The sequence below is a fragment of the Macaca fascicularis genome, chromosome 6, assembly GCF_037993035.2.
Source record: "Macaca fascicularis isolate 582-1 chromosome 6, T2T-MFA8v1.1".
Lineage (NCBI taxonomy): Eukaryota > Metazoa > Chordata > Mammalia > Primates > Cercopithecidae > Macaca > Macaca fascicularis.
The window spans coordinates 89,725,219-89,869,397 of NC_088380.1; positions in this window are offsets into that span (position 1 = coordinate 89,725,219).

Here is a 144,179-nt window from a genome sequence, read left to right on the forward strand (position 1 = left end):
TATATTGGCTTTTCTTGCCCTTTGCATTGTCATTTATGAAAACAGCTTATAACAAATAAGATATTCAAATCAGTGGACAGATTGGGAGATTGTTTTCCTTTTATAAATCAGATACATTACATTTAGCATTTTATATGGATTATTTTCCTATAAATCACATGATTTATTAACATTATCAAATACATCTAAATAAGAATTACATAAATTATTTAATAAAAACTTATGTTTTATAATATAATTTTTATCTATTAGAATAAGTAAAATGTTCGGAGGAACAATAGAGAGGCAAACAATTATTAAATTATTTTAACAAAAGAGGTTTTGATGATAATATTGGCACTTTAGTTTTCTTCATAAATGAATGACTTATGGATTTACTGTCAGGAGCCCTAGGCCACTGCCCGTTCCAAAGGAATATTCTCAGTGAATGATCAAAGAGAGTTGCTGTAAAATCGTAAAGGACCAAAATGTCTAAACACCTAGTTCTATCCTTGAGTCTTTAGCTATATGTCAGGGCTTTGTGGTTACTGAAAAATCAAAACAACAGAAGAAAAAAGAAAGATCTTATTGGTAAGAACAAAAGATGGGACAAAAATAAATGAGAATTTGATAATTTCTGTTCAATAAGAGATTGTCATATAAATACATGAAATTTTAAAGCCTGTTCCTGTTATAATATATTAGTTCCTATTATAAAATACATTGATTCAAGAAAGATAGTTGTCCCAACTTCCTGTTTTCAGGAATAGGAGTCATATTTCTTTCTTCATAAAAGAACAAGCCTCATATATTCACACATTCTACTATTCTATTATCTCTTTTATTCAGTCACCAGACATGATGTGGTGGTAATTTTCAGTTTCAGTACTGTATTTTTGCCCTCTCTTTAGGCTTCTGTGCTGTGATGATGACCTGTGAATAGTCTTTCTATTCTCTGCACTAACAGAAAAAAAAGAAGAATGTGAATAAAATGTATTAATTCAAGATTTATTTTAAAGTTATAGAAATTTTTCAATTTGAAATATATTATCTTAAAATAAGTCTATTTAACTAATTATTGAATCATCTTATTGAAGCAACATGCAATTAATCAAAACTTTATCTTTCAGTTAAATGCTACTATTTATCAATTTTATTTGTATAAAATGGAATTTATCTCTGAAGAACTAACTGAAGTTTTCACAATAGAAAATAACATTCTGATTTTCTTCTCTAAAGGATTTTTATGTGTGTGTTCTTTCTTTGTGATTCTCACAATAAATAGCTAGATTACAATAGCAACCTACCTGGTGAGCTGAAATACCAAATGCTTTTAAGATATTGTGTCTCCCTGCGAAGTTACTTTATCATATTGTACACAAAAGACCACCTATGAATGATAAAACAAATCCAAGGACAAATGTAATGTGTCATCTGTTTCTAAACAAAGATCATTAAAATTTTATTTTTTCATTAACCAGCATGTAGAGAATTTATATTACATAATATTTTATAATTATGTTAAAAACAATAAGCAAAATTACATTAGGTATTTATTTTTAACTTTTTTGTCACATAATTATGTTAATATGTGTGTCCTAATTATTTTAAATATTTTGAATATGTAAACTAAATAACTGATATGAATTATCTGTTGGACTAGATACAGATGTCATTACATACTGTTAGTATTGCTTTTAAATAAAGTATATCATCAGATTTACATTTTGTTATCAAATTACTAATTATAAAAAATAAATCTGAATTATAATCTTCAAAACAGCATGAAACTATTTGTTTTTCTGAATACTTGAGTTCACTAATATACTCTCTATTAGTATATTCATTTTAGTGTTTGGCTCTCAGAATTTTTTTCTTTTAAAGATTTGTGTATATTTTAAGTGTATTATTTGAACTATTTATTTCTTGGTGTTAACTGTTTTTTTCTAGATTTGTGATTACAATCTGCTTATTACATAGTAAATATTTTTAGATACATTTGTAAACAAATCTATGAATGTTAATCTTTCACGGATATATTGTTCCAGTACTGTATATTTCATCCTATATATATTAACATTTGATACCTTTAGAACACATGCTGTTGTATGCTGTGAACTATTTTAAAATGCTATTCAGTTGATGTAACACCAATATTTAAATTTTCTGGAAGTATTAATTTAGAGGTATGCATCATAATAAATTAAAGACTTTATACCTAGAGTTGTCCTTGGTATTCTATTCTGAAACCTTGTTTCTTTCACTTTGAATCCAAAAAGCAACTGTGTTGTTGTCATTGTTGTGTGCTTTGTTTGTTTGTTTGTAATATAAATACAATTTGATGTTCTTGACTGTAACAGAATACTTTGTATTTTACTAACCATTCTATAGAGAACAACTGTAAAAGCTGGAAGACACTAGAGATAAATCAATGACTTTGAGGGACTCCAGTTCTTACAAGAAGAAAAACACAGAGGTGCATTTTCTTTGAAGAAATTTCCCAAATCTTTTTTTTTTTTTTTTTTTTTTTCTCTAAGTGAACTTTCCATATTCACCTAGGGGTGAAGTGAATGCAGGAAGTGGTGGTCACACTGGGCTCAGCATGCAGAGATCAGAGTTGGCACTGCTAACGTGGCTTGGATATAAAACAAAATATTCCAAAGAGAATGGATTTCCTACAAGGAGCCCAAAATGTTGGACACAGATTCTGTTCAAATTTATTGATCAGCTTCTAAGCTCACAGCCTAGAGGAAGTCAACTAGAAGCTCAGCAACAGTAAGAAAGAGGAAAGTTATATTCTTAGAGGATATTTCAACAGCTGCATCATGCAAGATGAGATGAGCTGTAGTTTATGCTTTGCCAACAGAGTTGTGCATTGAAAAACACCTCACAATTTTAGAAGAGCCATGCTCTTGGTGGAAAAAATGTCAGATAACAATTCTGAATCCTGGTTCAATATATGTCATCAGTTCATTTATCAGAATACTGTTTGACTTTCTGAAAGTTCTTCTCTGTGACTCTTGACTCTTCCCAGTGGGTTCTTGATTTCTCCTTGGTTTTGTCTTTTCCATAATTAATGGCTTATGTTTGCAACAAAGATTTCTCTTGTCGTTTTGACATCTTAAAAATAAGTTTATTTCAGAAGTTGTTTTTCTGCAAGAAACTGGGAACGCAAAAGAATTTTTTTATTGGACCTAGCCAACTTGTTATTTGTAATTGGACCTAATCTTTACTTATTTATATTCTCTTTAATTTCTTGGCCTGCCCCCTGTTCATAAAAACTTTCTTTTCATTTTGCATTGTACTTTTTGAGTTTAAACTTGTAGTGCTTGTATCAGTATAATTATTTAAAAAATGCTTTTAGTTTCCTGTGAATTATATTGGGTTTTACTACTTGGAAAAAACAGTCACATCTGCAAATCTTTTTGAGACTATCCTTCTCTATATGGAGTCTTAGTGAGATTCTTATTCAACTACATCCTAAGCTTCTTAAAAACTCTGTTGCTTAACAGGAAGGACTTGAGACACACTTATCCATAAAAGCTTATTTTCTAGCTCAAAAGCAGGCAAACTTTTTCTTAAAGGGACAGATAGTAAACATTTTAAGTTTGTAGACTATGTGGTCTCTGAAAGAACTATTCAACTCTACTCTTATAGAACAACAGCAGCCATAGACAATATGCAAACAAATGGACATGGATATGTCCTCTTAAAATTATTCATGAAAACACATGGCCATTCCATGAACTATTGTTTTCCAACTTCTGCTACAACCATAGGTTCTATCATCTTTTTGATGCCTTACAAAGGATGTTTGTCCAAGAGATGATTTTGCTGGGAAAGGCTAGAATTTGTCAGTTTTATTTTTAAGCCTAGTAAGTCCTGGCTCATTTATGTTTTCTAAATTTTTTTAAACATTAGTTATTTTGTATTAGTTGATCTCCTTCTTTTTACATTTTATTATGGGCAGCTGTAAGATGCCAGTTGGCACAGTATGCATTTTACTTGGGAATCCTCCCAGTCAGTCCCATGAGTCTATTAAGTACCCTTTCTATGTCCCACATTACTGCAGGTGACAGTGGTGTTAAACTGCACTACTATACATATAGGGTCCCCTTTACTACAGCTCCTGCTAACATTTTTTCTCATTGTCAATTAAGCCTTGAATAGCAATCTCTTCCAAGCACTTCCATTTTTCCTAATACGCTACTGAAGTTTTTTCTAGCATTTACCAAGTCTCCTTTAGAATCTCCCATCTTTTTCCTGCTGTCTAGTCCCACACTAGTGTCAAATTATTTAGCTTTTGGTTATGACAACAAACCACTTTTGTTAGCAGATTCTCTATTATATATCACTAAATAACAAACTACCCTAAAATCTGGTACCTCAAAACCATCAAGCATTTTAATACAGCCCATGATTTTTGATAGTCAAAAATGGGGATGGGGCTCTGTGGAGTGAGTGATTTTTCAGTTCTGTTTGGTGTCAAGTGTTGTCATTAAATATTATTCAGCTGTGAACAAGATTGCTCTGGGTAATATAAAATGATTTTTTTTATATGCCTGGCAACTTTGCAGGGCACCTGAAAGGATAGACTTAGCTAAACCACTTTCTTTCTCCACTTAGTCTCAGAGACTTTTTACATGGCCTCTTGGCAGCGAATTCAGACTTCTTACTCAAATCTTGGGGAGCCAAGTGATGGAGGCAGAAATAATAGTCTTTATAAATGCTAGATATTAATCTAGCTTAGTATCATTCAAACTGTTTTCTATTTTTCAAAGTAATCATGGGATAGCCCTCATTCGAGGTGGGAGCAGGATATGGACCCCATCTTTTAATGGGAAGATTGTCAAACAACATGTGTCTATTTGTACTCATATGTGGCTATTGGGACTAACATCTATAAAATCAAACTTCAACATATTCACCTTGCATATAAAAATTTGAATGTCACTTAAAAATTCTATCTTTTTCTGACATGGGGTCTCTGGTATCTGATAACACATTATGATTTATTATATTTATTCTATTTAATATAAAGAAAATATTCATAAATTATTTCACTGTAGATGTGTGTTTTAGGGGGGTGGTAGTTGTAGAATAATTTAGGTTTTATGAAATTAAATCTATATTCTGTTTTATTTATATTGTAAAGTCTGGAAGGAGTAGAAGACAGATAATTAATATGATATTAATAACTATTCTTTAAACTCCATATGTAGAATCTAGAGATCATGGTCTATTTTCCACTCTATTGCATTAATGAATCAATGCACATGTAAATGTAGGCCTGGAGCAAAAAGGGAAGAATTAGAGGTAAATCACTTTATAGAGTAGATTGGGTATTATTGAATTCCTGCAGAAAGAATGAGTTGCTGTAGTCTTTGAAATAGGAAATGGTAGAGTCTAGGGAGATGAATCTTAACTATTTTATAAGACGCCTCGGGATATTTAATAAAAGTTATCTCTAATATTCAATTTTTGATTTATGGTTATCCTAAAATGTTAACCTCCTTTAATTTCCCAAAAATTTCAGTAAAATATGCTGTAACATATTGACATGCTAACCAGAATTATTAAAGCATCAGTTTTGGGTTCAAATTGGATTTGCATTTTTTTAAAAGACCTATTTAGCCATCACTAATGTGCTTTGTTTAAATAACTCACTGCCCAATTTTTAAAAGTTAAAACTACCTTGAAAATGATTTATTTAAAATATATATATATTTGTGCAATTATTAGCCAATGAATATAATGTGTGTTGAGAAATTATTTAGTGATATGGTTGTCCATATAGAAGCAAAAATAAAATTGAATAAAGCTTTCCACTTTTTATTATGTGAAATTTTCATATAGAAATGCAATTGATTAAAATGCAACAACCATCCCAAAAGGTCTAATATTAAATTAAAATAAATATTATATCCATACAAAGTAATGTGCTGTTATTTGTAGGGAGGCCTACATTTGGTCCTCAATATTCAGAATTCATCAATGTTTCATTTGTTTTAAGTAATGCAGAAAATAGAAGCTTTTAGAAAAGTCCCAGCTATTTGTCACCTGTGAAGGTTCAGCAAAATCTTAGTGTAGAGCAGTCAATAGGTGGCCTCTAATAAATCTGATTATTACCATATCAAATGAATAGCTCATTTATCAGCCTTTGTATACCCTAGTTCTGTCTGTGCACATGCTGAAGAAAGATAATCACACAATGCTTGGAACAAAGAAATTGTTTCGTTTTTTTCTAGTTTTGTAATTAAGAGAAAAAAAAATCGGGTTAGACAGATCAAAGATCTTTAGCTAAAAGGAATTTTATTTTCAAATTTAGTAAGAAAAAAGCCCAGGAAACAGAGTCTGTAAAGCTTGATATTATGTTCTTTCCAAAACCAACCAGTAGGTAACATATATATATATTCTAAAATTAAATCACACTAACATGCTTTGAATAGATTTCTGGATTTGTTAAGTTCATATGCTGAATGCTTAACATCTCAATAATAATTTTATTTCTCAAAAAATAGACAATCTAAGTTTAGAAGGTTTTATAATAAATATGCTGTGTTTCAAAGCTAACGATTACTAACTCTTCCACCAATTGATAGACTCTAAATTTGAACTTTTTTCAAAATGTGTATATCTGTATTAATAGCTGCTTCTCTATTACTAGGGAGAGCTATATTAAAAGAAATAATGGCAACAAAAGCCAAAATTGACAAATGGGATCTAATTAAACTAAAAAGTTTCTGCACTGCAAAAGAAATTACCATCAGAGTGAACAGGCAACCTACAGAACGGGAGAAAATTTTCGCAATCTACTCATCTGACAAACTGCTAATATCCAGAATCTACAAAGAACTCAAAGAAATTTACAAGAAAAAAACAACCCAATCAAAAAGTGGGCAAAGGATATGAACAGACACTTCTCAAAAGAAGACATTTACTCAGCAAACAGACACATGAAAAATGCTCGTCATCACTGGCCAACCAGTGTGGAAGACAGTGTGGCAATTCCTCAAGGATCTAGAACTAGAAATATCATTTGACCCAGTCATCCCATTACTGGGGATATACCCAAAGGATTATAAATCATGCTGCTGTAAAGACACATGCACATGTATGTTTATTGTGGCACTATTCACAATAGCAAAGACTTGGAACCAACCCAAATGTCCATCATTGACAGACTGGATTAAGAAAGTGTGGCACATATACACCATGGAATACTATGCAGCCATAAGAAAAGATGAGTTCATGTCCTTTGTAGGGGCGTGAATGAAGCTGGAAATCATCATTCTCAGCAAACTATCACAAGGACAAAAAACCAAACACTACATGTTCTCACTCATAGGTGGGAATTGAACAATGAGAACACTTGGACACAGGAAGGCGAACATCACACACCGAGGTCTGTCATGGGGTAGGGTGAGGGGGGAGGGATAGCATTAGGAGATATATCTAATGTAAATGACTACTTAATGGGTGCAGCACACCAACATGGCACACGTATACATATGGAACAAACCTGCATATTGTGCACATGTACCCTAGAACTAAAAGTATAAAAAAGAAGAACTACTCAGTATTTTTGTCTCTGCTCACACATGTGATAAAGCATTGTATTGTGCTAAATATTTTTGAGAAAAGGAGCAAATTTAGTGTTCTTATATCATATGTGTAATTAAAGTAGCATACACATTTAAAGAATGATTTAATGTTGAGTTACAATGCTTTGAATCTATCAAAAATTAATCCTACCCAATTTGAAAGCTAACCTTTATGTTTATATGTCACAATAAGCTCTTTCCCAGCATTTTACAAAGCAGAAGAAACAAAATACTGAAGAGGTGATTTTGAAATAGCATAAGACAGTGAGATAACTCAGAGAATAAAAAACTGAAAATTACAGAGAGATGATAAATTCCAAATGACATAGTGAAAAGTACAACATAACTATAACCCAGGGAATTTAATTTAATAACCCCTGTCCATATCTGTCCTTAATCAGTCACACTTGCATTCAAAATGGTGACATCCAAGTAGTTGATGCATATTGTACTTCACAAAACTGAATATTATTAATGTACAAGCATAATTCAAAGAAATTACTTTATAAATAACCTTCCTTAAATAATAAAACTTTACCTTAATTTTAGAGAGAGAATGCAAATTTTTAAAATTATAAATATACCTTTGACTTTGAAATTATCTGTCATTTAAATTACTGCTGTATGTCTGTCATTTTGACATAAACAGTACTCCTCACAGGTTACTGTCTTCTGCAGGTTTTTTATATCATCTTAGTATTATTCACTTTTATCTTAGCCAGACTTATATCGAGACTTCAGTGCATTCTAATAGTTATGGCTTTATTAGGTTGGTACAAGACTAACTGCAGTTTTTGTCATTAAAAGTAACGGCAAAAGCCACAATTACTTTTGCACCAATGAAATATATGTGTAAGCCAATACATCCAGACATCTTACATGTTTAGTAATGTCATGAAATACCAATTACATGTGATCACTGATATAATCAGGAATCTTAACACATTTGATAGATTTTTTGAGAGATGATCTAGAATTCTATTTTTATTTCTTTTTTTAGTTGTATTTTTATAAATTCTATAAAAGTGAACATTATATGCGCATGATTTCTTACAAACGTCTATGTGTGGTACTTACCATCAGGAGTCCAAACTGCTGATAATGACTCCCTTCTCTGACTCAAGATATTAGAATAGATGAGGTTAAACTTTTAAGCTTTGTTCCACATATTGTAATTGTTCCACATATTGTTATTGTTCAAATCTTGTATTATTCATGAAATACATGTGCAATTCAGCAAATTCCGAAACATGCTTTTGAATGTCCAATTTTCTCTTGTAGATTGCAGTACAGGAGAAATGTGTTGCCATCTATGTAATGTTTAAATTGAATCAGTTACATCATTTAATCTCCTGTGATTCTCTTATTCCAGTAATTCAGCTCTTTTTGATTCCTGGACATTAGTACTATTTTTGTGTATGAAAACTGTGTCATTTGTAATCCATAAATTCCCAGTAGCTCTTTGTTGTTTGTCCTCTAGCAGATCATTTTAAAGGGCTTATGAGAATTGCTATTATATTTGTCTTAGAAGGGGCTGGTTACTTTTTTGATCAAGCCAGTAATCTTAAAAATAATTGATCTGGAAAGAGAGTATACAGAAGCCAATAATCTAGAAATTAATTCACTTTCTAAAGTTATTTGTAGCCAAGCTTCCACAGAAAATGTCCAATGATGATTATTTCAAATAAACCAGAGCAATAAAAACATGCTTCCTGTTTGCTCGTACACTCTTCATTGTCCTTTTCTTGTCGTTTATTATTCTTTCAAAGCCTTGATTATTTCGCATTTGGCCCCAGTCTTAGTTCTTTCTTTTCTCAAAGCTTTCCTTTGGCCTCTGAAGATTATTGAAACACTTATGTTCTACTGTTCAGAATATGAGTGAGTAGTATATATTGTAAATGACACTTATATATTAGATTGTTAATTGTGTACATTTTGAACAACTATATTTTAATGAAAATGATTCTTACTTTTATTAATAGAATGTAATCTCTAAAATAAACAAACTAAACAATGTCTACCAGAATGTACTCTGCAACTGCAACCTTGTCCTGCACTGTGAAAGACAGAATGCATTCATTATTCAGTGTGTCCTCATAACAGACATATGGCATGAATATTATTGCACACAATTTAAAGATGGAAAAACATGACCAATTAAGCAATGTGTTCAACTTTACAAAGTAAAGGTATTTTCAGTGCCAGTCTGTGCATCAACAAAGACAGTTTGCGGTCATTAGATCAAATTCTGTTTCTTATGAAACTCAATTTATCTGGGGTTAGATATTTAATTTAAAATAATTTGTTAGCATTTTAAGAAACAATAAGTGTCTTTTGAGGTTTAGCGTGTATTCACATTAATTAATTACACATATTTAAATATAACAAACATTAGTAGTCAAAAAACTAAATAAAATTATATTCTATTCACATTGTAATCCCCTATGTTAACTCAGAAATCATTTCTTTAGAAGATCCATGAGTAGACTTATACACTGGGGACAAAGTGAAGAAGATTTCAACTTCGCACATGAACTGCAATAATTTAAGTGGAATATATCAATAAAGTCATCATTTAGATGCCTAATATTCTAAACTAATATCTACTAAAGCTGAAGATTAATCTTTCCTGGTGTTTCCCTAGTGATTATGGTGAGAAAAAGTGATTCTCAAGATGTATTAGAAAAAGTTGGGAAGAATTGAGCTTTTATTTAAATAAATAACTACAAAATTATTTTAATTTATAATGAGATCTAAATACATAAATTTATTTGTATTATTTGATTTAAATACTAAATTTCAGCACTATATATATCAATATTTTCTCTTCTTCTTCTACTTTTTAAAAACTGCTCACTGATAACTTTTAAAGCAAGGTTTTAAAATTCTCTTCAGGCCTGAAAAGCTGAGAAATATCCTTTGGATCTGCATCAATCAAGTATCTTGTTATGGAATGAACTATATTCCCTTAAAATTCATATCTTGAAGCTCCACTTCTCAGTGTGATTGTATTCAAAGACAGGATCTATACAGAAGTTATAAAGGTTAAATAAAGTGACAAGGGTAGGGCCTTAATCTAATAGGACTGTTATCCCATTAATAATAAGAAGAGACACCAGAGATCTCTATCTGTCCACATATTTACAAAGAAGTGTCCATGTGAGGACACAGTGAGAAGGAGGCCATCTATAAGCCAAGGACAGAACCCTCACAGAAACTCAATTTATTGACTCTTTTGTCTCAGACATCTAGCTGCTAAAATTTTGAGAAAATAAATTATTGTTTTTTAAACCACTTCATCTTTTTTCTTATTTTATTATGGAAGCCCAAGCTGACTAACACATACCTATACTGAGACTAGCATTGGCAGAATGTATGTTATAATGCACAGAGTTAATACATCCTCCTATGGAGTCAAGTTTATTTTGCTGTGAAATTCATCTGGAAACCCTTTCCATTAAAAAAAATCATCTGCTTTCAAGTCCACAGAAGTCTATATATACTGGTATATTCGTTAAATAATACATTTATGTAAATAAGAGCAGTCTTAATTAGAATATAGCTTATTAATCTGCTTTCTCAACTAAAAATATAAACTTCCAAATTTCTAAGGGAGTATATACAAATATACATTTGTCACTGGTCATGAAGAACAATAATGTGTTCATTAATTTAATTAATCATTTCCTAAATATTAATTATTTATAAAGCAGTAAAAAGACAGTGAAGAAAGATGCTGCAAAGCATCATACAATTTGATATAAGGTTAAAAAGCAGGATTAAAATATAATAGTAAAACAGGGAAGACTGTGAAAATATTTGCCTGAACACAACAATTCAGAATATTTGCACTACTAACAAAGGAATATTAGATTTATCTTTCTTTAAGTTATTTTTAGTTATTGGTTACCACATATAATGCCATGTTTTAAAAACACTTTGAATACTTGTCTTAAACAGTGAGTGCTGTTGTCTTTGTGAAGCTGTCAGATTTATTAGCTCTGGAAATGTGTGTCTTTACCCAAAGTAAAAGAAGTCTTTGAGAATTTTTTTATGTTCTTTTGGTGAAAAATAAACTGTGTTTTTATTAGCATAAACTTTATTTACTTATATTGCATAACTACAATGTTATGATATTAAAAGAAATAGCCTTTAAGGGAGAAAGTATATATTCTTTATTTCATTTTAAAATTCCATTAGTATATCAGAATATGTAAACTTCTGAAATCAACATTTCGTATTTTTACACATTTATTAATGTTATATATTTGTCTGATTGTCATATATATGGAATAGTAACTGTTGATTTGGATAATTCTGTAACCGTTAAAAGTACATGCACCTGACACCTTTTCAGTTGGCAGCAATAATATAAAACAATACAAAAGTCAAAGAATAAAAATGCCTCACCATGACCTAATCATATGCTCTTACACTCCAGTTTTGGTTAATCACATCTCTGTATTTGGTGAAAGAAAAAAAATATAATCCCCTTTACAACATTTTCTAATATTTATTTGCTGGCATTTCAAGAGGTTGCATAATTTATCATTTGTTAATTGATATTCTAAGTGATAATTCAGAAGAATTTCAGGAGGCAAAAACATATTCAGGCTCTTAATACTCAAATAGACTTTCTATATTAGTAAAATATAGTTGCACTTTGGGTTAGTGAATTTTACACATTTTATTACAAAGCAAATATCTCCTGATTCCACTCCAAAGTATGTAAATGAGAAGAATAAATGTTACGAGCTAGGGCTGACTAAAATTGCACCTTTCTACAAAGATAATTTAACTATCATGATCTTGGTTTCCAAGAGAAAAAAATCAGGCACTGAAAAGATGAAGATGTTGTTTTTTGGTTTAGGATCCAAAAGCCCAGTATGCAAATGCCCTTATTACACTAAGCTTGAAAATATCAACAAAACAAAATAAAGAGAAAAGAAAATCTATAAACAATGTAGACATTCACTTATATAAGCATTGTTTACTATTTCACACACATCATGTCAGGCATTGGGGCTCCAACTCTGAGTAAAGCAGACATAGTATCAGAGAATCAAATATTTTAGAAACAGATAGTTGTGGGATTTCATGTAATTCCACAACTGAAGGATACACCAAAATCTGAATGCAAAGTAGAAATTAGCAGAGGAAAGAAGGAAGTAAGACCGTTTCTAGAAGAAGAACATTCAAAACCAGAGACAAAATCAAGGATCTCATGCTGGCAAGATTAATCACAATAACAACTCTGAAGGCAAGAGGATTAGTGCTGAGGGTGAAACTAAAGAAGCAGGCAGAGAAAAGCTTTGCAATTTCTATGTTAAATTTTGGATTTTATCCTAAAGGTAAGAGAGCATCATGGAATTATTTTTGGTATGGAAATATACATTCCAATTAAAAAATTTTAAGTTAGCACTCTGGCTGTTATTGATATATGTATGATAAGATGGAGTTGGAGAATAAAATAGAGAGAGGTAGAACATTTGGGAAGCTCATGCAGAAATGTTAAAAAGTGATAATTTTCTGACATAGCATAAAATGTGAAAAGGGCTCAGATTTGAGAGACTTATAGATTGCTAGCTTAAAAAGATTTGCTGTTACTGTAAATGAACTGAGAGAGAAAGAGAGTCTAATACATTCCCAGGTTTGAGGCTTTGGGCTTTTGGATAGATTATGATGTCCTTTACCAGAAAAAAAATATATAATGGAAAAAAGTTTTAAAGTTTGAGGAGGAGGAGGAGATAGTATACATGTGGATACATGAGTTTTTTTACTTTTGAGTACAGAATCATGAGTCATGTATGTTGAAGTGAGCAGTATGTATACATTTTAATGAAATCTAGAAGATGAGTTAAAGAACAGGGCTTTGGATTCAGACTTCCTGTGTTTAATCAGAGTTCAGCTCTTTTCTTGCTGCTTTCTGAGTTAATTTCCATAATTTTCCTGTACTGCTGTTTTCTCCTTTTAAAAACAAATACTGTAGCATCCTATCTGAGAAAACATCAAACACTAAGTGATGCCGGCAGAGGCCTTAGAATCAGAGACTGGAGAGATTTCTACTGAGGCTTTTACTGGACTCTGGGGCTAAGATGATGGTGGTGGTCTAGCCCGGGTAGAGGCAATGCCAAGAACAAGGAGTGGCTCCTGGTCACCATGGTGGGCTGCCTGGTCAAGGACATGAAGAGCAAGTCTTTGGAGGTGATCTATCTCTTCTCTCTGTCCATCAAGAAGTCTGAGGTCATTGACTCTTTTCTGGTGACATCCCTTAAGGATGAGGTTTTAAAGATTATGTCCTACAAAAGTAGATCCTCATTGGCCAGTAGACCAGGTTCAAGGCATTTGTTGCCATTAGAGACTACAATGGCCACACTGACCTGTGTGTTCAGTGATCCATGGAGGTAGCCACCCCTCTCCATAAAGCCATTTTCCTGCCTAGGGCTTCCATTATCCCCCTGTGACAAGGTTATTACTGGGGGAACAAGAACAGCAAACCCACTCCCCACCTCCACTTCCTTGCTAGCTGACCAGCTGCTGTTGTGCTTCACTGGTAGACCCCTTCTTTGCCTCCAGGGGAATTAGTATCATCTAAGGTCTATACCCAGAAGCTGCTGATGATAATCTGTATGGTTGACTGCTACATCTTGGCCAGGAGCTGCACTGGTCACCATGGACAACTCCATCAAGGCCACCTTTGATGACATCTCCAAGACCCAGAATTATCTCACCATCCAACCCATGGAAGGAGACCATATTCACTAAGTCTCCCTGTCAAGAATTAACTGCCTGTATTGTAAAGACCAACACCAGAGTCTCCAGGTCAAAGAATCCAGTCAGGCTCTAGCCATAGCTACCTTGTAGCACTTTTATACAAAAGAAAGAAAAGAGAGAGAGAGAGAGAGAGAGAGAGAGAGAGAGAGAGAGAGAGAGAGTGAAATAATGAGAATTACTTCAAAAAGTTGTTTGAAACTTAACTGAGAAGTAAATGTGATGTCAAGCACAATGTGTCAGAAAAAGTCAATACGTATTCATGTTATAGATTTTTTTAGAAGCTCTATGATGAGATTATGATGATAATGAATATGATATATTCATTGAATATGAATATGAATATGATGATATTGAATATATCATATGATATATTCATATGATAATGAATGAATATATGATGATAATGAAGCTAGAAGTTAAAGTTTTATTATTATGAGCAAAAATGATGTTATTTAAGTTATGAGAATGAAGTAGATCACATAGAAAAACGTGAAGATGAGGTTTTAAGGAGGATTATCACAAAACCAGGAAGAATACTATTTTAGTGGCATTTGTCAAGTGTGGTATCATGGAATGCAAGAAAAACGAACATTTTGAAAAGACAATTACATGGAGAATCAAGTGCTACTAACAGTTATTGCTAAAAAATTGAGGATTGTCCTTATTGTAGCAATACAGATTTTTTTTCAATATAGAGAGAAAACCTGAGTAGTGAGTGGTAAGAAGGGGATAGAAAGTGCAAATACAGACAATTCTTTGGAGAAGTTTGTGTTTGAAGAAAAAATAAGAGATAGATTGCCGAGGAGCTAAAAAGGGAAGTAGTATATTTAGTAGGAGAAAATAAAGTCAATGTTATTGACTTAAAATAATACATCTTATTTTTCCAATAGTTTTAATATTTAAAATTATTTTCTAAATTATACAAATGAACAAAGAATCATTCATTCTTTTTTCATGTTATAGACATAATACATTACTTTAGGTCTAGGTTTTCTAAATTGGAGTTTTGGGATCCTCTCAACATATATTTGATGACAGTCGTCAAACAAAATTTTTTACAACTTGAAAACACAATTTGGGATTTTTTAACCTAGACAATTCAAATTAATGAATTTCATTTTCTTTACATTTTATTAGCTTACTGATCATTTAAATTTCTGATACTGACATTTGCCAGATCAAAATTTTTTCCCCAATTTAGAATCTTATCATTTTTATTATTTGTAGATATTCTGTTTATATCTCTGATAATATTTATAATTTATTTATAATAAAAAATCTACTTTTCCCAAGTCATGGTTGATTTTTTAAAGTTATATGTTGACTTTATATAATTTTAATTTTACCAAATTTAATGTAAAGTTTTTTCTTATGCTTCTTTATCTGTATAACAAAGGTACTTTTCTGTTTTTTTTTAAATATATTCTGTAGATATCAATTACCAACATCAATATTTTGACCTAAAAATGCTATGAAATAAAATGCTTCTAACTTTAAAAAGAAAAATCTAAAAGTTTGAAAATTAAAAGAAGTATTCTAGTTGTTCTTTTTTTAAATTTTGCTGGGTACATAGTAAGTGTACATATTTATGGGGTACAATGAGATATTTTGATACAGGCATACAATGCATAATAACCACATTAGAGTAAATGAAGTATCCATCACCTCAAGTATTTATCTTTTCTTTGTGTTACAAACAATCCAGTGATACTCTTTTAGTTATTTTAAAATGTACAATAAATTATTATTGAGTGTAGTCACCCTGTTGTGCTATCAAATACTGTGTCTTATTCATTCTATGTAACTAACTACATTTTTGTATGCATTAACCATCCCCATTTTATCTCCTACCTCCCCCGGCCACTACCCTTCACAGTCTGTGGTAACCATCATTCTGCACTCTATCTCCATGAGATCAATTTTTTGTTTTAATTTTTTGGCTACCACAAATGAGAACATGCAGAATTTCTCTTTCTGTGCTTGGTTTCTTTCACTTAACATGATGATCTCCAGTTTCATCCATGTTGTTGCAACTGACAGAATCTCATTCTTTTTATGGTTGAATAGTACTCCGTGCTATATATGTACCATATTTTCTTTATCATTTATCTGTTGATGGACACTTTGGTTGCTTTCAAATCTTGGATACTGTTAATGCTGAAATAAACATGGGAGTACAAATATCTCTTCACTATCCTGATTTTCTTTCTTTTGGGTATATACCTAGCAGTGGGATTTCCAGATCATATGGTACTTCTATTTTTAACTGTTTGAGAAATCTCCAAGATGTTCTCCACAGGGACTGTACTAATGTACATTCCCCTAAACAGTGTACAAAGTTTCACTTTTCTTCACATCCTTACCAGCATTTGTTATTACCTGACTTTTGGATAAAGTTATTTTACCTAGAGAAAGATCATATCTCATTGCAGTTTTTATCTGACTGTCTGTGATAATCAATGATATTGAGCATCTTTTCATATACCTATTTGCCTCTTGTATGACTTAATTTTAAAAATATCTATTGAAATATTTTTCCCATTTTAAATTCAGATTAATAGATTATTTTTCTGTTGAGTTGAGTTTCTTATATATTCTAGTTATTAATCCCTTGTCAGATGCATAATTTACAAATGTTTTCTTCCATTCTGTGGGTTGTCTCTTCACTTTGTTGATTGTTTCCTTTGCTTTGCAGAGGCTTTTAACTTGATATAATCCCATTTGTCCATTTTTGCTTTGATTGTCTGTGCTGGTGGTATATATAAGGTAATATACTCAGCAAACCTTTGCCCAGTCCAATGTCCTCAAGAGTTTTCCAAATGTTTGCTTTGAATAGTTTCATAGATTGAGGTATTTGATTTAAGACTTTAATCTAGTTTGATTTGATTTTTGTATATGACAAGAGATATGGGGTCTAGATTCATTCTTCTGCATATGGATATCAAGGTTCTCACCACCATTTATTGAAAAGATTGTCCTTTCTAGAAAGTATGTTGTTGACAACCCTATCAAAAATCAGTTGAGTATAGATGTATGAATTTATTTCTGGGTTCTCTATTCTGTTCCATTGGTCTATGTGTCTGTTTTTATGCCAGTATAATGCTGTTTTGGTTCCCATAGCTCCATAGTATAATTTAAAATAAGGCAACAAGATTCTTTCATTTTTGTTCTAATTGCTCAGGATAACTTAGTCTATTCTGTGTCTTTTGTGGTTCCATATAAATTTGAGGATTACTTTTTCTATTTCTGAGAAGAATGTCATTGGTATTTTAAAAGGGATTGCATTGAATTGTATATTGCTTTGGGTGGTATGGACATTTTAACAATATTGATTCTTCCAATCCATGAATACAGAATATATTTCTATTGTTTTAGTGTCTTCCTCAATTACTTGCATCAATGTTTTACAGTTTTTATTGTGGAGATCCTCACCTTCTTTGGTTAAGTTTATTTCTAGATATTTTATTTGTATCTTTGGTAAATTGGATTGCTTTCTTGACTTCATTTTTAGATTGTTCAGTGTTGGTTAACAGAAATGCTACTTATTTTTCTGTTTGTTTTGTATCCTGTAACTTACTTAATTTGTTCATCAATTCTAACAGTTTTTTTGGTGAAGTTTTTAGGTTTTTTCAAATATAAGATCATATCATCTGCAAACAAGGATGATTTGACTTATTTCTTTCCAATTTGGATGTCCTCTATTTCTTTTTCTTGTCTGATAGCTTTAGCTAGGATCTCCAGAATTATGTTGAATAACAAGGTAGAAAGCGGACATCCTTGTCACATTCCAGATTATAGATGACAGGCTTTTAATTATTTCCCATTCAGTATGATACTTGCTATGGGTGTGCTGTATATGACTCTTATTGTGTTGAGGTATATTTTTTCCATACTGAGATTTTTGAAGGTTTTCTTTTTTTCATAAAAATGATGCTTAATTTTATCAAATGCTTTCCCAGCATCAATTAAAATGATCATATGGTTTTATTCTTCATTTTATTGATATGATGTATTACATTGATGTTAAAATATCTTTGCATTTCTGAGGTAAATCCCTCTTGTTCATGATGAATGAACTTTTTAATGTGTTGTTGAATTTGATTTGCCTGTATTTTGTTGAGGATTTTTGCATTGATATTCATCAGAAATATTGACCTGATGTGTCTTTGTGTGGTCTTAATATAAGGGTAATACTGACCTTGTAGAATGAGTTTGAAAGCATTTCCTCCTTCTACAATTTTCAGAATAGTTTGAGTAAGACTTATGTTAGTTCTTTAAATGCTTGGTAAAGTCAGCAATGAAGGCATTGGAACCTGGTTTTTTTTTTTTTTTTTTTTTTTTTTTTTTTTAACTGGGAGACTTTATTATAGATTTGATCTCATTACTTGTTATTAATCTGCTCAGATTTTATATTTCTTCACAGTTAAATCTTGTTAGGTTGTGTCTAGAAATGTATCCATTTCTTCTATTTTTTTCAATTTATTGGCATATATTTGCTTTTAGCAGCTATTAATAATTCATTAACTTTCTATGGTATCTATTGTAATGCTTACTTTCTCATCTCTGGTTTTATTTATGTGGACCTTTTCTCTTTTTTTCTTTAGCCAGGCTAAAGGTTTCTCACTTGTTTATTTTTCAGAAAATCTATTTATTTTCATTTTCATTACTTTTTTGTTTAATTTTCATTTATTTCTGATCTGATCTTTATTATTTCGTTTATTCTACTAACTTTGGATTTGGTTTGCTCTTGATTTTCTAATTCTTTAAGATACATTGTTAGATTTTTTTTCGAAGTTTTTGTACCTTTTTGATATAGACACTGATATAATCTTTCCTTGATTGCTATATACCGTATGTTTTGGAATGTTGTGTTTCCATTTTCATTTGCTTCATGAATTTTTAAAAATTTCCTTCTCAATTTCTTCATTGACCCACTGTACATTCAGGAGTATATTGTATAATTTCCATGTATTTGTATAGTTTTTAAAATTTATCTCGTTATTGATTTCTAGTTTTATTTCATTGTAATGAGAGAAGATATTTGATACTCTTCCAACTTAACTTTTTTACCATGTGCCCTAACATAACATATATCCTCACAAATCATCCTTGTGTTAAGGAAAAGAATGTGTGTTCTGCAGCCATTGGATTAAATGTTCCGTAAGGATCTATTAGATCTATTTGTTCTATAGTGCCAATTAAGTACAATGTTTCTTTGTTGAGTTTCTGTCTGGAAGATCTGCCAAAGGCTGAAAGTGGGATATTGAAGACTTCAGCTAGTATTTTGTTGCGACCCATCTCTCTCTTTAGCTGTAATAATATTTACTTTATATATCTGGATGCTCCAGTGTTGGGTGCATATATATTTGAAATTGTTACATCCTCTTTCTGAATTGACCCCTTTATCATTATATAGTGACTTCTTTGTCTCTTCTTTTAGATTTGTCTTGAAATCTATTTTGTCTGATATAATTACTTCTGCTCTTTGTCCATTTTCATTCTCGTGGAATATCTTTCTCCATCACTTTAATTCAGTCTATGTGTATCTTTATAGGTGAAGTGTGTTCCTTACAGGCAACAGGCTAACGAGTCTTGTTTTTTTGTTTGTTTGTTTGTTTGTTTTTTAATCCATTACTCCATTCTATGTCTTTTAACTGAAAATTTAATCCATTTACTTTCAATTTTATTATAGACAAGTAAGGACTTGTTCTTGCCATTTTGTTATTTGTTTTCTAGTTGTTTTGTGATCTTTTCTTCCTTCTTTCCTTTCTTCCTGTATTCTTTTTAGTGAAGGTAATTTGGCAGTATGTTTTAATTTGTTGCTTTCTGTTTTTTGTGTATCTGTTCATTAATGTCCTTTTTATTCAAATTGAAGAATTTTGTTTAGTATTTCTTGTAGGACAATTCTAGTATTGATGAAATCCCTTAGCTTTTGTTTGCTTGGGAAAGTCTTTATTTCTCCTTCATGTTTGAAGGCTTTTTTCGCTGGATATACCATTGTAGGATCGGATAAGAGTTTTATTTTTTTTTTCATCAGATTTTAAATATGTCATACCACTTTCTTCTAGCCTTTAAGGTTTCCACTGAAAAGTCTGCTGCCGGATGTACTGGAGCTCTCTTGAACATTATTTGTTTCTTTTCTCTTGCCGATTGTGGGATTCTTTCTTTATCCTTGAACTTTGGGTGTTTGATTATTAAATGTTTTGAAGTAGTCTTATTTGGTTTAATCTACTTGTTATTCTATAACCTTGTACTCAAATATTGATATATTTCCCTAGGTTGGGGAAGTTCTCCGTGATTATCCATTTGAATAAACTTTCTACCCAGATATCTCTCTCTCTCTTTACCTCCTCTTAAAGACCAATAACTCTTATGTTTGCGCTTTTGAACTTATTTTCTGGCTCATGTAGGTGAGTGTCTTTCTTTTTTATTCTTTTCTTCTTTTGTCTCCATTGACTGTGTACGTCCAAACAAACTTCTCTCAAGCTCATTATTTTTTTCTTCTGCTTAATCAATTCTAAGAGACTCTAATGCATTCTTCAGTATGTCAATTACATTTTTTAGTCCTATAATTTCTGTTTGATTTTATTTATTTGAATCTTTTTTGTTAAATTTATCCAATAGAATTCTGAATTTCTTCTCTGTGTTATCTTGAATTTTGTTGAACTTCCTCAAAACAGCTATTTTGAATTCTCTATCTGAAATGTCACATATCACTGTATCTTCAGGATTGGTATTTGGTGCCTTATTTAGTTCATTTGGTGAGGTAATGTTTTCCTGGATTGTCTTGATGAGTGTGTATGTTCATCAGTGTCTGGGCATTGAAGAGTTAGGTATTTATTGTAGTCTTCTCAGCCTGGGCTTGTTTGTACCTATCCTTCTTTGGAAGGCTTTCCATGTATTCAAAGGGACTTTGGTGTTGTGATCTGAATCTTGGTCACTGAAACTGTATCAGCTTTAGGAGGGACATCAAGCCTAGTAGTGCTGTGGTTCTTGCAAACTTATAGTGGTACCACCTTTGTGGTCTTGAGTAGGATATGGTAAAATTCTCTAAATTACCAGTCAGAGACTCTTGCTTTCCTTACTTTCCCTGAAACACATTGAGTCTCTCTCTGTGCTGAGCTGTGTGGAGCTGGGGGACAGGTGACACAAGTGCCCCTGTGGCTACCAACACTGGGTCTGCCCTGGGTCAGACCCACAGCCAGCACAACACTGGGTCTCACTCAGGGCCTACAGTCACCACTTCCTGACTGCTGGCTGTGTTTACTCTAGGCCCAAGGGTTCTGCAATCAGCAAGTAGCAAATAAAGCCAATCATGTGTCCCTTCTTTCCCCCAGCCCCAAGCAGGTCCAGAAACCAGGCCCTAGAGTCAGGAACCTTAGGAATCTACCTTGTGCTCTATTCTACCGCAGCTGAGCTGGCACCCAAATCACGGGACAAAGTTATTCTCACTATTCTGTCTCCTTTCCTCAAGCAGAGGCGTCTCTCCCTGTGGTCACCACCACCGCAGGCATGCAGCAATTATTGCCTGTTTACTGCCAATGTTTACTTAAGGCCAGAGGGCTCTTCTCTCTGTTTGTGGTGAATGTTGCCAATCCTGTGTCTCCCTTTAGAGCAGTGGGCTCCCCACTGGCCCAGGACAGGTACAGAAATGTCACTCAAGAGCCAAGACCTTTAATCATGGACCCTAGGATTTCGGTTTGTCCTCTATGCCACTGCACCTGTGCAAGACTAAATTTCCTTTACCTTTCTCTCTCCTTTTCTCAGGCAGAACAAGTCCTCTGCATAGCTACCACAGCCAGGAATGTGCATACCTGAAGCCAGAACATCTCTGAGTAAGGACCATGGTAAGTACTGCCTGGCTACTACTGCTGATGATTCAGGGCCCAAGGGCTCTTTAGTCAGCAGGTAATTCCTTCAAGGCGGCAAGTTCCCTTCGGGCTCAGGTGCCTAATTCTACTGTTGCTGAGCTGGTATTCAAGGTGCAAGTCCACGTCCTCTTTATTCTCCCGTCTCCTCTCCTCAAGCAGAGGGAAGATGTCTCCCTCCTAGAGCTGTAAGCTGCACCGCCCGGGGTTGGGGGAGGGGTGATGCAAGCATTCCCTTGGCTGCCCCAAGTGGTATGTTACTAGGTTACATTTGCTGCAAGTCCTCTCGTTTTTTAGCCCAGCACAGCACCAGGACTTGCCCAGAAACTGCAGTCCTTGTAGCTGAGAGTATGTTTCAAACTTATTTAGCACTCCAGAACACTTCAGCTTGTGGTAAAGGGACTTGCTGGAATTCAGGTTCTAACTGTTGTGTTGGATAATTAGCCTCTTGCTAGTGCTTGTCTAAATGCTCCCTCCTTGTGTGCTGGCTGAGTTCTACTATCTGTTGCTTTCCTCTGTGACAGGGTGGCACTGGACTCCAATGCAAAGGCTCAGGTTCTCTCTCTCTCCATGCCATGTGACTGCTGCTGGCAGGGATGGGCCAGGGGTAGTGTAGGTGTTTCAAGACTTTCTTTCCGACCCTCCTCGGTGTCTCTTTCCTTAATATGATGTTAAAACCAGGTACTATAATCAATTACTTGATTTTTGATTCTGATGAAGGTCTTTTTTTGTGTGTGGATATTTGCTCAGTTTGGTTGTCCTGCAGGGGTGACCATCACTCGAAGCTTCTATTTGGCCGTATTACTCCCTAGTTTGTCTTTTTTATAAGTCCCAATTTCTGTCATTCCACTAATCTGTTCATTAAGCTCCTTTTCACCTTGTTTTTATGTTCCTGACTCATTATTTGTGATATTTAAGACATTTATTTTAAATTTTCAATGCTTATTTTTGTAAACCTTGTTGTTTATTGGGTCCTTTCATCTGCAAATATGATTATGATCAACTACTTTTCTTTATCAATAGCCACTCTTCAAATTAGAGCCTCTCATGTGATTTCTGGCTATGGAATCCATGTTTCCCACTAAAATTATGAGCGTGTCTATAGATCATCCAGCTTTTGTCTCTGGCCGTATACCAGATTTCTTCATTGTATCTGTATACATCCATTTGAAAGCCAATGAGGATGAAGAAATAGACTATCTCTTAATTGACAAATGTTTATTGAACTTTATTGGTGTATGTGCTAAATGCCAAGTTAAATATTCTCTGTGGTCAGTCTCCTGGGGAAAGAGAAATATATATGTATTAGAAAAGTTGTCCAGGTGCTAGGGCTTGGAACAGAGTCCTCAGGTGCCTAATTCTACTGTTGCTGAGCTGGTATTCGAGGTGCAATACCACCAATAAGCTCAATAAATTTATGACACATGAGATATATGCAAGAATATCTACAATACAAGGTATGTTAGAAATATAATTGTGAATGTTTATAGAAAGCAAAAAATGCTATAACCATAGGATCATAAATGGATCATTTTTCATCCAAGACCAAAGTAGGTGAATCAAAAGCAGGGGAAGGAAAGAAAATGTTTTACAAATGCACTGAAGCAGAGCTGTAGACAAATGGGAAAGAGCAGCAGCTGATAGACCAATCTGACAAAGAGCTACAGGAGCAAAAGCTTTCAGCCCACTGTAAATCTAAGAAAATAGCAGAGAACAACAGGTTCTGAAAATAGTGACTGAAGTTTTGCATTAAAATACCTGAATGTGCTCAAAGAGAGGCGAAGGTTGTTGTATCTGTTGTTTCTGTCATGCACACATAGTAATTGATGTCTCTCAATTACCTGATATTTGAAAATATACAATATATATTTATGGCTATAGACGTTTACACAGGTATCTATTCGGTAAAAACAATATATTAAAAGTAATATGCACATTTGCAGATAGCATATGTAATCAAAAAGAACATAAAATACTCAACCTTTCAATATGACCTCAGTTTAGTTTTTAGTGAAATTAAGAGCTCTAACTTAATTAGAATAGCAAATCAATAAGTCATCTTTGGATTTTATCATGATTCATTTCTTAAACTTTATCAGTGAGACAGCATGAAAAATGTCTGCTGACCTCAATTCTTAACTGATTTCTAACATCATTACTTATTTTGGAGAAGGAACTCACTATAGATCTGGATTGAAGAAAACACAAGTGAGGTATGAATAAACAAACATACACTATATATATAAAATTATCTAGACTGGAAAAAGTTTTATCCTGATAGAACTCAGGTAGGAAAAATGTATTAACCTCAAAACAACAATAATATTACATTATTTTATGATAATTACTAAATAATAATAATTAATTATTTGGGTTTGGTTTGTTCTTGCTTCTCTAGTTCTTTGAGGTGTGACTTTAGATTGTCTATTCGTGTTCTTTCAGACTTTTTGATGTAGGCATTTAATGCTATAAACTTTCCTCTTAGCATAGCTTTTGCTATATCCCAGAGGTTTTAATAGGTTGTGTCACTGCTACCATTCAGTTTAAAGAATATTTTAATTTCCATCTTGATTTCACTGTTGACCCAAAGATCATTCAAGAGCAGGTTATTTAATTGCCATTTATTTTCATGGTTTTGACTGTTCCTTTTGGAAAATTGATTTCCAATTTTATTTTACTGTGGTCTGAGAGAGTACTTGCTATAATTTTAATTTTCTTAAATTTTTGACACTTAATTTGTGACCTATCATATTGTGTCTCTTGGAAAATGGTCCATATACTGATGAATAAAATTTATATGCTGCAGTTGTTGAGTAGAAAGTTCTGTAAATACCTGTTAATTCCATTTGTTGTAGGGTATAGTTTAAGTTGATTGTTTCTTTGTTAACTTTCTGTCTTGATGACCTATCTGGTACTATCAGTAGAGTATCCTCCACTATAGAGTATGGAATCCTCCACTATTATTGTGTTGCCATCTATCCAGTTTCTTAGGTCTAGTAGTAGTTATTTTATATATTTTGGAGTTCCAGTGTTAGCTGCAAATACATTTAGGATTGTGATATTTTCCTGTTGGATTAGTCCTTTTATCATTATGGAAGGCCCTTCTTGGTTTTTGTCTTTTTAAACTCTTGTTGCTTTAAAGTCTGTTTTGTCTGATATAGGAATAGCTACTCTGGCTCCCTTTTGGTGTCCATTTGCATGGAATATCTTTTTTTTTTTTTTCTCTTTACCTTGAATTTATATGTGTCCTTATGTATTAGGTGAGTCTCTTGAAAACAGCAGATATGTGGTTGGTGATACCTATTCTGCCTTTCTGTATCTTTTAAGTGAGAATTTAGGCCATTTAAAGTCAATGTTAGTATTGAGATGTGAGGTACTATTCTATTCATTGTGCTAGTTGTTGCCTGAATACCTTGTTTTTTTCCATTGTGTTGTTTTATAGACCATGTGAGATTTATGCCTTAAGGAGGTTCTCTTTTGGTGTATTTTGAGGTTTTGTTTCAAGATTTAGAACTCTCTTTTGCATTTCTTGTAGTGCTGGCTTGAGTCTTGATAATGGCCTTATAAGGAAGGTGCTATCATTTCACTGTTTAGTAGATGCTGTAACTAAATCTTAGGGAAAATCAGCAATAAGATCACACAGTTTGTGACAGTGTCTATATATCTTATCTTCGGAGTTATCTGCTCTCTAGGCCAAAGGCCTGGAAAAAGGGAATCCCAACAGGGCCCTAGCATGGAATCCCAAACTCTCAGTCCAAACTCAGAGGATAGTCTCATTTATCATCAGCAATGGTGGCAGAGAAGCCCCTAATCCCTTCAGCTCATGCTCCATAAATGTGCCCTGGTAGGTTGTCTGATTTTCTTGCAATGACAGCAGCAAAGCACCAAACCACTCCAACTTCCATTTGACAACTTGGCCTAGAGGTCTGACTGCTTGCAGTATCAAGTACCAGCACCAACAAAGCTCTAACTGTACCAGTACCTGCTGCTCCACAGCTGGGTCACTTGCAAGTGATCTGATTCCCAACCAGCAGCCCTGAACAGTAGCAACAATAAAGCCCCTAGCTATTCTAGCCCTTGGCCCAAAGCCAGAAACAGGGATAGGAGAATCAGAGGTAAGGAAACAAAGAGTGTTCCCATAAATTAAACTCATAGTTTTAGCAACAGCAAAGCTTCATGTCTTTCTAATCTACACCCAATGACTTAAGGAGACCCAGGCCCAGCGGCTTCTGTCTCAGCTACCCCAGGAGGGTCACCTAACAACAGAAGGAAGCTCAGGAAAGCAATTTCTGCCCTCAGAGATGGAACCAGCAGGGATGTAATAAGAATCCCATCAGCACCGAAAGAATGAAATGGACTAGAATATTATTGTAAGAGCTCTGAAAAATTAATTGTCATTGGGGGTAAAACCCACACAGATAGGCTATAATTTATAAACGAAACCTAAACATGATGATTGCTTGTTAAAGAATTTAGCTAGATTTAAGATTTAGATAGAATGAAGAGTATCTTTCTTTAATTACCAAAATGTTCAGGTTATAGTATAAAATCACCTGCTTATACAAAGAACCGAGAAAACCATAATTTAAAACAGAAGACAACCAACAGATGCCAATACCAAGACAAATAAGATGTTGGAACCATCTAACAAGAATTTCAAGCAACTGCCTTAAAATGCTTCAACAATCAATTATAAATTCTCTTGAAACAAATTTAGAAAATAGAAAATGTAAGCAAATAAATAGTTGTAAAAAATACTAAATGACTGAGTTAAATAAGATCGTCACAGAAAGACAAATACTGCATAAGGTCACTCGAATATGAAATCTATAAAACTAGAATTCATAGAAGTAGAAAGTAGAATAGCAGTCACCAGAGACTGGAAGAGCAGATATGGTAAAAGGGTACACAATTACAGTTATGTGAAATAATTATTTTTTCAGTTTGTTGCACAAAATATAAATTTATGAGGTGATTGATATTTTAATTTGTTTGACTTAATCATGTAACAATGTATACACGTATCAAAACATCACATTGTACCCAATGAATATATAAAAATATTATTTGCCTACTTAAAATAAATTAATAAGAACTAAGTGGAAATAACTAAATACAATAACTGAACTTAAATATTCACTGTACAAATATATGAGTTTATTCATGTCACAGGATATAAGGTAAACACATGAAAATCGGTTGCATTGCTATATGATAAACAACAAAACAATCTACATTTTTAAAAAGTGTGATACCATTTACAATGGCTCCAAGGAAAATCTTTTATAGAAATCTAAACATGGGCATTATCTGTATGATGAAAATTACAAAATGCAATGAACAAAATTAGCGAAGATCTACATAAATGCAGATAAATGCAATGCTCATTGACTAGAAGATTCAACAGAATAAAGAAATTAATTCTCTTGAAATGATCAATGGGTTCAATGCCATCCCTATCAAAATGTCAGAAATAATTTTTGCAGACATAGACAAGCTTATTCAATACTTTACATCAGGAGCAATAACAGGCCGGGTGTGGTGGTTCAGACCTGTAATCCCAGCACGTTGGGAGGCTGAGGCGGGTGAGTCACCTGAGGTCAGGAGTTCGAGACCAGCCTGACCAACATGGAGAAACCCCATCTCTACTAAAAATACGAAATTAGCCAGATGTGGTGGTGCATGCCTTGTCATCCCAGCTACTCAGGAGGCTGAGGCAGGAGAATTGCTTGAACCTGGGAGATGGAGTTTGTGGTGAGCTGAGATTATGCCATTTCACTCCAGCCTGGGCAACAAGAGCAAAAACCTCTGTCTCAAAAAATATATACGTGTGTGTGTGTGTATATATGTGTGTGTATACATATGTGTGTGTGTGTATATACATATATATACACATACACATATATATATATATATATCAAGAGCAATAACAATTTTGAAAGAGAAGTGCGAAGTGGGAGCAGTCACACTTCCACTATTGTGGTTTTGTATACAGTTCCATAATCCTGACACTGTGATATTTTCAGAAGGATGGACACATAGATCAATGAAACAGAGTAGACAACCCAGAAATAGAAACACACAAATATGCCCAATTAAATGTTGTCAACTGAAAGCAATTCAATGGAAACAAAATAGCCTTTTTGATAAATGGTGTTACCTGGACACAAACAGCTAAAACTAAACTTTTACATAACCTCACATCTTATTTAAAAAGTTAACTCAAAATAACTCCTTAGTATATATGTAAAGCCCAAATACATAAAACATCTAGAAAAAAAATACAAGAAAATCTTCTTAGGAGTAGGCAAAGAACTTTTAGAATTGACACCAAAGCATGGTTTATAAAAGAACAAATTGATCATTTAGATGTCATGAAATTTTTAAACTTTTGATATACAAAATGCCCTGTTAACAGGATAAAAAGACAAAGACTGAAAGATCGTATTTGCAAACCATGTATCTGAAAAATTACTTGTACCTGGAATATATTTAAAAACTCAAATCTCTAATAATTTTGAAAAGCAATCCAACAGAAAATGGACAGAAAACATGCACCTATATTTCAGCAAAAAGATACACAGTTGTTAAGTAAACATATGAAAACATGTTCAATGTCTTTCACTATTACATGAATGCAAGTTAAACCACAATGAGATATCATTGTATACCTATCAGAATGACTAAAATTGAAGTAAATTAAAAATGGTGATAATAAATGTTGGTGAAGATATAGAAAAATTAGATCACTAATATATAGCTTATGGGAAAGTAAAATGGTTAAGCCACTCTGGCAGTTCTTTTAAAACTACAAATAAACATCCCACATGTATTATTCAGGGTTCTCTAGAGAAAGGGGACCAATAGGATATACTGCCAGGAGCTAATGTTGTAGTCTTGACATAGACTTTCTCTATCTTTGGGAATCCTGTTTTTGGACTTAGGGTCTTCAACTGATTTCATGAGACAACCTACATTAATTGAGGCCAGTCTCCATTACTCAGAATTGACTGAATGTTGATATTAACATCTACTATATATATCTTCACAGCAACACCTAGATTAGTGTTTAATTAAATTATGTGTATGATAGCCAGCCAAATTGATACATGAAAATAATCATCATACCATATGGCCCAGCAATTGCATTTTTACACATATGTCAGTTAACGGAAAAATTATTTCCCCAAAACACTTGTAAACTAAACTAATATTCAAGGCACTCAATTTGTCATACACAAAATCTAGACACTATCAAAATATCCTTCAATGGATGAATGGCTAAATAAACAGTGAAACATCTATATCATGAAATACTACTTATCAAAAATTATTATTTTGATGATATTAATATAAGCAACCACTTGAAGAAACCTCAAGGAAGGAATGCTGAGTGAAAAAAGGCCAACCTCAAAAAGATACATTTATCTTTATTTGTATAAGACTCATGAAATAACAGTTATAGAAATGGAGAACAGATTGTTGCATTCTAGGGGTTGGTTAGGGATTAGGGAACTGTGCATGTGACTATTAAAGGGGAACCCCAAGAAAGTTTGTAGTGATGGTTTAGTTAAGTACCTCGACTATGGTGGTGGCTACACAAAGCTACACATGACAAAATTGTATAGATACACACACACACACACACGACACACACAGAGTGTAAGGGTAACTGGTGCAATGTGCATAAACTGTGTGGATTATACAATTGTCAATTTTCTGTTTTTGATATTTTACTGCAGTTATGCAAGATGCAAGATGTTAACTCTTAGAGAACCTAGCTAAAGGGTACATAAAGGCCTCTCTGTATATTTATTTCTATCTTACTGTGAATCAATTACTATTTCAAAATAATATTGTTTAAAAGTGAATACAGAATAATAAGTACTAACTCTAACTTAATACGCACAAAAGATTTACAGCTGTTCTTTACCAGTTTGGTTCATCTGTGTTATTTATCTATATGATACATAGTTTAAATAAGAAATCTAGCATTCTGTAGTAGATGTAAAAATTCCCTGTCAAGGAAAGATGATACACATAAGCAGGGAGTGAGATTAGCAGATAGCCTTCAACTGTGAGTTTTTTCAGTATAGGCATCAGCTGCAAAGAATTGCTTTTTCAGAAGTCTCACTTCACCCAAGAAAGGCTTCATCCACTGACTAAGAGAGGAAGGGGCACAAAGGCTGGCCATGTTTAATACTATTCTAATGAGAGCTCCTTACAGGCTGCATGAGAGTTTACTGGGCCTGCATCACAGCTCAACATCTGCCTCTGCACAGTCCTGGTTCCTTCTTCTTTTCGCAAGTGTTCATGCCTAGTAAGCATCCTACCCTTCCCACCCCAAAAGAAAATACGTGAACATGGTGCATTGGATGTTGAAATTAGGGCAAGTACATCTGACAAAAAATTGTGTAACTACCTAAAGGTATGTTTTTGAAAAAGTAATTACTCGATTAATATTCATTTTATGATGCTAAATAAAATTACTGTAAACATTGTAAGATTACTGATATTAAGTATATGTACACCAAGAAAATAAATACATAATTATACAAATAACACCTATTTCTAATTATTAATGTATTATTTACATTCCAGTTTCTATATTTTATGAAACTTTATCCCTGTTTTATACTAATCATAAATTGTTCTTTTAATTAGAAAAAAATGGAGTAAATACTATATAACCAAAAAATGTCCAAAAGTGCCAAACTAAGGGAAAAAATTGATTTTCATTGAAACTGAAGTTTAATTTAATTGGAATTTAATCTTCTTCTGTGGACTGAGTTGATTTAATTTTATTTCTATTTTTTTCTTTGTATTCACTATTTTTAACAAAAAAATCTTCACAGAGAAGTTGAATTATTGGACTCACAGTGCTTGAAACTAACTTGGGTAATGATCACATCTAAAAGTAGAAATTATCTTCATGTTAGGGCTGCAATTTGCTAGTTTTGAAATAGAAATATTTTATCCATAATTGCAGTAAGAACGAAGAGATGCTCTAAGTATCAATTTTGAAAAATTTAGAAGGTAACTTTTGGGTCAACTACTCTAAATGGTGGATTATCACCTTTAATGATAGCTTGAAATGAAATTCAGTGGTAATTGTAACACATGATTGCCTCATTTGGATTTGCTATGAAAGTTTAAAATTAAAACTGATTATATAGCACAACTATTTTACGGGATCATCTAGCTTTATACCAATTTCTCACCTTTTATTCTAGATTTGCATAAATAACAGTGAAAAACAAGTCATGTATGTACAAAATAATTTTATGCTTAATTATTATTTTTTCTATTTTTTTAAAATGACTTTTTAAATATAAAAACCTTTGCTCTGTTCTAAAATGAAAGTATTCTGATGTTGGAATAAAACATTTACTATAGATTAAAACTAAAAAAGAACTCCTAACTGTATAGTTAAATGTTAATGTTATTTCAACTATAGACTGAGGTTTTTTAAAATATGAAAAATGATGAGAAGACTTCCTAAAGATGATCTTTATTCTATATGAGCACAAAACATCTGTTTTTTTCCATATATCTGTATAGTCTTTATAATGGTCAAACACTTCATGCCTCTACTCCTTGCTTTCACAGATTACAAACACCTAAAGGAGAAAAACACACCTTTATATGAAGTACTGAATAAAAATAATCTTTGTCTTTGAGTCTTTGTTGAATAAAATATAGTTATCTTTCTTTCTGGTAGACCCCTAAGGCATCATTTTTCTCTCCCCATTATTCCTGATGATTCCATGATTTTCTTTGCTTTGCCTGGATATATGAAAGTTCAGCTACTGTTTTCTTTCTCCTAGCATTGGAAAAATTTACTTTCATGGCAGGAAAGGGAAAGTGAACATGTTTCCCAAAGCTCCTTTCATTAAGTACATCAAAGGTGACTATTTCAATCCTCTTTGGGTCCAGATAGGTATTTCTGCCAGATTGGGTCAAAGCATATTCTAGTGGTAACACTTTGTTCTACATTTAAAATAATCTATCCCTGCTGATTATAGAATTATTTGTGTGACCATGTATAAGACATTGTCACTCATTTCTCATTCAAGGCATTGTTTCTTTTTTTTTGCGGTGTTATCTCAGATATAAGTAAGAAATATTATTCTAAATTCTTGATCCACTGTTCTAACGATAATGGTTAATAAAAGCCACTTTGAATATATCTCATAGAAGGCATGTTTTTATGGTATGATATAGTGAACAAATATTCTAAGGAGAACTGAAAATGCAGATTTTATCCCAGGACTCTCAGTAGGCAAATATTAATCTGACTAATAAAACAGTAATACAGATATTCATAATTTTGTTATAAAGGAGCAAAAACTGCTCTTCAAGTATTAAATATTTCATATTTAATCTCATTTAACCCGGCAAGTAAGTATATTAAAACTCTGATATATTGCCATTTTCACACATAACATAAATAATAAGAGGTAGAATGGATGTTTATCTTAGATAAGTGCTTCTGAAATTGCTGCTAGTAGACTTTCTGTATCAGAAACTAATGGAGATGATGATTATAAATGGACATCATTAAATTATTAAATTTTATCATACAATTACAATCATCTGATACTCTGAGGTTAGAAATTCAGATATCTGCATTTATAACGTGTTCATTACATAATCCTGAAGGATATAAAAATTTGAGAAACTATATCTTAGGTTTTTTGCCTACTATCCTTTCTAAAATACATGTAATAATTTTATCAGGATATATAATCTAAACATCTTAAAACAATATCGCATATTCTAATATATACATTTACAAGGTGCTGCTAGTATAGTGTTCATTAAATTTTCAATGAATGAATTAAATAACATTGCTTAGATTAGAGATGCCAAATGGATGCCAAATTTGGCAGATTGGTAATACCTGCCTGAAGTATTAAAATGACAAAAAATAATAATAATAATAAGTTGAATCTAGATAACAGGAAAATTTTCTGGAGTCTACTAACCTGGACTGCTACAGTCAATGGGTAGGTAAAAGGCACTATGCTTGCCAAGTAATTTCCAGTCTTATCCTGTTATTATTATATCTACTTTGAGGCTTAGCCTGCATTTTGGCACTACTTAATTTTCAGTATAGATTAAATGTTATTAAACTTTCTTTTTTCTCTTAAACTTTATGTTTAAAGTTTTATTGTATTTTTTGATTCATAGCAACCATACATGTTTATCAGGTCCAGTGTGATGCTTCAATGCATATATACAATGTTTCATGATCGAACTAGGGTAATTAGTATACCCATTACCTCAAGCATTTATCATTTCTTTGTGGTGAAAACATTCAAAATCTCGTGTTGCTATTTTGAAATACAACATATGTAATTTTTAACTATCGTCACTCTACTGTGCAACGGAAAACTATACCTTATTCCTCTCATCAGTCTATAACTTTATACCTATTGACCAAATCTCTTTGTACCTATTGACCATCCTCCTTTCCCCCTGCCCTTCCCAGACTCTAGTAACCACCATTTCGCTCTTTATTTCTATGGGATCAACTTTTTATAGATTCTACATACAAATGAGATCCTGTGCTATTTGTCTTGCCAAACCAGATATTTCTTTGGGTGTGTTCTATCACAAATGTACAAATAATAAATAATTTTTATTTCATACAGATATTTGTAAAATACTGAAATGATTCACAATTATCCAATTCATTAGAAAAATATTGAATAATTTTGATGCCATAACAAAGGAAGAAAGGCATAAAAAAGAGAAAATATAAACCAGTCCTCCCTATGCACATAATTATAAAATTTTAAAGAAAGTTGTAGGAAAATTTAATCCTTAAAAATACCCTAAAACAAATCAGGATTTATTCTATGAAGAATATAAGCAACACATTAACTTTATAACTTACATTTAAATAGGAAAGCCATGTAACCATGTCTACATATTAGCCACTAAAATTCTACATTCTTTTTAAATATGTTGCTATCAAGCTTAGTTTTGAGTTACATGATGACTGAGCTTGATGAAGAATATCACCAGAAATCTACAGCATCCGGTAACTGGAGTGGTACTAGGTCTTTAGCAGTACTAATTAAATATTTGCTGAATGAAAACATATAAGAAAACAAATTTAATATTAAAAACAAATAATTTAATATATAATTTAGTGTGGGAAATTTGGATAAGATATGCAGACAAACTGGTGATAAAAATGTTCAAATTAACCTGCATCAAGGAACTGCAAATGATAATAAAAATGAGAACGTACCATATTTATTCAGCAAGCAGCTAAAAAAGAATTGTAACAGTCAATGTTAGGCAAGTTACAGAGGAAACAGTATTTTCACAAACTCCTTGAAGATGTAGAAGAATCTATACTATTCTTTGGAGGGCAATTTTATTTTATCTAAATTATTTGGAGGGACATATTCTCCAATGGGTTTGTGATATTTGAACCCATAAGTAGAGGTACAATAATGGCATTAGTCATTGTGGCATTGTTTTATAGTAGTTGTGGAAATGACCTACATATCTAATAATAAGAGAATAGTGAATAAATTATAGACTATAGTGTGAAACAGTATGCATCAGTTAAAGGAGAGAATCTTCATACATAAACCTGAAAAATTGTCTCTTTCACTATAACTCTTTTTTGTCAGTGTCTATGTGGCTCTGTCTCTCCATTCACTCTGCTCTAAGGAATTGGTTAATTTAAAAAAATTTACTTCATGCTCAATACCACATTTTACTGTGCTTTCAAATAACACCTTTAACATTCTTGATGACTATAATATTGGAAAAATTGTTTATGTTTCATTCTTTTAAGTTTAAGTTTTGGCTTCTTGTTTTCTTTTAACATTATCCCTCTGTTATGAAGCAGTGATCATTGAGTATTTTTTGTCTATAACAAGCAACTGAAGAAAGTAGCTTTGTCCTATTTCTTGGGATAATATTTACACATATGACTTGAATATTAAAGTAATTTTTATTGTACTGGATTTTATAAATAAAATGGATTCATTAAATATATTCTTTGGGTTTTCTAAATGTTACTATAATAAAGTGTTTGAAACTTCAAAAAGCATATTCTTAAAATCATCCTATAAATTTCTGACATTATCAAAGTTCACCTTAGATACTGTGTATCTCTAGTCAAAAAGCCGACCAGTTTTATCTAAAGAGTAAAATTGCATGAGTTTAATGGGCAATGGCATCAAAATAACACACAGTGAACAGACCCCAGAAAAATGATGCTGATACATTGCAGCACAATAATAAACAACAATGATGACAAAATGCTGTATTTTAAATTTCTTGAAATATAGACTTATTTAATTATTTCCAAACTATATATAAGGAGATTTATGAAATGAAAGTTGTAGGTGTAATCACACAAACAAACATACATATACACAGAAGGTTTTTTATGACATGTTCTCCAAAATGTACACTTAAAAAATTTAAAAAAATAAATTTTATGTAGAAATCGAAGTCACCAGTTATAAATTTATAGGCACTTATAAGGTGTCTTTTGTTAACCTGTTCACAGAGTAGAGATTTAGAAACATGAATGCTTAACTATTTCAGGTTAGAAGTCAATTAATTTTTTTAAGTTATATGCCATTAGGAAAACAGACATTAATATATCAGAATGATGAAACTAGCCCAGTTATTTGACCTCTTTATTTCTAAATTTTATATATTTAAGCGTTGTATAAATGAAGATTTTCCTTTTATGTTAAAGTTTCAATAGATGAGCTTGTTGCTTGTAAATTATTTCCAGATCCAGTAAGAATTGTGCACAACAATTAAGATAATTGACTCAGGAGGAAGGAGAGTGAGGACTGAAAAACTATATATTGGGTATTATGTTCAGTGCCTGGGTGAAGAAATCATTTGTACACCAAGCCCCAGCAACATTCAATTTACCCATATGACATATGACATACCTGCACATGTGCCCTTGAACCTAAAATAAAAGTTGAAAGAAAAAATAAATAAATAAATGTACATTTCCTGAAAGAAAAAAAAAAAAGATAATTGACTCAATAATCAGATGTTTTAAAATTAAGGGTGCAAACATAACCATTGTTCAGTAATAGTTAAAAAGAGAAAAAATAAAAATGGTTAATCCATGATTTTGTGCAGAGTGAGGTAAATGTACATCCTCTAAATAATTTATTAAATATTTTCTAAGCAAGAATATGTATGTCCTGTTAGTAAAGCTTGATTGTGAACAATATGCTTCACTGAAATTCCACTGTCAGTATGCAAGCATTTTATAAAAATGAATTGTCACTTTGTAATAGGTATTTTTATAAAACCCTTGAAATGGTATTCATATATGTTTTACATGTTTATTCCTGATAGAGACTATGCATTTTAAAAAATTAATTGTTTCCAATGCCCCAAAAGCCTAAAATCACTACTAAATAGTGTGGGATGTGTGTGTGTGTGTGTGTGTGTGTGTGTGTGTGTGTTTACATGTTTATGTGTGTGTGTATAGTAACTTGCTGTCAAAACGAAAGCTAAAGGGCTTCTGGTGATTTTTAGGTTCTTACACTTTGGCAGACTTATGCAGAAGATATTGTGTGGGGAATAACAATGTCATTTCAATTGATATGATATTGTCAGACACAGTAACAGCACTATTTCAATTGGTATGATATTGTCGAACACAGTGAAAGCTCTAAAATAAATAGAAATAGATGAATATTTTATCCAGCCAACAACTGCCAAGAAACTCAATTTCTTACAAATTCTTAGTAGGATTATAAAAAACAGTATGGAAATAAAAAAGAAAGCAGTTTAATCTAACCAGGACACTTTCTCTGCTCTGTCTATCCCATGTTCAAATCAATGTCATCAACAGATTTTGTGTCAGATTTCCAAATAAATGTAGAATAAATCAAAATACCTAGTTATTACTGAAAAAGATTTTCTTGGGAAATTTAATTTGCTGGGTAGCAGTTAAGGAAGTCTTGTCACTCTGAATATTTCAGTAGACACAATTATTTAGTATGAAATTAACCATTAATTTATTTAATTAATGTGGAAACACCTAACATTAAAAAAGTAAAAAATCACATTTTTGTAATAAAGCGTACCCTTGAGTGTTCATATACCTCAAGTTTTCTCTGATATAACTGGTAGATTCCTCATTTTTTTTTCTGAGCTGGTGTAATTACTGAGTTTCTCAGGCTCTTTACTGAACAACTAAACAAATGGAGAACTGTTTCCTCTGTTTTCATGCTTTTGTATTACCCACTTAACTGCTGACTTTGCAGTAACTTAAATAAATTTTAATCAAGAGAGAACCTTCATGTCTGCCAATATTTTAACCTAGAATATATCTTTTGGTCAAATTTAACCAATTTTCTTTTGGGTGAATTGGATGAAGTGAAGTGTGGATCGCGGAAAGACCTAGATATTTATGAGACTCCCTGGTTACAGGATGTGTACGCCTAATCCAAATCCCTGAGAATTGGTAGACATAGAATTGTGTGTCTCAGAAGACAGAAGACCTGTTTTTACACGTGTTAGAAAATTTAGAGTGTGGGCACTTACGGCTAAGGCCCATCAGTAATAGGATTTCTTTCTCTGGGAGGCATCTGCTGGTGTAGGAAGAGGCAAAGGATAAGATATGAGTATTCTAGACAGCCACAAAATAGAATTCTAAGAATAGGCTAAATTTCAGGTAGATGCAGCTACACTAAAATATTTAGTTATCATGCTTTTTCATTAGGGGATAAGCTATATTGAGTTTATAAAGGGAGATTTGGTCCATTCTCCAATGGAAGAAATAGAAAATGCCTTAGTATCTAGCAGAAAAGAATATTGGGCCAATCCTACACCAGCCCTTGAGTGTTACGTAGTTTGATGAAGATCCAAAGCCAGGGACAGATTTAAGCCCCCTTCCCACAGTTTGGAGGTAAGCAACTTGCAGTGACTTCTCCCAAGTGCAGAAGAAAATGTAGTTCATCTTAGCAAAACTCCTGCCCAAATTACTGTACCTAGAATTGCCAGTGCTCTGATGGGAGTACTACTAGAAATGGAGTAAATGTCCTTCAAACTTCATGGTCTTAGTGGCTTCACTGAAAAGTATTTAGTAGAGTTGTTTGATCTCATTACGGGAATGAATACGCTAGGAAATTAGTAAGTTGTAATAATTTACTGCTTCAGCTTAGAACCTCATAGAGAGATATTGTGTTTCTTCATTTGGGATGGTATAAAAGCATATTTATTCATACAAAGGATAATATATCCTGGGAGAAAGCATGGAGTTGTTTTGTTTTTGTTTATAAGTTCAAAGATAAACATTTGTACAAACAGTGCTGACTAGTCAAAAGGACAGACCGTACCAATTGCTAAGGTATTTTCTGTTAGTTCCAGACTACTGTTCTACACTTCATTTTGTGATGCCAGGGCAGAGATGCTGAAACCGTATTTCTACTCTGGCAACTTTTTCCCTGTAAGGCTCTGATAATAGTGGGCAGCAGAGGAAGACAAGATGTTTACAAGAGAAAAAAAGAGGCAAAATAATTTTATTATTATTATTATTGTACTTTAAATTCTGGGACACATGCGCATAACATGCAGGTTGTTACATAGGTATACATGTGCCATGGTGGTTAGCTGCACCCATCAACCCATTATCTATATTAGGACATTAGGTATTTCTCTTAATGCTATCCCTCCCCTTGCCCCAAAATCCCTGACAGGCCCCGGTGTGTGATGTTACCCTCCCTGCATCCATATGTTCTCATTGTTCAACTCCCACTTACTGATGACAATATGTGGTGTTTGGTTTTCCATTCCTGTGTTAGTTTGCTGGGAATAATGGAGTCCAGTTTCATCCATGTCCCTGCAAAGGATATGAACTCATTCTTTTTCTTTTTCTTTTTCTTTTATTTTGAGACGGAGTCTTGCTCTGTGCACAGGCTGGAGTGCAGTGGCACGATCTCTGCTCACTGCAAGCTCTGCCTCCCAGGTTCACGCCATTCTCCTGCCTCAGCCTCCCAGTAGCTGGGACTACAGGTGCCCGCCACCATGCCCGGCTAATTTTTTGTATTTTCAGTAGAGATGGGGTTTCACTGTGTTAGCCAGGATGGTCTCGATCTTCTGACCTCATGATCTTCCCGCTTCGGCCTCCCAAAGTGCTGGGATTACAGGTGTGAGCCACTGCGCGCAGCCAAACTCATTCTTTTGTTTGGCTGCATACTATTGCATGGTGTATATGGAGGGAGGCATGATACTTTTTGTTTCATGTTTCTGCATTTCTTCTTATTCAGCTTCACCACAGCATTGTTTCTTCACTTATATATTTGTAATTTTGTCTAAAAAATGTATTTTAATCAATTATGCAGTCTTTTCCCCAAACAATTCCCAAGTAAGGCCCCTCACGCTCCACATACAAACATTATCACTAGCTTATCTGTATCCCCTTGTCAGTGATGTGAATATCGGCCCTACGGAGCTTCGATTCTGATTTCATTTTTATACCACAATCAAGACCTATAAGAAGACTAAAGTGTCATCCTACTCGTAAGCTGTTAAGTTAGCATGTAATAGTTTCAGGGATGCTGGAAAAAAGCATGATATTTCTGAACAAAAGGTAAAGTCTTCAGAAACAAAAAGCATTTTATTATTCATAGAAATACCAATAGGGTATCTTATAGTACACTATTTCTCTGAGCTCCAATTCCTACAAGGAAGTGTGAAGAGAATTCTGCGTCACAGAAGAGGAACCCCAAGCTTTGGGAACCTGAATATTTTAACATGATGTGTAAGAAAGCATACCTAGCCTTTGCTCCAGAGGCAAACATGCTCTTTATTTTACAGAACAGTAGACAGTCCTGTCCTCTGCATCATAGGGAGACAGTCTCTCAATCTTGCAAGGCTTTTCACTAAACAAAGATCTTTGGCAAGACAGTCTAGAAGACAGGCAGTAGTGCATCTGCTTGCAAGAAGTATGGAAACAGAAAAGACTCATAGATGATTGCCTCAAAAAAAATTCACCCCTCATGCCTATATAATTTTGCCAAATTTCCCCCAATACTATACCAATCTAAGCACCATTCTTATTAGTTTGATGGAAAAGGCCTGGGACTAAATCCATTCATTTTTGTCTCATACCATATTTAACTAAAGCTACTAATAACAGAACTCCAGGAAATAGAATGAGGCCTGTAGTATTGAACTCAACCATGCTCCCAGCTTTTAAGGCACAACCAGCTAAAAAAAATAATCTCATAAACCAGTAGGGTCTATCTTAGGAAATCAATGACTTTCCTCAACTTTCTGTACTTACCTTTTCACTTGGCCTAAGGCATTAATCCATGTATAACAGGATAATCTAGGATAATGCTATTACACATAACAACTCTGACCAATGAGTTAGGTTGACCCGAATGCCTTCTAGGGCTAGGCAGTATCATTAGCCATTTCAGCTAAAGTTAGGGATACATTTTTTTATGACAGTTTTTAATTAGATAAACCATGCTCCTAACCCCCACCATTAGAAGAACAACTATCCACCTGGAGTGGATGAATAATGAGTCAGTTATTCCCTTGGGAAACTCTCCTGGTTAATCAATGGTAACCTCTTTGGAAAGATATTATCAGAAGGCTACATGATCTACTTGTGTATTTTCTTAAACATTTTAATTTTTTTTTAAGTGACTACTGCTAAGATGTGAGTCACTGAATGCTCAGGAAGGAACCAAATTGATGACTGATAACTCACACAAGGGAAGGGAAGTGTTATATGCAATTGTTGGAGATCACTAAAAGGAACTTACATCACTTGGAGACACAAATGAACAATACTTCTACATAGCTTTTCATACAAATGGTGGATTTTAAGATTCCTAGTTCAATTCAAATACTTTAGTCATTTTTTTTGGAGGTATTACCTAAGTGTATTCATTTCTGTCTGGCCAGTTTGTACACATCACAAACTGGGACATATTTTTTAATACCAGGGAGTGATGAAACAACAAACATGAGAACGTGGATAAAGAAGACATCCAGAATTATTGACAGATTTTTTTGCCTTGGAAGTTTTGGAGTCTGATAGACTTCTTGGTGAGGTTAAAGGGCATGCCAATCAAATTTTGATTAGGCAAGGGTGGCAAATTCAAGAGCCAGTTAAATTTAAGGTGTTCTCAACAATTTGTGAGAACAGCAACAGTGGATTTTCCTTTGGGAAGAACCCTCTAAGGATGGTCCTAAAAGACAAAAATCATTAATGCCTCCCACTTCTCCATATCTCCCAGAGTCTAAGCTGGCGGCATTTTTGCTGTTTCCAATTCCAAAATTTTGTGCATACTATTCCACTAGCTATAATTTTATTATACATTTATCCAAAAATCATTCACTATTCTTACTCAGACTATTCATATGGCAGGGTCATGTGCAAGAAGGCAAAGGATGTTTTTATAAATAAACTTATGGAGACATATTATCACACTGCATTTGGCCCACCTAGGCCATATAGGAAGACTGAAAACAACATACATAAAAAAAGTGATTATTGTGCCATAGAGCTAGGACTATGTTAACTCAGCAGGAGGACCCAGGTAGTTAAACCTATATTAAATTTGAATCCCTGAGGATTTCTTTTGGACATTGGAGTATGTAGCTACAAGAATAGCCAGAAATTGGTATTAGAGGAAAGAATAAAGTTCATGACCAGGAATATTGAAGATGAAATCTTAAATTTCCAAGAGTGGATGATATTTTCTGAGACATTCACAGTCAATGACGAAAATCCCTTCTTAAGATATGTAGTGAAGGAGGAGGTTAAAAGGGATCAATAGTTTGATATTGTTAGTTGGCCAAGATAAAGGCAAAGAGAGCAAAGACAATGCCTCCCTCACTGCAAGATAATTGGTCAACTTGTCTCAGAAGTCACAAGCTGGCATGCAACGCTTGTCTTTGCCTCAAAACATAGTATCATTATTTTGTGTGGATTCTATTATAGCAAATACGTCACCATCTCCTGTATGATGATTAATCTAGGCAGCAAAGATAGTAATATGGCATCTAAGAAAATCAATCAGCAGCTTGATTCTATTTGGCCTCATCATACAATGATACCTTTATCATGAGCATATATACACGTGAGCCAGATAGTTCAAACAGGCAAATTCTTTTCATAGTTCATGATCCCAAATAATTTGATCTCCAGTCTATAGTTTTCCAAGTTGCAGACAAAGCTACTAAAGCATTGGCAAAATCTTAAGATTCAGAAAGTATGACAAAGTTTATTAAATATAACAGAGCTCCGTGACTTCCTAGCGTTCTTCCCACTGAGCAGATTGAGTCCATTTTGTGTTGCGCCGTAGTGGAGCTGAGTTTGAACAGCCACAGAAGCACAATGAAACACGTTGTGCTTCAGTATTGAGGGAATACTCTATGAATAGTGAGACCTATTGAGCCGGTGACTTGGCCCTATAGAACACAGCAAGGAATAGATTTTCCTTCAAAGAGACAGCTGTCACTATTTCAAATAATCCCTGAGGTGCTGCTGGGACTGGGCCAGCTGTGTTCTTGAATACTTCCATCATTTCTAGTCTCCTCCTTAAAATATTTGAAATAATTTTGAGCTTATAATAGGTCATTCACTAGCTGATAAGCAACTTCAGCAAAGTCTCAGGATACAAAATCTATGTGCAAAAGTCAGAAGCATTCCTCCACACCAAAAGTAGACAAGAAGAGAGCCAAATAATGAGTGAACTTCCATTAACGATTGCTACAAAGAAAATAAAATATCCAGGAATACACCTTACTGGGGACGTGAAGGGCTTCTCAAGGGAGAACTACAAACTGCTGCTAAAGGAAATAAGAGACAACACAAACAAAATGAAAAACATTCCATGTTCATGGATAGGAAAAATCAGTATTGTGAAAATGGTCACATTGCCCAAAGTAATTTATAGATTCAATGCTATTTCCATCAAACTACTATTGATTTTCTTCACAGAATTAGAAAAAAACTAATTTAAATTTCATATGGAACGGAAAAAGAGCTCATATAGCCAAGACAATCCTAAGCTAAGACAATGAAGCTGGAGACATCATTCTACCTGATTTCAAACTATACTACAAGGCTACAGTAACCAAAACAGCATAGTACTGGTTCCAAAACAGACATATGGACTGTTTGGACAGACCAATGGAACAGAACAGAGACCTCAGAAATAACAACCACAAGTCTACATCCATCTGATGTTCCACAAATCTGAGAAAAACAAGCAATGGGGAAAGGATTCCCTATTTAATAAATGGTGCTGGGAAAACTGACTAGCTATATGTAGAAAGCTGAAACGGGATCCCTTCCTTACACCTTATACAAATATTAACTCAAGATGGATTAAAGACTTTAATGTAAAACCCCAAATTGTAAAAACCCTAGAAGAAAACCTAGGTAATACCATTTAGCACATAGGCATGGGCGATGATTTCATGATGAAAATGTCAAAAGAAATTGCAACTAAAGCTAAAATTGATAAATGAGATCAAATTAAACTAAAGAGCTTCTGCACAACAAAAGAAGATATCAACAGAGTGAACAGGCAACTTACAGAATGGGAGAAAATTTTGGCAATCTATCCACCTGACAAAGGTCTAATATCCAGAATTTACAAGGAACTTAAATACATTTACAAGAAAAATCACCCAACCCCATTAAAAAATGGGCCAAGGATATCAACAGATACTTCTCAAAAGAATACAGTATATGGCCAACAAACATGAAAAAAAAAGCTCAACATTACTGATCATTAGAGAAATGCAAATTAAAACCACAATGAGATACTATATTGTGCTAGTCAGAATGACAATTATTAAAAAGTCTGGAAACAACAGATACTGGTGAGGCTGTGGAGAAATAGAATCAGTTTTATATTGTTAGTGGGAATGTAAATTAGTTCAACCATTTTGGAGGACAGTGTGGTGATTCCTCAAGGATCTGGAACCAGAAATACCATTTGAACCAGCAGTCCCATTACTGGGTACATACCCAAAGGAATATAAATCATTCTACTATAAAGACATATGTGCACGTATGTTTATTACAGCACTATTTACAAAAGCAAAGACATGGAACCAACCCAAATGCCCATCAATGATAGACTCAACAAAGAAAATGTGGCCATGAAAGAGAATGATATTATATCCTTTGCAGGGACATGGATGAAGCTGGAAGCCATGATCCTCATCAAACTAACACAGGAACAGAAAACCAAACACCACATGTTCTTACTTATAAGTGGGAGTGGAACCATGAGAACACAAGGACACAGGGAGAAGAACATCACACACCGGGGCCTGTCGGCGGTTGGGGGGCTAGGGGAGGGAGAGCATTAGGAAAAATACCTAATGCATGCAGAACTTAAAACCTGATTGATGGGTTAATAGGTTCAGGAATCCACCATGGAACATGTATACCTATGTAACAAACTTGCATATTCTGCACATGTATCCTGGAACTTAAAGTAAAATAATTTTAAAAAGCTAAAAAGAAATGTGCTATCTGATATATTGGTAGTAGAAGTATAAATTGATATCATTTTTGTGAGGTCAGTTTCACAATACCAATCAAAATTTGATAAGAATAATACGTGTCCACATAATTAATCTTTTAGAGATTTATTCTATGTTGAAAAGGGCCATCATTAAAGATACAAGAATGCTTATCAAAATCTTATAATAGTGTAAGGTGGAAAGTAACCTAAATATCCATCCAAAGGAGATTTTTCTAAGAATTATGGTAGAGTTATACAATGGAACTTTCTTTTTATACACAAAGAAATACTGTGTAGCTATTAAAATTAATATAGAACTCCCATATTTGACACTAGAATAAGATCACAACATATAGCGAATAACAACGTGGTCAGAATGTGATGTGGACGGGATTTATGAGGACAAAAAAAGTGCGTCTTTGGGCACAGTTCTCTGTGAGACTCAAAGTCCACCAAATAATAAAGCATTTATTTGTATTTCTTTTTGCCCCTTCATATAGATTTCTCTAATATCCTTTTAGGAATGATCAATTGTAATCTGAACATTATTCAGGATAGAAAATTTGCAACTAGCTATGTGCTTCCAAATTATGTGTATCCATAAATCTATCTGTCTGTATGCATGTGAACCAATAGCAACACTAAAGTCCATCTCAAAGCAGATATCTAGGGATAGTGGGACTGTTTATATTGTTTATGTATTTTTCCAAACTGTTAATGTTGAGCCTACAGGTTTTACAATGAGAAAAAAAGCAAAAACTACTAATTATATATTTGTGTATATATAAACATAAATATTTGTATAGAATATGTTTCTTTATATATGTATAATATGTATATAATATATATGTGTGCATACAAGTATACACACACACACACACACACACACATATATACCTAAATAGATATATATACGTGTGTGGTGTGTGTATATACGTGTGTATATATATACCTATGTATGTATAGAACACAGCACTTAAGGTACAGTACTAGTACAGATGTTATGATTATCTAAAAGAATGGAACTTGTTCTTTGTGTCCTGGAAAATTCTACAAGTTAAGTGGGAATTCAAAGCAATCACGCATAATCACATAACTAATATTGAACAGAATTGACTAAAAAAAATATATAGTACAAAGGACTGCATTATTCAACATGAGAGCACCTTACTTCCTGACGTAGTTATTCCTAGAGTCATTTTGAGGTATAGCTTATAGCTTGTTTTCTGCCTTCTCTTTGAACAAATGATTTCACACTTTGCTTCTAAGCTTCCACTTTGCCTAGTCGCCTCTCTCTCCTTTGCCAAGATACTCTGATCTCTAGGTTTGACTCAGTGTTTATACCACACATCTTTCCTATAAAATGTGGTTTATTGGTAAAAACTGCCTGCTTCTATTACCTTGAAAACTTTTTATTGTGTTTTCTGTCTCTCAGGACCAATTATTTCTATGCCTTCTTGATATGACCTAACCCTTAAATTCTGTGCAGATTTAGGTATACTGTCTCAAAATGGAATAGGTTTAGTGGGGAAATGTAGAACTCAAATGAAGGAATAACAAATGAATTAACTCAAGTTGATTTATTTTCTTTATAACTCACCATTTTAATCATTGAAATGAGCAAATGTGAAATAATTGCCTTTACATTTCAGAAGACTTATGATTCTTTATTCCATTCTTATCAAGTATTAGTAGTGTGATATAATTTTTCCCTTTTTGATACCATTCAAGTTTCAATTCAGTATTTTTAACAATGATAATTTATAATCATCACATTTGTGTATCATTTAACATAGTCAAAATGTTGAGGTTGACACTGGATTGAATTTTTCTTTCAAGTACAGTTAAGACATCATTAGCCTTCTTACTCTAATGTTGAAAGTGTTGCTTTTCAGAAACATTTACCTTCTATACATTGATAACATTAAATGGTAATCAAACAGCTCTTCAAGATTCTAATAAAACACATTTATTATCTTTAGTCAAATAATCGTTCTGTATTTCCACACATGATTAGTGCTTTTGTAAAATTGAAAGAAGTCATATTGTTTAAGCAAATATATACATTTAAACTATTCAACTTATTTGAGAAAGAGTTAGATGAATTGTTCCAAGGGTTGGGAAAGGAAAGCAAAGGGAAGTGAAATTAGTAGTACAGAAATAGCAGAACTGTTCACAAAAGCATCTACAAGCAAAAATAAAGAACCCAAAACAAAGACATTTAGACAATGGAATCACACTGTGTATGAGGACAAAGAGAGAGCTAATGCTCTCAGTGCATTCAGTTGCGCTCTCATCAAAAGCTATTCAGAGTGAAGCCATGGTTAAGCTAATGTTATTTAACCTCAAAATCAGGGATGAGAATAATATTGTCATGTTGCATTCACACTGGAGGAAATGGTTCTTCTCAATGATGCTGCATCAAGAGGCAAAACAACAAAAATAATTTGGAAAGTATATCTCATCCCTGATTAGGCAAACTTTCTTCTTGTCCAAGGTTCAAGGCAAGAATTTATAAGAAGAAACGTTATCTCTTTCAAAAAAGATTGTTGTGTTTAATTGTACCTTCAAAAAAGGAAGCTGATTAGTTTTCTTGCTTGTTATCTTAATGTTGTAAAACTTCCTGTACATTTATAATTTCTTTTGTGGCATTTCTAGTATGATGATTCATTGTTCGCTAAATAATATATATAAAAAAGAGAAACTGTCCTAAGTCACTTAAGAAAAACAAAACATTTAAACTTATTAGTAATTTTACTTGTGTTGGTAATCAACATTTTTATTAAGAAGGTAGAAAATCATTTCAGAAAACATATAAGAAACATTGCAAGTCATAGAAATCACTATGAAAAAAATCAAAGCACCATCTCTAAAAAAATATATTAAAAAGAAAGAAAAATAATGAAAGTTGGAATGAAGTTCCATAGTAAGAACTGTATAGCAAACACTTAAAGGTTTTTGTTTGGTGTTTTTGTGTTGGTTTTGTCTTACCTAATTACTTAGGTTTTATTCATTGCAATATCTATTTCCTCTCTTATTGCAACAATACCCATATCCCATGTGTTTTTTAGAAACTTGGTTCCACTAAAGCTCAGAGATTAGCAACTGTACCAGGCCAATCAACTTACTCTATCATTGTCACAGAAGCTGGAGATGCTCTAAGAGAGATTAGGGAGGGTAAAGGAGACTAAGTTCTGAGAATGTTTTTTCTCTTATTGATTAGCTGCAAGTAGCAGGGGCCACCATGCAGAGCTGAATAGTGGAGGCAATCTAATGGAAGGAAAGCCAAGAAATTCATCTGGTGACATTGACTGGTCCCTGCTTCACCATGTCTGAAATCAGGATTACTGCTTGATATTTCATGTCAGGCAATAAGTTATATTTTTGCTAAAGCCATTGAACTGAATTTTCTGTACTTGTAACAAAAAAAAAGGATTATATCTGAGACTGTTTGTGAAGTAGAACAGTATGATTAATATCATCAGTAATACACCTCTCAGTTAAAAATCACATTTTAAAGTTATTTTAATGATAAGCAAGATCCAAATACAATTAGGCATTTCAAATGAATTAAAATTAAATGCACTAACAATTTAGACCATTAAATGATTTACCTTGACCATAATGCTAATTTTAAAAACTGTATATTTAGCTTATACATTTTCCATATGTTATATATTTTTGAAAACACTGTTTATATTATGAAATTATCATATATATCACAATTTTGACCCTCCTAAACAGTGGTAGACATTTATCCTCCAATGAATCTCAAAGTTCGGAGCATCAGCTTCAAATGCAGTTGCTGGTATGATGTACTTAAATATCCCCAAATTTAGCAGTCCTACATGAGTTCCAAAGATATCATAAATGTTTTAGTTATGAGATTTTTAGAAAAAAGCTACAGACAGTAGTATAGATAAGCTGCACTGTCTATAGAGTTTTATAAAGCATGGCATTAAAATCCTAGTTGGGAAGACTCAGTGTGAGTAGAGTTTGGGGAGAAGATTCATAGGAAGGAAAAGGTTAATGAGAGAAGGACAAGATATACTACAATCTAAGTGAGGTAAATGTAAACACCATAACACTATGGATTACATCCTTGATTTGAGCAAGTTTTAGATGACATTTTCCCGGAGAGATGCTCAAAGATATATGAGGTGCAATGCAGCACACTTAAACACACCTGTACTACTGCAATGTAGCACAGTTAAACACGCTACTGCTTACTGATTCTATTGACTGACATATAACTTAAGTTTTTAAGCACTCTTAGTCACATAAAAATGAGAATAAGATTCCCAAGTACCTAACTTTTGTTTTGCACATCAATTATCAATTTAAAAGCAAGTTTTGGCTGGGCACGGTAGTTCATACCTGTAATCCCAGCACTTTGGGAGGCTGAGGCAGGTGGATCACCTCAGGTCAGGAGCTCAAGACCAGCCTGCCCATCATGGTGAAACCTCATCTCTACTAAAAATACAAAAATTAGCCAGGTGTGGTAGCAGGCTCCTGTAATCCCAGCTATTTGGGAGGCTGAGGCAAGAGAATTGCTTGAATCTGGGAGGTAGAGGTTGCAGTGAGCCGAGACTGTACCATTGCACTCCAGCCTGGGCAACAACAGTAAAGCTCTGTTTCAATAAATAAATAAATAAATAAACAAAGTAAGTTTTGAATCATGATGATTAATATATAACAAAATTCCTGTGGATCATTTGGAAATACTACAACTCCTCCAGGAAATAATGATCTGCTGAATTTATTGGATACTCAGCTTTTTGGGTGGTAGAGGAAGTGAAAGTATTAGCTTATACAAAATGAAGTATTCTAGAAAAATGCATTATTTAATAGCCATCCACTGGTGGTTTTATATGTGGATGAAAACTGGGCATTAATATTCAGTTGTTAAGAGCAAGACAGTTTATTATCAACTTCGAGAATTTGGGTATGGAATATCTAGAACTGACGAATACATTGAAGATTACGGTGAAAACGTAGATGCTTGGAAAACTAGAGGATATAGAATATGCATTTGATGACTACAACAGCAGTGGTTACTTAGAACAAAAATGAGGACACCATTTAGTAGATGAAATATGTCTCCTTTGTGACTATTGTCCATCTCTACCAAAGTGATCTTTTGGCTCTGGATTAGAGTTTTATACAAAACCTGTGGTGATGGGGCTGCTGAAGTGTTTGGGACATGTAAACACTTGGATTGGCATTTCCTGTTGTATGAGTTTGCCTTTGACCCAATTACACAAATCACAACTTAGTGTGTTTAAGATCATTATTATGATGATAGACAATAAAAAGTCATTTGCTGCTAAACAATACAGATTATAAGAGCACAGTGACTCATGCCTGTAATCCTAGTACTTTGGGAGGCCTAGGAGGGAGGATTGCTTGAGCCCAGGAGCTTGAGACCAACCTGGGAAACATAAAGAGACCCAGTATCTACAAAAAATTTGAAAAACAGGCCAGGCGCAGAGGCTCACGGCTGTAATCCCAGCACTTTGGGAGGCTGAGGCAGGCAGATCACGAGGTCAGGAGACCGAGACCATCCTGGCTAACACGGTGAAACCCCGTCTCTACTAAAAATACAGAAATTAGCCAGGCGTGGTGGCGGCCGCCTGTAGTCCCAGCTACTTGGGAGGCTGAGGCAAGAGAATGTCGTGAACCCGGGAGGCGGAGCTTGCAGTGAGCCAGGATTGCGCCACTGCGTTCCAGCCTAGGTGACAGAGCGAGACTCCCTCTCAAAAAAATCAAATCAAATCAAATAAAAAATTAAAAAACAAAATTAGCTTGGCATGGTGGCACACACCTGTGTTTGCAGCTATTTGAGTGACTGAGACAGGAGGATCACTTGAGCTGGGGAAGTTGAGGCTGCAGTGAGCTGAGATCGTGCCACCGAACCGCAGCCTGAGTGACAGTGAGAACCTGTCTCAAAAATAAGTAAATAAATAAATAAATAAACAAAGAAGTGAATAAATAAATATAAAGACTAGATCTCTCACATAAATTACAAAACTTGGATATCTGCATTAGGTGTTTGCTTGTCTGTTTGTTTGTTTGTTTGTGTTTAAGAAACAGGGTGTCACTTTATTGCCTAGACTGTAGTGTAGTAGCTGTTCATAAGCTTGATTCACAGTATTACAGCTTTGAACTCCTGGGTTCCACCTATCTTCCTGCCTTAGCGTCCCAAGTAGATGGCACTACAGGTGTCCGCTGCTGTGCTGGTTCGGGTGGTTTATCTACATTTTAAAGTATCCTTTAATAGATCATCTCTAAAATTTTCTGATTTGGAACAAGAGATACAATATGGCTACAGTATATTGGGTTTGAATGGGGCTTAAAGAAATAAATAGAAGCTAGTTCCTAAAGGGCATTATTTTATTAGAAGAAACTTCAACTATATGTTAAATGGAAGAGGCAGCCATTTTAAAATGTATGATAAAGATAAGATCAACTTTAAATTTTAGAAAGATTGGTTTTGAAGGGATGTTATAGTCTACTGGAGAATAAATTGACTGTAGAGTTAGTTCTTCATTTCCTCTATAGGAATACTACTAGTAAAAGGAAATGTACAATATTTACAGCCAAAGAAGCAAGAGGTAATATCTGAAACTGTTGTTTTGAAGTAAAATATTTTACTTCCTCATAATGGGCCAGAAAGTGGAAATTAGGGCCTCACAATGCATTGACTTTGTGGACAGTAATTGAGAACTATAGATATGGGGTAAGATGTCTATGTGTTTGGGTGGAGGAAGGCGTAGTTCTTAACTACAGAATCAAGAAACGTTAAGTTAATTGTATAGATGAGAAGCAAGCCAAAACAAATGGAGGAATCTGTGTCTAAATATTAGCATTGAACATAAAGAACACTAAAATTAACAGGATGCAAGTGAAGATTTAGATGAATTTTCATGAGAAAATACATTCAGAGATAAATTGAGTTGGCAGTGGAACAAAATCAATTTGAGAGAAAACATGAAAATTGGGCATTGGTAAAAAGTGTGTAGAGAAATATCTTGAGTGAAATGCTCAGGTATAAACTGATATTTCTGCTGTATTGGGAGGTTGGGAAATACAGTGTATCTTTTGTTCAAGATACAAGGTTACAAAAAATAGGAATTGAGAATAAAATTGGCAGAAAATATACATCACAAAAATGCCATTTTATATCATATGCTTTACCTATAAAATAAAAATGAATTAGTTAAAATTAAATTTTCTTCATAAAGTGTGTGTTTTAATAAAAAGGGAGTCAAATTTTGAAAGTCATATACTTTATTTTTTCGTATTTAATGACATTGCTTAACAAATGTAAATTTTGATATTTAATAACTCTAGCTTTTATTTTTTCATCTTTCCAACTTTAAAAATTAATTTATAATTATAGGTTGTAAGAGATATTAGAGGGTAGGCCGGGCGCGGTGGCTCAAGCCTGTAATCCCAGCACTTTGGGAGGCCGAGACGGGCGGATCACGAGGTCAGGAGATCGAGACCATCCTGGCTAACACGGTGAAACCCCGTCTCTATTAAGAAATACAAAAAAAAAAAAAACTAGCCGGGCGAGGTGGCGGGCGCCTGTAGTCCCAGCTACTCGGGAGGCTGAGGCCGGAGAATGGCGTGAACCCGGGAGGCGGAGCTTGCAGTGAGCTGAGATCCGGCCACTGCACTCCAGCCTGGGTGACAGAGCGAGACTCCGTCTCAAAAAAAAAAAAAAAAAAAAAAGAGATATTAGAGGGTAGTACAGTGTTAACCTGTAACTCTTAGAATGGTACTGATGGTTAGGTGGTCAGAGAGGTAAATGTAATTGAATGGAAAGAAGGGTCATAAGGGAGCACACGAATGCTATGAGCAAGATTGAGGAGGGGGGCTAGAAAGGAACTTAGCAATTTTCTCCACTTTAGAAGGTTGTGTGTGCTGTTTATTTGTACATTTTTCTTTATGATTTTTCCAAACTATTTCACATGAAAAAAATTGTATAAAAGTTTCCATGCCTGTAAAATTGTATTTAGAGTAAATAAAAATGTATTATTTTTAAACACAATATATATAAATATATAATTCATTCTCATTCAAATCAGCTGTGACAATCTCATTGTCAATTTTCCTGTTTAGTGCCTTTACAAAATAAGAACAATTTATTTTATTATATCAAGGATATAATTTAGATTAAATTTTTACTTTTTTTAGGTAAATATTCTGCTTCAGAGATTTTGTAATCAGACCCAAGTTCAGCTACTTGCTGCTTGAAAGCCACACATAAAGGGTGAGGTTTGGTGGAAAAGCAGATATGATCAGAGAGTCAGCAAACTAAGAAGATTGTGAGCTAGCATTCTAAAGTACCATTTTAATGTTAAAATTTACCATTTTTGTTTATTTGTTTTTTGGGACGGAGTCTCGCTCTGTCGCCCAGGCTGGAGTGCAGTGGCACGATCTCGGCTCACTGCAGCCTCCGCCTCCCGGGTTCAGGTGATTCTCCTGCCTCAGCCTGCTGAGTAGCTGGGACTACAGGCACCCGCCACCACTGCGGCTAATTTTTAGTATTTTTAGTAGAGATGGGATTTCACCGTGTTAGCCAGGGTGGTCTCCATCTCCTGACCTCGAGATCTGTCCACCTTGGCCTCCCAAAGTGCTGATTACAAGCGTGAGCCACTGCATCTGGCCCACCATTGGGTTTCTAAAGGGAAATTTTATATGAAGGGCATGCACCAGTGGTGCGGAGTACACGGTCTGTATGTCGTATTCCTGATGGCTATCTTTAATAAGTGTTCATCCGGAGGTTTAGTGCATTATTTTTACTTCATCTCGATGGTAATAGACTAATTATCTGTGACTCCCTCCAAGCATAGGATTTTACAGGGGCTCCAGGACTGGTTTGTTTCAAGATCAGCCTCTAGAATTTCTTCAGCATGCATTGCTGGAGAAGAGTGTCTAGAGAGAAGAGGAATGAAGAAGGAGAGGAATAGGAGGGAAAGAAGAAAAAGAAAGGGGATGATTAAAATGTATTTTTAGTCAGGGCACGGTGGCTCACATCTATAATACTAGCACTTTGGGAGGCTGAGGTGGGAGGATTGCTTGAGGTTGAGAGTTCAAGACCAGCCTGGGCAACATAATGAGACCCCACCTCTATAAAAAATAAAAACAAATAGCCAAGGTGAGAGAATGAGGCCCTGTCTCAAACAAACGAACAAAAAAGTAACCAGGCATGGTGGCACACACCTGTAGTCCCAGCTACTCAGGAGGCTGAGGAAGAAGGACTGCTTGAGCCCAGGAAGTCAAGACTCCAGTGAGCCTTGATTGTGCCACTGCACTCCAACTTGAGCAACAGGCCATTTCTCAAAATAAATAAGTAAATAAATAAAAATAATAAATATATATACACACACCCACACATACTCATGTAATTTTTAAAACCAAGGTCTCCACTTACAATTAGAGTCTCAGAAATACGTTAAAACAAAACAGTTCTTTCAAAAATTGCATTTCTGTTGCAATTTACAGAAGTTTTTTTGCTTTAAATTTTGTACTGTTGCTTCAATTTTGCTTTGTTCAAACTTCTCCTCAACCTTACCTATTTAGGTTATGATGTATGTACCTTAAGAATGAACTATCTTATAATACTTGGCCTGATTATTTGCGTAACATGCAACAAGAATAATTACTTACCATATAGCCTCCTTTTTATCTTTTGTTTTTATTTTTGTTTATTTTTTACGTTTTTTTTTTTTTTTTTTTGACAGGGTCTTACTCTGTTGCCTAGGCTGGAGTTCAGTGATGCAATCACGGGTCACTGAGTCTAAACTTCCTCAGGCTCAGGTGATCCTCCTATCTCAACCTCCTGAGTAGCTGGGATTACAGGCACACACCACCATACCAGGCTAACTTTTCTATTTTTTGTAGAGACAAGGTTTCACCATGTTGCCCAAGCTGCTCTCGAACTCCTAGGCTCAAGCAATCTGCCCACTTTAGCCTCCCAAAGTGTTGGGATTATAGGTGTGGGCTACCATGCCTGGCTGGCCTCCCCTTTTTTTTTTTTTTTTTTAAATTGACTTTGCCGGAACATTTTATTTTAATAACGAATTTCAGATTAGACCTTTTAAAAGCCTCTCAAGTCCATCTAAGAATTTATCTGTCCACAAATGCCTGCAAATAAATTAGACTTAGTATGATTTCATCTTCAGAAAAATTGGAGAATTGGATAGAAAAATTATGTTTCAACATCTGTTGAAACATGTACATCTGTTATTGGATTCTAGACATCTTCATTATTTTTTCAGTTTGTATTATATTTTATATTTTACAATTTGGACTGAATCCTGAATTTTCTTTCTGGCTACAAGTCCCAAACTAACATTTTCAATATTTTTCTCCCATCATTCTGAGTTGAAATAACAAGAAATTAAAACAGCCCTTTTTTTTTTTTTTTTTTTTTTTTTTGAGACGGAGTCTCACTCTGTCGCCCAGTCTGGAGTGCAGGTTCATCAGCAAGCTCTGACTCCCAGGTTCACGCCATTCTCCTCCCTCAGCCTCCTGAGTAGCTGGGACTACAGGTACCCACCACCACGCCCAGCTAATTTTTTGTATTTTTAGTAGAGATGAGGTTTCACCGTGTTAGCCAGAATGGTCTCTATCTCCGGACCTCGTGATCCGCCCACCTCGGCCTCCCATAGTTCTGGGATTACAGGCATAAACCACATTTCTTAAAGCCGTGCAAACTGAAGCTAGACAACACAAACTTCGGGAGAAAATAACGGCAACTTATAAACAACCTGCATGCCTGCTTACTGATGTATGGATTTCTCAGGAAGTTCACTGGAATGCCTGGTTCAACCTACAACCCAGAAGAATTTGTCACATTGCCACTGCAATCTGAAGAAGCTCACAGACTCTAGAAAAGCTGGTACGTAGACTGACAGCTCCAGATATTAACCTTTGTTTTTCTTCTGTTACTATGAAAATGGCTCTTATTAGAGATCTAATTGCCTTTATTACATATAGAAGTCCATCCCATCTATAATGCCACCTCCTGGAATGGGAAACAGCTGTTTAATTGAACATTTTACATGGCGCGGAGGTGCCATACCCTTTTGAAAAGCCAGATTTCATGAGAGTTCATTACTGTGACGACAGCACCAAGGAGGAGTGGTGTTAAACAATGAGAAACTGCCCCCAGGATCCAATCCCATTCAGACCAGGCCGCGCGCCAGCATTGGGGATTATATTTTGTTGTTTTTTTCTTTTTTTTGAAACTGAGTCTCACTCTTGTCACCCAGGCTGGAGCACAATGGCGTGATCTCAGCTCACTTCAATCTCTGCCTTCTGGATTCAAGCGATTCTCCTGCCTCAGCCTCCCCAGCAGCTGGGATTACAGGCATGTGCCACCATGCCTAGCTAATTTTTGTATTTTTAGTAGAGATGGGCTTTCACCATTTTCGCCAGGCTGGTCTCAAACTCCTGACCTCAAGTGATCTGACCACCTCGACCTCCCAAGGTGCTGGGATTACAGGCATGAGCCATTGTGCCCGGCCTGGGATTAGATTTCAACATGAGATGTAGGTGGGAACACAGATCCAAACCATATCACCTATTAATAAGAAAAAGAAAATATACTATCATTTAAAATCACAATTTACTAAATAATTTTACCCATCTACTGTTGCTCAAATCATGTGAATTCTGTGGTTGATACTTTTGTTTTGTCTATACTATATGCTGTTATTATAGAAGTATAACTTTCCCTTCAAAAAGGCTGATATTGCTGCATTGATGAAGTGTCAAATAATCTAAAATACTTTGAGTTTTTCTCTGAGCCAAATATGAGTGATCATAGCCCTAGGCACATTCACAAGAGATCCTGATAACATGTATCCAAGGTGGTGGGGTTACAGCTTGGTTTTATACATTTTGGGGAGATATAAGACATCAATTAATACATGTGAGGTATATATTGGTTTGGTACAGAAATGTGGGACAACTCAAAGTTGGGGTTTACAGGGCAGAGATGGATTCAAAGATCTTCTGATTGGCAATTTGTTGAAAGAGTTGTGATCTAAAGACCAAGGATCAATAGAAAGGAGTGTCTGGGATAAGAGGTTGTAGAGACCAAGATTCTTATTATATAGATGCAGTCTCATGGATGACCATCCTTAGAGGCAATAAGTGGCAAATAGTTTCTATTCAGACCTTTAAAAGGTGCTAGATTTTCAGATAATCTCTTCAGGATCCGAAAAAAAAAAAAAAAAAAAAAAAAAACAACCTGAAAAGGAAATGAGATTCTCTACAGAATGTAAACTTCCCCCCAGGAGATAGCTTTGCAGGACCAGTTCTTTGAAATATATTTTGGAATAAAACATTTGTATCTCTTTCAGGGCCTGCTACTGGTCAGGCAATGCTATACTAGACTGAGATTGAAAGGTGATATTTTATTGCTACAAAGGGTTAATGTTGTCAAGCATAAGAACTTTATTTTAATGTTCTTATGCTTTTAATGCTGGTCAATTATGCCTGAATTCCAAAGGAGGAGGTTATACTAAGGCATATTCTACCAGCCCTTTCCATTATGGCCTGAACAAAAAAATTTTTTTTTAGATTTCTTTGAAATCTTCTTGGCCAGGAGGAGTTGTCTATTTAGTTGGTTAGGGGGCTTAGAATTTTGTTTTTGATTTACATTTCTCCTCTTTCTGGTCAAGATTTTTCAGAAGAAACATCTATGGGTCAACATGATTTGTCCAATACTGTTTCCAGGGTAGTGTGGCTGCCTGCCTTGGGTTCATTCTGTCTGTTGGTGGGACCCCTCTGTCAAAGGAACTTAGAGATGAAAGACTTACAGGCAACTTAAATGTTCTAGGCAAAATGGGAATGAAAGTAGACAGGTATTCATTAACCTTACAATTCTTTAAGCTATATAAAAGCCAGAAATCAAAACCCAAAGCCAAGATTACAAACTTGACCTACCTATAACTTATATGCACTGAGTAATTGTAATCCTGGTTTTAATTATAGCCTTGTAGCAATTAACTACACAAAGCATAAATATTTTGTTTAAAAGAGCTAAGGAATTGAACAAGTTGTGTTATACCATAATGCTTTTTGTGGTCTTCTTAGTAATTTTTCCTGAGGAGGCTGATAATTTTTTTTTACATGCATCTGCATAAATCTCATAACTGGGAGTATTATACCCCAAAGGTTTTTCCACTACATATCTTGATACTCTCTCAGTTTTTTTTTTTTTTTTTTTTTTTTTTTTTTTTAATTTTATGAGAAGTAGGAAATTCCTTATGGTTGGGATGGATGAAAATGTGCCAGATAATGACCCAGGAGGCAAAGTCCCTCATTTCACCAGCTGTTTAGGCACCTGTGTGCCCATCCTTGATTTTGAGGGTCTGAATGATTATATCCCTCAAAACCAGTTTTTACAATTTCACATGCCCCCTCCTTTTATATAGACCCTTGGCCTAGAGGGAGGATGTTTGCATAGATTAGCAGCAGGGCATTAGAAGTGAAAAACAGATTGGGTCCAGTGGGATTCCAAATGAGGGGGATTGTCAGGCTTTGTGAAATCATGTCTAATCTTCAGAATACGATGATTCTGGTTTTCTTGGAAGAAGTAAAACAATGAGAGATAAATAATATTAATAATTTAACAATCAAAAGAGAAATCGTGTGTCAGAACAGAAAAAGATACCTATTTCATTAGGGTGCCAACTAAAAATGTCATGAAGAAAATTTTGACCTGGTTTATCCTTAGAGGCCGATTGTAGCCAAAAAATAATTCATGGTTCAATCTATACTCAAAAACAAGGGTCAGGGCTAGAATCCAGTAATAGGTGTATTATAGTTTTCCTTTGAAACATAATATCTCTCTCTCTAGCTCTTCTTTTCTACTAAAGAGAAATGATAGTAAGACCAATTTGTGTGCTAAATAAGTTTTAGGCTTATGATACTTGGTCTGATTATTTGCCTAAAATGCAGCATGAATTGTTTGGCCATATAGTCTCCTTTCCAGTTGATTTTGCTGGAACTTTGTTTAAGAATATATTGTTCTAGTTGGCTGGGCGCGGTGGCTCACACCTGTAATCCCGGCACTTTGGGAGGCTGAGGAGGGAGGATCACGAGGTCAGGAGATCAAGACCATCCTGGTTAACACCATGATACCTCGTCTCTACTAAAAAATAGAAAAAATTAGCGGGGTGTGGTGGCAGGCACCTGTAGTCCCAGCTACTCGGGAGGCTGAGGCAGGAGAATGGTGTAAACCTGGGAGGCGGAGCTTTCAGTGAACCGAGATCGCGCCACTGCACTCCAGCCTGGGCAACAGAGCAAGACTCCGTCTCAATAAAAAAAAAAAAAGAAAGAGAACGTTGCTCTAGTCAAGGCCTTGGTAAAATAACTAGTGTGTCCAATTGTGTCGTGTTTCAGAAGAACACTGTTACTGAACTTATACAAATAACCATGCTACCATATAATAAGAATACTCACAGTTTACAAATTCTGGAGAACCCTGGTAGAGAGAAGAGTAAATCCTGCACACAAAAGTATACTTTACAACCAGAGTAGCAGCCTTCCAAACATAATGTCGATAATTCACCTTAGAAGTGTCATCTACAAACCAAGTAGTTGTCATTGAGAGGTGCTCACAGGCTTTTGCCACAAGCCCCAGTAAACACTTCACAAAGGACTACCAAATGAGTTTGTCCCTACTGGCAATCCAGCTTCTATTTTATGTTCTGTGGGCCTGGGCAATCTTACTGGTTCCCATTTGCATGTCCAATTAATATTAGACAAATGGCAGACTTATATGCCTTCTGTTTTAAATATAGGTAGGGGAAATATTCCCTAGTCAGATACAGTATCCATTTTTATAAAACATTTAAGTAAAGAAGTCACAACTACTTCATATAAAGCCTGTTTAAACTTCATAACTTTCATAATTCTATCAACCCTTGCATTTTTATGATTGGTCCCAGAAGCTTTTCTTCTCTACCCCCAAACCATTTTACCTACACTTGTAAAAAAGTATTTGGGTTCCCAGCAGGGGATTGAGTCTAGGGACTCAAACCCTTTTGTCATTCTTTATCTTCACTTGCCTCAACATTGCCCCAGGCAATGTCCGCTTTCTCACTGTAACCTATTCCTTTTTATTTTTCTTAAATTTCTTCATTCCAGAGTAAATGCACAAAACTGGTGTGGGGCCCTTTATTGTTGGGGGACCAGCTGGGGTTTCCTGTGGTCCATCTAACCTTCAATAGTGTTGTATTAAGACCTTGCTTTAACACCATAATATTAATTTTATTTATTTCATTTCTTAGTAACTATCTAAAGATTTCCACTCTTTTGGGATGAGTCCTTTGACTCCGTTTGATCTTTCCCCCTGCCTTTTATTTATGTATTTATGTATTTATTTATTTATTTATTTGAGACAGAGTTTTGCTCTTGTTGCCCAGGCTGGAGTGCAATGGCACGATCTCTGCTCAGCGCAACCTCCGCCTCCTGGGTTCAAGCGGTTCTCCTGCCTCAGGCTCCCAAGTAGCTGGCATTACAGGCATGTGCCACCACGTCCAGCTAATTTTGTATTTTTAGTAGAGACGGGGTTTCTCCATGTTGGACAGGCTGGTCTTGAACTCCCGACCTCAAGGGATCTGCTTGCCTTGGCCTCCCAAAGTGCTGGGATTAGAGGCGTGAGCCACCTTGCCTGGTTTTTTGTTTGTTTGTTTGTTTTGTTTTTTACTCTAATGTTTTATTAGTATCTATAAGACGAATGAGGGAGAGCTGCAATAGCAAATTTGATAAAGCTTCAGGAGTAATGTCACCCGGGGTGCTCATGTAGAAGGAGCTCCCTCAGCCAGAGTACTTACCGTAACTTGGGTAATGGGCATATTCAGTGGGTAAATGTCTCAGTCATCGTAAAGCCAGTCCCACATGGCTTGCATATGAAGCATATCAGCTGCTGCATCTGGGGTCCTCCACTTGGATTTTATAGGGAGAGCTGGGCAGTCACTTTCTTAGGGCAAACAGACCTTGCAGTGGCTTTTCTCTGTGTTTGGGTGAGGGAAAAGGGACAAGATGGAGGAAGGTGAACAAGATGGAGCAGTCCCTATTGTTTCCGGGTTCTTCATCACAGATTTTCCCGCGCCCGGGAAAAGAACCAAATCAACTGAGCATGCGCAGAATGACGTCAAGCCGGGGACACCGAAATTCAAAAAGCCACTCCTACACACACGCCCCGAACTCCTCCCCTTCTAGCTCCCAGGCATAAAAGTCTGCCGTGGGCAGGAGCCGGTGTGACTTCTTCGGCCCCCGCATTTGTGGACCGGAGAACATCACCCCAGAGCGCCGGCGCGACTTCCCTGGCCCCCCACACCCGAGGACCAGAGAACTTCGCCTGAGAATGTGTGCATATTTGCAAATAAAAGGGCTGCCACTGTCTTCGCTCGTTTTGGCCTTTATTGATATTTAGTCTTTGCGTCTATTAATATTAGTAATAGAGAACCAAAAACGAAACAAAACACTCTGGTCCACCAGAGCTGGCTGTTCTATCAAGAATAACTTTCTGTGTTTCTGGATTGCATATACACATCAGCAATTGTTTAATGTGGGGAAAAGAGAGATCAGACTGTTACTGTGTCTATATAGAAAGAAGTAGACATAAGAGACTCCATTTTGTTCTGTATTTGAGATGCTGTTAATCTGTAACCCTACCCCCAACCCTGTCCTTGCAAGAGACATGTGCTGTGGTGACTCAAGGTTTAAGGGATTTGGGGATGTGCAGGATGTGCTTTGTTAAACAAGTACCTGAAGGCAGTATGCTTGTGAAAAGTCATCACCATTCTCTTAACCTGAAGTACCCAGGAACACATACACTGCGGAAGGTTGCAGGGACCTCTGCCTAGGAAAGCTAGGTATTGTCCAAGGTTTCTTCCCATGTGATAGTCTGAAATACGGCCTCGTGGGAAGGGAAAGACTTGATCATCCCCCAGCCTGACACCCATGAAGGGTCTGTGCTGAGGAGGATTAGTCTAAGAGGAAAGAAGGCCTCTGAGCAGTTGAGATAGAGAAAAGCATCTGTCTCCTGCCCGTCCCTGGGCAATGGAACTTCTCAGTATAAAACCCGATTGTATGTTCTATTTACTGAGAAAGGAGAAAACCGCCTTAGGGCTGAAGGTGGGACTTGCTAGCTGCAATGCTGCTCTTTATGCACTAAAAAAGTTTATGGAGTTGTTTGCATATGCATATCAAGGCACAACACTTTTCCTTAAACTTATTCATGTCACAGAGATCTTTATTCATATGTCGTACTGTTGACCTTCTCGCTACTATGATCCTATTGTCCTGCCACTTCCCATTTTCCAAGATGGTAAAGATAATGATCAATAAATACTGAGGGAACTCAGAGACCGGTGCTGGCGCCGGTCCTCTGTATGCTGAGCGCCGGTCCCCTGGACCCACTTTTTCTTTCTCTATACTTTTTCCCTGTGTCTCATTTCTTTTCTCAAGACTCTCGTTCTCCTAACGAGAAATGCCCACAGGTGTGGAGGGGCAGGCCACCCCTTTAGTTTAATAGTGAGCTGTGGTTCCTGTATGAACCCAAACATGTTCTTTCATTCTGTAGCATTTAAAATTAAAGATACTTACCTTAAATTATTTATTATTACCATCCATTTTAGTAAAGGTTTCTCAAGAAGCCGATGATACCAACTCACAAAATTGAACAATTTCTTTATATTACACCCTGTGGTTTTAATAGTTACTAGGTTTTGCCCTTCTATTACAGTAGATAGCTGGTCAGACATGAGCAGGGCAGGAGAGGGATCCCCCACACTCCACCAGGAATGTCAGGCAACCATCAGGGAATGGTAGGGGGTTGATAAGTGTCTTTCTAAAGTAATAATTGGTCACAGCTAGTGCCAGGGAAAGGCAGTGTCTCAATAGATAGAAACACCTGAAATTTGTGATCAGCAGCTTGACAATAAGATATTAGGAGCTGGGCGAGTGGGCTAACGCATGTGCATTACGAAGCAAGATGGCCGGGTGTGGTGGCTCACGCCTGTCATCCCAGCACTTTGGGAGGCTGAGGTGGGTGAATCACCTGAGGACATCAGTTCGAGACCAGCCTGGCCAACATGATGAAACCCCATCTCTACTAAAAGTATAAAAATAAGTCTGGTGTGGTGGTGTGCTCCTGTAATCCCAACTACTCAGAAGGCTGAGGCAGGAGAATTGCTTGATCCCAGGAGACGAAGGTTTCAAGGTTGCAGTGAGCCGAGATTGTGCCGTTGTATTCCAGCTGGGCAACAAGAGCAAAACTCTGTCAAAAAAAGAAAAAGAAAAAGAAAAAAAAATCAAATTGAAGGCGTTTAACTGCTATATGACCTACCAGGGACTTTGGTAAGGAAAGAATGCCTCAAACGCATATGCGTACACCTCCAGTAAACACACTGTGCATGTGACCCCTCCCAAGTGCTGTCAGGACAGCGCGCATATGGACAGCCCACCTCGAGGGAAGAATCAGGGGAGAAGGGACACAGAAGTATGCCAACATATAACATCCTGAGTCAAAGGTCAAACTAGGCACTTGATCTCTCAAGTCATCCACTTGGCCCTCTTCCAAGTGTACTTTAACTTCCTTTCATTCATGCTCTAAAGTTTTTTAATAAACTTTACTCCTGCTTTAAATCTTGCCTCAGTCTCTCTTTATGGCTTATGACTCCTTGGTCAAATTCTTTCCTCTGAGGAGGCAAGAACTGAGGTTGCTGCAGACCCATATGGATCCACTGTTGGTAACATTTCCCCCACGTTGACCACCGTATTGGTAATCACAAGTGTCAGAGGTACTTTCTGTTGACCTGGTTTAATATTTCCTTTTGTGCATAGCTTTCAGGTGAATGATCTGAACTCAGATAGCACCACATCTATCTTTGGTCCTGTCTTAAGGCCCAACACACGATTGTTTCACATTTATTTTACCTATTATGGATAAGTATAATCAACGGATTGAATATTTTGCTTTTTCTTTATTAGTTTGCATTTCCTTATGCATCCTGTGAACCAACTCCCCAGAAGTATAAACAATCTCTAAATTCCCCTGGATCTTCTATCTTTAATAACTGAATGAAGCCCAGCTGCCGCTCCAGTACTATAGGTGACAGGGTAGCCATCCAGAAATCAAAGTTTCTTTATTGCCACACTTTTATTTTTCATCTTTTTATTCATTTAGTTTCACCTATATCATTTTTTTCTTTTTTTTTTTTTTTTTTTTTTTTTTTTTGAGACGGAGTCTTGCTCTCTAGCCCGGGCTGGAGTGCAGTGGCCGGATCTCAGCTCACTGCAAGCTCCGCCTCCCGGGTTTGCGCCATTCTCCTGCCTCAGCCTCCTGAGTAGCTGGGACTACAGGCGCCCGCCACCTCGCCCGGCTAGTTTTTTTTTTGTATTTTTAGTAGAGACGGGGTTTCACCGTGTTAGCCAGGATGGTCTCGATCTCCTGACCTCGTGATCCACCCGTCTCGGCCTCCCAAAGTGCTGGGATTACAGGCTTGAGCCACCGCGCCCGGCCCATTTTTTTCTTTATTTTAAAGCAAACTTTAAATAGTCTCTAAACTAGAAAAAAATTACATTTTCTTTAGCAAAAAAACATTCTCATGTTTTTTATAAACTTCACCAGGAACAAATCTTACTAGCCTACTATTTTAACTCTTAGTAACTTTAATTCCCAATGGGACAAAAAACAAAAACAAAAAACAAAAACTAGATTTAGTTAATTTAACATAACATATCTTAAAGGTTTTAAATTAATAGAGAGAATTTTGAGACTAAATTACTCTTACCAAAGATAACTGAAGTCACGTGAACTAAAAGGCATCTGAGCTAGATTCTATTAGTCTAATTGCTTACTTTTCTTTAAACCAATTAATTGAAGTTCTTTCATAAAATTTGATAGTGAAATATCATTTCCACATGACACATATAAACATATAGAAATGATAGGCCCATAGACAGAGGCAGATCTTATAGATTTAAGATTTTTCATTTGCCTGTTGTCAAAACTTTTACCTGCTCTGTTAGACTATTAATCTCTTGATTATCCATTCTATGTTCTAAACAATTGTTGACTAGGCAACTCGAAATTTGCATCTCCAAAGACATGACTTAGGTGAAACAAAGTAAAAAGTTCACATTGCAAAGTCACAGACTTAGATCTAAACGAAGGCAAGGTATATTATGTAAAATTTAAGTCACTGTCTTCCCCATAGGTAAAGTTCCTAACCTTTACTCTCCTACTTTCCACTAGGCACACTCCCTTGAATTGCTAGCTTATCTAATTATGTTTGCTTAAAGAAGTTTCAGAGATGGAATCTTTAGACAATCCAGATGCTTATGGAATTCTCCCCCACCAGGAGATTACTTCAAGGCTGTAGCTAATTTACCACACAGTAAAGCCTGAGATGGCGCCAGCCCATTCACCAGATGGGGCAATAACTCAAGATAAGTCATCTGAACAAGTCACAGAGTTCCACTGCTTTGCTCCACTGCATGCCCTCCACACCATACTTCCCCTTCTTAAATCTTGGGATTTTGCCTAAGAATTTTGAAGCAGTTTTATTAAAGTAGGTGCCAAACCACTTCCCCACTGCAAGCTTTGGAAAATAAAGTCACTTTCCTTCTATTACACCCCATCCCTATTATTTGATTTTGCAAGCGGTGAACAGCTGAACCTGCATTTGATTATGTTTGTAGTGAAGAAATATCTTTATAATTAAAAACAGAAAGATTTGTTTTTGCTGTTCTGCCTCAGTATTTCTGGAAAAATCAAGTGTCTATGTTCTAAGAAAGGCAGAACAAAATCGGAAGGTACACAATTTAATGATTTTTCTTAGAATCTTAAGTTTGTATATGTTGGATTATCTTTAAAATATGAAACTTATCATCATCATAAAGCCTTTTATTTGAATAGCTTTTTATTTCATTTTTTTCTTTATGGCTGTCTTATAGAGTGGTTGGCATCATTGCTATTTCACATGAGAGAGGGTCATGACTCAATTCAGAGGCATAAAAATTATTTGAGGTCTCAAATATTAGAATATTTATTTTATACAAATATATGAAAATGAATTTACATAAGAATGTATCCATATCCCCCAAAGTACATCCAAATTTACAGGGCATTAAGTTAAGAGAAATTCCAATGTTAGTTCCATAATCTGCAAAGAATGAATTCTTCAGTGAAGCATGAAAAAATAACATAATTTTCCTTCTATCCAAAAATACCGAGATAGTTTTGTTTATTCTCTTCCCTGTCCCAACCGCCAATCCCAGGCTATATCTCAAAACAATTTATTGGTATATATTTTTTGGAAATACACTACTACTATTACATTATCTTTCCATTTTGATAGTGTGTGGGACATAGGCTCTTGGCCCCATAAATTTTCCCTAATAATCACTGACATGAGGCAGATTGACTACTAGGAGTAAAGGCATGCAACATATTTTTAACACATAAAAATGAGAATCTTCAGAATGAAAACCCCCCTTCCCAATGAGTTACAGAAATGTACCATTTTGAAGTTACAGGAAAAAAAAATGTGGGCTTAAATCCTGGTAAAATGGTTTATGGGAGAGAGAAGAAGCTTAGTGAGCAAAGGTGGCCTTGTTACATAGATGAAGTCTACCTCAGAAAAAAATAAATGATAAATGTTTCTTTGTAGACTTGTAAAAGTGTCTGACATTCAATCCCTCCTGGATCTTTGGAAAGACATAGAAAGGAGCAGGGGAATGGCTGCATTCATGTAGATTCCCTACAGATGCAAATTTTCACCGCTTAACACAGCTTTTGCAGGACCACTTCTGCCAGGATATAGCTAAGAGGTAGCTATTTCAACATAGGTCAAAGAAATATATTTCGGGGTAAAATATTTTAATTCCATTCAATAGCTAACTATTATTTTATAATATTATGGAAAAGTATATAATAGTGTGTGTGAAAGGTAAAATGAATTTGTAAGATTCCACTACGATTGGATGTAGTGAATAAAATTAAGTGGTTGGACTAGAAGTTCTTTCAGGCCCTTTTCAGTTATACCCATTATAAGCTTTTACTTTCTTTGTTTTTTAAAAAACATCATTTAAACTAAGATATTAGGTTATTAAAAGTTCATTGGAATACAATATCAAAGTTAATAGCTACTTTAACTGAAGGACAGATAGTATGTAATAGAGAAGAATGACAGAAATAGCACTGGTAGTTCCATGGATGGGAATAAGATGCTAAAACACTATGATTCCTGCTGAAACTAATTACTATTCCCTCAATTACCAGTTTAAAAATATACCCCCAAGCATTTTACTAACAATTTTCGTAAATGATATTAAAGCCTATTCAACTTTCCTGGAACAACTAATGAGAAGCTTGTTCCATAAAAACAATAAAAACATGTTTTTCTACAGTGATTATTAATGTAAAACTTCAGTTAATTTAGTTGCACAGTTTTTATGATGAGAAAGAAGCTACCTTTGCAAAAATTGAAAAATTATTATAGTGAAAGAGATCAGACATAATTGACTCCATCTTGCTTCTACCTTTTAAACTGTCCTTGTTCATTTGGGGAACATAGGTCAAACTACTCTTGGGAAAGAATTAGTTATGATTTGACTCTGAAACAAAAATGATAATATCCCTTTTCCGAAAAGTCCCCCTTCTTTCCTGGGGATCAGTTTGCCTTTGTAGGACTAACAAATTAGCTACAAGATTAGAAATTATGGTTTAAGGGTCAGACAGCCTCTGGCTGCAAGAGTCTGAACCTACCCAAATTGCTCCTGGGGATAACATTACTACTGTAAAGCCTAAGATCAATACTTGAGATGTTTTGCAGACCCTGCACTCAGTGGATCAGCTGACACCACCCAGACTGGTAATCTGGGTCAACCAGTTCTGCGATCCCACACAGGAATGGAAGACAGCAATGATTCCATCTCCAACCTGACCAATCAGCACTCTCCACTTCCTGAGCCCCTACATGCCAAATTATCTTTAAAAACTCCCATATCTGAAGGCTTGGGGAAACTGATTTGAGTAATAATAAAACTCTGGTCTCCCACACAGCCAGCTTTTCGTGAATTGCTGTTTCTCCATTGCAATTCCCCTGTCTTGATAAATGGTCTCTGTCTAGGTAGTGGGCAAGGTGACCCCGTTGGATAGTTAAAAGAATGATGCCTAATTTCTCTAAAAATGTTTTCTACTCTTTTTTGTATTTTAACCTTCTCATTCTATGTGTGATTTCTTTCCTTGTCTTACTTCTTTCACTTATAAGTTGACTTTTACTTTGAAGAAAATTTAGTGTAAATTATATTCAATCTGTCTCCTCAATCTTCAAGATTATACAAAATATACTGCTCATTAAAGTTGCTGAGAAGTTACATTTTCAAGCTATTTTGTAAAATTATGTAGAGAACAACTTATCCAAATATATACAAACATATTTGATTGGAAATTTACTCAGGCAGGATTTTAAGTTTTTGTTGGATTTCCTTTAAAATTATGAAATATTTAAGGGGATGTAATCCTTTACTCTCTTCTCAAGGATCTTAATCCCAGAAAAGTAAATTATACTACCAGAGACAAGAGACAAGTAAATAGCAGATCTGCAGTTAGATATACTTTCATACATAGCCCACATTCTGGGTCCTTTTTCAGTACAGTATAAAACATATATTCAAGCTCAGCACCTACTACTTATCATTTAATAGGAACAATAGAGATGAAATTACTAGTACATAATAAGAGATTAGATTCATTTCAATGACTTTAACTATTTGTATCTAAAATTTTTCTAAAGAAGTCTGGAAATTATCTTTAAAATTGTACAATTAGCAATTATTTTATAATCTACATTCATTTTGCACAGAGGACTTAAATAATCCATGTATGTGTTGCTTGAAAGTATTTTACTATGTAAAATAAATATACCACAAGCTTTAATTGAAATTAAAAGTATGTTCTAAAATGTTAATATTTTCCTAGATTAAGTTTTGCTCTAGCTATGGAGAATAAAAGAAGAATTTGGCCAACCACAGTGGCTCATGCCTGTAATCCCAGCACTTTGGGAGGCCAAGCTAGGCAGATTGCTTGAACCCAGGAGTTTGAGACCAACCTGGGCAACATAACCAGACCCCATCTCTACTAAAAATAAGATAAATTAGCCTGGCATGGTGGCTCACACCTGTGTTCCCAGCTACTTGTTACTGGTGGAAGGTATTCGAATAACTGGTGGTGAATTCGTATGGGTCTGCAGCAACCTCAGTTCTTGCCTCCTCAGAAAAAAGAATTCAGCTGAGGGACATAAGGCACAAAAAGAGACTGAGACAACCTTTAGAGCAGGAATGGAGTTTATTTAAAAAGTCTTTAGAACAGGAAAAAAAGGAAAGTATGCTTGGAAGAGACCCAAGCGAGCACCAAGGTTAAGTTCCCTGTTTAACCTTGATATTAAAACTTCATAGGCTGGCCCCTTTCCCATGATTCTTCCCTGTGAGCTGCCTGCATGCTCAGTGCCTTTCTTACTCTCAGGAGGTGAGCATGCTCAGTGTGTTTAGGAAGTTGTGCCCATGCCCATTTGCAGCTTTTTTCCCCCTTCTTCTGCCATGATCCCCCGGAAGGTCATATTCCGTCATTTTGTCTCTTAGTGTACCTGCCCAGGAAGTTGCTTCTCCCTGGCATCTGCATCCACCAATTAATGCAGGTGCAACAGGTGTGGATCATCAGGACTGGCTGCCAATTTATCACTTCTAGAGAGGCAATGTGACAATTGCCAAACCACCACTGGACATTCCTAGTGGATGGGGAAAAACCCTCTCCAGCCTCGCTCATGCCTAACAACCCATAACATACTCAGCAGGGTGAGGCAGGAGGATTGCTTGAGCCTGGGAAGTCAAGGCTCAGTGAAAATAATATCTCCAATAAAATGTATTTATAAAGAAAAAAGGATCAACATTACAATAAAGAGTTGCTTTATCGTTCATGAAATCGATTTTACAAAAATCCACATTTGAATATTTTTATTCTTATAGACTCGATTTAATTCATGCCTTTGTTTCAGAAATGTAATAATTTCTACTAATGTTAAGATCAGGGCACCAAATATTTTAATATTTCTGCTGAAATAAATGTATTATTAGTCTTTTTTTTTCTTTTTTTGAAGACATAAAAATGGCCTCTATTGGTGCTCTGGATAAGGTCTAATAGTTTCAAAAATATTAGTACTTGGATACATAGTTAGAAAATTAAGAGTAGGGAAAAATAGAAAATTAACTATAACAGTTTTACTACAATTGCTTCCTTTGAATGTAAAGCTAGTAAAGCATTCTTGCCTTTCCCAAATGATAAACATTTTTTTTTTTTTTTTTTTTTGAGACAGAGTCTCGCTCTGTCGCCCAGGCTGGAGTGCTGTGGCCGGATCTCAGCTCACTGCAAGCTCCGCCTCCCGGGTTCCCGCCATTCTCCTGCCTCAGCCTCCCGAGTAGCTGGGACTACAGGCGCCCGCCACCTCGCCCGGCTAGTTTTTTGTATTTTTTAGTAGAGACGGGGTTTCACCGTGTTAGCCAGGATGGTCTCGATCTCCTGACCTCCTGATCCGCCCGTCTCGGCCTCCCAAAGTGCTGGGATTACAGGCTTGAGCCACCGCGCCCGGCCGATAAACATTTTATTTGTGAGTCTGTGGATGTCCATATGTCCACATGTCTTTCTAGGTGTAAATGCTAATTTTGCTTATAAAAATAATAGTATCAAAGTCCTCAATTTTTAAATTTAACATAAAATGTTAGGTAAATGAATTTCTAAGTCAGTATGTATATAGCTTTACCTCAAAATATTTGTTGGTTAAATGTATAACTTAACCTACAAAATTCACTAATGGATACATGTACAATGATCAATTTAGTCACTAAAGATATTCAAATAAGTTGTTCTAATTTTGGAACTATTACTTGCAGTGCAGTTAGATAAAAGAAACTGAGTTACCGGCCATCACTTGAAATTTCCAATTAAAGTTTGGCATGTGGAAAACTAGCCTCAATTATAGTATTGCTCTTGTCCACAGGAACTTCAAAGAATATATACTGATTGGTAATAGTGATACATAAATGCAATTGAAATGAGATCTTTTGCAAGGTACTTTGCTGGGGAGGGATTGGGAGTTGTTAAAACCTGTTAACACAATCTGAAAGCCAAGATAAAATCAAATGTCTTATGCCAGTTTTAGTGACATTCAAATGTTGCACCCATGGCAGAATTTGAAGAGTAGAGCACTATAAAACAGACTTTTTTTTTTTTTTTTTTTGAGATGGAGTTTCACTCTGTTGCCCAGGCTGGAGTGCAGTGGTGCAATCTCAGCTCACTGCAACCTCCACCTCTCAAGTTCAAGTGATCCTCCTGCCTCAACTCCCCTAGTAGCTGGGATTACAGGCACGTGCCACCATGCCTGACTAATTTTTGTATTTTTAGTAGAGGTAGGATTTCACCATGTTGGCCAGGCTGGTCTCGAACTCCTGACCTCAGGTGATCCACCTGCCTGAGCCTCCCAAAGTGCTGGGATTACAGGCATGAGCCACCATGCCCTGCCTAGATTTCTTAATTAAAGCAAAGCTCAGGAGTAAAAATCCTTTCATGCCAGCGAAATGCAAAACATTTTTTGAAAGTGTGCCAAGCAAATAAATAGCTGAGAGTGAAACACATTTTAATCTTGCTCTGCCATAACAAAGAAGATCAGGTTGTGGCACTTTTAGAGTTAATTTCAAGATAAAATAATTACAGAAGTGTTTTGTTTTGCTTTGCTTTTTGTTTTTTGTTTTTTGTTTTGTCATTTAGAAATCAACATTACAGGGAGAAGCGAGTCCATACCAATCTTTGGACTTCTGTAACTTAGCTTTTACTATTCAATTTACATTTAACACCAAGTCTCTTATTATTTAGGTAAGATGTAACCATTCAACAATCTGAAGTTAATATTATTGTACATTACTATTGTAAAAATAAAGAGTTATTTTTAACTTAAAATGCCTTAAACAGGGTTGAATAATCATGTTGAAAGGCAGAACAGAATAAATGACAACATAGTAGCTGGAAAGAAATAGAAATGGCTTAGTTCAGAAGTGTTTATATTTTTATTTTTCTCTTATCTTCTTGTATTTCATGGAATAGAGAGTATAAAGGCTGCAATGAAAGACACATCAACATTGATTCAGAAGAAACGAAAACAAAGCACTTAGTCACAATAATATAACTCAATTCTACATCATGGAAAATTTGAAGCTGGAAATGTGGCAGAGACATCAGGTAATGAAACCATTTTCCATAACCTCAGTGAACTTTAAAATGCTGTTAGATATTTACAAACGTATGCTTTGCCTGGAAGGAGTCTCAGTTTTCAACAAATATTCTAAAGTATATACATACAATAAAAGTGTTAATCATTGTTTTTTTCAGCCCTTCTCATTAACCTTTCCTCTACAGACTACTGACCTGACCCATCTAATTTACTTTCCTCCACAGTCACTCAAGAAGCATTCTTCCACTTCTTGGCTAGTAATTTGGACTTTTTTGATGTCTAGGTGGTAGGATAAGAGGTTAATTTGACAGAGAAGGATGACATTAAGGCTAGAACTTGGACAGAATTGATTCTGAGAATGTTTTATAAAGTTATAGAATAAGATGTATAAAAAAGTAGATGGTGGGATCATTATTATGGCCGGCTATGTATGTTGCCTTTTCACCATCTAAACAATCACAAACAGTATTCATTTTTTTTTTATCTAAATTGCGTTTTGGTGGTAAATGGGATGTATTTTTAACCAAAAACCACTTTGACACGGAAAAAGAAACGTGATGTCCTATTTTCAATAGGAAGTGTACACAGTATTCACATATATTTGTGTATTCTTCTGAAATCAGTTTATCTTTATATCCATATTTACATCCTAAACATGTCAATATTTTATACCTCTAACACAATTTGAAAGTGATTAAAGTTCATAGCATGTATAGCTTATTGGGTTGCAACTATAAAATAATTACTTTCAGGTTTGTAAGATGATGATTAAAAATGTAATGCACGTTTATAAAATGTTCACCATAAATTAGGTCCTTTACTTATATTCCTTTCACTGTTTTATAATAATTAATCATATTGCCTTCATTTAACTGGCTCACACATAGTGTGTGAATCACTCACTATTTGTATTCCTGTGTGAAGTACAAATATATATATGTTAACTTCCCAAATAAAATATTTCACTGAGAGAAGATAATGAATTAAATGGATTTTTTATTATAGGCAGCATCTAAGTTAGCAAAAACAGGATGAGTAATTGATTAAACTGCTTGATTCCTTAAGAAAAAGTATGCATGCAAGTACATTACCTTATTATCCAGAGTTTTAACATTCATATCCAGTAAAACGTCTAGTCTTATTTATAAGGAAATAGATTAGAAACCTTTAATATATTGTAGGTATTCTTTAAAAATCAATTCTTCCTCCTTCACTTTCCCTCCAAAACAAACTTTGATTTGAAAAACTTAGTAATAAGTAATGACCATTTATTTGCTGCTGTGAAAAATAACTAAAAATATGATATTTTTGACCTTTTAAAATATCAAATCATTTATTCTAACCTTTCGGAAATCAAATTTGTCACACTATATCTGAAAAATAACATTGAACTATAATTTCAGTTACATGTATTATACACTCTGAATCTCATTTCAAGAGAAAATTAACTAATGTGGGAGTAAACACTGCCTACTACTGCCCTGAGTTTAACCTCTTTTGATATATTCATCAATCTGTTAATTATTATTCATCAAAAGTACTGCATGATTAGAGATTAGAAAAATAGGGCCAGAGAACCCACAATAGTAGCAATAGAGACAACAGCAGTAAGATCACCAGCTGTTACTACCCCTGCTATAATTGATATTTGTGATTCTGAAAATAACAGAGAAACTTACAAAAAAGCACAGACGTGTAACTGTGGTGAATTTATATTTCAAGAATGGATTTTTCATCTTTGGAGAAAATAGATTTTGCTTAGATTGAAGGAAGAAAAATATAAGTGAAAAATGGATAAAATACGGATGCAGTTAAAATAAACAAATCTTTAAGGTGAACCAATTCCATCCTAACTTAAAAATCTTTACTGGATTTGTTTGTCTGAACTACTATAGGACCAAGTAATAACATGAACCAACAAATATTATATTTTAACAATTATAATGAGAAAACCTCTTTTTTAGCCTATTTCACATACATTGGTGTGCTATGTGTGGATCAGCTTGATCTTTTCCACGCTTTTTTTAAGGCTTTTTTTACAGTGGGTCTAGAGTAGTCTTTCCTTTAGTTTAGTCCCTGTAACATGATGGAGCTCTTTGAAAGCATCTACTAAGCACCCCAAATATGCCACAATATTTCCCTACTCTGTGTAATAAATCAAAATGATTCACAGCCTTGGGGGTGCTCAGGGAATTTTCCAGCTTACAGCTTCCCAGACATTGTCTTTTTCATTGTCGTTGTGGTTTGGCCTCCTAAAGTTAAACTTAATGAATGTAGAGATTGATATTCAGACAAAGAGAGAGAGGAGGCTTTTAAGCAGATTCAAGTTTCCCGGCATTGATCTCTCTCTTCAGTACTCTGCCCCAACAATTCCCATTGCCACACCCTCCTTTAAATGAAATTTAATTCTCTTTACCTTGCCAAAATTACTAATCTCTCTTGAGTTCTCCTTCTTTTGCCATGATCATGCAATTATCTCCAGGCAGAAAGCCAGGGTGATGGTGAAAGGAGCCGGGCACATTCCTCAGCCCCGGGCTCAAAACAAACAAGCCCAGTACAAACACATCCCATCCTCCCATCCCACCACATATCGCCATATATCTCTCAAACTTCCTGAGCCCAGTACAAACACATCCCATCCTCCCATCCCACCACATATCGCCATATATCTCTCAAACTTCCTGAGCCCAGTACAAACACATCCCATCCTCCCATCCCACCACATATCGCCATCTATCTCTCAAACTTCCTGAGCCCAGTACAAACATATTCCATCTCATAGTTGTCCTCCTCTCAGAGATCACTCCTGCCCTGCCGGTTGTCAAATATCTAAAAGCAATGGTCTCATCTATTTTCTCCATTTTTATTGTTGTTTAATGTGTGAGGGCAAGTCTCATCCAATTACTCCTTCATAGGTGAAAACTGTATAGATTTTTCCTCCTTCTCCTTAATAACTACAGAATTTAACAATTGTTCTTGTGGATAAATTTGGCCATGGCCTGGGTCCTCCAGTACCTGCCTGCAGCTCGTTGGTTTCATTGTTTTAGCAGCTGTGTTTCATGAGTCTTACAATCCCAAGGTCTCAGCCTTCTACCAGAATTTGAATTGACATATTCACAGAGTCAAACAGGCTTCAGAAGGCAGATAAACTCTCAGATTTTTCTTTCTCTAATATCTTAATCCTTTAAGCGCCATTGCCTCCATAGTTCTTTGGCTTCAAATGCCTGAATTTTATATAAATATTTTACTTCTTATTTTACTCTTACCCTTGGTCTTTCTTTAGCTATTCCATTTCACTTGAAAGCAGTTCTTATCTCTATTTTCAAACTAACTTCCCATGCTCTGGAATTGTTAACCAGATTTATCTTTCACAACCTCAATAAACCTATGAAAACACTGTGTACAATTGAATGAACATTTTACAAATGTATAAGAAATAAACTATATTATTATAGTTGTGGGCATTTGGAAAAGGAAATAAATTAGTGAATATTGTACACATGGACTATACATATCTTTTTATTATTTAACATTTTACAAGAAACCATTATTTTATTAAATAGGTGCTTTTAAAATCCAATAAAATAAATTACAAATAATAATTGACAGCATATTACCTATGGATGAATTCTAAGCTTCATAAGTATCACCCAATTACCACTTAGTGTGGCTTGTCAGTCTCTCTCCAGTGTCACCTCTGACTACATTCTGCCTCCAACTTTGCACTCCAGAAACAAGAAAATAATTCTAATGTCTTGCATGTGGCATATGAATTACTGCTTGTGCTCTCCCCTAATCCTCTAATGTATGTTCAAAAGCAATCTCTGCTTAAAGTTTCTCTCCCATCACACTAAGTCTGGGCCATTTTTACAAAATTTATCACTATCAAAACTATCAGATCGCTTTTTTTTCTAGCATGTGTTTAAGCTACCCAGTGTTAGTAATAGTGGGCATCTTTTAACTTTAATCTTTGAGAATCACTGTATCTAGTCTTATCTCTTACAGATATTAGGGAGGCATTTTGTGGAATTGAGTTAATTTACAATAATCAAAATCCTTATAATTTCCATGTAAATAGTACTTTGATGGTGAAAGAAATAGTTATATACAGAAAAAATTAGGCGTTAGAATAAAGTGTCTTGGTTCCCACATTTGCCTGAAGAACAGCCTCTGATATATAAAAGTACACTGATATGTTGTAATTTATTTTTGTAAATTCCCAATTTCCTCCAAAGGTATGATTTAGATACTGTGAAGAATATAGTCTCTAGAGTCTATTGAGCAGACATTATGGGATTATGTATTTCTTAAAAATAACACTCAAATATAATTGTAGTAAAAATTAGAAAGTTGAAAAAGTAATTAGACTAACATAATTACTTTGAACATAATCTCATCCCATTTGGGAAAATACAGACTCTATGAAACAATAATTTGTATGCTGTATTTATTTTCTAAATAGACTATCAGTTTGTACAGAATGAGTACTATTTACATATTTTGAAGGCAGTGCTTGCCATCAACAGTGTCTATATAGCACCTTAAATAGCAATCACATTATGCAAGTTTAAATAAATTGTGGCTTAATTAACTTTTTGCCTACCTAAGTGTAGCTTTTCTAAACTAAACCAGTTTAGAAAATACCGGGTCCTAGCCACTGCCAAGGACCTCAATCGTATCAGTTGTTTATTATTCCATAGTATTTGAGATTTGGGGGATCTATGGTTTATGTTCATAAATGTACAAATTTATTGCAATGATAAACACTTTAAAAATATTATTATTATTATTTGAGATGGGGGTCTCACTTTGTCACCCACGCTGGAGTGCAGTGGTGCAATCACGACTCACGGCATCCTTGCCCTCCTCAGGCTCAGGTGATCCTCCCACCTCAGCCTCCCGAGTATCTGGTTCTACAGGCACGTGTCACCACACCAGGTGAGTTTTTGCATTTTTTTTAGAGACAGGGTCTCCTCATGTCGCCCAGGTTAGTCTCTAAGGGTCATGAAGAAAATAGAAATAGAAATATGTCGGTACTATTTTTTAACCTTGTATTTATTTAAAGCTGCGTAAACATGCTTAATATTGAAAAACCAATTTAATTTATTCATTTTATCAAGAAAGTATGCTATAATTAATAAAAATAGTTTATTGCACATGAAAGAAGATTCAAGTTATTACAATTAAAAAATTATTGTAAAATTCAAAAATTATAAAATTAGATGATACCTTTCTAACACCTATTAACATTTCCTAATTTATATATATTACATAAACATTACATAAAATATATAATAATAAAAAATATATAAATTTCTGTATGTTAAACGTTTCATATTAGACAGATTTTAAAATAGCTTTTGGGTAACAGAAATTTTGAAGACAGGATACTTAGAAGAGCTAATTATTTAACAGAAGAGCTAATTATTTAATATAATAACAGAGATCTTATCATCTTATGGAAGAGTGAGAAAGTAGGAAGTCTTTCATAAAAAAACAGCAAGTCACTGAGAGAAGTTTGTTTGCACATTCCATAAACACATACAAAAATCTCTGCAAAAAATGATTGCATTTTAGCTACAGTTTTTTTTTTTTCCTTCTAACTAGCCAGATATTGTCTCTTTAGTTGTGCTTTGTGTTTATATTTTATCAAACTCTAATTTCCTTTGGTCCCTGAGCTTTTCAAATGACGTATACTGCCATCACTGATCTCTTAGGTCACCACATTTAATGGTGCACAAAATTTATACTACCATCTGATAATATCTGCAATCTACCTTAGCCTTCAATCTCATCAAAGACCTGTTGACTCTCTCATTTTATTTTACTTTCAACTGTCTAAAGTACAATTTAATTAAAGAGAGAATTTAAATGTAAATTTCTTTTTTTTTTCCATGAATTTTATAATTTTGGACACTTCTTATCTCTGAATGCCTATCTCTCATGGTGCTTGACAGGAGTGACCAAGATGTCCAGGATTAAATAGTATGTTGTTATTGTTCTTTAGGATAGTTGGATTTAGAAATGGGCACATATATTTAAAAAAAATGTCTAAGCAGGGTAATTTCTGAATTCAAGCTATTCTCCTGCCTCAGCCTCCCTAGTAGCAGGAATTATAGGTGCATATCACCGTGCCTGGCTAATTTTTTGTATTTTTAGTAGAGACGGGGTTTCACCGTCCTGACCTCGTGATCTGCCTGCTTTTGCCTCCCAAAGTTCTGGGGTTACAGGTGTGAGCCACCACACCCGGCCAGATTTTACATTAATTAAAATATTTTATCTTAATAAAAACTCTATGATGTGTACCTAATTATTATCACTATTATAGGTAACTATAATGAAATATAGAGACATTTTTCAAGCAGCAAGATGTCTGATATCAATTCATGTAGTTTGGCTCCTGCGTCTGCATACCTAATTACTTTCTCTGAAGCCTTTAATATCATCGACATATATCTTTGGTCAATATAATTAAACTAGCTTTCTCTTTCTAGTTATTCATTATAAAACATCACCAGAGTTTTTTCTGTGAATATTGGCCACATTCTAAATTTGCATACCTTTAATGAAGTATGAATTTTTCTCATCTAATCTACCTTATTTACTTATGGTAAATGTCTTTGCCCTTTCTACATCAGGGTTGTGACTTCTGCTGAAAAGCAAAGTGCTGTGATTTATCTCAAAACCATCGATAATCTTAACAATCATTACAACTTTCAATAGTTACAAATATCATCCAGAAGAAACCTTATAGAAATATTCTACTCATTTATGCCATCACAAATAATAGAAAGAGGAACATGTCCAACATGTTTAGTGTAGCTGGTGACTCAAGCGAGATGATGAGACAACTAATCTTTGGCTCTAGTATTTTGGAGACCATTGACGATATTGATAAGAGCTAATTTGGTTGACTATTGGAAACAGACAATAAACAGAGTGAGTTCAAGAGAAAATTGGAAGAGAGGAATCAGAGAAACAGAAAAACAAAACAAAACCAAGAAAATCCCCAAAAAACCCCCACCACATCTAAGGAACTGAGCTGCAATATGAAGAAATCAAACTTGGTTTCTGGAGGGTAAAGTGTAATTGAAAAAGATTATTTGTTTAAATGACAGTATATATGTACGTTGATGGTTACAATCTAATAAAGAGATGAAAATTAATGGTATAAAACTAAGAAGGCATAATTGCTGAAACCATATTTTTGACTACTCAAGAGGTGAAGGGTTTTAACTGCATGAAATAAAAGGTTGACCATAGCTAGATGCATTGCCAGTTTATTCTTAACAAAAGAAAGAGCACAGCATGAAAGTACTGGCCCCAAATGAAAGTACTTTTGCAGTAGTTGTGGTGGCAATGTGTGGAGTTCTTATTTGATTGTTTATACTTTTTCAGAGAAATAGAATGTGATGATCTACTAGGAGAAATGTTGTGGAAGAAATATTGGATGTTTGAGGAAAGAAGAGAAATAGTCAAAGATTGTGGGGAGATGAATGGATTAAGAAAATATGATGTGACTTTTGGACAGCACTATAATCTCATCGAGGGTTAGAATCAAGAATTTAAAATGAGAATAGCCAGCAGAGAGCTGTATTTTTCTCAAGCCGCATTGCTCTATATGTGTATAGACATGAAGGAAGAAGTGAAGTGGATACTGTTAGACTTTCCAATATCTATAATCTGTGCCGATGCCTAAAAATTTAATAATTATGCATAGCTTTAAAAAATTGCACGTATCAAGTAACTTTTTCCAAAAACTTTACCTATATAAATCCTTTAATCTTCAAAGCAACTCATTAGATTGACAAGATTATTCCCTTAATTTTACATGAATAAGATGACATGAGTAAGTTAAAAAACATGTCCAAGTCACACAGCTAATAGAGGCAGAACATAACTTTTAAACTATACATTGTTATATTACCTATTTTTATATTGTTTTATTTTCTTATCTTTTGTTTGTAATATTTTGAAGTATCAGCTTTTTAGGGGTATTAGTAGTGCTGTTAGGCCTGTCTAAAATTCAAATTATGAATCTTGCCAAATTATGTATGGGAAACAAAAGGATTGTCAATTTTGGTAATGATCTTTTGTTAAACTCAGTGGCTTGTCTTTATTGTTGTCAGAAGAAGAGCAAGAATAATAAAATTTCAGCAACAAGTCTTAATATTTTATAAAGAATCACTGATTTTGGTAAAACCCACTAGGCAAAGGAAAATGTGTAGCTTCATGATCTATAATGTATCACTATTAATTGTATAGTTACTTTTTTCACAACTTGTTATCAGGCTGTTCCACTTTAGTCTATTTGCTAACGTGTCCTCATCTTTCTATCCTCTTAACATTTTCGTGTCTCAGGATTCAGTACTTATACCACTTCTTACTTTTGTCTTCACTTAACCCTTATATGATCTCATTAAATCTACAGCTTTGAGTGCCATTTGTATTAATCAACTAGTGTATTAAACCCTATTTCTAACGTCCTAACACAGCACACTCTTACTCTCCTTTCTCATTTAACACATGCAATACAGGTTAATAGCTTGTGTCTGTTTATTGAAGATACTGCTTATTGAAGTGTAGGTTTCTTCACTATCTCAAAACCTCATCTCAGAATGAGGCTTTAAGGGTGTTTCAAAGCATGGGAATATAACATGAAAGATTATGCTCTGACCAATGCTTCTAACCAAAGGTGACACATATTAGTTCCATTCAAATATTGTTGGCTAACAGAAGTCATGTGGACATATCTAACTTAAAGTCAACAAGTAGTATTATCCCTTATATTTAGGGAGGGGAAGAGAACTGGACATATTGGTAAATATTAGTAATGCTTACCATGTCCTTTTATGTGTAACTCTTTTTTGTTTGTTTGTTTGTTTTGAGACAGAGTCTCACTCTGTAGCCCAAGCTGGAGTACAGTTGTGTGATCTTGGCTCATTGCAACCTTCACCCTTGGTTTCAAGCAATTCTCCTGCCTCAGCCTCCCAAGTAGCTGGAACTAGAGGCGTGTGCCACCACAGACAGTTAATTTTTTTTTTCATATTTTTATTAGAGACGGGTTTTCACCATGTTACTCTGGATGGTCTCGAACTCCTGAGCTCAGGCAATCTACCCACCTTGGCCTCCCAAAGTGCTGGGATTACAGGTGTGAGCCAACGCATCCAGTCACGTGTAACTCTTATATTCAAATACCTATACAAGATCTTTACTTCTGTGTCGAATAAGCATATGAGTTTTAACATTCACAAAACCAAACTCCTGACCTATCCTATTACACTTGCTCATCCTATAATCTTCTAAGTCCGTTATTCAGGCCAAAAAGATCTTGGATTCCTCCCTCTCTTTCATTGTTTCTTACACTCCATATCCAATTCATCATCAAGTACTACTGAGTCTATCTTTAAAATATATCAGAAATGTTACTACATATTAGCTTCTAATAAGTAACTGGTCAACCTGGTCCAAACTACTTTCTCCTCAATTATAGCTAAAATGATTCTCGGGAAACATAGTAATATTTTCATATTATACTCAAAGTAAAAGCTAAAGAACTCAAAGACCTTAAAATTTCTCATAAGGCATCCCTATGAGTTATAAACCAATCTCTTGTGCTTTTAAAAATCTACTTATATTTTTTATACAGTCTACCATTGGCATGGACTAGTGCTCCGTGGGCATTTACCAGTCTATGAGCATTTAGCTTGACTCCATGTCTTTGCTATTGTGAATAGTGCTGTGATGAACATAAACATGCATGTGTCTTTATGGTAGAATGATTTGTATTCCTTTGGATATATATGCAATAACATGATTGCCGGGTTGAGTTCTTTCAGTAATCGCCAAGCTGCTTTCCACAGTAGCTAAATTAATGTACACTCCCACCAGCAGTGTATAAGTGTTCCCTTTTCTGTGCAACCTGGCTGGCATCTGTTATTTTTTCTTTTCAGTAATGGCCATTCTGACTCGTATGAGATGGCATCTCACTCTGATTTTGATTTGCATTTCTCTCATGATTAGTGATGTTAAACATTTTTCATATGCTTGTTGAGTACGTGTATGTCTTCTTTTGAAAAGTGTCTATTTGACAGGTGCGGTGGCTCATGCCTGTAATCCCAGTGCTTTGGGAGTCCAGGGTGAGCAGATCACAAGTTCAGGAGTTTCAGACCAGACTGACCAATATGGTGAAACCCTGTCTCTACTAAAAATACAAAAAAAAAACTAGCTGGGTGTGGTGGTGTGTGCCTGTAGTCCCAGCTATTCAGAAGGCTGGGGCAGGAGAATTGCTTGAACCCAAGGTGGGGGTTGCAGTGAGCAGAGATTGTGCCACTGCACTCCACCCTGGGCAACAGAGAGAGACTGTGTCTCAAAAAAAAAGAAAGAAAGAAAGGGGGGGGGAGAGAGAGAGAGAGAGAGAGAGAGAGAGAGAGAGAGAAGAAAGAAAGAAAGAAAGAAAGAAAGAAAGAAAGAAAGAAAGAAAGAAAGAAAGAAAGAAAGAAAAGAAGGAAGAAAGGGAAAGAAAGAAAGAGAAAGAAAGAAAGAAAGAAAGAAAGAAAGAAAGAAAGAAAGAAAGAAAGAAAGAAAGAAAGAAAGAAAGAAAGAAAGGAAGGAAGGAAGGAAGGAAGGAAGGAAGGAAGGAAGGAAGGAAGGGAAAGAAAGAAAGGGAAAGAAAGAAAGAAAAAGAAAGAAAGAAAGAGAAAGAAAGAAAGAAAGAAAAAGAAAGAAAGAAAGAAAGAAAGAAAGAAAGAAAGAAAGAAAGAAAGAAAGAAAGAAAGAAAGAAAGAAAGAAAGAAAGAGAAAGAAAGAGAGGGAGGGAGGGAGGGAGGGAGGGAAAGAAAGAAAGAATAGTGTCTCTTTATGTCCTTTACCAACTTTACACCATGAAATATGCAACCATAAAAAGAACAAGATCATATCCTTTGCAGCAACATGAATGGTGCTGGAAGGCATTATCCTAAGCAAACTGACACAGGAACAGAAAACCAAATACTCCATGTTCTCACTTATAAAGTGAAGCCCAAATATTGAATACAGATGGACACAAAGAAGGGAACTGACACGGGGACCTACTTGAGGGTGGAAGGTCGGAGGTGGATGACAACCAAAAAAATTACCGATCAGGTACTATGCTTATTGCCTGGGTGACGAAATAATCTATATGCCAAACCCCTGTGACACGCAATTTACCTGTATAACAAACTTGTACCTGTACCCCTGAACCTACAATAAAAGTTAAAAAAAAAAAAGAAAAAAATCTACCTGTAATTTTTCCCTCACTTTTTTGCAGCAACATTGACCTCCTTGCAGTTTCTTGCACACATGTCGTACCCTGTTTTGAGGCTTTTGAATTATTTTGTTCTCTTTGCCTGTAATAATCTTTACAATGGGTAACTTGACAGTTTCACTACCTTATCCCAATAATCAAAGTTAACATCACTAGTAATGAGTACTGCTGATATTATATATTCTTTGATAAACACAGTATGAGTTATATTTCACCTTAGTGGTATTCTTCCTCCAAAATCCATAATCCTAGTGTAATTATGAGAAAATATCAAACACGCCCAAATTAAATGACATTTTAGAAAACATTTAGGCAGTGATTTTCTTTTTTTTTATTATACTTTATGTTCTAGGGTACATGTGCACAACGTGCAGATTTGTTACATATGTATATATGTGCCATGTTGGTGTGCTGCACCCATTAACTCGTCATTTACATTAGGTATATATCCTAATGCTATCCCTACCCCCTCCCTCCACCCCCCCAACAGGCCCTGGTGTATGATGTTCCCCTTCCTGTGTCCAAGTGTTCTCACCGATCAATTCCCACCTATGAGTGAGAACACGCGGTGTTTGCTTTTCTGTTCTTGTGATAATTTGCTGAGAATGATGGTTTCCAGCTGCATCCATGTCCCTACAAAGGACATGAACTCATCCTTTTTTATGACTATATAGTATTCCATGGTGTATATGTGTCACATTTTCTTAATCCAATCTGTCACTGATGGACATTTGGGTTGGTTCCTAGTCTTTACTATTGTGAATAGTGCCGCAATAAACATACATGCGCATGTGTCTTTATAACAGCGTGATTTATAATCCTTTGAGTATGTACTCAGTAATGGGATGGCTGGGTCAAATGGTACTTCTAGTTCGAGATCCTTGAGGAATTGCCACACTGTCTTCCACAATGGTTGAACTAGTTTACAGTTCCACCAACAGTGTAAAAGTGTTCCTATTTCTCCATATCCTCTCCAGTACCTGTTGTTTCCTGACGTTTTCACGATCGCCACTCTAACTGGTGTGAGATGGTATCTCATTGTGGTTTTGATTTGCATTTCTCTGATGGCGAGCGATGATGAGCATTTTTTCATATGTCTGTTGGCTGCATAAATATCTTCTTTTGAGAAGTGTCTGTTCATATCCTTTGCCCAGTTTTTGATGGGGTTGTTTGTTTTTTTCTTGTAAATTTGTTTGAGTTCTTTGTAGATTCTGGATATTAGCCCTTCGTCAGATGAGTAGATGGCAAAAATTTTCCCCCATTCTGTAGGTTGCCTGTTCACTCTGATGGTAGTTTCTTTTGCTGTGCAGAAGCTCTTTAGTTTAATGAGATCCCATTTGTCAATTTTGACTTTTGTTGCGATTGTTTTTGGTGTTTTAGACATGAAGTCCTTGCCCATGCCTATGTCCTGAATGGTATTGCGTAGGTTTTCTTCTAGAGTTTTTATGGTTTTATTTTTATTTTTATTTTTTTTTTTTTTTTTTTGAGACGGAGTCTCGCTCTGTCGCCCAGGCTGGAGTGCAGTGGCGCGATCTCGGCTCACTGCAAGCTCCGCCTCCCGGGTTCACGCCATTCTCCCGCCTCAGCCTCCCGAGTAGCTGGGACTACAGGCGCCCACAACCGCGCCCGGCTAATTTTTTGTAATTTTTAGTAGAGACGGGGTTTCACCGTGGTCTCGATCTCCTGACCTTGTGATCCGCCCGCCTCGGCCTCCCAAAGTGCTGGGATTACAGGCGTGAGCCACCGCGCCCGGCCCAAGTTTTTATGGTTTTAGATCTAACATTTAAGTCTCTAATGCATCTTGAATTAATTTTTGTGTAAGGTGTAAGGAAGGGATCCAGTTTCAGCTTTCTACTTATGGCTAGCCAGTGTTCCCAACACCATTTATTAAATAGGGAATCCTTTCCCCATTTCTTGTTTCTCTCAGGTTTGTCAAAGATCAGATGGTTATAGATGTTTGGTATTATTTCTGAAGGCTCTGCTCTGTTCCATTGGTCTATATCTCTGTTTTGGTACCAGTACCATGCTGTTTTGGTTACTGTAACCTTGTAGTGTAGTTTGAAGTCAGGTAGCATGATGCCAGAAGAGAGTAGGGGCCAATATTCAACATTCTATGCAGTGCTTTTCAAAAGTATCAAGGTCATTTTAAAAAGTCTCAGCAAAATAATGTGCAACAGTATCCACATGATTCCGAGCAGTATCTTTCTCCATTTTCAGATGATATAAAGTAATTATTTAAATCAAAACTAATATTTATGTCTTATGAAAGCATTGTGGGGATTGCACTAAATCATTTTTTCCTAAATATATTAAGTTTCTACATGGATATGTTAAATACAACACTGAAGGACTTTATATTAAATTTACCTGAAAAAAAGGAAATAAATTATTGTACACTCTAATATAAGGAGATTAAATAGGTAATTTCGACTTCTATTTTAGTCTTTTCCAAGTGTTTCTCTACTGTCTTCTCCATATTGGTAGGGGATTACTCATCCCAATGCTCATACAGAAATTCCTTCTTGCTTTTTTTTTTTTTCTTTTTGAGGTATAAATACATATCTTACTTTTGGTGTATATATATAAATATATATATGATATATTCTGTACATATATATACACACACACACATATATATGTGTGTATATATATTCTACTCAAAAGATGTTCTTCATTTTTCCGCATGAATGATATGGCAGTTATTCAGATTTTTGAATACAGTAACTTAATTCTGACAGTTGAGGTCAAACAATATTGATATTTATGACATTTTTGCTTGAGGAATATTGGAGTCATAAAATAATTTTATTTTATGGAGTGTGGAGAATGCCTGAGAACAAGAGGGATACCTGCCCTGAACAAAGTCCTATTATTTAGTGAAGTACATTTAACAAAGTGCCAACATTATATTACCAATAAGCAAGCATGATTTACTTCCAGTGATCAGGTAGTTTACGAGTAGCAGGGCATTTTTGTCCTCTGTTCAAAGGCAAGATTCTCAAAATAGTGACCCTCAGGTAAGAGATACACAAATTTGGATGAATAAGTTATATTCTATATTTTTGTTTAAGAATTGTCTAAATTCTGTGATAGTATATATTATAAGACTAACAAAATAATTCATTGTTTTATGTCATTATAATAAATTACAGTAAAATGATTTCTCTCTTATGGAAAATCAGAAGAAGCCACTTGATGCTTATGTCAGACAATTTGTTTGGGACTACAAGGTAGGAATTAGAGGAAAGAATAACTCACTTTTGCTGAAGGCTACTTTATCCTCATCAGAAAAGCCTTGAGAGAGATAACTGACTTGTTTAATAGTTCCAGGGCCTGTGGATAAAAAGGGGAAAATATATAATTTCTACCCTTAATTGGCTTATGCTATTCTGGGATCACAGATGACATGAACAGACAATTATAATAGAAATAGATCACTTTAATATTTAAAGCTTTAGGAGTTGAAAATGTCTATCAGAGAAACTACTGATGTTATAAGAAGACAGGCAAGAAGATACATGTACAAAATCTCAAAGGAATTTAAAAAATACACGGAAAAGAAAAGTTGCAAAGGAGGACAGAAGTCTAATTTGGATGATTAACTATAGGATTTATCAGTGTGGAGATCACTGTTGACTTCGCCGAGGGTGCGTTTGGCAAAGTGATAAACTACTTACTGAAGTGGGTTCAAGACAAATTGTACAGAGAATAACTGATAAAAGAGAATATAGGAAAATTAGTGTAAAAGAGACAGATTCATTAGAATTTAGCTAGAGGAGACTATACATAGGAATAATTTTATTTCTTTGAAATGGCAGTTATTAGACCATTTTTGCATGCTGGTGAGAATGATTCAATAGAAAGGGGAAATTATGCCTCAGGAGAAGGAGCAGGAAAAAAATAAATTAAAAAAAAGGAAACATAATAGATAATGTTAGCAAATGTAAGAACAATTGCTAAAACAACAACCTTACACATATAATAGTGCATGAGATCTAAGAAGGCATACTTGGATATATATGCTCTATCTGGCAGAAAGAGGGAAGTGTTCATCCTTAGAAGTATAGATGCAGGTAGGTGGGTAGATGTGGTGGTAGGGACATATATTCATTGTTGCATAATTATTTCACAGTGAAATAGGAAGCATTGAAAAGTCATATAAAGTTACAAAATAGTCACCTCTGAGAGTTGGGTAGATAGTGGTGGATAAACAAGGGAAGCATAGCAGAACTCCTGGACATCACTAAGGACCCGCTTAAAGTCAAGAATACCAGACGGCAAAAAGTTAATTTTCCCTCCCTTCAGCAACACTAAATTTGGTGGCTCAGTCCTAAGATGAATTTATTCAGTTGTGATTTTGCTTGAAATGTATAAAAAATAGTATAATACTAATGAAATTTAAGGAGGGAAGTGAAGACAGATGAAAATAAAGGTCAGTGCAATGATGGTAAGATCAATGTTTTGTAGATGAGGTGTAGGGGAAGCTGTAGAAGGCAGAGAATCATTAGATTTAGGTGCCAAGGATAGGAGACAGGGCACCTTTAGAGTGATTTCCTCCAAGGTCTCATGGTGCAATGGTAGCACTTTCAACTCTAGAGTGATGGTACTTTCATAATAGGAGAAATAGTGTTTCATTGTAATAGGAGGCATGTAGTAAATATTTAATACATATTTTTGATTGGTATTTTAGAATACATCAAGTATGCATAACATGAATATTTAGGTACGAGGCTGAGGTGGGAGGATCATGAGGCCAGGAGCTTGAGACCAGTTTGGCCAACATAGTGAAACCTCATCTCTACTAAAAATAAAAAAATTAGCCAGGTGTGGTGGCACACACCTGTAGTCCCAGCTACTTGGGAGGCTGAGGCGGGAGAATCACTTGAACCCAGGAGTTTACAGTGAGCTGGGACCACTCCATTGCACTCCAGCCTGGGTGATAGAGTGAGACTCCATCTCAAAATAATAATAATAATAATAAGTACAGTAGTGTCTCTATTCATTTTACATTGTTATAAAGGAATATGTGAGGCTGGATAAGTTATTTTTTTAAAAAAAGAGGTTTATTTGACACATGGTTCTACAGCCTGTATAAGAAGCATGGTGTCAGCATCTTCATCTGGTAAGGACCTCAGGAAGTTTTCAATCATGGCGGAAGGTGAAAGGGGTACAGGCAAGTCACATGGTGAGAGAGGGAGGAAGAGAGAGGGGGAGGAAGGTGCCAGGCCCTTTGCAAATATTAAATCTCACCATAACCAATAGAGCAATAACCTGCTCTTTGTTGTGGGGATGGCACCAAGCCATTTGTGAGGGATTTGCTCCCATGATCCAAATACCTCCTACTAGGCCCCATCTTCAACACTGGGGACCAAATTTTAACATGAAATTTGGAAGGAACAAATACAAGTAGTTCCCCCTTATGTACAGTTTTACTTTCTGTGGTTTCAGTTAGTTTTCTATGGGCAATCATGTTTCACAAATAGTAAATGGAAAATTATGGATGTAAACATTTACATAAATTGTATTACAGTATTGTTATTGTTCTATTTTATTATTAGTTATTGTTAAGCTCTTACTGTGACTAATTTATAAATCAAGCTTTATTATAGATGCGTATGTATATTAAAAAATAGCATACGAAGGGTTAGGTACGATCCATGGTTTCAGACATTCACTGGGGATTTTGGAACATATTCCCCATGGATAAAGGGGGACTACTGTAGAAACACTAGTTAAGTCCTGTGTTAAATGCACTATAATTAAAGTTCCACTAGAGGGATTTTAGTCAGAAAGAGGAGATGTCCTAAGAGATACACTAGGTTTAGGTAGGAGACCACTTGTCTGTATCCTCTGATTCTTGCTCTCTTGAGGCACAAAAGAGGAGTTATTAACATACAGGAAAGAAAAAGATTCAGAGACAAGGAGGTGCAACTGTGTGGGCTCAGTTCCCAACACCACCCCTGAATCCATTCTCTAAATTTTCATACTTCCACTTTTACAGTAGTCTACCCAAATAATATTAAGCGACATATCTAATCAACATATTTTTTTAATTCAAGCTTTAGTTTTCTCATATGTCATTGTCTTCTATATATGACAAATTTATTGTCTCAAAACTCAAACTCTCTCTGTCCTCATTTTTATTCTATCTCCTCCTCAGAAAATAGACTGTAGGATAGAATGGCAAAGTCAGGATAATTTTTCACCCCTAACTTTTATTTAAAGGAAGCTATCAATGTCAATCTTCCTTTCCATGTCTTTGCTTCAGTGATTCTTAACAAGGAAATTAATGTTGAAAATAGGAGGAAAGTGGGTCTTACATGACACATTTCGTATTAACCACTTCCTTTTAAAACCATAAAATAAATATTCTTAAAGTAGTGAATGTTAAGAAAGAGAATGTTTATTATGTACCTAATGTGAGTTTTTGCTAGTTTGTGCTTTTTAGAATATACATTTTTAAAACATAGAGAAAAGTCAACATAATGTAAGCTGCTTATAAGAGACCTTGAAGAAAAAAGTAATATTTGATAAAACACCTGTGATGTTGAATGAATTTGACACCCTTTCCTCTAAAAGACAAAGTTGTTCCAAGCACTTCAGAATGTCCAAGTTTAGTCTCAAATGATCTATCCTGTGCAACACTGCAAGATTCAGTTTTTAAATCTGTGCTTCAGAGAACAGCAGCCCATCAATTAACCTATTGGTGAATTTATTTTTAACATGAAGGTAATTTGACATTTTGAGATGTAAAATTTGGGGAATGTAAAGAGTAATTTCAATATAGACAGAATAAGTAACCGTATTTACACATATGTACATGCGCCATGTTTTCAAGAATTGTGTGCGGTGATAGTTACAATTGAATAAGATGACAAATTAATGATATTTTCATCGGGATTTGTTATTCTACTCTATTGCATATGACAGTGATTTAGCACAATGAAGACTGACTTTTATAGAAGTTCTATAAGTAGCTTCAATTAGGAAAATGTACTTAGCAGACATTCTCAAGGCCTGTCCCTCAGAATGTTAATGTGAGTGGTCTTTAAAAGGAAATCAATAACCAGATAAATCTAGGAAAACTGGTTTAAACAAAGTAACACAGTTTGGACATCTCAGACTCTGATATTGTATGATATTTTGTACATTTGCAAAAGGGATAAATATTTATATGTATTTCTCAAATATATTCAAATACAGATAACCATGTTGCCTTATGAAACATAGTTCCACTATTATATAACTTTGGGAATGCAAGCGTGTGATATCTGTTGTTGTTGTTTTTCTCTTCATTATAAGAGGTGTGGAGAGAAAAGAAGTAGGGATTAATGTTAATGGTCAGATAAATTTAGGAAACATTGGTTTTAAATAAGATTTGAAGAGGGCATCTAGAATCAGAGCCCGTGTTTAAGAATTTCTATACTGTTGTATTTAAAATCTTTGCACCCTAGTAGGTCACAACTTTCTTGGCTCTTAGAATATTTATCTGTGAAATAGGACATTTAAACTAATAAAAATGAAGGGCAATTTTAATCCCTGATGAACCTGATTGGACGTGGGCTCACTGAACCTGGACCTGTTTTTTCTCAAGTATGTGTATTTCAGGAAATGGAGAAACAATGGGTAAATCGAAAGTTAAGGAAGAGCATCCTTGAAACATTGGGGAGTATCATTGGTTGAATTGTGCCCCCCACCTTATTCCCAGTGTCTGAAAATGTAACCTTATTTAGACATATGGATGTTACCGATGTAATTAGTTAAAATGAGGATACTGGCCCCTACTGCTGTATTACTGTCAGCTTATGTTATTCTGGGGTTAGTTTATGTTAGTGTGGGGTCCTTATAATAAAAGCGGCCAGGCACGGTGGCTCATGCCTGTAATTCCAGCACTTTGGGAGGCCAAGGTGGGTTGATCATGAGGTCAGGAGTTCGAGACCAGCCTGACCAACATGGTGAAACCCTGTCTCTACCAAAAAATACAAAAATTAGCCAGGCGTGGTGGTGAGTGCCTGTAATCGCAGCTACTCAAGAGGCTGAAGGAGAAGAATCGCTTGAATCCAGGAGGCAGAGGCTGCAGTGAGCCGAGATTGAGCCACTGCACTCCAGCCTGGGTGACAGAGCGAGACTCCATCTCAAAAAAAAAAAAAAAAAAAGGAAAATTTGGACAGAGATAAACACACATCTATGAGGAGACCGAATGCGGAAATGAAGACAGAGACGAGGTGATGCTTTTACAAACAAAGAAATGCCAGTGCCAGCAAACGACCAGGAGCCCAAGGAAGAGGCACAGAGCAGGTTTTTCGTCACACTCTCAGAAGAAACAAACTCTGCAGAAACCTTAATCTGGGACTTCTGGCCTTTAGAACTATGAACAATGAATTCCTGTTGTTAAAGCCATCAGTTGTTGATGCTTTGTTATGGCAGTCTTAGTAAACTAATACAGAAGCAAGACAACAGAGAAATTACATTATACAAACAGTCTTAACATATGTCTTTGTACAGAACACATTGTAATTTCTCCCCACACAGGGAATCCAAAAACATGAGTTATTACATAATTATTTTGCAAGTCAAAATAATTTTTTTAAATGGGAGTGTTTCAAAATATCTCATTATGTGAAAGAGGTAAAAGTAGAGCTGTAACACAAGTGTAGAAGCAGTGAGTCACTTGAGCTTCCCACTCCCCCACCTGCCTCCCTATTACTTCTGCAAGAGGATATGAGGCACCTGTATAGAACTTTTGCATCTGGCTCAGCAGTTGGCTAGGTTTCTCACCAGGGACTAAATGTGCCTTTTTTTTTTTTTTTATTTTCATTTCTCCTTCAAAAACATACCACCACTGGCATCTTACTTTGAATTCCTTTGCTCATTCCCATTATTCAACCATCTTCTTAATATCATCCATATGAGTTCATAGAATTTTAATAACAGCAATAGTAATAAAAATAATTGTACTACTCATAGTAACAGCATTAATTGAAAACTTGCTATGCCAGGCACTGTTCTAAATGCTTTGTATATATTAATTCTAATACATCACTGTTAGATATTGAAAACTAATACTAGACTGATGATTTACAATACTGTAAAATAGTATAATTTCTTCATCATATAAATATGTGTATATTTTCAGTTACATATAATTTTTGGCATATACTATAATTTCCTCTTGGTGTCTGTCTATAAGTTTGCAATTTCTTCCCAATTTTTGTTTGTCTTACTACAATACTGAATACTGGGCAATACACTGTACAGAAAAATTTAATAAATACTGTCAACAGAATTTTTTCTTTCAAACATTAAATGAAGAACTGTGATGAGATTTCTTGGTTTTACTATAAATATTTTCTATATTTAAAGGAAGCATGTTTATTGAAGAAAAACTGCTTTCTTCCGAATGCCATTAATGGTAAACATAAATGAATTCTAAGTTATTCCTTTGTGTAAATCGTCAATGATATGTAAAAAATACAATACTTAGAACTCAAGCTACAGCAACAAATCTACTTGGTAATTGCATATAACAAGGCTACATAATATAACTCTGATAATGAGATTTTAATTCTCGGATCTCTCTTGTGAATTAGTCAATGAAAGTAACAACAGAAATTTAGGTTTCTACTGTCACTCTAAGTTATTAGATTTTCAGCTATGTGACTTTGGCAAGTCACAACTTTTTGGGCCCTTATTTTACCTGGAGTAAACTTATTTTACCTGGAATAATTACCTGGGGTTGATTAGCTAATTTATGAAATTAATTTTAACTCTAAAATTAAAGATTATATACTTCTAAATAATGTAGCCTTCTAATTTTATGTAGCCTTCTAATTTTAGCTGTTACTTACTACACAATTTTAATTTCTTAGTTCTGAATGGCAAAATAATGTGAACTCCAGAGTTCAAAGCTTTTTTTTTTTTTTTTTTAATCATCTTGAACATCATGTCAATCTGTAAATGTAAAGGTAATGTAACATAAAAGGTAAATGTAATAGACAAGAGAACATCAATTTTACATGTTTATTTAACTGGTAAGATGTAAATACAAATCTCAAAACGCTAATATGTATTACTGTTTTAGTAGATAGTCAAAATTAGGAACACTTCCTTCTCCAATTGAGGTTTTTATTTATTTATTTATTTATTTTTTTAGGGCTAATTGTTTTCAGTTCTTAATTTCAGGTCCCCAGTAGACAGATTGGTTGTTAAGACTATATTAAACAAAATAACTTATGTTTATGTCATATAACTATTCCTAAAAAATATGTGGGCATATATATTGAAAATAATTATTTAAATATCATGCTTAACTTTTTAATATTGTTAGACGTTTTTAAAATTTTTCTTGACTTCTCCAATCTAAACATTTGAATTTTACTAATTTATTAAATCACCTAAGAATAAAATACAGATAAATTAATTTCTGAGGTCCCAATTATCTGACAATTTTTGTTTTCTGCATGCATTGGCACATATTTGGCTTATTAATGGAAACATGGGATTTATGCAAATTGTTTTATAAAACTATAAATATTATTGTATAAATTATGGATATTTTCCTGAGGTTTTTTTTTTTTTTCAGTTGCGCAGTTTCGAAGTAAATATGTTATTTTAAATATACAACATTAAAGAAATAAAGTACATTAAATAAATAACACATCAGAAAAAAACTTGCACACAGTATGCAACTTAAGAAATAGAAAATTACGACCGGGTGCAGTGGCTCACGCCTGTAATTCCAGCACTTTTGGAGGCAGAGGCGGGTGGATCACCTAAGGTTAGGAGTTCGAGACAACATGGTGAAACCCCGTCTCTACTGAAAATATAAAAAGTTAGCCGGACGTAGTGGAGCGTGCCTGTAGTCCCAGCTACTCAGGAAGCTGAGGCAGAATGGCGTGAACCTGGGAGGCGGAGCTTGCGGTAAGCCAAGATCGCGCCACTGCACTCTAGCCTGGGCGACAGAACCAGAGCGAGACTCTATCTCAAAAAAAAAAAAAAGAAAAGAAAAGAAAAAAAATTAGCCAGACCTGATAGGGAGCTGTAATCCTAACTACTCGGGTACTCGGGAGGCTGAGGCTGAGGCAGGAGAATCTCTTGAAGTGGGTAAGCGGAGGTTGCAATGAGTGGAGATTGCGCCACTGCACCCTAGCCTGGGTGACAAGAAGTGCTACTCCCTCTCAATTTACATTTATTTTGTTTTTAATTACTGAGATTCTGGATTGAATTTTACTTGGCTTTCATAATTAAGAGAACATTTTCGGCGTTATGTTTTCAAATATCTTCCATCACACAGTTATCTTGTTCTGAACCTCTGGTTTGATATGTGGGAGACATTCTCGAACTCTTCATGTTTCCCCCTTTTTTTTTCCTTCGAAAATTACTTATCTACTTATGTTTGACCTCAGTATGTGAATTATTTGGGGTGTTTTTAAATTTCATTAATTCTTCCTTTACTTGGGCATAAATTATTGATTTATATACTGTAATATAGGTAAAATTCTCCTTTAACTTCCTAGGCACTCCTGCTGGGACTAGGAGTTAAACTGACATAAAACAGATTAGTAGGTGAAAAGTATATATGCTTCATTTAGTTATTTTTTATACATACATGGGAGCCCACACAAGAAAATTGGATACCCCAAAAAAGCAGTCAAGGCTAAAAGCTTATGTACTGGGTTGGACAAAGAGTAGTGAATTGTGAAAAACATGATAAGACAAAGAGGTTTTGGCTAGGACAGTTAAATGCGGAAAGCGACTAGAAAGATAAGGGTTAGTTTAAAAAAGTTTGTACAGATTTCTCCTGGCATCGACTGCTGGTCCCTGGTGATAAGAATGTCCCCCTTCCTCCATTAAGGGTACCTTTTACATGGGAGCTTTATCTCCTTCTTTCAGGGAAAGAAACGAAGGTCAGAGTTCATTTCTTATATCTGCTGTTTTCAAGTGCCTTTAATCAAAATAATCAATATGCCAAAGAGGTATATTTTGAGGTGACATGCTCTTAAACCCCATAAACACCAAATAAATATTTTTCTTCACATTATTTTTTAAAATTTTATTTATTTTTAACTTATTTTTGCTCATAGTTTAAAAACTATCTAATTCCTTGAAACATATTAAATATATTTACTTTAAACTATTTTCTAATAGTTCCATATATACTCTTTCTGATGCTTCCAGTAGCTGAATATGTATAGATAAAATATTTTGTATTGCTTTATATTATTTATAGTTACTCTCTGATCTGGTGCCTTCTTTACTTGTAAGTTTGTAATTTTTGAAAGAAAACTTTGGAAGTTTATTGATAAACGTCATTGAGACATTAGTTGAAATCAAGTTCTTCCAAAGAAGATCTTATGATCACTTATTGTTTAAATTTTCCACATTAGATTATTTTACTGTGATCAGATACATATTGAAATATCATGTTGCAAATTCATGAGAGGGGTGATTTGAGGTTACCTATTCTCAGAATAAAATTTGCTCTCCATTCATCCACAAATCAATAAAGAAAAAAAGCTTTTGCTGATTGTTTTTATTTGCTTGTTTGTTTCTTTAGTGCAGATAAAGTTTATTATAATCTCTTCTTATGATAAAATATACATAACATTAAATGTATCATGTTAACCATTTTAAGTGTACAATCCAGTGACACTGACTAGTTCACAATGTTGTAGCTAATCACCGCTGTTTAATTCCACAGTTTTTCAAGATCCTAACCACAAACTATGTAGCAATTAAACATATCTTGTCATTACCACTTCCCTCAGCCCTGGCAAAATCAAACATATTTTTTCTATGAAAATTGCCTATTATAGATATTTCATATACTTGGAATAATACAATATGTTTCCTTCTTTGTCTGGTTTATTTCACTTAGCATTGTGTTTCCAAGGCTCGTCCATACTGTAGCTTGTGCCAGAACTTCATTTTTTAATTGGCTGAATATATCCCATTGAATGCATATATTATGTTTTGTTTATCCATTCATCAGTTGATTGTTGTGAAAAATGCTGTTACGAATATTTAGGTGCAAGTATCTGTTTGAGTTCCCGTTTTCAAGTAATTGGGTGTATAACTAGGAGCGCAAATGTTGAGTTATATGGTAATTTAAGAGTCAGTTTTGTGAAGAATTGCCTAACTGTTTTCCACAGAGTCTGAGACAATTTACATTCCTACTAGCAGTGTAGGAGGGTTCCAGTGTTTCCACCAACATTTGTATTTTTTCATTTTAAAAAGTTACAGCCATCTTAATTGATGTGAAGCCATGTTTCACTGTGTTTTTCATTTACAGTTTCTTAATGAGTAATGACTTTGAGCATGTTTTTATGTGTTTATTGGCCAGTTGTGTATCTTCTTTCAAGATATGTCTATTCAAGCCCTTTGCCTATTTTTAATTTTGTCTGTTTCTTTTGTTGTTGTTGAGTTGAAGGAGTGCTTCACATATTCTGCACATCAATAAAGCAGAATATTTTTTGGATCTCTTCCTGGGACTCAGAGAAATCAGTGAAGGGGTGCTTCATTGACTCAGCCTGGAGCTCTCAACTCCTTGTGGGAGGCAGCGCACAAGAGAACAAGGTGGGAAGTAGAGTGCATGAACGCTGGAACCAGCTGGCTACTTCAGTGCTGGCATTGGAGAGCTCCACTCAGTCAGACCCACTGCGCTCCACCTCTCCCGGGAGGGAGTACCCAAGTGAGTCCAGGAGCCAGGGGGAGTGCTCTTGGGTGCTGGCAGGAGCGAACTCCATGCAAGCCCCACGGCAGCTTCTGGCAACCTCTGACGCCCCAGAGGGCATGTTATAGTGCTCTTTCAACTCTGCCATCTGCAGACGGCTTAACAGTGCCTTTTCACACGAGGCAGCTGCCTTCTGCCAGCGAGGGCAAAGGGCAAGTGTGACAGCATTTTGTATCCGCACTTGTGGCTCCTGAGCTCTTGTCTGGGATCCAGGAGAAATGAGGGCCTATGAATGAATTGAAGGGTGGTAAATGCAGGGCATTTTATTGCCAATGAAAGTGACACTCAGCAGGAAGGGGAGGTGGCTCTCAGTCGGAAGGGGAGCTGCAAAGGGGATGGGGTGGGAAGACTTCCCCTGAAGTCTGGACGTCTCAGGCTGAATTCTTCTGGGAAGTCATGCTGACAAGATGCCTCTCTGAGATCAAACCCCTCTCTCCAATGTCCAGAAGTAGTCTGGGCGTCCAGCCACCTCTCCTCTCTGCCGACTGAGCCGGGGATTTCGATAGGCACAGGACTGGAGGAGGCACGAGGCCATGGGTGGTTTTGGGGGAAAAAGTTTCAGATTTTGGAGCTTTTCAGATTTTCATATTAGGAATACTCAACCTGGATTAGGTACCAATATATGAATTTGGGGAGGAAGAACCAACACTCAGACTATAGTAAGCGTATAGTAAGATTATGGTTTTTAAAATTCGTTCTGTTAATCTCTTGTTTTTTATTGAAGCATTTAATCCATTTCCATTTGAAGTAATTACTGATAAGGAAGAATGTACTTCTGCCATTTTGCTACTTACTTTCTGTGTATTTTATATCTTTTTAATCCCTCATTCATCCGTTACTGACTTCTTTTATGATTAGTGATTTTTTATAATATCCCATTTTGATTTTGTCCTCGTTTCCTTCTGTGTACACTTTGTACATATGCTCTTTGTGATTACCATGGGGATTGCATTTAATTATTGAATATATAACAGTTTAGCTTTAATTCTTAGCAATATACTTCAATAGTATGCACAGTCTCAGCTCTAATAAAACTGCACTGGCCCCACACCATTACACAGTGGTTGTCACAGATTACATATTTTCACATGGAATGTTTAGTAACATACATTTTTAATTATTATTTTATGCATTTGTCTTTGATATCATGTAAGTGGAGTTGCAAATACACAACACAAAAATAATGACCTACCTATCTGTCTATGTAATTATTGTTAGCAGATTTATTTCTTAATACAGTTTTTTATGTTATTGTCTAATATCCTTTCATTTCAACTTGAATAATTCTATTTATTATTCCTTGTAAGTTAGTTCTAATGGGTATTAACTCCCTCAGCTTTTGTTATATGGGAATGTCTTAAATCTCCCCTTAAATATGAATGGCAGTTTTACTGGAGATAGAATTATTGGCTGGGTTTTTAATATTTTATCATTTTAAATATGTTACCCCACTGCCTTATATTCTTCTTGGATTGGCTGTTAATCTTATTGAATATTACTTCCACATGATAAGCCATTTCTCTGTTGCTTTCTTTCCAGATTCTCTCTTTGTCTTTTGCTTCTGATAGTTTGCTTATGATGTGTCTCAGTGTTGCTGTCTTTGAGTTTATCCTTGGAGTTCTTTGAGCATAGAGTTCCTTGAGCTTCTTCAATATGTAGATTACGATCTTTCATTAAATTGGGGAAATTTAAAGCTATTATTTCTTCACATATTTTTCCTTTCCCTTATTCTTTCTTCTTTGTCAGAGACTCCCAAAATGTGCACACTGTTTTGCATAATGATATTCCACATGTCACAGAGGCTTTTCTCACCTTTGTCATCCTTTTTTCTTTCCACTATTCAGACTGGATAATTTTAATTGTCTTATCTTCAAGTTGACTAATTATTTCTTCTGGCTGCTCAAATCCGCTTTTTAATTTAGTGAGTTGTAAATTTTAGTCTTTTTACTTTTCAGCTCCAAAATTTGTTTAGTTTTAAATATTTCTAGCTCTTCTTAGTATTATATTTTTTCATACAGTTTATTATGTTTAGCTATTTCTTTTTTTTTTTTTTTTTTTTTTTTTTGCTCTTTAAGCACATTGAAAATAATTGCTCTAAAGTATTTTTTTAGTAATTCCAATACCTGGCCATCCTCAGGGATATTTTCTTTCTATCCATTTATTTGTTTCTGTTAACAGGCTATACTTTCCTGCTTCTGGTATATGCCTTGTGACTTTTTTGTTGAAACTGCACAAAGATACCGTGGTAAATACAATTCTACTCCTCCTGCAGAGTTTGCTGATTTTGTATCTTAGAAGATGCAGTCATTTGTCTACTGTTATTTTTATGTATGGTCACCGATATTTTTGTTTCTTTATCTTACTTTCAGCTACTGTTTTGGAATAATTTCTTTCAATACCAAGAACTAAAGATTAAAAACAAAACAAACAACAGAAACTACAAAAAGTGAAGAACATCTCTGTAAGTCGTTGCAGATGGGCTCTTAGCTTAGTCTGTCACTCCTTCAACACACACTCAGACTATTAGTCAGAGGAGTAAAGCTTAGGGTCGTCTCAGGTCTTTTTCGAACATGCCACCTGCCTTGGATATGCACATGGCTTTAAAAATTATCCTGTATATATGAGTGCCTTTTAAAATCTTAATTTCCCAAGCAAATTATCTCCCAATCTTTTGCTCCTGCTGTCTAAGCAGCCTATGTTTTTTCTCAACCATAATCTTCATAATCTTTTGCCTGTGCGGCTCTGGATTTTTTTTTTTGTTTGTTTTCTATTTGTCATACAATATTTTCAAACAATACCCACTGATTTTCTGTCTTCAGTGAGTTCTGTGATAGGAGCAACTGAGATCGGTGCTTTGCCTCAGCCCTTCAGGTGGCCTTCAAGGCCAGTTAGTACAGACATTCATAATACTTGGTAAATAAGATAAATAGGCCCTAATCTTCTCTCTCCAGGATCAGGGACCAAGGTAGCACAATGGCAACTTGGATTGCTGTCTTCAATACTGTCACCAAGTTGGAAAATTTGTGGAGGAAGGGCAAGGGAAAAATACCCCAAAGCTTTCCTATTATTTTAATTTTTTTTTCTTGACTTAGCATTTGCTTGTTTGCTATCAAACTTTCTTTGCCAGGTTTCTGACAAAGTTGCTTCTAACAGAATTTGCTTGCTTTATGATGTTTCTGTGGAGGGACAGGAGCTTGGAGCTTCCTCTTCCACCATTTTGTTTTATTCTAATAAATTCATACACTGAAGTTTTACCAGTTTGTGGTCATGACTTATACATTATTCTCTTGTTAGACTAAAGTGGGTAGGTAGGCAATTAAATCCACCTTTCTACCTAATAATTCAACTTGATATTGTAACTGCAATCACAAAACCTCTTGTGAATTAGGCATTCAAACATTGTAGCCACCTAGAACAAAGTAGGAGCTCCCAATATTCTGTGTGTGTGTGCATGTGTGTGTGTGTGCATGTCTGTCTCTCTGCCTGTTTCTCTCTTTTTGTCTCTATCTTAATCTCTATAAATCTACATCATGTTAGTTTGTGTTTGAAAATTCTTTGTCCTAATGTATCACATCTGGCCTTTTTTCTGTCTGCTGCTGAAACTAAATTGATAAAGAAATTCACCATGTATTAGAAGGGATTGGAAAGTACACTCCTCAGAAATATCTAAAATTGTAATAACATTATTTTATTATGTCATAAACTTTTAAGTCAAATGATAGACCATAGTTTTATGCTTTCTTCTTTTTTTTTTTTTTTTTTTTTTGAGACGGAGTCTCTATCACCCACGCTGGAGTGCAATGGCATGATCTCGGCTCACTGCAACCTCAGCCTCCTCGGCCTCCTAAGTAGATGGGATTACAGGCACCCACCACCACTCCCGGCTAATTTTTGTATTTTTTTTAGCAGAGAGGGGTTTCTCCATATTGGTCAGGTTGGTCTTGAACTCCTGACCTCAGGTGATATGCCTGCCTCGGACTACCAAAGTGCTTGGATTACAGGCATGAGCCAATGGTCCCCACCAGTTTTATCCATTTTTAAGTGAATGAATTTCTTTGTTTCTCTGAAGTTAGGTATGGTTATGTTGCAATTGCCTTTCTCAATTTATAGTTAATTAATTACCTGCTTAGATTTTTGCAGTCGATTTTGTATCACTCATCTTTTTCACTATCCTTTTGACCCTTTGTCTTTCTTGTGTATTCATAGATGCTCTTTAGATATTAATTCTTCCTTAAAATGTTATTTTAAAGAAATCCCTATTAACTTAAATATAAAATATTTAACCATTGTAGGACTGTAGATATCTAAAATGTGGCAGAAATTTATAAAAAGAAATCTAAAAATGTTTCTGGAGGTTGTGATAAACAAACAATTAGTGAAATATCTTAAGAGTCTTTTTTTTTTTTTTGAGATGGAGTCTCACTCTGTCGCTAGACTGGAGTGCAGTGGCACCATCTTGGTCGACTGCAATCTCCACCTCCTGCTCAGTTAATTCTTGTATTTTTAGTAGAGATGGAGTTTCAACATGTTGGCCAGGATGGTCTCCATCTCTTGAGCTCGTGATCCGCCCGCCCTGGCCTCCCAAAATGCTGGGATGACAGGCATAAGCCACCGCGTCCGGCCAAGATGTGTTTTTTAAAGAAATTAAATATTTGTTTTTTTTTAATTAGAAAGTTTCCCTAGTAACTAACCTTTGTTTTAAAAAATCATTAGTTTTAGAAAACAAATTTGAGCAGAAAATGGAAATGACTAACTTTTTTTCGTTTTTTGTGAATCAGCTGTTGTGAATTTAAAAAATCATTTAAAAATATTTAAACAATTGATTTTTACATGTACGGAATATTTGTTAGTTAATGTCATATTATCCATGATTTTCTATGCACCAGAATATAGTATTATTCAAGTATTTTATTTTGGTTTCCGTATTTTCATAATTAATGTCAGTTCTGAAATGCTTGAAAACATACTTTTTCAATAATAATATCAAAAAACACTCTTAATGAATAATGTATATGCACATACATAAGGTGGCGATTTTAAAAATTATTTACTTGCACTTACTACACCAAATAAGACTAATCACAATATTATATAATTATATACATGACTTTATTATTATTGTATCACAATAATAACATTAAAGTATATAGCACAGTAAAATGATTATCATGACTTCTATAATCCTTAGGCATAACAAGACTTTTTATCATGTTTTAAGCATAATGAGGCCTTTAAACTTTATGTATTTACACATTTGCAGGTGTGTGTAAATAAATAGAGTTTAATTTTCTACAGAAAAACAATGTAGTCTTTGAGGTAAAGATTTCAGACGCAATTGTTGCAGTCTAGATGTTCATTTATACACCTATTTCAAAATTATATTGGTCAGCTATTACTGTGAAGCAAACAAACAAAAATCTCAGTGCCATTCAACAATAAGCACTTTTTTCTCATAGCTCTGAGCTTCGCATACTAGTCTGTTCTCACACTGCTATAACAAACCTGCCTGAGAGTAAGTCATAAAGAAAAGATGTTTAATTGGCTCACAGTTCCACTGGCTGTATAGAAAGCATGGCTGGGGAGGCCACAGAAAACTTACAATCTTGGCAGAAGGTAAAGAGGAAGGCATCATGTCTTATGTGGCCAGAGCAGAAGGCAGAGAATGAAAGGAAAGGGGCTACACACTTTTAAACAACCTGATCTCTTGAGAACTTACTCAGTATCACAAGGACAGTAAGGTGGAAATCTGCCCCCATGATCCAATCACCTCCCACCAGGCTCCTCCTGCAACATTAGGTGTTGCAATTCAACATGAGATTTGGGTAGCAAAACAGATTCAAACCATCTCATTCCACCCCTGATCCCTCCCAAATCTCATGTCCTTCTCACATTGCAAAATACAATCCTCCCTTTTCAACAGTCTCTGAAGTCTTAACGCATTTCATCATGAACTCAAAAGTCCATAGTCCAAAGTCTCATCTGAGATGAGGCAAGTCTCTTCCCCCTATGAGCCTGTAAAATCAAGAGCAAGGTGGTTGCTTCCAATATACAACGGCAGTACAGACATTCGGTAAATACACCTATTCAAAGAGGAAGAAATCTGTCAAAACAAAGGGGCTACACATGCAAGTCCCAAACTCAGCAGGGCAGTCATTAAATTTTTAAAGCTCAAAAATAATTTCCTTTGAATCCATGTCTCACATCCAGGCCACACTGATGCAAGGAGTGGGCTCTGAAGGCCTTGGGCCTCTTGCCCCTGGGGCTCTGCAGGGTGCAGCTCCCTCAGCTGCTTTCACAGGCTGACATTTAGTGCCTGCTTTTCTAGGTGTACAGTGCAAGCTTTTGGTGGATCTACAATTCTGGGTTCTGGAGGACAGTAGCCCTCTTCTTACAGCTCCACTAGGCAGTGCCCCAGTCCCCACTGGGGACTCCAAATATGGGGTCTCCAACCTCATATTCCCCCTCGGCACTGTCCTAGTAGAGGTTCTCCATGAGGGCTGTGCCTCCACAGCAGGCTGTTTTCTGGACATCCAGGCTTTCCATACCTCCTCTGAAATCTAGGCAGAGGCTCCCAAGCTTCAGCTCTTACTCTCTGTGCACCTGCAGGATTAACACATTGTAGAAGCTGCCAAAACCTTTGGCTTTCATTCTCTAGAACAGTAACTTGGGATGTATCTGGGTATCTCTTAACCAAGGCCAAAGCTGGGGCAGCTGGAATGCAGGGAGCAGTGTCCTATGGTTATGCAGGGCAGGGGGTCCCTAGGCAGGGTCCAGGAAAACCATTCTTCCCTCCTAGACCTCTGGGCCTGTGATAGGAAGGACTGCCACAACGGTCTCTAAAATGTCTTGGAAGCATTTTTCCCATCATCTTGGCTACTAATATTTGATTCCTCTTATGCAAATTTCTACAGTTGACTTGAATTTCTACCCCCAAAATTGGATTTTGTTTTCTACCACATGATTAGACTTCACATTTTTTCAACTTTTATTCTCTGCTTACCTTTTAAATATAAGTTCCAGTTTCAGATGATCCTTTCCATCACACATATGATCATATGCTCTTTGAAGCAGCCCAGGCCACGTCTTGAACACTTTGCTGCTGAGACATTTCTTTCACTAGATACCCTAAATCATCACTCTCAAGTTTAAAATTCCACAGATCTCTAGAGCAGGGGCACAATTCCTCCAACTTTTTTGCTAAAGTATAACAAAAATGACCTTTTCTCCAATTCCTGCTAAGTTCTTCATCTCAGTCCGAGACCTCCTCAGCCTGGACTTCATTGTCAATATCACTATCAGTATTTAGGTCACAACACTTTAATAAATCTCTGGGAAGCTTCAAACATTTCCTCATCTTCTTTTCTTCTTCTGAACCCTCCAAAGTGTCCCAAACTCTGACCATTACCCAACCCCAAGGTTGTTTGCACATTTTTGGGTATCTTTATAGCAATGCCCCACTTCCCGATACAAATTCTCTGTATATGTTCATTCTTGCATTGCTATAAAGAGCTACCTGAGATTGGGTAATTTATAAAGAAAAGATGTTTAATTGGCTCACGGTTCCATAGGCTGTACAGGAAGTGTGGCTGGGAGGCCTCAGGAAATTTACAATCATGGGGGAAGGTTAAGAGAAAGGAGTCATGTCCTTCCACGTGACTGGAGCAGGAAAAAGAGAGAGAAGGAGGAGGTGCTACACACTTTAAAACAACCAGATCTCATGATGACTCACTCACTACCACAAGAACAGCAAAAGGAAAATCCACACCTGTAAGCTAATCACCTCTGTCTAGGCCCCTCTTCCAACAAGGGATTAAAATTTGACCTGAGATTTAGGTGGGGACACAAACCCACCGATATTAGGGGATCAGCTCATCTAGCCTAAGTTCAGCTAGGCATTTATGCTTTAAACAGCAGATCTAGTTGGGCTAGGCTTATTGCAGCTTTGTCTCTGGTCTGCTCCCTGTGTACTAAATTGGGACCTAGGCTAAAGAAGTGGCAGCTACATGGGGAAAACTCGCCTTATGGTGAGGGCAGAGGTTAAAGAAAAAAAGAGCATGCAATGCCCCTAGATACCTAGGAATGGTTCTGGCACACTTTTAGTTTAGTCCATATGCCATTAGCCAAAGAAAGTCACATTACTACATCCAAATCTGATTTTGGTAGTAGAAATTGCAAAATCATATGAAAAATGATACGAATAAAATGAGAGATACATAATTGAGCCAGATAACTTAGTTTACCACAGTTAACAAGCTTTATGTCCTTTTACTTTTTCATTTATAGTTTTAGCACATTTTACTGGACTCATTCTTCAACCTTTGTGTTGTCAATTAATATACAGAAATATTTAATAAAAGACTCCAAATAAAATATTTTAATCTGTTTTTAGATATCACTTAAAACAATCTATTAATGTCCACATCCGACTTATCCAAGTTGACTTTAATATGCAAGATGTTTAGTATCATTAAAATATATTTTATATTAAATTATTTTATGTTGCCAACAATGCAAAATACGTAAGAAAAAATAGATATGTTTGTGTACATAGGAGATCTGGTAAAATCTGAAGATATACCAAAAGCACTTACCTTCTTAAGAAATATTTGTCATATTAAAATTATGACTGGTGCCTGAACAGAAGCCCTGGTTATTTCCCATTTGCCCTTTCTGTTTTATTTCATTTTTTGCATAGTGATGTTTTCTAGTGGTATAATATTTGCATTAATAAATTGCTGTTTGATTTCTCAAAAGCTGTGTTTTTTCATTTTTATTGACAATGATGTGTCTATTTCTCAAAACTGACAAAACAAATATCTTGTTAATAGGAAATATGTGCATAATTCCACACTGCAATGAAAACTGATTAGTCTACAAGATAAAATCCTAGCATGTTACTTTGGCTTTTTTCATTTCCCTTTTTCATTTTGTATTGCTTTGTAGATAAACATCAAAATATAATTTCCTTTTCTCTCATGCCTCAACACACTTTATTTTTGTTCTGCTGCTTGTTTGACCATCAGATTTCTGAATACTCCCCAAAAGTTATAAAAGCAATAAAAAAAACTTGACAGGGAAATTAGACAGAGGTATTAAAATCTTACTTAAAGTCTCTTACCATAAAAATCAGCCTGTGGCTTATGCCTGGGCTAAATGATTATCACCTATAGTGCCTTAAGCAGGATTTCCAAAGAAAAGACATTTGGCCAATGTGGGCAAATGGGCATTTCGCCAACATGGCTTATATTAACAATGTGTTACTTGCCCAAATCCCTAAGGTTTTTTTCCACTTTCCCAGTCTTGCCACTTGGTCTGTGATTACTAGTCTGAGTGTTATAATACCCTCAGAAATATCTAAAGTGTTTACAATGGAAAGTATATTTCATTGTAAACACATTGAAAATACATACCATTTATTTAAACTTTAAGACAATAATATGTAGAAAAAATACACAAGTCATATCACAAGGAAAAAAGAATCATGTTTCAGAAGCAATGTCCATGATGAAATAAAGAAACCAAGGCAGTATTAGCAAGCAACAGTAGAAACAACAACAACGACGACGACAACAAATAACTGCAGAAAAAGATAAATACTAGCTTAAGTTACTGCAACTTTCCATACTAGAAATGATGATACATTCATGTGAAATTTTGTTTCCAGCAATGATGAATAAGCTGGTTCCTTAACAATCTTCCTATTGAGAGGAATTGGAAAGATTAGACAATTAAGAAGAAAAAGAGGGGAGATATCGATAAGAATTTTCAGGGTCAAGACCCCAGAAAAAAGGGAAGCAGGGAAAGGTATATTCGTTGCCACTTCTCTACTCAAGGTGTTTTCAGATTAGAAGGTATTAATCATCAAGCTGAGAAGCTGAAATGATTGCAGCAAGTTACCCATGGGTAAGAGAAACATAGATTGGATTTTAGAGTCCTGTAATGTAGAAAGACTAGGAAATGACACAAACTTTCAATCAGGACCTCAAATGTCCACACCTTAAAGGTAATTGTGATTCCAAAATTGGTCAGTTCTCCTGGTCCCAGTTCAATATTAGTTCAATCTCTGATTAAAATAAGATCCTCTGCCCTAACCCAGCTGACTGACCAAATCAAAGTAAAACATCTTTGGAGAATGACACTATCATAGAGACTTAATTTATCTCTAAAAGGCTAATCTGTAATATCTGACATTTGACAATGTAACCGAGTATGAAGAGAAATAATTTTTGACTGAAAATCATAAGGAAAAACTATACAATAAAAAGAGAAAAGAATCAATTTATATTAAGATGTAAAGTGAATCATATGACATAACAGACATTTAAAAGGAAGAAGATGAGTAAGTAGGATAAATGTAAATGTACTAAGTGTCCCCATTAAAAACACGTAAGAGTGGTTTACAAAACAAAAATGACAACCATATACTGCTTATGAAAGACAAACTAGCAGTATAAAGAAATGTTGAAAGTAAAATGGATAGAGAAAATACACAATGCAAACTGATAAGCAAATCTTAAACTTTTTAGACCCAAGAGCTCCTTACAATCTTCAAATTAATTGATGGTCTCAAATAATAACTTTATGTGAGATTTAACTACAAATATTTACAATGTTGACAATAAAATGGAAAAATAAAATATGCATTAGTTTAGTTTTAAAAAAGAAAACATCTGTCATATGTTGATATAAATATTCTAAGAAAAATGTATTTTCCAATCCAAGAATACTTAGTGGAAATACTGGTATTGTTTTACATTTTTATAAACATACAATAACTATCTATATATATATTACAAATACACAACATATAAGGCATCTCTACATATCTAGAGAGAGAGAGAGAGAGAGACTATTTGAAATTATGTAGTTTCATGTTTCACTTGATCAGGCTTTAAAAGAGGGAATTTTATATGTGTTAATCTCACTATATACTTTGCTAGATGAACTATTTGGTATTTTTTTGGGAGTAAGCAAAGACAGAGGTCCAATAAACCTATGCCACAGATTTTCTTTTTATGCTTTTCTTGCTTTTTATTATTCCTCAACCTGCTTGAGGCAATAATTTGTTGTTTTTTCCATTAGGAACTACCCTCTCATGTAAAATATTATCATTGGGTATTAAGTTGGGATCATATCTCTCTTCAAATTCTAGTAAATGTGTAGGTCTTACAGGCATTCAGAATTCTTAGATTTTCCCTTTGATTTGTCCATTTTTCTTTTCAAAATACAAATGTTGTAATATGGAGTGGGAGAGTGTCGTCATGAGACTCTATTAAGTGTCCCTTATACTTGTTTTCAAGGCGGGTTTAAGCCTTCACATATGGTGGATTGCAATTTCTTTAGTGCTTTCCTTTAGCTCATCTTCTTGGGTACTATATTTTGAGTAATAATCTCAAAGACAGGATTCTTGATATATTATGTGGTCATTGATATGCTATACTATTATAATTCCTAGGTTCAAAATCTGGAATTCTACTTGACACACTATGGGTTAAAAACCTTAGAGCCAAGTGTGGGCGAGTTTATGTCTCTGTTTACTTATTCATGAAGTGAATGAGGATACCAACCTTAGAACATTGACATGATAAACAGCTGACTTAATGCAAGGAAAGCACGTAGAATAGTACCTAGCATATAGCAAATTACAAATAAGCATTAACTATTATTTTCATTAATGTTGCTAGGTGTTTGACTCATACCATTTTACTTCTACCAATGATAAAGACAGTTCTCCATTGATATACTGGTTTGCTCACTTTAGTAATGATTATTCACAGGAGGATTCTTAAAATACAAATCGGGCACCTGATCAGAAAATGGGGTTAATGTAACTTATAAATGTAAGGCACATTTAAGTTCTGATGTTGAAATCATTTGTTTGTTTATGGACATATCAGAGAATAGGACTCATAATTTCAGACTGGTTTAGAAACACCAGGATTCATTTTAATGAAAATGCAAAATAATTGGTAGTGGTTGCCTATAATCCTGTGTCAGGAAGTGTTTGGATACTCATGCTGATTCAATCAGAATGATTATTATGATTCTTTAGTAACATCAGCAATGGACAAGAGTCTGGAAGTTGGCACTTGGGAATTTTTCAAATTCTGTTTTAGCAATTTAGCATCATGTGTTGCTTTGAACTCAAGAGAAATATCTATGATTATTTTGCTCTTTATAATCATACATTTGGAAACATACAGCCAAAATCAAAACAAGATATACTGATTATCTTACATTAACCCTTCCTTCCGAGTTCTTCAGCAGCAGATTGACAATGAAAAAAGTGTTTATATTATGAATTTCCCTGTTATATAATGGAACATAATGTAAGGTAATTTTCTTCATTATTACTTTAGTACCTTTATAAATTAAAATGATTCATAATATAATAAAGAAAAGCATGAAAAATGTTTTCAATAGAGATATAATATATAATATATGTTATATTATAACATATATTATAATATATCATGTAATATAATATATAACTATATATTATAATATATAATGCATTATAATATTTAATATATTATAATATATATTTATATTATATATAATATATATTATAATATATAATATAAAATATATATTACAATATAATATAATATTATATCTATGATGTGATGAGAGAGAAATGGAGAGAGATTTAAATGTCTTTACCCTATGCAAAACACTTACATTTTATGTGAAGGCATACCTGTGAGATATTGTGGATTTGGTTCCAGATCACAGCAATAAAGTGAATGTCACAATAAAGTAAGTCACACTAATTTTTTGGTTTTCCAGAAGAGATAAAAGTTGTTCACTCTATATTCTAGTTCATTAAGTATGCAAAAGCATTGTCTGTAAAACAATGTACATGTCTGAATTTAAAATAACTATTGCTAAAAATGCTAATGATCATCTGGGCCTTCAGTGAGTTGTAATGTTTCTGCTCGTATAGGGTCTGGCCTAGAGGCTGATGGCTATTGACAGATTTGTTCAAGTTTGAGGTGGTTCTGCTCATTTCTTAAAATAAGACAATAAAACTTTATGCATTGATTGACTTTTCTTTTTACATAACATTTTTCTGTAACATGCAATGCCATTTGACAGTATTTTACCCAAATTGAACATTTAAAATTGGAGTCAAAACTCTGCTGCTGCTTTATCAAATAATTTATGTAATATTTTATTTTGGTTTCTGTATTTCCATAATCTTTGGTTATTTAAACAATGTTCACATCTTCACCAGGAGTAGTTTCCACCTGAAAAACTACATTATTTACCCATCCATAAGAAGCAAGTCCTTATTAGTTAAAGTTTTGTTATGAGATTGCAGCAATTCTGTCACATCTTCAGGCTCCACTTTTAATTCTATTTCTCTTGCTATTTCTGCAACATCTGCAGATACTTTCTCTGCTGGAATCATGAACTCCTGAAAGTCATCCACGACAGTTGAATCTACTTTCTTCCAAACTACTGTTAATGTAGATATTTTTACCTCCTTCTATGAATCAGCAAGACAAACTATCAACAGAGTAAACAGACAATCTACAGAATGGGAGAAAATATTTGCAAACTATGCATTCGACAAAGGCCTAATATCCAGCATCTATAAGGAATTTAAACAAACGTAGGAGAAAAAAACTAACAACCTCATTAAAAAGTGAGCAAAGGAGCTGAATAAACACTTTTCAAAAGAAGACATACATGCTTCTAAGCAGAATATGAAAAAAAGCTCAGCATCACTGATCACTAGAGAAATGCAGATGAAAACTGCGATGAGATACCATCTCAAACCAGCCAGAATGGCTATCATTAAACAGTCAAAAAATAACTGATGCTGGCGAGATTGTGGAGAAAAGGGAACACTTATACACTGTGGTATTGTTCAACTAGTGTAAATTAGTTCAACCATTGTGGAAAGCATTATGGCAATTCCCCAAAGGGCTAAAAGCAGAACTACCATTTGACTCAGCAATCCCATTACTGGGTATATACCCAGAGGAATAAAAATCATTCTATGATAAAGACACATGCATGTGTATGTTCATTGCAGCACAATTCACAATAGCAAAGACATGAAATTAACATAAACACCCATTAGTGACAGATTGGGTAAATAAAATGTGGTACATTTACACCATGGAATACTATGCAGCCATAAGAAAGAATGAGATCATGTCTTTTTTTGTGGAAACATGGATGGAGCTGGAGACTATCATCCTTAGCAAACTAATGCAGGAACAGAAAACCAAACACCACATATTCTCACTTATAAGTGGGAGCTCCCTTATAGAACTCACGAATACAAAGAAGGAAACAGCAGACACTGGGGTATACTCGAGGGTAGAGGGTGGGAGGAGGGAGAGGATCAGAAAAGATAACTATTAGGTAGTGAGCTTAATACCTGGGTGAAGAAATAATCCGTACAGCAAACCCCTGTGACATGAATTCACCTATGTAACAAGCCTTCATGTGTACACTTGAACCTAAAATAAAAGTTTCAAAAAAATTCATAAATTCTATAAATAGATGTGTGGTCATCCAGGCTTTGTTATTTGACTTACAGAGCATAGGCAGAGTAGACTCAGCGTAATTATTAAGGGTGCTAGGATATTTGAACTTTTAATGAGTATTGGCTTTAACTTGAAGTCACCAACAGCATTACTTCCTAAGAAGAGAGTCAGTCTTTCTTTTGAAGCTATGAAGACAGGGTCTTTTGCTTTCTTATCATTTGTGTGTTGACTGAAGTAGAACTTTTAATTTCCTTCAAGAATGTTTTCTTTGCATTCACCATTTGGCTAAATGCCAAAAGATGCTAAGTTTTACCCTAATTTGTCTTGCAACGTGTCTTCCTCACTCAGGTTAATCATTTCTAGCTTTTGATTGAAAGTGTGGTACGTGTAACTCCTTTCATTTGAACACTTAGAGGCCATTGCAGGGTTATTAATAGGCTTATTTTTTTTTCTGAGGATAATTCTGAATTAAAACCATCACATTTACTTCCTTATAACTTTCCAAACTGTAGCTATTCACAAAAATTTTATACATTTTAGGCTACTGACTTTTTATTTATTTATTTTTTTGTAATACAACATTTTATCCCACATGGAGAATGGAGACAAATTTTTATCACAAAAGTTTCAAAACAGTTAACTTTCACATGAGATAATGCCAGTCCCACAGTCTGCCTTATTCTCCACCAGCATCTGCGAGATTCAGTCCTTCAGCGTGAGTTTAACAGGTTAGTTAGTTATTTAACAACGTGCTCCAATTATATTCAGGTTATAAAACAGGAGATAATTTTCAGCATACCAAATCAAACCCATATAATTAATTACAGTAAATTTTCCTCTGATTATAAATGTTATAGATTTCATGATGTAATTGGCCTAATTTCAATAATGATGTCTCAGGGAATAGAAAGGCCTGAGGAGAGGGAGAAAAATGGGGGAATGGTTGATCTGTGGAGCAGCCGGGAAACACACAGCATTTATCAATTAAGTTTGCTATTTTATTTGTGTGTAGTTAGTGGCATCGAACACAATAGTAGCATCAAAGATCGATGATCACAAATAACCATAACAGATATTATAATAATAATAAAATATTACTAGAATTACCAAAATGTGATACAGAGACAAGAAATGAGCTCGTGCTTTTGGAAAAATTGCACTAATATAATTGCTTGATGCAGGGTTTCCACAAACTTTCAGTTTCTAACAAACCCGAAATCTCTGAAGCAGCACAGTAAAGCAAAGTGCAATAAAATGAGGTATGCCGGTATAGAAACCTCCGTTAATAGAGAAACAAACCCTTATCCTGAACTTCAGGATGACTCAGATGCACATTTGTACAATTAAATAAACAGATGCATGGAATCTACATCATATAGGTGCATATGCATATGTGTACATAGGTTCATATATTTAAATATGTCCACAAATATGTAATAGTAATTATAATATATATTTATTGGTTTCATAGTTTTTTTCTTTAGATTCAAGGATTACATGTGCAGGTTTATTACTTGGGTATATTGTGTGATGCTGAGGTTTTGGGTGTGAATGATTCCATCACCCAGGTACTGAGCAAAGTACCCAATAGTATTTCAACGCTTGTCCCCCTCTCTCCTTTTCACTTCTAGTAGTTCCTAGTTTCTATTACTGCCATCTTTATTTGTATGAGTACCCAATGTTTAGGTTCCAATTGTAAGTGAGAACGTGTGGTATTTAGTTTTCTATTCCTGTGTTAATTTACTTAAGATAATGGACCCCAGCTGCATCCATGTTGCTACAAAGGACATGATTTTTTTTTTATGGATGCATAGTATTCCATGGTGTATATGCACCGTATTTTCTTGATCCAGTCCAACATAGATGGGCACCTAGGTTTGTTCCATGTCTTTGCTATTGTGAATAGTACTGTGATGGACATGTGAGTGCACATATCTTTTTGGTAGAAAAAAATATTTTCTTTTGTATGCACAACTAGTAATGGGATTGATGGGTTGAATGGTAGTTGTAGCTTAGGTTCTCTGGGAAATCTTCAAATTGTTTTCCACAGTGGCTGAACTAATTTACATTCCTGCCAGCCATGCATAACAGTTTTCTTCTCTTGAAAGCAACTTTTGGTTTTGTTGATTCTTTGTACGAATTTTGGGGTCTCAGTTTATCCAGTTCTGTCCTAATTTTAGTTATTTCTTTTCTTCTGCTAGCTTTGGAATTAGTTTGTCCTTGTTTTTCCCTTTTTTTTCTTTTTTTTTTTTTTTGAGACGGAGCCTTGCTCTGTCACCAGGCTGTAATGCAGTGGCGTGATCTCAGCTCACTGCAACTTCTGCTTCCCAGGTTCAAGCGATTCCTCTGCCTCAGCCCCCACAAGTAGCTGGGATTACAGGCACGCAACACCACGCCCGGCTAAATTTTTGTATTTTAGTAGAGACGGGGTTTAACCACGTTGGCCAAGATGGTCTCTATCTCCTGACCTCGTGATACGTCCGCCTTGGCCTCCCAAAGTGCTGGGATTACAGGCATGAGTCAGCACGCCCGGCCTGTCCTTGTTTTTCTAGTTCCTCTAGCTGTGATGTTGTACCATTAATTTGAGATTTCCTGGCCGGGCGCCGTGGCTCAAGCCTGTAATCCCAGCACTTTGGGAAGCTGAGGCGGGCGGATCATGAGGTCAGGAGATCAAGACCATCCTGGCTAACACGGTGAAACCCCGTCTCTACTAAAAAATACAAAAAACTAGCCAGGCGAGGTGGCGGGCGCCAGTAGTCCCAGCTACTCGGGAGGCTGAGGCAGGAGAATGGCATAAACCCGGGAGGCGGAGCTTGCAGTGAGCTGAGATCTGGTCAGTGCACTCCAGCCTGGGCGGCAGAGCGAGACTTCGTCTCAAAAAAAAAAAAAAAAAAAAAAAAAAAAAAAGAGATTTCCTTAACTTACTGAGGTAGTGCTATAAACTTTCCTCTTACTGCTTTTGCTGCATCCCAGAGATTTTGTCATGTTGCATCTCTGCTTTCATTTATTTCCAAGAATTTTTTTTTTTTTAATTTCTGCCTTAATTTCATAGTTCACCCAAAAGTCATTCAGGAACAAATTGTATAAATGTGTCCACATGTACATAATAATTATAATATTTATTTATTAGTTCTATTGTTTTTCATCTGCAAAATAGAAATACTAATAATACCTACTAGCATTTTAGTAAAGATTATAATTAATCTATGTATTACTTGTTATTTTATCTATGTTGTTCCAAAGTGATTTTCAGTGACTTCTAAACATAACCAACTTATTAAAATGAATTTAATTGCAAATAAATATGCAAACAAGTACAAAAAATATAGAGAAAAGGTGAATTCAAGAGCAAGTTTAATATTAAACATATGCATATGTCTCCGTATGCACAATTATAACACATATATACACATGTACGCATACACAGGCATACATTTATATATATATATATATATGTATATTCTATAGCAAACATTGCCTCTAAATTTCCTCTTAAAGATGGGACACATTGTCTAACTTATCCAAAATACATTTCATTTTCTCACTCTCCTCAGTATCTGCGTATACAAAAATATCCCCTCGCTAACCTAAGTAAAATTTCTTAAACAGATTCATTTTGTACATGATGTCACTATCTGTCACATTATCTATGTTCATGGTGTTTTTTACCCAGTAATTGATAATTTAAAGCAATCCCTTCTGTCAGGGTTTGGGCATGTAATAGTGTGTACAAGCAATTATAAACATATTTGTGAAAAAGATTAAATTTGGCTCTCCATTGAATCAGGAATATCAAACTTTAGACAAATTGGATATATCAACGTTTTCAGACATCTAATTGATAATGTTTTTTATTGGTAAATGAATAAGAAAGAGCTAGATGATAACAATGCACTTGGCCCATGGACAACACAGGTTTGTACTGCACTGGTCAACTTATACATGGATATTCTTTTACCTCTGCCACTTCTGAGACAGCATGACCAACCCCTTTTTTTGCTCCTCCTCCTCAGTTCTATTCAGTATGAAGACAATGAGTATGAAGACCTTTACGATGATCCACTTTCACTTAATAAATGGTAAATATATTTTCTCTTATAAATTTCTTAATACAATTTTATATTATCTAGCTTACTTCAATTATACAGTATATAATGTATATTACATACAAAACATGTATTAACTAACATTTATGTTATCAGTAAGACTTTCAGTCAACAATAGGCTATTAGTAGTTCAGTTTTAGGGGAATCAACAGTTATACCTGGGTTTTTGACTGGATAGGAGTTGGTGCTCCTAAGCCCCACATTGTGCAAGGGTCAACTGTATAAACTTTATCCTTTCTATTCGATTAAGCATACTGCTGTGAAGATACTTTGCAGATGTAATCAAGGTCTCAAATCAATTGCACTTCAGACTATCAGGTAACCCTGGCCTAATCACATAAGCCTGTTAAAAGCAGAGATTTTTCTCCAACTGATTATACAAGGGAAGATTATAGATCTGTATTCATACAAGCCTGGAAAGAAAGAAACATCTGCGTTATGAACTACCTTCATAAAGTCTTGGTCATCTCAAGTCTTCATTGATTCAATGTAATCAGTCTTTTACCATAGCTGCCTGACAGAATAAGCATGAGCATTTTCGGGTATAAATAACATTCACTTCAATTTGGATAGCGTTTTAAAACACAGCATCTAGTAAACAATTAAACATTAGGTGACCTACAGAAAATGTAATCTTTAATAAAGTCATTAGTAATTTGAAGCAAACTTAGCTAGCCATTTGAAATATCATGCAGAGGTTTCAAAAAAATTATAATTAATATTTTAACAAGCCTAAAGGAAAAGATGAAAAGGTTGTGAATTTTAGTACAAAAATTGTATCTCTAAAAACCAACCAATCAAATAGAAAGTGCTATCTGGAATAAAGGTTTTGATGCATGGACTTAACACCAGACTAGATATACCAGAAAGAAGATACATAGAAAGGTCTATAGAACCATGTAAACTGATGTACAGAGGATAAATAAAAGACTGGAAATGAACAAGAATATGAGAGAAATGTTGGATGATATCAAATAATCCACAGTATATATAGTTAGAGCATAAAAAGGAAAGGAGAGACACAATGGAAAATAAACATTTGAAAAGATAATGGCAAAAAGCTTTTCAAAAGTAATAAAACTCTTACCAACAGATTCAAAACCTCTATTATCCTCAAATAGGACAAATATAATGAAGAAATACACTTAGACACATACAGTCAAGCTACTGAAAACTAAGGATAAAGAGAATATCGTAATAAAACTAGAGGAAGAAAAAAAGATGCATTACAACAACCATATGAATTCCAGTTTACTTCTCAAAAAAACAGTGTAGTGAGCAGAAAAAATAATAACTTTGCAAAGTAAGAAAACCACCATTGTCCACCTAGAGTTCAAGAAAGTGAAAAATATCTAATTTACTTCAGAAATGAAAGGAAAATAGAAACATTTCAGATGAATAAAACTTCAGATAATATGTTACCAACAGATTCTCAATATGAAAATTAATATTAAAAAATTGTACATAATTTATATGAAAATCATACATATTAACATAAAATTTCACTTTTTTAGAAAAGTAGATTCCTCCACTTAACAATTTTAATTAATGCATTCCTGATTTTAAATTCAAGCATTTTAATGATTATAAAATACCAAATTTCTACTTCCTATAATTCTTTATCAGGAAGGAATTGAAAGTGCAATAGTGAAGGCTTTGGCAGGTGAAAACCACCATCTATTTTTTGAACAGATACACATTAATATAAGGGATTGTGAATTCATTATAAACATTTAACTGTAAAGGTAAAGAAAACTCCAGTGTATATAGCAAGAAAAGGAAGCAGCAACCTGGAACTGGGGGAATAAAAGAAAGTGTTTGGAATTGTTAAAATTTAGGAGTTTTCAAGTGAAGAGGCAATCCACAGAATTGGAGAAATTATTTGCAAACTTTCCATCTGACAAGAGAGTAATAACCAGAATATATACGGAGCTCAAAGAACTCATAGGAAAAAAATCTAATAATCCAATTAAAATTGGACAAAAGATCTGAATAGACATTTCTCTAAAGATGAAATGGAAATGGTAAGCAGGTATATTAAAAGGTGCTCAATATCAATGATCATCAGAGGAATGCAAATTTAATATTAAAAATATGCATATGTCTCCATATGCACAATTATAGCACATATATACACATGAACACATACTTAGGCATACATATTTTTTATATATATATATATATCCTATAGCAAACCTCGTCTCTAAATTTCTTCTTAAAGGTGGTACACATTGTCTAAATTATCCAAAGTACATTTCATTTTCCCACTCTCCTCAGTATCTGCGTATACACAGTATATGAAAGTGTATACACAGGTATATGACAAGGTGCTCATTATCAATGATCATCAGAGGAATGCAGACTAAAATTACAATCAGATATTATCTGATGCCAAAAAATGGCTTAAATTCAAAAGAGGAGCAGTAATGAGAATAAGTGAAGGTGTAGAGACAGGGAACCCTCATACACTGTTCCTGGGAATGTAAATTAGTACAAAAACTATGGAGAACAGAACAGAAGTTCCTCAGAACTTCTAAAATAGTAACACTAAAAATAGTACTTCCACATGATGCAGCAAGCCCGCTGCTAAGTATATACCTAAAAGAAAGGAAATTGGGATACTGAAGCGGTATCTACACTCTTGTGTTTGTTGCAGCATTATTCATAATAGCCAAAATTTAGAAGCAACCTAAGTGTCCATCAACAGATAAACAGATGAAGGAAATGTAGTACATTTATACAATGGAGTACTATTCAGCCATAAAAAAAGAATGAGATCTTGTTATTTGCAATAACATGGATGGAACTAGAGCTCATTATATTAAGAAAAAAAAAAAAAAAACAGGCACAGAAAGACAAACTTTGCATGTTTGTGAAAGTAAAAAATGAAAACAAAGAAACTCATAGAGAGAGAGCGTAGAATGATGGTTACCAAAGACTGGGAAGGTTAGCAAGGGTGGAGAGAAGTGAGTATGGTTAATGGGTACAAAACTATAATTAGAATGAATAAGATCTAGTATTTGATAGAACAACAGGGTGACTACAGTCAACAATAATTTAGTGTACATTTTAACATAACTAAAAGAGTATAATTACATTGTTCATAATACAAACAAGGGTAAACGGTTGAGGTGATGGATACCCCATTTACCCTGATATGGTTATTACACATCATTTGCCTGTATCAAAATATATCCTATATCCTACAAATACATAGACTATTTATCCATACAAATTAAAAATTAAACATGTAGGAGACTTAGATAAAACAAAACGAAACACGTTAGGAGAGGGACCACTGCTCAGTAATGGTAAATGTACACAGCAAGGAAAGAATGATGGACCCAGGAGTAGGAAAAAAATTATCCAGGTTTTTCAGTGCTGTTAAATGGTCTTAGACTGCTGAGATACTGAAATGTAAGTAATGTGTAAGTAGCTAATGCTGATTTGACATACCATAGAAGCATTTTTCTCTTGGTATAATATGAGAATTTGATCTTTGGCCATTTTTCTAGTCAAGTGCTCTGATCTGAGAGGATCAAATAGTTACAGCATAGACTAAGATCCTAGGTTAACTCCAAAGTCCCAGAAAGATTAAAGTGCTGTGTCCATGTATATTTATATTTCCAGAAATACAAAGTCTAGACTTTGAAGACATCTCTAAGTCATAAAAAGCAGAAGCCCCAGGGTTTATTATCTGACCCTTAGAAAGATGTGCCTACATTGTAAGGTAGTTCGAGTCAGGACCCACAATTATTCCAACTCAAGAAGCAAATGATCTCTCTCTTTCTCTATGTATTTTCATGTATGCATGCATAAATATATGAATAAATGTACATGTGTCCATTAGTTATTTATATTTTTATAAAAATAATTTTTTTTCAGTAAGAACTAAGGACAACTTTCTCTCTCCTGTATATACATGTTATCCCTTTCCCTTGCCTGTGAAGTGACTGCTTACTCTGGCATATTTTATTTTCTATCTGGCTTTCATTGATTTGTCCCATTGGTAAGGTCTATGGCAAAGGGGGGTCAATATATTTTTTGTAAAGTAATGCTATAAACTGAATATTTGTCTTCTCCTCAAAATAATATATTGAAGTCTTAATTATCAATGAGATGGTATTAAGAGGTGGGGACTTTGGCAGGTGTGTAGGTCATGAGGGTTGAGCCCTTATGAGTGACATTAGTGCCCTTAGAGAAGAGGCTCTGGGGTGCTCTCTCAGCCTTGCTGCCATATGAGGGTACACCCAGAGGAAGGCTGTCTATGAACTAGGAAGCAGGCCTTCATCAGGCACCAAATCTGATGGTGTTTTGATTTAGGACTTCCCAGCCTCCAGGTCTGTGAAAAACACATTTCTCCTGCTTATAAGCCACCCAGTCTATGGTAGTTTGTTATAGCAGTTCATACAGACTGAGATAGGTAATTAATAAAAATTTGTCTCCTAATCAGAATCTTCAACTGTTCATTCAATAAAGTTAATAATGATGAATGTTGAAACCTCAGCACTGGGCACCAGCTGGCTGATGAAAGTGCTGCTGAAAGAATACAGAGTAAAATTAGTGTTTCTAATATTGGCAAAACTGCAAACTGCACCAGCTGTTGCTACAGGAAGACATTTTCACTGCCAGGGTGAAAAAGTGTGTTAAGGTGATACAAGTAGAGAAACAGACAAAAAGCCCACAAGAATGCCCCAGGAATTAAGAAGTCTTTTCCTCCTCCTCCAAGCTTATAGTCTCCTGGTGCCATCTATTTTCAGACCTTAACCCATTTATGTCAGGTGTTCCATTATTGGAACACTAAACTTATGGGAGTCACGTATATACTACTGCTCAAGGTAATCGCCAAGGTCGGATGTTTCACAAAAAAACATTTGCAACCTGCAGCATAAATGGGCTAACTGGAAGCCATCTGAAACAGCAGAAATGTGCTTTTCACAGTCCCAGTCCCAAAATCAAAAAGCATTGTAGAGAAGGGCAAGTTTAGAGATGACAGAAAATAAATTACTAACATGCATAGAGTGTTTCTGAGAAAGGAGAGAATGTTTCATCAATTTATGTCATCTGATGCTGCTCTGATTTTTTTTTCTTGATGAGATATTATCATTTCAAGCTGAGGGGATGAGGACACTTTTCAAGTTATTTTTTAAATGTATTTAAATTATTAACATTCAGAAAGGAAAACAGATTTGTTCTCTTTTAAATGTATGTTAGAAAAAGTGTACAGATTGGTAAATACAAAAGCATGAGTCTATTAAACGATGTAAGATGGGATCAATAAAGTAAAATAAATTAATAATCATCATAAGAAAGACATGAATTGAGTTTTTCTTGATTTCACAAGAAAACTAAAGTTTCATAAAAATAGCTTATGCCTCTAAAAAATGCTGTTCCACCAGAAGAAAAAAGATGAATGAAGGTGCTGCACAGGTATCCAAATTAAAAAGTGCTTTCTGATGTTTGTCAGGATTTTTGAAGGAGTAAAAATATAGATGTACACATTCATAGATGTAAGAAAATGTCACCATAACTCCCTCTAGCAGGGAAGTGGATTTTGTTTAGTAAATACATTTATAACTGTCTTGTGGGGAAAGGTAAGACCCTAGGGGCAGTCATTAGGTAGCAAGTCTATAAGAGAACTAGCTAAAATTTTCTACGTCATAAGTAAGGAAGAGTTTGTAGAATAAGAGAGAGATGATAGGAAGAAAAGGAAGATATGCAAGAAGATGACATGAAGCTAGTATTGAACGTGGAGGAAAGAGGCAATACAAAGTATCTCAAGAAATAAGATTTGAATCATAAAAGAATCACACTCTACTGTATTTAGATATGAGTGTAAGAGAAGAGAGGGATAAATAATAGTGACTGTCTTCTGATTCAAACTGGTGGATAGATATTGCTTCACTGAAGTATACAGAGATAGATAAGATGATGATGAGTATAGCTTTGGGCATGCCTGTAAGATAGTCAAGTGGAGACATCCAAGAAGCATAGATAAAGTCAGCATGGAATTTATAGCTAAGCTTAGGCCTTGAAACAAAAATATGAGTTATTATCGTTCTTATAACAAAACTGGTTGGCCCAGTTTCTTCTAATTTGTTTTACTCATTTAACAGTTAATCGTACACAGAAGCTTTTGGTTTCCAGTCTGGTCTGTATGAAGCATAGAAGTTTACTTGCTGTACTAACAGCAAATAAAAAGTTGAACAAACTGAAACATCAACAGCTCTTCTTAGATCCTCAGCAAAGTGAAGTCACAGGGCAAACCACTGCTCCCCAAATTGGAGAGACAGACAGGCAGGTATAGAGAATTACATCTTACTGGAGTGGAAAACTCTGCAGGAATGAATGTCCGGTTAGAAAAGCCTAAACTTTAATTGATGAAATGCTAGAAGTTCAGTGTGGAGAATTCTGAGAGTTAAAATCCTAGGGAGACCCAGGCTGGGCGCGGTGGCTCAAGTCTGTAATCCCAGCACTTTGGGAGGCCGAGACGGGCGGATCACGAGGTCAGGAGATCGAGACCATCCTGACTAACACGGTGAAACCCCGTCTATACTAAAAAATACAAAAAATTAGCCGGGCGAGGTGGCAGGCGCCTGTAGTCCCCGCTACTCTGGAGGCTGAAGCAGGAGAATGGCGTAAACCTGGGAGGAGGAGCTTGCAGTGAGCTGAGATCCGGCCACTGCACCCAGCCTGGGCGACGGCGCGAGACTCGGTCTCAAAAAAAAAAAAAAAAAAAAAAAACAAAAAACAAAAACAAATCCTAGGGAGACCCAGTCATAGGAGTGGCCTCACCCTTTTCTGGGTTTTACCTACAGAAGCCCTGCATAACCCTAGTTGGTTTTCCTTAATTCTGTAGTCACCTTTGTAAATCATCTTTTCTTTAAACTCATTCAATTCCCCCTTTGAATATGCCAATTATTTCCTCTTGGGATTTATGAGATTGTTGTAACTAGGAATGACTACAGAAAACAGATTTTTTAAATGAAACCTGACATAGGATTGCTAACATATGTTTAATATATGTTATGACGTCCTTGTTGAAGGAAAATTACATATGGGTAAACAGGCTTGAAGTAACTCTTTTCAATCTTTTAATTATGGATGGAATGGGTTGCAAATGGAGGGCAAGGCAGTGGGAGTCACACAGCTGGCACTTAGTTACAAAGGCAGCAATTGTGATTACTAACATTATTTTACTCACAATGTTTTGGAGGTTTGTGGCAATATTTAATTGAATATAAGATCCTTATTAATGAAAGAGATGGACATCCCACTGAGGTACTACTGTAAATATGTAAGTGGAAAACCTCTAGGCATGGAAAGCAGAGACCTAACTTCAGTAACACCCATGGGGATCTAGAACCCCGTACTTAGTTCCCAAGTCTAAGCCAATCCATAACCAATCATCATTGATAGGAAACCCAGTTCTCTTGAGGCAGAACCGTGCTCTCTGCCGACAATAGAATAATGTGAGTCTTTCCTCTGTTATTCTAAAAGGTGAACTGCAGACCTCTTCCATAGTGACACTACATTTAGGAAAGAAAAAATACACGGGGTTATCAGAAATTGTCTCTGAGCTGAAACACTAACACCTGGAGACCCATAGCTCTACAGTGATCTAGCAGTCAAAATCAGGGTTTATGAAGGAAAGATGTTTGATATAAGCCTTTGCCCAAATAGGTCTCACAGTAAATCCCATGAAACTTCAGATCCATCTAGCATTTGTTTCTCTATCATAGAGTTCAGAGCAAAAATATAAGTAACTGATAAAAATGAGCATACTGCTTTCTGACCCTTAGAGTGCGAGCTACTTTGGTTAAGAAGTGCCAAGCAGATCCCTTCTAACTGTCCCTGAAAAAGTGAAAAATGACCATATTGCCAATTAGATGGTGATAAAAATGGCCCATCCACTTCTGTATGTGGTGTCTGTATTGAAGCAAATCAACATAACTCCTGGCATGTGGTATGTAGCTATTGGCCTATCAGTTTTTTCTTTGAAATTTTTATCAACAAAAATAATCAGGAATAACTTGTCTTTACTTGGTAGAAATAGCATTACTCCTTTGCTCTCCTTTATTAGAACTATGCCTAGCCTCCTGGTCAATGTGATCATGTAGTCTGGAGTGATTGCCATCATCTTTTTATCCCACAGAACATAGAATACATTAGGCTGATGGATTGGATAGTATGCAATTATGGGAGCAGATTTAATCCGTCTATTAAAAACTGTTGCCTCTGCATCTGACCAGGAGCTTAAGGTGCTGTACCTCTACAGGGAAGACAGGTGAGAAAAACTCTGGTATTGAAGCAGGAGAAGTGATGTCAATATAAGCATTTATAAGGACAAACTGGGTCTTATGAAGATAACTCCTGTCTGCTTCTCATTGCTGCCAACCTTGATAATAAAGGTAACCTGCAAAAGATGCTAACACCTTTTGTCATGAAGCTGCACATGCACCCAACTAAGGGCTCAGTGAAACTAAAGAAAAACATCTGATAGGAGCTGGAGAAGCTGTGGGCTTGACTGTTGCCCCATACCAACATCATGAACCAGCAGATTAGTGACAGTGTACATGAGCTACAGTGGTGCGTGGCACACTCTACTATACCCACATTCAGAGAATTTTGCTGCTGCTTAAATTCTATATACCAAATCTCATGAAAATTTCTCTCGGGACAAATTACAAGTAAAAACCATTCCAGAAAAGAACTTTTGGAAAACATAGTTTCAGCATGGCTATGTTGACACTATGCAAAACCATCACAAACTTTATAATCTTGCAGAAAACATGGTATTGGATATGCCTGTGGCCGATAGGAATTATCTATAAGATGTCCGACAAACCCCAGTAGGACAATCACAGTGCAGACTTCTAATGTTTTTTAGTAAAACCATGACCTGCTTTGCTGATAACTATTGTCCATTTGAAAATGGTCTCTGGCATGCTAATGGACCATGGTAGTTGCTGAATTCCTGGCTGTGGGGAACCATGTGATCAGAACCACGCAGCATAAATGGATGCAGTGAATCGAAATCATACTTACACAGCAACAACCCAGTGTAAATGTAAATTGTATATCTGAGATGGTATTTGAGTGGCTCCAGAGGCAAAAGTAAATATAAAATACAGTTGACTCAGATATCTATTATGTCTGCTCCTATTTCTTTGTTGTCCACTTTTAAACCAACAAATCTCATGAAGAATTCCTTTTGACCAGTTGATATAGGAAGAAAAACATGGGTGTGGTTTATAATTGGGTCTGCATGACATGCTGGTACCAGTTTAAAGTGGATGGCTACTGCATTGTAGCCCAGCTCAGGAATAACTAGGAAAGACAGTAGCTATAAAGGACAGAATTTTGGTCCTTATATCTAACTTCCTACTTAATGTGGAAGCAGAGATAGTCTGAGGAATCAGCTGTGGGAAAACTATTTGTGTGTATTTTTCAGAATGGTCAAAAAATATAAGATATTTGTGTGCCATGTAAATATCTGTAGTAGGGCAATTCAAAAGTAGCAGATGTTCAATAATAAGGTGAAAAAGGTCACTTGTCCTGTGGATCTTGATAAATCTAATTATCTAGCCATCTTGCTGTTTGCTTGATAGGTTTATTTACAAGCTCTCCATGATAGCAGGGATAAAAACTGTATATTGGCTCAATAACACGCATTTCTCTTAATTAAATCTGATCTGACCAATTATTATGACTGCTAGCATTAGAGGCCAATGTCCAGCCAGCCCCTGGTGACAAGTTGATTATATTAAGGAAACTTTTCATCATGGAGAAGACCATTGTTTACTCTATGTGAATACATGCATGTTCCGCATAAAAATTTCCCTTTTATGTTAAAAAATCTTTGCCTATCCTCTCATTCAAAGACTTTATAAATTCCGTTTCTATTTTCTTCCTACAAAACCTCAACTCCAACCACAGACTACATTTTTTGCTAAAGAAAATTGTCTTAGCCTGTTTGTGCTGCTACAACAGGATATACAAACTGGGTAAATTATAAAGAATAGAAATTTATTTGGAAGTTATGAAAGCTGGGAAGTCTAAGATCAAGACACTGGCAGTTTCAGTGTCTGGTGAAGTCCTAGTTCCTGCCTCCAAATGTCACCTTAAATGCTGCATCCTCTGAAGGGGATGAATGCTAAGTTCTCACATGGTGTAAAAGATGGAAAAGGCAGAAGGGTGAAATTGGGCAAATGCTGCATGAAACCTCTTTAATAAGGGGATTAATCTCATTTACGAGGCTGGAACCCTTCTGACTTAATCATCTCCTAAGGGCCTCTCCTGTTAATACTATTGCATAGAAGATTACATTTCAACATGAATTTGAGAGGGACACAAACATTTAAGATGCAGCACACACACACACACACACACACACACACACACACCACACACAAAGAATACAGTCATACCCACAGAATTCACTGTGGTAGCTTAAAAGAATAATAAATTGCCTTTGCTGAGGACTCAGTTAAAGCATCAGCTGGGAATCAATATCCTGTAATTGTGAAGTTATATATTACTGGATGTGGCATACACCTTAAATGAGCTGCCTATATATATATAATTTTTCGTTTATACACAGTATGGTTACACAGTATGGTTAAATATACTGTGGTTATTTAACCAAATGTGTATATATATATTCTTTTTTGTTTATACACAGTATACTATGGTTAAATAACCATGGGCTGGAGTTGAGAGTAGACCATTTCACAGTCACAACTAATTCTATGGTTCCTGTCAGATGATTGGTTGCCTAATCACAAGAAATTCCTCTCATCTATCTATCTATCTATCTATCTATCTATCTATCTATCTATCTATCTATCTATCTATCATCTATACACACATACACGTTTGCAGCATAGATTTGCATTTATTCCATCTGAAAGTAAATTCTATTTATCTACCCCTTAAATATGGTCTGACTTTATATATTTACTATGTACTCAGTACATATTTATAATCTACTGTAACTTTTTAAATGCAACCACAAACTTAATGTATGTATTTCTAAATATAAATAATTTGAAAGAATCATTCTATATGACATGATATGATAGAATCTTCTATTTTGTAGAACCTTAAGTGATTTGGATTTAAACCTATGGAGAAAGAAGGTATATACAGATGAGATATCAGTGTGAAGGCTATTCCAAGATTATTTTAGAGGCAAGTTTGAACAATGCAAATTAGATCACACAAGAGAGATAGACTATGGAGACATTTTGAAATGTTGTAAGAAACAAATTTTAATTGAAGCAAAAGAGCAAATATAGCAAAAAAGAAGATGTTCAGTAGAACTTAAGATGGTAAACTTGTATGGCTATTTTCCTGAGCATATAATGTTACCTGTGGAAGAGAAAAAACTTAATAATGAACAGAATTTGCAAGGGGATGGGATTGGGCAGGAAATGGGGAAAGTGATGTGTTGTTGGTGAACGTACTGATCTTGAGGAAAAATCTTGTCATAAGAAATCACAAGGTAGCAGTAGAAAATACGTGTCTGGTGCTGAGGACAAAGAAAGGGCTGGAAATTCATATTTGACAGTGATAAGCTTATTGAATACAGGAAAGGCATTAAAAGAACTGTGATTTCCCAAACAAAGAGTAGAAACTAGGAGAAAAAATTGTTATAAAATTACCCTTTTAAGTATAGATTAAGAAAAAAAGAGTCAATGAATAGGACAGCAAACAAACGTCCTTAATATGGAAGGAAAATGACAAGAATCCAAGGCAAGAGAGGAGTGTCTTGTTGTTCTTTAAGATTTTAGGAGGATAGTAAAAAGAGACATATTAAATCTTTTTATTTCTGGTTATGGTTTTCCAAATGGGTAATAAACAATATAGTGACATATAAGAGTATTTTGGCAGCATTTCATCTACTGATAGTAACTGTAGAATTTATGTTTTAATGCATTTATATTTTAGATGAAGACAAATCTAGGACTAAACCACTTTTAATTAAATTTAGCAGTACCTAAATTTTGGCTGTATTCTAAATCCCCCCCCCCCCCACTGTTAAAATATAAGATAAATTGAAATGATTAGCAGCTCATAAAATGAAACAGTTTAGCAGGGAAACCATTTAAGTATTCGTGAAATATAAGTTCCTTCTCTTTTATTTCTAAATTTTTTTCTCTATTTTGTAGGCACATTTATAACTGCTACAAAAGAAGCTAATTGCTTACTTTCAAGGAAGAATAGTGAGCTATATAAACCAAGTTAATGGTGTCTTTGGAGCCCTAAAACATAACCTCGTCTTTCAAGATTACCAGCCTCATGCCTTGATAAGGATTGTTGTATCTTATATTGGAAGATCTTCTAGTACATTTGGTTATATGCAGACCAAAGTTCCAATCTATGGACAATTTTTTTAAAATTAAAATTGCTCAATACTACTTTTTAGCTTACAACTACTTTTACATATGCAACATGCCATCAATTGCTTTTAGTAATCAACTGAAAAGCAGAAAGTTAAGCATTTTGCCAGCATATAAATTCTAAACCATTTGAATTTAGAAAAAAAATACTGACCTTGATATCTTTTCCAATATTCTTTTTTTTTCTTAAGATGGAGTCTTGCTCTGTTACCCAGGCTGGAGTGCAGTGGCATGATCTCAGCTCACTGCAACCTCCATCCACCTCCCAGGTTCAGATTCTCCAGCTTTCCAAATAGCTGGGCATACAGGTGCATGCCACCTTGCCTGGCTAATTTTTGTGTTTTTAGTAGAGATGGGGTTTTATTATGCTGGCCAGGCTGCTCTAGAACTTCTGACCTTGTGATCCACCTGCCTCGGCCTCCCAAATGCTGGGTTTACAGGCGTGTGTCACCGTGCCTGGACTCCAATATTCTTATACTAAAATTTGTAGGTAAATAATAGTAAAATAAATTGTAAGCTCTTTAAAAAGTCTTATTCAAATACAATTTTGCCCAGGATTTATATTCAAGGCAAAATGTAATCACTGAGATATTACATTCTGTTCTTTGTTTCAAGGAGAAATATAAATTTTATATTTTAATGTAATTATTGTTCCTATAGTAATTCTTCTAAACCAGATTAGGCATGTATGTAGAATTTGTTGGTTCTTTATTTTTATTATTATTATTATTATTATTTTACCATAAGTTATTGGTGTCAGGTGGTATTTGGTTACATGAACAGGTTCTTTAGTGGTGATTTGTGAGATTTTGATGTACCCATCACCTGAGCAGTGTATACTGCACCATATTTGTAGTCTTTTAATCCCTCACCCACTACCACTCTTCTCCCAGAGTCCCCAGATCCATTGTATCATTCTTAAACCTTTGCATCCTGATAGCTTAGTTCCCACATATCAGTGAGAACATACGATGTTTGGTTTTCCATTCCTGAGTTACTTCACTTAGAATAATAGTCTCCAGTCTCATCCAGGTAACTACAAATGCTGTTAATTCATTCCTTTTTATGGCTTCATAGTATTCCATCATATATATACATATGTGTGTGTGTGTGTGTGTGTGTGTGTATATATATATATTTCTTTATCCACTAGTTGATTGATAGGCATTTGGGTTGGTTCCACAATTTTGCAATTGTGAATTGTGCTGCTGCTATAAGCATGCATGCACAAGTATCTTTTTCTAATAAAGACTTATTTTCCTCTAGGTAGATACCCAGAAGTGGAATTGCTGAATCAAATGGTAGTTCTACTTTTTTTTCTGTAAGGAATCTCCACACTGTTTTCCATAGTGGCTGTACTAGTTTACATTCCCATCAGCAGTGTAGAAGAGTTCCCTGTTCACTTCATCCATGCCAACATCTACTGTTTTTTGATTTTTTGATTATGACCATTCTTTCAGGAGTAAGGTGGTATCACATTGTGGGTTTGATTTGCATTTCCCTGATCAATAGTGATGTTGAGGATTTTTACATATGTTCATTGGCCATTTATATATCTTCTTTTGAGAATTGTCTATTAATGTCCTTAGCCTACTTTTTGATAGGATTGTTTTTTTCTTACTGATTTGTTTGAGTTTGTCGTAGACTCTGGATATTAGTCTTTTGTCAGATGTATAGATTGTGAAGGTTTTCTCCCACTTTGTGGGTTGTCTGTTTACTCTGCTGACTGTTCTTTTTGCCATGCAAAAGCTCTTTAGTTTAATGAGGTCCCAGCTATTCATCTTTGTTTTTATTGCATTTGCTTCGAGGTTCTTGGTTATGAAATCCTTGCCTAAGATAGTGACTAGAAGAGTTTTTTCAATGTTACCTTCTAGAACTTGTATTGTTCCAGGTCTTAGGTTTAAGTGCTTAATCCACCTTGAATTTGCTTTGGTATAAGGTGAGAGATGAGGATCCAGTTTCATTCTCCTACAGGTGGCTAGCCAATTATCCCAGCACCATTTGTTAAAAGTGGTGTCCTTTCCCCACTTTATGTTTATGTTTACTTTGTCAAAGATCAGTGGGTTGTAAGTATTTGGGTTTATTTCTCAGTTCCCTATTCTGTTCCATTGGTCTATGTGCCTATTTTTATACCAGTACCATATTGTTTTGGTGACTATGGCTTTATAGTATAGTTTGAAATCAGGTATTGTGACGCATCCAGATTTTTTCTTTTTGCTTAGGCTTGCTTTGGCTATGAAGGCCCTTTTTTGGTTCCATATGAATTTTAGAACTTTTTTTTTTTTTTTTTTTTTCCTTATTCTGTGAAGAATGATGGTGGTATTTTGATATTTTGATGGGGATTGTGTTCAATTTGTAGATTGCTTTTAGCAGTATGGTTATTTTCACAACATTGATTCTACCCATCCATGAGCATGGGATATATTTCCATTTGTTCATGTCATCTATGATTTCCTTCATCACAGTTTTGTAGTTTTCCTTGTAGAGGTCTTTTGAGTTATTGATTTGATTCTCCACTTGGTCATTGCTGGTGTATGAAGGAGCTACTGACTTGTGTACATTAATCTTGTATCTGGAAACTTTGCTGAATTCTTTTATCAGTTCTAGGAGCTTTCTGGGGGAGTCCTTAGGGTTTTCAAGGTAAACAATCATATCGTCGTAAACAGTGATGGTTTGACTTCCTCTTTACCTATTAGGATGCCTTTTATTTCTTTCTCTTGTCTGACTGCTGGCTAGGACTTCCAGTACTTTGTTGAAGAGGAGTGGTGAGAGGGGGCATCCTTGTCTTCTTACAGTTCTTGGAGGGAATGCTTTCAACTTTTCCTCATTCAGTATTATGTTGGCTGTGGGTTTGTCATAGACGGCTTTTATTACATTGAGGTATGTCCCTTGTATGCTTATTTTGCTGAGAGTTTTAATCATACAGAAATGCTGGATTTTGTGGAATGCTTTTTCTGCATCTATTCAGATGATACTGTGATTTTTGTTTTTAATTCTGTTTACATGGTATACCACATTTATTGACTTGTGTGTGTTAAACTATCCCTGAATTCCTGGTATGAAACCCACTTGACTGTGATGGATTATCTTTTTGATATCTTGGTGGATTCAGTTAGCTAGCCAGTATTCTGTTAAGAATTTTGGCATCTATGTTCATCAAGGATATCTGTTGGTAGTTTTATTTTTTGGTTATATCACTTCCTGGTTTTGGTATTAGGGTGATGCTGGCTTCATAGAATGAATTAGGGAGAGTTGTTTCTCTATCTTGTGTCTTGTGGAATAGTGTCAAAAAGATTGGTACCAATTCTTCTTTGAATATCTGGTAGAATTCTTCTGTGAATCCATCTGCTCCTGGGTGTTTTTGTTGGCAATTTTTAAATTACCATTTCAATCTCACTGCTTCTTATTGGTCTGTTCAGGGTATCTAATTCTTTCTGATTTAAGCTAGGAGGGTTGTATTTTTCCAGAAATTTATCCATCTCTTCTAGGTTTTCTAGTTTATGTGCACAAAGGTGTTCATAGTAGCCTTGAATGATCTTTTGTATTTCAGTAATATCAATTGTAATATCTCCTGTTTCATTTCTTAGTGAAGTTATTTGGATTTTCTCTCTTCTTTCCATGGTTAATCTTGCTAATAGTCTATCAGTTTTATTATTTTTTTTCGAAGAACCAGCTTTTGTTTCATTTATCTTTTTGTAGGGTTTTTTGTGTGTGTGTGTTTTTTTTTTTTTTTTTTTTTCTTGTTTGTTTCAATTTCATTTAGTTCTGCTCTGATCTTGGTTATTTCCTTTCTTCTTCTGGGTTCTTATTTCTCTAGTTCCTTGAGATGTGACCTTAGATTGTCTGCTTGTGCTCTTTCAGACTTTTTTGATGTAGGCATTTAGGGCTGGGAACTTTCTTCTTAGCACAGCCTTTGCTGCATCCCAGATATTTTTATAGATAGTGTCATTATTGTCATTCATTTTGAAGAATTTAATTTCCATCTTGATTTCATTTTTGACCCAATGCTCATTCAGGAGCAGGTTATTTAATTTCCATGCATTTGCATGGTTTTGAAAGTTCCTTTTGAAATTGATTTCTAGTTTATTCCACTGTCATCTGAAAGAGTGCTTGATATAATTTTAATCTTCTTAAATTTATTGAGGCTTACTTTATGGTCTGACATATGATCTATCTTGGAGAAAGTTCCATGTGCTGTTGAACAGAATGTGTATTCTGCAATTGTTGGATAGAATGTTCTGTATACATCAGTTAAGTCCATTTGTTCCAAGGTATATTTTAAATCCATTGTTTCTTTGTTGACTTTCTGTCTCAATGATCTGTCTAGTACTGTCAGTGGAGTATTGAAGTCCCCCATTATTATTGTGTTGTTGTCTATCCCCCTTCTTAGGTTTGCTGGTAATTGTTTGACAAATTTGGGAGCGCCAGTGTTAGGTGCATAGATGTTTAAGATTGTGAGATTTTCCTGTTGGACAAGGTCTTTTATCATTATATAATGTCCCCCTTTGTCTTTTTCAACTACTGTTGCTTTAATTGGTTCATCTGATATAAGAATAGCTATCCCTGCTAACTTTTGGTGTCCATTTGCATAAAATGCCTTTTTCTAGCCCTTTACTTTAAGTTTATGTGACTCCTTATGTGTTAGGTGAGTCTCCTGAAGGCAGCAGATAGTTGGTGGGTGAGTTCTTATCCATTCTGTGGTTCTGTATCTTCTAAGTGGAACATTTAAGCCATTTACATTCAATGTTACTATTGAAATGTGAGGTATGATTGCATTCATCATGCTCTTTGTTGCCTGTGTACTTTGTTTTTTGTTGTTGTTGTTGTTTGTTTTTGCTCTTTAACTTGTACTTTTCTTGTATAGGTCCTGTGTGATTTGTACTTTAAAGAGGCTCTGCTTTGACATGTTTCCAGGATTTGTTTCAGGATTTAGAGCTCCTTTTAGCAGTTCTTGTAGTGGTGGCTTGGTAATGGTGAATTCTCTCAGCATTTGTTTGTCTGAAAATGACTGTTATCTTTCCTTCATATATGATGCTTAATTTCGCTGTATACAAAATTTTTGGCTGATAGTTGTTTTGCTTGAGGAGGCTGAAGATCAGGCCCCAATTCCTTCTAGCTTGTAAGGTTTCTGCTGAGAAATCTGCTGTTAATCTGATAGGTTTTCTTTTATAGATTACCTGGTATTTTTGTCTCACAGGTCTTAAAACTCTTTACTTTGTCTTAACTTTGGATAACCTGATGACAATGTGCATAGGTGAAGATCTTTTTGTGATGAATTGCCTAGGTGTTCTTTACGCTTCTTGTATTTGGATGTCTAGGTCTCTAGCAAATCCAGGGAAATTTTTCTCAATTAATCCCCCAAATATGTTTTCCAAGCTTTTAGAATTCTCTGCTTCCTCAGCAAGACCAATTATTCTTAGGTTTCATTGTTTAACATAATCCCAGACTTCTTAGAGGCTTTGTTCACATTTTCATTTCTTTTCTTTTCTTTTTTTTTTTTTTTCATTGTCTTTATTGGATTGGGTTAATTCTAAGAATTTACCTTTGAGCTCTGAATTTCTTTCTTCTACTCTTTCATTTCTATTCCTGAGACCCTTCAGAGCATTTTGCATTTCTAAAAGTGTGTCCAAAATTTCATGACTATTTGATTGTTTTTTTCTTTAAGCTATCTATTCCTTGAATATTTCTTCCTTCACTTCTTGTATCATTTTTTTAATTTCCTTGTATTATTTTTTGGATTTCCTTGCATTGGGCCTTACCTTTCTCTGATCCCTCCCTGATTAGGTTAATAACTAACCTTCTAAATTATTTTTCGGGTAAATCAGGAATTTATTCTTCGTTTGGACCTATTGCTGGTGAACAACTGTGATTTTGGGGGTGTTAAAGTGCCTTGTTTTGTCATATTACCTGGGTTGACTTTCTGATTTCTCTCATTTGGGTAAGCTCTGTCAGAGGAAAGGTCTAGGACTGAAAGCTGTTGTTCAAATTATTTTGTCTCTGGGGTGTTCCCTTGATGTTGTACTCTCCTCCTTTTCCTATGGCTGTGGCTTCCTGTGAGCCAAACTGTACTAATTGTTGTGTCTCTTCTGAGTCTATCCACCCAGCAAGTCTACCCCACTCTAGGCTGGTACTGGGAGTTGTCTGCACAGTCCTGTGATGTTAACCAACTATGGGTGTCTCAACCATGGATAATAGTGCCTGTTCCCATGGAGGTGGCAGCGGGGTGCAACAGACTCCATGAGGGTTCTTAACTTTGGTGGTTAATGCTCTATTTTTGTGCTGGTTGGTCTCCTGCTGGGAGGTGACACTTTCCAGAAAGCATCAGCTGTGGTAGTATGGAGAGGAACTGGTGGTGGGTGGTGCCTTAGAACTCCCAAGATTATATGCCTTTTGTTTTCTGCTACCAGGGTAGGTAGGGAAGGACCATCAGGTGGGGGCAGAGCTAGGTGTGTCTGAGCTCAGACTCTCTTTGGGTGAGTCTTGCTCCCACTGCTGTGGCAGATGAGGGTAAGATTCCCAGGTCACTGGCACTATGTACCCAGGAGGATTATGGCAGCCTCTGTTGAGTCATGCAGATTTTGAGGGAATTAAGAAAGTAGGCAGTCATGGGTCTCACCCAGCTCCCATGCAAACCAAAGAGTCAGTCTCACTCCTCACTGTGTTCCCCAAACAACCCTAAGTCTGTTTCCAGGTGGAAGGTGAGATGGGCCTGAAAACTTGCCCGATGCTATCCACCTCCCAGCTGCAAAAGAAAAGGGCTTTATTCTTCCCCAACCTGTGAAGCCTGCATGCTGGTTTCTTGCCCACCCCTGAATTCTGGCCAGGAGGTTGCTTCCCCTGTTCAAATTGCTACAGACTTTGGCTAGAGAATTCCTTCTCCTTGTGGAGATTTTATGTCCTGCTCCTCTGGCCACCCTCCCAATGGATCCCTGTGGTGCCAGGCAGGAATGGGCTGCTTGGAGGCCCAGCGAGTTTCTACGGCCTTTCTGCTGCTCCCTCTACCCCTGTATTTCAGTTGGCTCTTTAACCTGACTCAGCTTCAGGTAAAGTCACAAACTGCTCCCACAAATAGAGCTTCAGTTTCTCCAGTGGGGGTATGTGTTCTGGAGAGGAGGGTCTTCCTTTCCCTCTTCCACAGTTGGGGCATTCACAGTATTTGAGGGGCTCCCAGATCTTGCAGGAGCAGTCTGCTTCCTTTTGAGGGTCTGTGGGTCCTCTCAGGATTGCTGGTTTGTTCTTGAAGTAAATTTGGAGCTAAAATTCACAATGCAAGCCTCCACATGCTGCTCTGTACAGAGCTACAATCTAGTCCTGCCTTCTGTCCTGCATGATCCTGTGTCCAGAATTTATTCATTCTTGTGCATTCTTGGTCTCGCTGACTTCAAGAATGAAGCTGCAGACCCTCGTGATGAGCGTCACAGCTCTTAAAGATGGTGTGTCCAGAGTTTGTTTCTTCCGATGTTCAGATGTATCCGGAGTTTCTTCCTTCCACTGGGTTTGTGGTCTTGCTGATTTCAAGAATGAAGCTGCAGACCTTTGTGGCGAGTGTTATGGCTCTTAAAGGTGGTGCAGACCTAAAGATAGAGCAGCAGCAACATTTATTGTGAAGAGCAAAAGAACAAAGCTTCCACAGCATGGAAGGGGACCCGTGTGGGTTGCTGCTGCTGGCTTGGGTGGCCAGTTTTTATTCCCTTATTTGGCCCCGCCCACATCCTGCTGATTGTTCCAGTTTACAGAGTGCTGATTGTTCCATTTTACAGAGTGTTGATTGGTCCATTATACAGAGCGCTGATTGGTCCATTTTACAGAGTGCTGATTGGTGCATTTTTACAGAGTGCTGATTGGTGCATTTACAATCCTTTATCTAGACACAAAAGTTCTCCAAGTCCCCACCCAACCCAGAAACCCAGCTGACTTCACCTCTCAATACCCCCTCTAAACAGGACACCCCAACTGCTGTTGGGAATTGGGCAATGACTGCTCTAGCTACCTTCTGCTGGATGGGGCGAAGAAGGGGCCCTGCAATTGTAGTGTCTTCCAGAGAGGAACTCTTTAGGCCAGTGAAAGGGTCAGTGGGTCAGTCCAGAGGTCCTCAGTAGAAGTTGTTAGTTGAGCTCACTTGGGGTTCCATTTGTAAGACCATCTGTAACTTGATGGCCTTGATTCTAGCAGAAACAAATTTGACAAGGAGGTTAAAAATACAGGGCCTGAAGGCAAATAATAGTAAGATGACGGTCACAGGACCTAGAAAGGGGAGAAGCCATGTTGCCCAACTCCAGAGGTTGGTATAAGAGTTTGAAAGGCATTGTCTGATTTCAGAAGCCTTTTCCTGTAAATGCCAGACAGCATCTCGTAGTATTCCTGACTGGTTAGTGTAAAAACAACACTCTTCCCCTAAGAAGGTGGAGAGCCTCCTTTCTCAGCAGTGAGGAGGTCTAGACCTTGGCAGTTTTGGAGAGTCACTGCTGCTGAAGAGTCTATTTGGGATTGCAGAGTAAGGATAGGTTTCATTATTTCTTGCAAACTGCCTGAGAAATCCTCTGAGAGTGTGTGGTAGTAGGATAATGAAGTAGAAAAACCTGCTATTCCAGTTCCTGTAGCAGTGGCCATTCCTAACCCTATAAGTAGGGGTACTAGTTACATGGCTCTGAGCTGATGGACTTGAGCTTTGAGGGGCACTGATAGGGTCTGATTTACATAAGATTAGAAGTTAGGATAATACATGTTACACTGTTAACTTTTAGCAAACTTTACTTTTGTTGAAAACCTTGTAAGTTTGGGATTTCAATTATTCTTTGCTATTAATAAGACTTCATTCAGTCCACATTAACTTAGAATTGGTATAGATGGCTCCTTCCTGATTCTGTAAGTACTTTAAGGTTTGGCTGAGTGTAAATAACTCGCATGTTTGAGCAGACCAATTATTGGGAAATTTTCCTATTCTGCTTCTACAAGAGTTTCCTTATCACTTACTGAATACCCATTGTATCTTTTTCCCTTAATCACCCAGGAGGAACCATTTATCTCCCGTCCTGAAGGGAGTTCCTCCTAGATCTAGTTGGACCTTTGTATGGTAATTAATTTAGATTCCATGTTAGGAAACCTGCTCAGTTAAGAATGTTTGATAGGAAGGCTACGAGTTGTCAGTGGCCTCAGTGCTTTCGGGCTATACCCGACAAGATATGTGAATCAATCTCTTCCTTCTCTGTACCTGTATCATTTTCTTCTATCCCTATTATAGCATCCCTGTTCTGCTGTGAATTACAGTTATCATATTATTCATTACCAGTATCTCTTTTCCTCAATATATCTAAGCTTTTGAAGTGCAAATGGATTAGGTTTGATCCATCCTTTTATGCTCCTCATTTCTAACACTCTACCTGACATACATTAGGTATCTAATTATGATTTGTTGAATTGACACTCTTCATTTTACATACTTATGTAATTTCAAGTTTATGATTTTATATGCTAATATTGTAGTGATATAAAATATTACATTGATATCAAATTCTAAGAAAATAATGCTTTCTAATTGCAGGTCAAAATACAATACCAAAATCAGGACTTTTCAAATAGTGCCACTTGATGATAATTGTTTGTACAATTTGGGTCCCAAATTGTGACATTTTTGTCCCAAAGTAGTAAGTAATTATTTTATCATAAAAATTATCTCAATTCAACTGCAGTAAATTTTTTAATATTTATCAGCATATTATTGAATATACATTTTTAAATTCGAATAACTTTAAAAGAATCCCTCATCATTGAATTTCTTCTCTCAAAATTAGCAGCTGGAATATAAATGAAATATGAAGAAAATGCATGTACTACATTCAGCACACAAATTTACTTGGAACCATTCATCCCAGTTCTGCAACGAATGGCTTCAAATAAATTAGATTTTATTACTAGAATTTATTAGCTCAACTTTAACTCTTCCATTTCCTCCTCTTTCTATTATTTACTATTTTTCCTGTTTCTATTCTTTTCTTCATCCATAAGCTCATTTATTAATTCTAATTTGGAGAGATTTCACCTAAGAGAAAGTTTCTTCACATTGATAAAGCTATGGCACTAGCAAAAAGAAAATTTGATCTTTATGGAAGTCACCACACTTTCAATTGAGCAACAATTACAGCAAAAAGGTAGATATTATTGTCACAAGAAGTAAGAAGTAGCAATATTCGAGAAAGCATACTTTATTTCCTAAATATTTTCATATATATATTGCAAATTTCTTACTCTATTGTGCTCCACTATAATGCACCATATGCTCTAGTGTATTTTCCCGTCTACTTGAAATTAACAGTTATCTGCAGATGTAACCTATATAATCATCCAAGTCTATCAGACAAGGATAGCCATATTGTTCCTTTACATTTCTGCTGGAATGATCTTCAATACAAGGATTCTATGTAATTTTGAGTAGGAGAAAGAGAAACTTGGAAGAAACATGTAGTGATAATGACTTTTGCAGTATTAGTAAAAATAGAAATACTAGGTTAGTCTTCAGCTTCTGAAAATTCAAAATAGAATTTTATAAGTTCTCAAGGCAAGCGCAGGAAGAAAGGTTGGTTTTAAAAAGGATTCCTTTATCATCTTATTTAATTTATCAAGAGGCAGGCATCACAGATTAGATTACAGAGTACTAATTAAAGGATAATCGGGTAAGAAGAGGAAACATTTACTTTCTCTAACAAGAGATTGTGGTAGATGACAGAGGAAACAGTAGCAAGCCTCCCTCCCACTCCTCTGCCTTGAGGTTGAGCCTAGAAAGGGGATGGCTTTAGAGAAACAATACAATTTGCAAGACCTTAAACATGTGGACATTTTATCACACTCTATATTTGGATTCCAAATACAGCAAAATAAACTTAATGCTGTCTATGATTAGGTAGAAAGAAGATGATGTTTATTTTTCCTGACTGGCTCTTGATGTTATTCTAACATGAATAGACTTAGAAGCATCTGAAAGACCAGTTGAGGGAGTTTTCAGGAGACATTTGCCACAGTGGATCCTCAGAAGCCAGAAGAGGTCATTTGTTCTAGTTCAAGAACAAATGGAAATCAGAATAAAACTTGGGCTATCCTGAGCAATATAGTAAGATCCCCTTCTCATTCAAAAAAAAAAAAAAAATAGCTGGACTTGGTGGTGCACACCTGGATACCTAGCTACTAGGGAGGTAGAGGCAGGATGATCATTTGAACCCAGGAGTTCAAGGTTGCAGTGAGATATGAGCATGCCACTCCACTCCAGCCTGACCAACAAAGCAAGACCATGTCTCAAAAATCAATAAATATTTTCTGCTCCTTGTTCTATTTAAAAAAGAAATAAAAATAAAATAAAACCTGGACTTTATGTGTGGAGAATACTCTACATATATGCCAAGAGGAGTTGGAGAAAAAGGCAAAGCAGCCAAGTAGATCTGCTGGGTACTGGCAAGTAGAAAGAGAAGTAACCCAGGTGACACAAACCACTGTCATCACCGCAAATATCGGCTGATTGGGCAGTGATCAAGCAGACAATGGACGTCTATTAAAATGTAAGAGCCAACTAGAGAATATCTAGGCAATCTGACAAGTCATTATTTCTAACACCATAGCAAACTATTATATCCTTTTTTCCTTTTGTTTACTACTGAGTGTATTTTGAAAAGAAAGAGAAATTTAAAAACTCAAGCATTTTTACTTGAAAACTTGAGTACTGCAGAGAGGAACAATTTGTATTATTGCAGCAGTCTAAAGTTACTTCTACATAGAGGATAAGTGGTTTCTGAATAACTCAAGATCAATTTAGACAAATGTAGAAACTAGATTTTTTGAGTACATTTGTTGGTAAATATTTTAATTTGACTATAGAAGAAACCTGTATACCTTTTGGTTACCTCAATAGTACGATGAATTTGAAAGAGTAAAAGACTTAGAGTTGAGATATAGTTCAGATTACGAACTTTCTCATTTACTAATTCAATAATTTAGATGTGTGAGTTAATTTATATTGACATGTCTGATATGTTAGCCATTGTTGAAAAATTTATATGAATTACATGTGAAAATGTTTAGCACATTGCACATTAGAAAAATAAAATAATATTACAAATTTCCTTATATTTTTCTTATTTTTATCTTTTAATCTACTCTTTTTGTCCTAGAAACATATATTTAATCCCAAACTAATTTCTCTAATGTTTACTAACATGAGTGTATACCCATGTTATAAGTTTAAAAATTATGTAAGAATGTATGTTTTAGAATTGTGGAGACATAACTTAATTTGGGAACTTCCCTCACTTAAGTTTCATTCAGCCTGGTTTTACAACATGTCTTTTGGGGGACCTACAAAATTATTAAACAATATACCACCTAACATTAAGTTTAATATTTTACTCATTCTTCTTTTTCTATACTGTATCTTCTATTATGTTTAGTGTTCAAACATTTGAGGGAGTGGAATGAAATGAGTTGATATGAAACAATATATTAATAATAACAGGAAAAGGAACCAGTGTATTATAACAATTTTAAGCAGACATTTAACATTTTTCAATAACGGTCTTTGATTCTAATGTTTTAAACCAAAATTATATTTTCTATGGTTAGACAGCACACAATTTATAATATAACTCATAATATTAAAACTACATAACATATAATTTATAATTAACTGATTATGTCATCAAGTTGAATTGTATTTGAAGGGCTAAGGGCTTTATCCTTATAAGGTTTCCTTGTTAATCACCATGAAACATTCCATGAGACCCCATAAAATGGCTTTCAGCTCCTTTCATCTCTATTCTCTACAAAGGTACAGACTATCCGTATCTTCTTCATAGATGAGCACATGAGGTACCTAACCAATAAATATATGTTTAATACATGTGTAAATATATGAAAGATTAAAATAGCCTTAAGTAATATTATGGTTCCAAAGTATATAGCTCAAAAAGTGTTGGTCATATCTGCCTTATATTTAACTACAATTTTTATATGGTGAAATTCACATGTCATAAACATAAAATTTGATGTGTTTTCACAAAAGAATACTTTCAAGTAACCAATAGCCTCATATTTCCACAAACTCAGAATGTTTCCTCATGCCCATTCAATTGCTTCATCAGAAAAAGGCAACTGCTTTCTAATGCCTATCATCTTTGGTTAGATTTGCCGGTTCTTGAAAGTATTAAAAGCAATCCTTATATAATACTCTTCTGGATATACATTAGTTTGCTTAAGAATCAAGTATCTGCCACATGTTGGAAACAATTATTCAATTATGAACAAAGCATATAATTTGCCTTCATACAACTTGCTTTCTACCAAGATAAGTGTATTGAATATCAAAGTAGATTAATACAAAATTACTTGCTATGATACCCAGAACACCTGAGGAACTGAGAAAAAAGTAGTGTGGATGAATAACAAGTGATTGAGATAAATAATGGCTAAAAATAAGATCTTTTAAAGATACATAAGATCACACAGGTTACATTAAGAATTTCTATTTGTTTTATCATAAGCACAATTAAAAGCTACAGAAATGTTAAGAATGAAACCAACATGGTCATATTTTCATTTTAGATGAAATTGGATAGAAACTACCATCCTTATAGCTATATGCATCTAGTTGCTGACTTTTCCCAATACAAGGAAAATGTCTAAATATTCTATCGTCTTGTTTCACTACTGTGATCATTTATCTGAGGTAACATCTACATTTCTATTTATTCCTCCTTTTCTATCAGTTCCATAATTGCTTTCCCCCCTCTTTCTTTTCATTTTAAGCTTATTCTGATAGGTTTTTCTCCTATTTCTTCTCTTCAGCTTTTTTTTTATTGTTGCTGTTTATACGCTATTTTTTGATTCCACCAATGTGGATAAATTCATAATGATTGTTAAATTCTTACTTCCCAAATATTACCAAACACATCCCATCAATATGAAAAAAACTGCGTATACAACTTACTATGCTCAGACACATTAAATAAGCAAGAGGCCATTGGTTTAATACTGTCTCCATAGTTTGAGTTTCTATGTAATTACCTACAATCTAACTTAGCGTATAAACAAATCAAAGCCTAACTCAGGAGTATATATATATATATATTTTGTAACTGATAGCTAGATCTCAGCCAATCGCAAGCAGCCTTGCTTCAGCTAGTCATAGACAGCCAGCTGATCAGACCACGTCCAAGTAAGACAAACACCTAGCTGTAACCAGTCAAGCTATTTCTGTACTTCATTTCTATGTTCGGCCTAAAAACTCACTTACTACATTGCAGAATGGAGCTCTCTGAATCTTCTGATTTTGAGTGCTTCCCAATTTATGAATCATTCTTTGCTCAAATAAATTACGTTAAATGTATGTTGTCTATGTTTTTTCTTTTAATGGGGAGAAAACACCTCAAAAAGATTTCAGTGTCTGGAAAAGAAGAAGGCAAAGACAGAATTCTTTTAGAATTGAATGTTTGGTTTAACATAGGTGTTTTAAATAAGTGAGGGGGTTTGATTAAGATTGGGTAAGAATCATGATACCATAGTCCAGGGTTGGCAGTAATAGCAGAGTTAGATTGTGAGATGAGGAATTCAACAAATTTTAGGACAAAATAAACTGTCTGTTTGCATTTTTCATTGAAGAATTTATAAGACTTTCTGCAAGTTCTTATAATTAAGAATCAAACCATTTGCCTGGGCAGAAGATTCCTAGAAAAATAAAGTCATGCTAATGAAAACAGAGAAATGGCAAAGTCATGCTAATAAAGAGAGGAACAGAACAAACTCATGCTAATACAGACAACAACTTGTGGTTTTGGTTCTGTGTCCAGGTGACATGTAGGGGTAGATAATTTCAGGTCTCATTATTATCTCTGTTTTGTTTTATTCCCTCCATCTTTCCCTCTTCTCACTCTCCTCCTCCCCCAAAACATAGAATTCCACAGAAAATGCCTCAGCCCTTCAGAGTTCAGCCCCAAAAGTGATTAATCCATGTGTGGTTTCCAATCTCTTCAGAGTCAAATTAGTTGTGAGGTTTAATTCATATTAGAAAATTGCATGACATTCTAATCAGATCCTGGGAAATACTTCTTTTTAATTATTTAAAATGTCTAAAATGCTTAAGATTAATATTGGCATTTTAATTTATATTATTAAAAGTAAAGCTAATTAAAAAATTTTTTTACTATTATTATTTATTCAAAGGACACAAAAGAGTAATTTGAGGCAACCTGATTGTGATCATTAATTTTAAGTGTCAACTTGACTGGATTAAGGACTACCCAAAGAACTGGTAAAGCATCGTTTCTAGGTGTGACCGTGAGGGCATTGCAAGAAAAGATTGGTATGTAACTCAGTGGACCAAGTGCGAGGGATCTGCCTTCAATGTGGATGGGCACCATCCAATTGAATGGGGGCCCAGAGAGAACAAAAGGGTAAATTTTCTCTGTCTCCCTCCTATAACTGGGACACCCTTCTTTCCCTGCTCTTGGACATCAGAACTCCAGACTCTCTGGCCTTAAGACTCTGGGACTTACACCGACAACCCCCCTGGATTTCCAGGTCTTCAGCCTGGGGCTGAGAAATACACCATTGGCTTTCCTAGTTCTGAGGCTTTTGGACTTTCACCCTGGTATGTTACTGGCATCCCAGGGTTTTCAGTTTGCAGAAGTTTTGTCATGAGGCTTCTCAGTATCCCATAATAATCTGACTCAATTCCCCTAATAAATTCTATCTATCTATCTATCTATCTATCTATCTTTTATCTATCTAATCTATTTATTATCTTTCTATATCTATTTATTATCTATCTGTCTGTATACTTATTATCTATCTACTATGTATCCTATCAGTTCTTTCTGTCTGTATTAGTCTGTTTTTACACTGCTATAAAGAATGATCTGAGCTTGGGTAATTTATAAAGAGGTTTAATTGACTCAATTCCGTACAGCTGGGGAGGCTTCAGTAAACTTACAATTACGGCAGAGGGTGAAAGGAAAACAAGGTATGTCTTACACGGCAGCAGGAGAGAAGGAGAGATTGAGATGGGAAGTACCACATTTTAAAACCATCAGCTCTTGTAAGA